General features: G+C 38.8%; 4 protein-coding genes across 8 annotated transcripts in view; 2 read left to right on the plus strand and 2 right to left on the minus strand.

The window, feature by feature from the left end:
• Positions 1–28,648: 28,648 nt before the first annotated feature.
• On the minus strand, positions 28,649–44,204 carry MBLAC2 (metallo-beta-lactamase domain containing 2). Its single transcript, XM_065937047.1, has 2 exons — positions 43,288–44,204; positions 28,649–32,008 (listed from the first exon to the last, which is right to left on the minus strand). The coding sequence occupies exons 1-2, from the start codon at positions 43,739–43,741 to the stop codon at positions 31,623–31,625; spliced, it is 840 nt and encodes a 279-aa protein (XP_065793119.1). The 5' UTR covers positions 43,742–44,204; the 3' UTR covers positions 28,649–31,622.
• Positions 44,205–44,423: 219 nt separating this feature from the next.
• Positions 44,424–91,676, plus strand: POLR3G (RNA polymerase III subunit G). Of its 5 annotated transcripts, none has more exons than XM_065938215.1 (8): positions 44,424–44,552; positions 58,226–58,347; positions 60,551–60,680; positions 67,579–67,635; positions 70,687–70,737; positions 79,324–79,403; positions 84,988–85,148; positions 88,772–91,676. In XM_065938215.1, exons 2-8 carry the CDS (start codon positions 58,231–58,233, stop codon positions 88,887–88,889), a joined length of 714 nt encoding a protein of 237 aa, XP_065794287.1. In that variant the 5' UTR covers positions 44,424–44,552; positions 58,226–58,230; the 3' UTR covers positions 88,890–91,676. The 5 variants fall into 5 exon arrangements, with proteins under 5 accessions (XP_065794287.1, XP_065794878.1, XP_065795694.1 ...); XM_065938806.1 differs by having other exon boundaries at positions 85,002–85,148; XM_065939622.1 differs by lacking the exon at positions 70,687–70,737 and having other exon boundaries at positions 79,321–79,403.
• Positions 91,677–95,042: 3,366 nt separating this feature from the next.
• On the minus strand, positions 95,043–105,215 carry LYSMD3 (LysM domain containing 3). The gene is made up of 3 exons (XM_065935977.1): positions 105,023–105,215; positions 100,615–100,877; positions 95,043–95,882 (listed from the first exon to the last, which is right to left on the minus strand). The coding sequence occupies exons 2-3, from the start codon at positions 100,867–100,869 to the stop codon at positions 95,217–95,219; spliced, it is 921 nt and encodes a 306-aa protein (XP_065792049.1). The 5' UTR covers positions 100,870–100,877; positions 105,023–105,215; the 3' UTR covers positions 95,043–95,216.
• A 27,403-nt stretch (positions 105,216–132,618) lies between these two features.
• Positions 132,619–144,179, plus strand: part of ADGRV1 (adhesion G protein-coupled receptor V1) — a 560,737-nt gene continuing 549,176 nt past the window's right edge. The window contains exon 1 of the mRNA XM_065942069.1: positions 132,619–132,708. Coding sequence (XP_065798141.1) covers positions 132,687–132,708 — 22 coding nt within the window. The 5' untranslated portion in view covers positions 132,619–132,686. The remainder of the gene's footprint in view (positions 132,709–144,179) is intronic.

Here is a 144,179-nt window from a genome sequence, read left to right on the forward strand (position 1 = left end):
ATTCATTCTAGGGTGATATGCATTAAAAAAAGAAATCCAAGGAACTCACCATGTTGTTTGCTCTCTGGATCCTGAATTCCTTAGCTGTTTTGATCTATTTTTATCTACCAGAATCTTCATATATTTGTGTTATGTTATGTTATGTTATGCCAAGAGTTGTTTTTGTTTTTGTTTTTGTAATTGGAAAAGTACAGCTACTCCATTCTCCTGGAAGTGGAAGTCTCCTGGTATAATTTTGCACTGTTTGAATTGTTTCACTCAAAGCATGAATCATCCACTCAATGAATAAATAGCTACATAGGTACAGGCCTTGCTTTTTTAGAACTGATAATGGTGACTACAGCCATGAAATTAAAAGATGCTTGCTCCTTGGAAGAAAAGCTATGACAAACCTAGACAGCATATTGAAAAACAGAGACATCACTTGGCCAACAAAGGTCAAAGCTATGGTTTTTCCAGTAGTCATGTATGGATGTGAGAGTTGAACCATAAAGAAGGCTAAGCACCGAATAATTGATGCCTTTGTATTGCGGTGTTGGAGAAGACTCTTGAGGTTCCCTTGGACTGAAACGAGATCCAACCAGTCAGTCCTAAAGGAAATCAGCCCTGCATGTTCACTGGAAGAACTGGTGCTGAAGCTGAAGCTCCAATTCTTTGGCCACCTGATGCGAAGATCCAACTCACTGGAAAAGACCCTCAGGCTGGGAAAGATTGAAGGCAAGAGGAGAAGGGAGCTATAGAGGATGAGATGGTTGGATGGCATCACCGACTCAATGGACATGAGTTTGAGCAAACTCCGGGAGATAATGAAGGATAGGAAGGCCTGCAGTTCATAGGGTTGTGAAGAGTCAGACACGACTGAGTGACTAAACAATAGCGATTGCTAAATATCTTTGAACAAAATAATGGAGAACAGTAGGACAGAAAGTAGATGGAGTGTGTAAAGCTGCGTTGGTATAGTGGTCAAGGAAAGCCTCTCCACAGCACCTGAGCTGGGATCAAAAGCCAGTCTAGTGAAGAGCTGAAAAAGGGAAGAAGAAGGGTAAATGCAAAAGTACTGAAGTAGGAATAAGCTTGGCATAATCCAGGAATAAAGAGAATTCTAATGTAAGTGGAGTACTAGAGCTGGCTAGTATTGTCTTACTTATTGACATAATGAAAAGAATTAATGTCCATTCATATTGGAACTACATATGTTTATCAGGTGCAACTATAGTTTTAATACAGATACAAGGGTTTGGCAAAAATCAATGCGAGACTGTTGCAAGAACTAATATGCTATATGGAATTTTTAATAAAGAATATTGTCTTTATTGTGCAACATACTCCTTATATCATTAAAATGTATTCTAAAATGTATGAATCTTCATATAAATACATGTGTGGGTGTAAGATGCCTCAGAAAAAAGTGAAGGCTAGAAATAAATTTGAGTCATCAGTATTTAAATTGTAGTTAACGTTATATAACTAGATAAATCAACTAGAATAAACTTTGTGTTTAAAAAAAAATAAGAAAGTTTAAGATGAAATCCTAAGCATGTGAATGGAATGGTCAGTGTAAGAAAGAAAACCAGGAGAAACTGGAAGCCAAATAGGAGGAAGTGGTCAGCTCCGTTGAACTTGCAATATTGGTAACTTCAGTAGGAGCACATTAGTAGAAGGTTGTTGCTGGAAGCCAGACTGGATTAATTTAAAACTGGCACAGCATTTCTATTGTCGATCAAGATTTATGCAAAATGTATTTTGAAATTTTCTTCTAAGTAAGAGAACTATAAGGTAGAAAACTACTTAAATGCTTAGGTTCACCTGATAATTGCAGACAGAATTTCTTTCTTTAACTCTGGTAGGAAACTATCCCTTCTTGCTCGCACTTCCCCTGCCCATCATCACTAAGAATCTTCCCACGAGACCACTGTTTCTCACTCATCCCTCAGAAAACTGTATAAATATTGAAGTATTTACAAATGAGATGATGTGATGTCTACAGTTGGCTTCCAAATAATCCAGCATGTGTGTAGGGTAGGAGAGTAGGGACTTGATGAGGGTGTGGAAGAAACAAAATTGGCCAGATGTTGAAAATTCATGAGGATAATCAGCTCAGGGTTTGATTATACTACTATTTTTTACATGTGTATATGATTGAGATTATCCAGAATAAAAAGATTTTTTAAGTGTCGGGGAGGAACAGGATAGTCTTTACCATTAAAAAACTTGCACACGACCTAGGACTTCCCTGATGATCCAGTGGTTAAGATTCCACACTCCCAAAGCAAATGAAGCATGTGTTTGATCCCTGGTCAGGGAACTAAGATCCTACATGCTGCAGAACATTTAAAAAAAAAAAAAAAAGACCTTACACACAACTTAGGAAGGATCTTATTCAAAAGAGTTAAAACTCGGAAGGTAAAGAGAGGAGATTGTGCTCCAACAGAGGGAGAGATGGCCCGTGGGTGTTTGAAGGAAGCCAGATTGTAGTGTGATTTAGGTATAGTAGCAATATTCATGGAATGTTTATTTCTGTGGTGCTCTGTCTTATAGGTGCTTTCTCATTTACTGATCATACATCCTATGAGGCCATACGTACATACAAACACAAAAAATGCTAGGACGTGTTATTTTTCTTGAGTCACAAAGCTGGTAACTTTTGGGTTAGTAATCTCACTGGAAAAGCCAGAATAAAAAGTAATGGGCTAAGGGAGAGATGGCCAGAGACCACCTACTAGTCAAGTAAGACCTACAAAAGGTATGTTTAAAATGTTTGATTTTGCTCCTAACATTTAAACCAGGAACCAGAAAACGAAGAACAAAAACTTTCAATTTCCAATTTGTCTTAAAGAATGGAAGATTTAGCATTACCGACATTGCACCCCCCTCACAGTCAAGGCACTGCTGCCCTCTTTGTGTGGGACTTGAGCTTTCTCCTTTTTGCCAGAGTCCTCTTCACCTGTTTGATTGTGAACAAATTGCTTCACTTTGTGCATTATGGCCTGTATAAGTATTTGAGTTCATTTATATACTAATTATATTCAACCTGGAGTGTTAGGACACACTAGTGTGGCTCTGATCAGTGAGAAAGAATAGAGGCATAGAAACTCAATATGGTTTTTCCACCACATGTTGAGAACTACAGTCCAAACCACTCCTCTAGCAATCAATCCCACACTCTGTGCCTATTGTAACGTCTCTTGCAGAGTTTTCTTGTGCTATAAGTGTTAATTGCCAGGTGAATGAATGGTATAATAATAAATGCTTGAGAACTCAGAGGAGACCACAATTATTTCTGCAATCATTAAGGCAAAGAATTCTAAAGTTGTGCTGAAATTTTATTTGAAGCAAAAACATTTCAGATGGAAGAAAAATCAAAGGGAAAATGCATGAATTTAGGAAAGTACAAAATATGTGGAAGGACTAGGAAAGTAGACCAGTAAATTTAGAGCTGAGACTCCTTGATCCCAGTAACTCTATTACTCCATGAGGATCAGATGGAATCACAGAAATGTTAAAACTAGAAAGGAACTTACAGCTCATCTATACCCAAAACCCTTCTTCCAACAGATACCAAACGAAATGTGATTTGCTTAATGTAACATAGATAATTGGTGAAGTAATTAAAATTAAATTAAATTTCCCATATTCTTCCTTCATAACTTCCCTTCAATGTGGTTTGTTTGCATTATGTGCAAGGAGAAGAAAATATGAGCTGAGTTCTGAATATATTGTTTTTAATAACCTCAAGTAGCAGTTTCCCTTTTCCTTTCATCACTCATTTCCACTTCAAATTCTTTCTTATTTATTATTATTATTATTATTACTGGCTGCACTGGGTCTTTGTTCTTGCACTTGGGCTTTCTCTAGTTGCAGTGAGTGGGACTACTCTCTAGCTGGAGGTGCATGGGTTTCTCATTGTGCTGGCTTCTCTTGTTGCAGAGCACAGACTCTAGGGCATATGGGCTTCAGGAGTTGCTACACATAAACTCAATAGTTGTGGCTCACCAGCTTAGCAGCTCCGAGGCATGTGGGTTCTTCCCAGATCAGGGAAACTGACATTCGGGAGCTTTCCTGATGGCTCAGACGGTAAAGAATCTACCCACAATACTGAAGACCTGGGTTCGATCCCTGGGTTGGGAAGATCCCCTGGAGAAGGGAATGGCAACCCACTCCAGTATTCTTGCCTGGAGAATTCCATGAAAAGAAGATCCTGACAGGCTACAGTCCTTGGGATCACAAAGACTTGGACATGACTGAGCAGCCAACACTTTCTTTCAAGAGGGTAGAAGAGGGTGGCAGAGGATGAGATGGTTGGATGGCATCACCATTTCAATGGACATGAACTTGGTTGAACTCCAGGAGATGGTGAGGGACAGGCAGGCCTGGCCTGCAGCAGTCCATGAGGTTGCAAACAGTCAGACACGACTTAGCAACTGAACAACAACAGGGTGGACATTCACAAATGCTGGCCTGCAATCTCAGGCTCAACCTTTGTAATAATAAGGGTCAGAATCTGAAAATAGTAATCAGTCTCAATATTGCTCGAAAGGGACTGATAGGCTGCCTCCGGTTTTTACTGTGAGTTGGTGATACCTGGTTTGCGTCTTGGACTTTGAGTCTGGCGATACAGCATAGTGTTGGGTTTGAATCCAGGCTCTAGCATTTATCAGCTAAGTGATACAGACAATTTATTTAACCTCTCCAAGCATTAAATTTCACATATATAAAATAATGATAGGAATTGTTTCTACCTCTCTCTCTGAGTTGGTATGAGAACTGAGTACCTTTGTTTGGGTTTCCCCCAGAGCAAACTCTGAGACAATAATTTCAAATAGTTTATTTGGGAGCTGATCCCAGGAAACGTGGTGAGGGTGATAAAGTGAGACAGGGAAGGAAATCTTCCGGGGGATCCTCCAGCAAAGGGCTAGGAAGCTCGGAAGGGTAATTATCCACAATCTGTATTCCCTATTGGATGAGGGTTGCCCCTGGGATATTAATTGTCTGACACTTCTGGCTGACCCTGAGCAGAGATTAGGTCCAATCTGGGGGCAGACAGAGCCCCCACAGAGAAAGGTCCAAGGCTTGAAGTAAGAAGCTTTGAGTTTTTCCAGGCGTTGCCCACCAAGGCTACAGGTGACCTGGAGGGGGCTGAGAGGGTGTAAGCAGAGCATTGAGAGCATCCTCTATATAGTGAGATAGTGTGTTTGTCATGATAGCATTTGGAACACAGCCAGCACTAACATGAAATTAACTACTTAAAATACAAAATACTAAGATGGCAGAGGGAAAGTCTTCCCGATTAAAAAGAAGAGACACTATTACCAAGGGGATGAGATGAATGGGCTCAAAACAAAACCTAGAAGTCATCCTTCACGCTATCTTCTTCTCATCTCACCAATCGAATCACTTTAACAGTTTCCTCTCTCTCTTCTCTATCAACACTCCTTCAAGTAGGCTTTTCACATTTCTTGCTTGAATTATCAGATGACCTTCTAATTGGCCTTCCTGCTAATTTCACTTTCTTGCCCCACCCCAACCCTCACTCAACCCATTCATTCAGGACTATCAGAATGCTTTTTCTAAAATCCAACTCAGATGGAATTACCCTCTATTCACTACTTCAAATAAGTCAATGGTTCACCACTTACTTGGGGGCAAAAATACACCCCAAAGCTTAGGATACTAGACTGTTCATGATCTAGTCCTGTTTACTTCTCCAATCCCAGTTCCCTTTTGCCTCACTCTTAACTCTTAAATTCCAGGTATAAGAAATCTTCCTTGGTTCCTCATATATGCCACACTATCTCATAGCTCAGGGCCATTTTTCAAGCTCTTCACCACCTTTCTTCATCTAGAAAACAACTAGTTTTTGTTCAGGAATTCAAGTTGGTACCACTTTTTGTGAAAAACTATCCCTGATATTTACCCTTCCTTCTTGGTCTAGATCAGTGATCAAATAGCATCTGTATATCTCGTAAAACTTAGCACTTGTATTACAAATGTCTGTTTACTTTCTAACTTACTAATTAGACCAATTTCCTCATAATCAGATACTGAGCATCTGCATTCTTAATAGGCACCCAGGGTTATTTTTATTCCTACTGAAGTCTAAGAATCATTTTTTTATACCAAGAGCATTCTAAGTGGAAAACTTGTTTCTCAATAATTTTAGTGCATGTTATAGCATCTAGCATGTTGTTGACATTCAATAAGTAACTATTGGATTAATCAATACTACTGTTTACATCTTAAGTATTTTTACTCTCAAAGAGATTTTATCAGGTTGCCCCTTTGGTAATATGATTCATTAATTAAACATTATATTCATTATTTCTTGTACCAATGATGTTATAAACTGGGTTTCTTATTGGTGATCTGCTAGTCCTCCAGCTAACTGGCTATTAAATTTGACCAGTTGTTCCACTCTTTCACCCTTGATAGACTTTAATCTTTTCTATGGAAATTATTTAGTCTTACTGGTTTTTTTAAATGACATCTAGAAGAATAGTTCTCAAACTAATAGATATTATAAAGACGTGGAGAGCTTGTTAAAAATAGGTGTGGCCTCAATCTCACAGATTCTAGCTCAGTAACATTTGAGAGAGGAGGGGCAACCTCTATTTTTAATAAGATCTTGAAGAAGAAATTATCCCCTACAATAAATGAAAGTGAAAGTTGCTGTCATGTCCGACTCTTTGCAACCCCATGGACTATACAGTCTATGGACTTCTCCAGGCCAGAAAACTTGAGTGGGTAGCCTTTCCCTTCTCCAGAGAATCTTCCTAACCTAGGGATCGAACCCAGGTCTCCCTCATTGCAGGCAGTTCTTTACCAACTGAGCCACAAGGGAAGCCCAAGAATTCTGGAGTAGGTAGCCTATCCCTTCTCCAGGGGATCTTCCTATAATAAATAGATTTCCATATTACATAGACAGAGAAAAAACTGACTTTTCTACAAACTGATTGATACTTAAGTTTTATTTCTTCTAGTTAAATAGTGTGACCTGTTTCAACAGAGGTCGTCAACACACTTTGCAAACACGTCTTGAATTAGCAGTGCTACAATAGCTGGCCTTGATTGACTTGCCTGGAAACTTACGCGAAACTTATACGAAAACACATGCCTAAATTCTTTCTTTCACTTTTGATAGATATAAATGTAGATTATATACTTAATCTACCAGGATCCTTTGCTTTTATTAAACAGCTTCTTGACAGCAAAATTGGAATTGTAGCCAAGGATTAGGAATGTAGTTATCTAGTTTTGGCTTGTGTGTGCCCCCATGCTACCTTCCTACATGCAGCCTTCTTACTAGATGCATGAATCAAATCTTACTCCAAACCTTGAGTCTGCACTTCTTTTCCACAAAAACCACAACAGGATCTGTAGTCACCTGAACTCTGACAATAATTGTGTGTGTGTAGGAGGCAGTGTGCGTGGGGGAGGCAGGATGAGAATGAGCATGCACAGTGATACTCCTTCCTTCTCTTTCTGTTTGTTTTTTTCATTACCATCAACCATCATTATATGTATGTGTACATATATACTATTGATATATAGTTGATTTACAATGCTGTGTTAACTTCTGCTGCTCAACAAAGTGATTCAGTTATTCATGTCTATATACATATACGGGTGGCACTTCCCAGGTGGCACTAGGGGTAAAGAACTCCCCTGCTAATGCAGGAGACGACAGAGATGCAAGTTTGATTCCTGGGTCGGGCAGATCCCCTGCAGGAGAACATGGCAACCCACTCCAGTATTCTTGCCTGGAGAATCCCATGGACAGAGGAGCCTACAGTCCATAGGCTGCCCAGGGGTCATATGACAATCTGTGCCCTGAACCATTTTGGGAGTAGAAGGTTCCATCATTTCACATAAGGATCATAAACAGAGCCTTTGATCATAAATGTCCCTCTGTCTAGATTCTGTGTCCCTCCTTTAGATTTTTATATCTACCCCAGAAGATGCCATGAAAAGACATCCTTTCTCTTGTTTGTCCCCAGCTGGATGGATTGCATCGTGATGCTTTCATGACCAAGGATGAGAAGGCTCTACTAAGTTCAAAGTAAGCATATGGTTCCCAGAGTATAAAATCTGCTTTAAAAGGGGAATCAGGATACTCAGAAAGTTTTATTTAAAAATTCCTGTTTGAAGAAACCTGGATACATGATGGTTTGAAAATACAAGAGGAACCTAGAAAATCCCTATCACAGCTAGATGGAGTCAGAGTATCTTCGGGAGCTATTGTCTCTCATGCTGCTATAAGAAATGAAATGTTTCTACAGTACAACAGAGTAATTCTCCTTTATACAATACTATAAAAATTCATACCAATGCAGAAATGAACAATAATATCTGTGAATTTTCTGTTCACCTCTAAATAAAATTTTGCTGGTCTTTTACATATAATTTTTATGTTTAAATGTCAAAGTTTTGGGGTTGGAGAGTTTTATAGAAATACATTTCTTCTTTTATGATCAAAACAAATGATGGAATGATATTTTACTTAATGGAATATTGTTTTGTAGAGAATTTGCTATAATGGAGCTGTTTAATACAAGCAAAGGATCCTGGTATAAGAGCCTAGCTTTAAACCATACTTTAGAGAATACTGCTATTATAATTGTATGTAATGTGTACCTATTTACTATATATAGTTCCTTTCTAAAATTTTGTATGAACTATTTATTTGATCATTAATTTGATTTTATGATTTGGTTTACCATTTGGTTTGTGGCTTGCTTAACCAGTGGGATATTGTCTTTTATTAATATTTTCTTCAAATTATGAAAACGTTTTTGGTTGTTCTGATTAATACTTTACAGAGCTTAATAATTAGGGAATATAACCTGAAAAGAGTGACTAATCTAAAAAATCAATTTAAAATATATTAATAATTTCTTTCTAAAATCAAGGTTTGGGAGGGAAGTTCAAGAGGGAGGAGACATATGTATACTTATGGCTGATTCATGTTGATGTATGGCAGAAACCAACACAAGATTGTAAAGCAATTGTCCTTCAGTTAAAAATAAATAAATAAGATTTTAAAAGTCAAGGTTTTTTTGGTTTCTTTTTAAATTACACTTAACTTCATATAGAGAGAGTATTATGTGAACTTTCAAGAGAAAAACTGTTTCACTGAATTTCTTCAATTAAACCACTAGATGGCAATATCTTTGTTTCTTTATAAATCCACTAGACAATGGCTCTTGAAAAAAACACTCAGTTATCATATCTTTTAAAGCTTAAACCTCAGTTACCAAATTACAATTCCTCAATCTTAAAGAAAGAAAACTACAGAGGAAAAAACTGAAGTCCAGGTAAAGATGCTGTATTGTATTTCAAGTAGTAAACTAACATCCTTAATAACCAGAGGTGTCACTGGGTCACTGAGGTGAAAATTCACTTTGAAGCACACAAATTTCTGAGATTTTGTGCCTGTAAGGATGCTCTATACAAAAAGGCACAGCTGAAACAGTGTTCTTGAATCTGTTTTCTTTTCTTGCAACTGATTTTTCTTTTTTCTTTCTTTCTTTTTTTTTTTTTTTTTTTTTTTTTGCTTTCTCATCTAATTCTACTGTTTCTAACACTTCTCTTTCTCCTTTCTGCATTAAAAAATACAGACAAGGGTGGAAGGAAGGGTTTGAGAGCAAATCACCTTTGTGGAGGACATCCCTTAACCACGGAAAAGTTTACGTACTGCAGGAAAAAACTATCGTCACTATACCCAAAATGTTCTTTTTACCTGAAGATCACTACAGCTAATTTTTGTGCAATTTAGGTTTACATATCTAGTAACCTGAGTTTCTTTTTCAACTGGAGCTCCTGAAATGCAATAATCAAAACATCAGATATTTAATTGCTAAAGTATTATGTCCAAAAAGAAGAAATATATTTTTCACTTTTATGTATATATAATATAAAATGAACACACGTGAAAGATTTTATTCAGCTCATTAGTAATGGCAGAGTCAGTTTAAAAGAAAATTTCAAAAACATACATACATACACACATAGTAAGGAATGCTGAAAAGAATCTGCTAATAGATGCAAAACTGGTTAATAACCAATAGGGCAATAAAATTTAATGTTGTGGTAATCTTTCCTATAAGGCAAAAATCAGTTTTATATCTGTAACACAAAATCAATTAATCTGCACTGCTATGTGCAAGAATTATTGCTTTACTAGTAGTTTTGTACAAGTTAATTTCTATAATATTGAGATGTCAAACAGCCTCTTCAGTAGAAAGTCGATCAAAGATACATAATGTTATGTAATCAGATAATCCCCAGGAAGTCCGCTAAACTCAGTGATCTCTTTTGCCCATTTCCAAGTCGTGGACAATTTTTCCTCACATGACAATTTTTTTTAAATAGCAATGTTGTTGGGATGAGCAATATAGTTGCAGAAAGAGCCTTATTCCATGTGCTGTAATATTAGGGCAAACCACAAGGAGGCACTGTTTGCACTAGATTTACTGCACGGATGGTGACCACGACCGATGATTAAATCAAGGACACTGTCATGAAAAAAGTGATAGTGAAAGTCACTCAGTCGTGTCTCACTCTTTGCGACTCCATGGACTGTATAGTCCGTGGGATTCTCCAGGCCAGAAAACTGGAGTGGGCATCCTTTCCCTTCTCCAGGGGATCTTCCCAACCCAGGGATCGAACCCATGTCTCCTCCATTGCAGGCGGATTCTTTACCAGCTGAGCCACAAGGAAAGCCCCACTGTCATAAATTTTGTAATAAATTAAACAGACAATGAATTACCTTAGCTCTGAAAGCAGATGTCAGAGGAGATAAGCAAAGAATTGTCCCTAAAGTAAAAGAGAATCGAAATTACTTGTCTCTGACGTGGCTCACTGTTTTGAGTGTAATGTGGTGCCATATAATAGTCTCAAAATCTGGAGATGGGTCACAGTTTCTCCAGAGGTTAGACCTGGAAAAAAAAGAAAAAGAAATGCAGTACATTCTATAAACTAAAAAGATCAAGATCTGCACGCACAAATGCCTGTAAGGGCAAGGCATTTAAGTAAAATGAGAAAAGCAGGCTGAATGCGTGCAGCACATAGTAGGGGAACTGTGACAAATTGGGGGGCTCATGACCCATCTCAAGAGGGAGGCTGCTATTTGGGTCCAACCGTATGAAAATATGGGCTTTCCAGGTGGCACTAGTAGTTTAAAAAAAAAAAAAAAAAACCCTGCCAATGCAGGAGACATGGGTTCAATCCCCTGCTCAGGAAGATACTCCAGAAGAGGTCATGGCAATTCACTCCAGTATTCTTGCCTGGAGAATCCCATGGACAAAGGAGCCCGGCGGGCTACAGTCCATGGGGTCGCACAGAATCAGACACAACTGAAGTGACTTAGCACGCATGCATGTATGAAAATACAGATAACCAAACACTGGTTTTCAGATTTTTCAAGAGAAACAAGAAAAACATGTTATGTGAATTCTCCTGGGTTTTTTTTTTTAACGCTGGCTACTTAACCAAAAAATAAATAAAATAAACATCATATGTCTTCCCTTCCTTCCCTAAAACTTGCCTAAGGGAATTTTCTAGAATCCTTATCTCATGTGAAGCCTGTTGAAGTAGCAAGTTCTGAGAAGTGAGAATGTGATTGAGAAGTAGTGGCAAGAATTGAGCAGCAGAGATGAGCAGGTCAACAATAAGTATGTGTAGACTACACACTTATGAGCCCATTGGGAATTACTGGAAATGGAGGATCCTTTGGGGAGTTAGACTTTACATAGCTTAGAAAAATCTAGAACATCAAAGACCACTTTTATCATTTATTGTCCTTCTTACTCCTCCCACCCCAAGTTGTCCAGTGCTGAGCTCACTGAAGGGAATCAATAACTATTTTCTCATTGAGTTTTCATTCAAATAACAAGTCAAGCAGAAGGATCAAAATAACAACCTTAATTTTTTTTCAGCTCTCTTATAACTTGGACACTGTGTGTTTGTGTCTGTGAGTATTCTTAATTTGTTAAAAATCAATGGGGAAGAAAAGGTGTGAAAGAATAAATGGCAAGATTCCAAAATGGAGCTGGGATATATTGTTACCACAACCCTCTTTACCCCTTAAGGATTTCACGAAACTGGATGATGTGTATTTTAACTGGTCACAGTCCCTGTAAGGACATATACAAAGGCCACCACACCCACCACAGCCTATGGCTCCACCTGGAGACACCTGACCTAAACTGAAAAAATCAGATTCTTTTTCTCGGGACTTCTGAATACAGGTACTGAGTCAACGAGTCAGAAGATGCTAAATGCTCCAAGTGAAATGTCAAGGCAAGACACGACAAAGGACAACAAATCAAAGTCAACTACAAGATAATTTATGGGGGAGCAGAGCTGCCACAAGTAAACCCAGAAGCACAGAGGAAAACAGAGTCCGTAATGCTCAGAGGGATATGAAAGGAAGTTGCTGGCTTTATAGCAGTCTCTTTTCCATTTTCCAGGTGTATTTTATTCTTCATTACCCAATTGTATTTTATTCTTCAAATGTTTTTGAAATGGCCAGTTTCATCTCTTCGATAAATCCTCTTTATTGATGCTCTTTTGAGTGTGTGTTGCCACTTGAAACCACACAATTCTCTGTCTACTAGCTGCGGCAGTGTCAGATGCGGGGAGCTCGTCCTTGGCAGAAGGGAGAGACCTCGTTAACGTGACCTGAGAACACGGTGTGGTCTCCATGGTGATTCTTACAGTTGACTCTCGACTTTTTCTCGTTCTGAGTCTGAGGGTTAACGTGCTGCTAAAAGACATGAAATAGTACCTCAGGGTCACACTGAATCTTCCTTGGCATTTCCTCCATAATTCTCTCAACATCATACGTTTCTATTAAAAACATCATGATGACTGCTAGGGTTACATTCAAGGATTGTAATTTTTGCAGTTTTTGCCGTAAGAAATAGCATTTAGATATTTAAAAGTTAGTTCATTTGATTGTCTACTTAACGGCCAGATATTTTTAAAAGCTTGAAATAACCTAAATAGTTCAATGGAAGCAAACTATCTAAACAAATGTATTTCTCCTTGATTCATAGATCAGTGGTTCAATTACTTTTTGTCCCCTTTTCCCATTATGTCTCATTTTCCCCAATACCTTACCAGAATCTCTACGTAGCTTGATAATATAGGAGGGACTACCAATATTCTCTATTTGTGTATTCATTTGTCAGTTCCCATAGTATTTAGTTCAGTACTCTGTATCTTATAATGCTAAATGTAAGAATTGCATTGTGGAAATGAATTATAAAACAATATTTATGATCATAGTTGCATTTATTTTTATATTATAAATCTATTATTGAAATGAATGATAAAACACAGGACTTGTTTTGTTTTGGCCGAGCTGGGTCTTCACTGTGGGGCATGGGCTCTTTCTTGTTGTGGAGCACAGGCTGTCGACCATGCAAGCTCAATAGTTGCAGTGCATGGGTTCTTTAGTAGCAAATGGGCTTAGTCGCTCCAGGGCATGTGGGATCTCAGTTCTCCAAACAGGAACTGGACCCATGACCCCTGCATCAGAAGGCAGATTCTTAACTACTGGACCACCAGGGAAGCCCCCAAAACATAGATTTTTATTTTTATTTTTTATCTTTTTTCAAGTCTTTTACTGGCAGGTAGCTTTGTAATCATATCTAATTATGCCAACTATGTGGAGAATAATGCGGTGGATAATTAAATTTCATTATTATTATTTTGCTATGAACTTAGTAGAGCAATAAGAAAAAATAGACTCCATAGCTTCTTTATCTCTAGTACTAAGCTTCATTGTACATTAGTTTTTACCATTTAATATTTACTTATGTAAATATTAAATGACACTGTGTCATTTAATAGTAATATTTTAATAGAATTAGCTTCCCATGTAATCTTATGTATTTCATTTCATACACTTAAAATACTGCTGCTAAGTCACTTCAGTCGTGTCCGACTCTGTGGGACCCCATAGTCGGCAGCCCACCAGGCTCCCCCGTCCCTGGGATTCTCCAGGCGAGAACACTGGAGTGGGTTGCCATTTCCTTCTCCAATAAATGAAAGTGAAAAGGGAAAGTGAAGTCGCTCAGGTGTATCTGACTCTTTGCGACCCCATGGACTGCAGCCCACCAGGCTCCTCCGTCCATGGGATTTTCCAGGCAAGAGTACTGGAGTGGGGTGCCATTGCCTTCTCCCAACACTGTACTATAGAGGGTCTATTAAAACCAGTCTTTTAGGGAAATTATTCTATTGGTAACACTCAAAGTAAGAGAGGGAGATGATGGAAACTACAGAGGAGGTTCCTGCAGTAATCTGTGTGTTAGATGGTAGAGCCTTGAAGTAGATGGAAAGCTGAAGGGATGAGAAGTAAGAGGCCAGCTTGAGAAGCATCATAAAGATGATGGTACTTCTGATAGGAAAGAATCAGGATAACTGAATATTTGCTTCGGAGTACCTATGAGAGAAAAGGGGAAATCAAGAAAGATGGTTTTGTGGCAAGATTTCCTAAGTTAGAGTGATGATACAACAATTCTTCTCATGATCAGTGAAAATTTTGTTATTCTCTATCTTACTGGCACCATAAATGGTACTTTATCAATATTACACGTAAGAACCCAGTTATTTAGAACAATCAGGTTTGCTCACATTGACTAATTTCAACCTAAAGTAAAAATTGGCCTGAAGTAGGCATCTTGTGTTGTTTTTTTTCCCCTCACTTATTCATTAGACAAATATATTATTGAGCACCTACCTTGAGCACATTTGCGCTATTTAAAAAATGACAAAGGGGCAGATGGGACAGGAATTATGTGAGCAGAGGGAGAGTGGGAAGAATTCAAAGGGGTAAGGGAGTAGATTGGTAACATCTTATAAAAGTACACAAACCATCACTAGGACTTAATTTTCATTTGAAATGAGAAAAAAAGGCATGAAAGCCTTGGGGCAGAGGAGTGATACGATTCACCTTAAGAATTTTAAAATGTCACTTTGGACACTTGGTGAGAAAACACCATGGGGAGACACCCAGGAGAAGAGAGACCAGTTGGAATTGGTTATTGCAAAAAAATAATAATAATTTATTATTGCAATAAATCAGATGAGATTTTGATGGGATCTGAGACAAGGGTGACAGTGGTACAGAGGATGAGAAGTACTCAAACTCTGAATTTGAATTAAATTTTGAAGGTAGAAATAGTAGGATTTGTCAAAAGTGGAATGCATCAGTTAGGAATTTAGGAACTCTATTAAGCAATTAGGAACAGAAATCTACCTAGAGGATTTTTTTTAATGTAAAGTAACTCTAGAAGTAGGCTATCCAATGATGGTATAACCTGGACATTTTATACAACCTTTCCAGAAGTCTTATAAAACATTTTACTTTTAACTCCTAAGGTAGAGCTTAGTCACAAAGCTATGCTTAATTACAAGGCGTGTCTGGGAAATGAGGTCTCTCAGGTGACAATATTGTTGCTCCCCGCCAAAAAAAACCCTGGGGTTCTGATACTAAGGAAATAGGAAGAATGGATACTGGTCATAACTAGCTCCTTTGACACATGGGTGAGATAAACTGAGAGGTCAAGGAGGACCAGAAGGAAAGTACTTTTACCCCTCATATGGATGGACCCCTTTAGCCTTTAGGGAAGCTTATGAACCACGCTCTGAGAACAGTATTTTAAGTGTATGAAATCAAATACATAAGACTACATGGGAAGCTAATTTTATTAAAATATTACTATCAAAATATTAGAAAATATGTGATATAAGTCCTCCTTCATAATTGCTCCTATAAAATTCAAAGTAACGAGAAGTGTTAAAGATATTTTGAAATCTCTGCAACAACTTTACCATGATATAAAAATGTCTGTTATCATTATTTGTGACATTGTCATAGATATTACTAACACTAATGTGACTGATTGCCTGTGATCATAAAAGAAGGAAATGTTACATTTCAGTTACAGGTTCATGGTGTGATAGGTGTAAATTTTTCCCCGTCCAAGTGGATCGAGTCTATCACCCGTTGAACCTTCATGAACCCAAAGTTAAGGACCCCTTTTCAAGAGGATTTCAGCCTATGCAACTGAAGGATGCTGTTACTGAGGTTTGAGAGAAAAAAAATCCAAAGCCCATTTTTGGACACATTAAATTTGAGATGTCTATTTTACTGTTAGGATAAGATTCAGTTAAAGCAATAGGAAATTTCTGGCTGTCCATGGCTTACATAACAAACACATGGAAGTCTGAGACAGGCAGTCCAGAGTTGGCATGACGGCCCCACAATGTCAATAACCCAGGGTCGTTTCATCTTGTTGCCACACCATGCGCTTTTTCATTCCTAAGTTTCCTCTATGGTCCAAGATGGCTTTTGGACTTGAATCATTATATCCACTCTAAATGCCTAGAACCGAATTCTGGCCAAGAATAAATATTTGTTGAATGAATACACAATAGAGGCACAAATATTGTAGTCATCATCCCAGAAGTAACAGCTCAAGTTTTAAGAAGACATAAGATTTTTAAGGGAAAAAAAAAGTCACGTATGCATGTGTGTGTATCCATACGTATATGTATGTATAAAAGCATATATATTTGAGATTTTTCTTTAAAAATCTAATTTTCATATAAAAGTTTATGTGTGTACATATACATTCGCATACAACACACACACATACATAGACACACACACATACATACACACACGTATAGGAGGGCCTGCATTTAGAAGGCCTCTACACTCAGTTTAATGTTCTGCTATGGCCATCTTGAAATTCTTCATAATTTCTTAATGAAATTCATTTTCATTTTTCACTGGGGCCCCACAAATTAAGTAGCTGATCCTGTGAACAGACTTTTTGTTCTGGTGATTCAAAACCTCAGCTCAGATTGTACTTTGTCTGCTGGAGAAAATAAAAACACGAGAAATCTTGGGCGAATGGGTCTAGGATAAAAATGGTGAATCACAAGTTTCAACTCCCACATAAAATCTTAGTTTCTAACAAATAACACCTGTACTAAGACACACATAGAAAATTAGTCAACATAGCCAAATACATACCTGAATAAGAATGTATAGCAACTTGGTTGAATACAGATGAATACCGCTTTACTATATTTACAAGCCATAATACAGGACAAAGAAATTCAACTTCCTTGCTTGTCAGAAAAGCCTCCTAAGTGGAATTCCAAGTTTTGAGACTATACAGTCTTTAATGGATGATACCAAAAAATAAAGTTAAAAAAAAAAACAACAAACTTGGCAGTGAGAAAAAGAGGCTGGTGGCAGATAAGGTGAGAAAAAAAAATTTCTTGAGTTACTATATCACCAGAAATGCAGCTGGTTGTAGTCTGCATTCACCAGCTATACTTTTCTCACTCAAGCATAGACCATCTGCTAACCAGCCAAGGTAACTGTCACTGTCAGTCCCCAATATAAAGGAAACCAGCTCGGAAAACTGTTGTGGACATTTCGCTGAATTTAAGAAGAGGATCATCGTTACCGTGTTTCTAAATTCCATATATATGTGTTAATATACTGTATTGGTGTTTTTCTTTCTGACTTACTTCACTCTGTATAATTGGACTCTGTGGGAGAAGGCGAGGATGAGATGATCTGAGAGAATAGCATTGAAACATGTATATTATCATATGTGAAATAGATCGCCAGTCCAGGTTCGATGCATGAGACAGGGTGTTCAGGGCTGGTGCACTGGGATGACCCAGAGGGACGGGATGGGGAGGGAGGTGGGATGGGGGTTCAGGATGGGGGACACATACCCGTGGCAGATTCATGTCAATGTATGGCAAAAACCACTACAATATTGTAAAGTAATTCACCTCCAATTAAAATAAATTAATTAACTTAAAAAAAAAAAACAAAGAAAAGGAGACTGACCAAATCTTCGTTTGTCACAACTGGATTTTTTTTTATTTAAAAATATGTTGATTATTCCAATTCAAAAGACCCTGAATATCTTAGAAATGATGGAAATAAAACAGGAGTTAACAGATCTATTGCTTAAAGTTACCTAAACTGATATTCAAAATATCAGTATAATAATGTTCACATCAGTGGTTTTTAACCCATCCTCTGAGCACCAGAATCACCTTGGGAAGTTTTCAGCACTCAGATAGCCAGATTTTTGAAATTGCAGTCCTTCAGTTATACTCTCTTAATTGGCTTGTTACAGGCATTCATATTTTTTCACACTCCTACCTGATTTAAATATATATTATATTATATTTAAATATTATGTTTTATTGTATATTATGTAATATATATTATATTATATTATATTATAGGCTGAGAATTGTGATTCCTTTCACCTTTAAAAAGAGATATTAAAGTATTTTCCTATCTCCCAAATATCTCCGGATTTTTTTTTTCTTTTTCTTTTTTAATTTATAGGGCAGATCTGTAATGGTCTGACTTAAACTTTAGAATTAATGATAGACTTGCAATTCACTTTTGGTCAAGTCCTGGGATTCCCTGAGAAAGATAGGCACCCACTTGCAGAACAGCTGCAGGAATCAATATGTTTCGAGCTGATTCGCACAACTTTAAAGAAGGCTTATGCAGCAGAGCGTACTCCAAAGTGAAGAACAGCAGGATTTTACGTCACATTGGTCAATGAACTTCCATGCAGCGCTGGTAAGGCCATGAACCGATGAGATAAAAGTTCAGAGCTGGACACCTTGGGAAATAAAGCATTTTGGGTGGCAGTTTTCTGGATAGCAGTATGATTCTTCCTTAAAACTTTGAAAACTAAAACTATTTGGGATGCAAATAATTCTCAAATGTGTTATAGATTCATTATTTTTTCCCAAGAAGTTTACTGAGTATAATTTAATCCTTTTTAATATAGATTCTTAATCATTTTCAACTACAATGATGTAATCAGTCAAGAAATTATAAGGATGCCACGGGGCAACTAGCCCTGTGTGCCACAATTAAAGTGAAGATCTCACATGAGGCAAAAAGATCTCTTGTACACGACTAAGACCCGATGCAGCCAAATAAATAAATAAAGAGGGTGATGGGAGTTTTCCAAGTACCATAGTTAACTTTTGAAGACAAAAAAAGAAAGAAATTATAAAGGAAGATGGAGACGGTGAGGTGAGACAGGGTTATCCAAGGTGAATAGAACCTGGCTTCCTAACTTGAAGGTTCAGAGACTCATTCTTATTATAAGCTGTTCCCTGCTGGCTCAGCTGGTAAAGAAACCACCAGCAATGCGGGAGACCTGGGCTCGATCCCTGGGTTGGGAGGATCCCCTAGAGAAAGGAACGGCTACCAACTCCAGAACAAAGAGTCAGGCACGACTGAGCAACTTTCACTAGATGACTAGAAAAGATAAACTGAGGCTTATTAAAAATTTTGAGAATTTATTTCAGCAAAAATCAATTTGAATTAGGCAGCATCCAATCTAGCAGGTAGAAAAGAGCTCCAGGGAACTATACAAAATGGAAGACTTTTAGAGCTTTAGGAGAGCAGGAAGTTATACTAGGCAAAAAAGCAGATGGTTATGGCAAGGTTAATTTTTTTTAGGGGATGGTGGTGGGATCTAGTTAGGGATCACCACCTAACTAGTGGTGAAGAAGCAATTCCTGATTGACTGAACATTCCATTTCTGGTAGTGCTGAAACTGCAATTAAATTGTCTTGGTTTGGTGATATGGGGCTTAGAATAAGCAGCTCCATTTCGTCCTGTTGTCTTTCTTTTACCACAGCCCAGAGCCACGATCACACAAGATTAAATTCATAAAATACTTACTGCCAGGAGGGATAGTACAAGGATGCCAAGTCTGTAACTTTACTTTCTCACACTGGAAATATTGGTCTTAACTCATTTTTGCTAATCTTCAAGCTCCAATGAAAGCTAAATCAAGATGAGAGGCTAATTTATAGATTTATCTTGAGAAATCTCTGTCTCTGAGGTGCCAGTCTTCTCTATATCTAGGGAATATAAAGTTGTAGTTAAGAGTGTGGACTCTGGAACCAAACTGGTTTGGGTATTAATCCTATCTCACTTATCTGTGAACGCTTTGTCTCAGCTTCCTCATCTGACACTAAAGAGTAGCAGGTCGAAAGATTGCAAGTTAGCGATAGTACTTACTTATAGTATTTTGTTGTGTGGAGCAAATAATGTAAGCAAAACAGAGTTAGGCATATGATAAATTCTGTTAAAAACTTTTTTTTAATGCTATATAAGCAGATGTATATGGGGTATGTCCTACTAAAGGATAATTTTTAAAAACAATTAAAATAATGCATGAGACAAGTGCTCAGGCCTGGTGCACTGGGAAGACCCAGAGGAATCAGGTGGAGAGGGAGGTGGGAGGGGGGATCGGGATGGGGAATACGTGTAACTCCATGGCTGATTCATGTCAATGTATGACAAAACCCACTGCAATGTTGTGAAGTAATTAGCCTCCAACTAATAAAAATAAATTAAAAAAAAAAAGAAATAGAAAAAATAAAAAAATAAAAGGCAAATACTCATTTATTTAAAAAAATACAAAATCAAGCTCTGATACAGAAATAAAATAAACATGTATCAAAGATTCTATGATTGTGGTTTTCGTTCTGGACACTGTGAGATTGTAGTTTTTGCTTCTTCTGTTTCTGCTCTCTGATGGATGAGGATAAGAGGCTTGTGCAAGCCTCCCAATGGGAGGGATTGGCTGTAGGGAAACTGGGTCTTACTCTGTGTGTGGGAACATGCTCAGTATATCTTTAATCCAGTTCTTTATTGATAGTTGGGGCTGTGCTCCCTCCCTATTGGTTCTTTGGCTTGAGGCAACCCAGCCCTGGAGTCTATAAGCTAATGCAGGGCTAATGGGACCTCCAAGAAGACATATGTCAACACAGGACGGCTGCTGCCAGTACCACTGACCCTGCAGCAGGTCACTGCCAGCCCACGCCTCCAAAGGAGACCCTCAAACACTCAGAGGCGGATCTGGCTCCGTCCCCTGTGGGGTCACTGCTCCTTTCCCCTGGGTCCTGGTGCACACCAGGTTTTGTTTTTGCCCCCCATGAGTTTCTGTTTCTCCCAGCCCTGTGGAAGTTATGCAATCCGATCCCACTGGCCTTCAAAGTCAGACTCCCTGGAGATTTCCAGTCCCTTTGCTGGATAACCAGGTTGGGAACTCTGATGCAGGGCCTAGAACCTCCTCAACAGTGGGAGAACTTCTATGGTATTATTGCTCTCCAGTTTGTGGGTCGTCCACCCGGCAGGTATGGGATTTGATTTTAACATGATTACGTCCCTCCTACCATCTTGTTGTGGCTCCTCCTTTGTCCTTGGACAAGGGGTACCTTTTTTTGGTGGATTCCAACCTCCTCCTGTTGAGGGTAGCTTAACAGCCAGTTGAGATTTTGGTGTTCTCAAGGAGAACATCGGCACACATTCTTCTACTCCACTACTTGACCCAGACCTCACAAAGATCACAGTCTTGTCTTGGTGAAAGGACCTCAACAAAGCTAAGAGCCATGCCATGCAGGGCCACCCAAGATGGACTGGATGTGGTGGAGGCTTCTGACAAACGTGATCCACTGGAGAAGGGAATGGCAAACCACTCCAGTATTCCTGCCTTGAGAACACCATGAACAGTATGAAAAGGCAAAAATATATGACACAGAAAGATGAACCCCCTCAGGTCAGTAGATGTCCAATATACTACTGGGGAAGAGTGAAAAAATAGCTCCAGAAAGAATGAAGAGGCTGGGCCAAAGCAGAAACGATGCTCAATCGTGGTTGTGTCTGGTGGTGAAAGTAAAGTCTGATGCTATAAAGAACAACATTGCATAGGAACCTGGAATGTCAGGCCCATGAATCAAGGCAAATTGGAAGTGGTCAAGAAGGAGATGGCAAGGGTGAACAGTGACATTTTAGGAATCAATGAACTAAAATGAACAGGAATGGGTGAATTTAATTCGGATGACCATTATATCTACTACTGTGGGCAGGAATCCCTTAGAAGAAATGGAGTAGCCCTCATAGTCAACAAAAGAGTCCAAAATGCAGTACCTGGGTGCAATCTCAAAATGACAGAATTTCAGTTCATTTCCAAGGCAAATCATTCAACATCACAGTAATGCAAGTCTACACCCCAACCACTAATGCTGAAGAAGCTGAAGTTGAATAGTTCTATGAAGACCACAAGACCCTCTAGAACTAACACCAAAAAACGATGTCCTTTTCATCATATGGGATGGAATGTGAAAGTAGGAAGTCACGAGATACCTGGAGTAACAGGCAAGTTTGGCCTTGGAGTACAAAATGAAGTAGGGGAAGGGGTATAAGAGTTTTGTCAAGAGAATCCACTGGGCATAGCAAACGTCCTCTTCCAACAACACAAGAGAAGACTACACATGGACATCACCAATGATCAATATGGAAATCAGATTGTCTATATTTTCTACAGTCGAAGATCATTGTTATTGTTCAGTTGCTAAGTCATGTCCAACACTTTGTGACCCCACGGACTGCAGCACGCCAGGCTTCCCTGTCCTTCACTATCTCCCAGAGTTTCCTCAAACTCATGTCCTTTGAGTTGCTGATGCCATCCAACCATCTCATCTTCTCTTGCCCACTTTTCCTCCTGCCCTCAATCGTTCCCAGCAACAGGGTCTTTTCCAATAAGTCAGCTCTTAACATCAGGTGACCAAAGTATTGGAACTTCAGCTTCAGCATCAGCCCTTCCAATGAATATTCAGGACCGATTTCCTTTAGGATGGACTGGTTTGATCTCCAGTTGCTAAGAGTCAGACATGACATAGTGACTGAACAACAACAACAACCGAAGAGTCTATTTAACTTGTTCTTAGTGAGAGAACCAGGAAATGTAACTGATTCAAAGGCAAAGTTAAAGAATGGGGATATTTATAAATCAGAAATATGAAACAAATTTGCAGAGGGACCAAAAGCTTGCTTTTGGGAGTGAGAGGGTCCCTATTGTCCTTCCACCAGAAAAAAATGTATGTGCATCGCTAGATAAGAATTTTATGCAATGCTCTTGACTTCCAAGGTTAGGATATCATATCCAAGCAATTCTCTGAGCCAAGTTTTATAGACAGTACCTATAAATTTGTGGAAATCCCTCGTTCTTGAAGTCTCCAAAATATTGGAATATTCCTGGATTGCCAAGAAGGAAAGTTTCCTTACCACTTGTCAGTGTGGAACTGTCTTGGCCCCTTTAACCTCTGTAGCAAAAATACCGTAGATTAGGTGGCTTATAGATAACAGAAATTTATTGGTTACAGTTCTGAAGACTGGGAAGCAGAAGATAAAGGCTGATTCCATTTCTGGTGAAGGTCTGCTTCCTTATTCATAGATGGTTACCTTTCCGTTGTTTCCTTACATGGCAGGGGGCAAGGGAACCCTCTGAAACCTCTTTTACGTGGGCACTAGCTCCATTCATGCGGGCTGCTCATGGCCTAATCATCTCACGAAGCACCACCTCCCAATACCAGCACATTCGATTTTGACATCTGAATTTGGGGGGGGCACAATCATTCAGTATATATCAGTGACCCTGTAAGTCAGGGACAGGCCAGCTTTCCTGAAAGGACTCCATAGGCACCAACTTTCCATTTCTTTAATTTTGAGTTCTTTTGGTATTAATGTATATTAGGATGACATTAAATTTGTAAATAGCTAGTACAGATATCTTAATGATATGGAATCTTGCTTGTCAAAAACTAGGAAGGGTATGAAATTTTGCCCCATTCACAAGCTGACAAGTCAGTCTGTTACAGTTTTATGTATGCAGGCAGAAGATATGAAATTTCTGAATCAGAGACAAAAGATTTCATTACTGCAATGGCAGGAGCTACAATATTATAATATTCTTACACTGGTTCCCTAAGCACTAGTTGTAAAGAGAGCCAGGTAACATCTGCATACACAGTGAATTGTTCCACAGGAAAGAAACTGTTAGTTTAGGGATCCAAAGTGTTTATACTGGCCAGTAAGAAAACCTTCCTTTTGCTGTAGAGGAGATATCATGTCATTTTTCAAAGCTGTTTGCTATATAAACACCATTGAAAAATTTGTCTATCTGGTTTTGATAGCAGGGTGATGCTGGCCTTGTAGGTTGAGTTCAGAAGTGTTTCTTTCTCTGCACTTTCTTGAGACTTTCTTGCACTTTCATTTGAGAAGGAAAAATGTTCACTTTTCTCTGAATGTGTGGTAGAATTCACCTGTTAAGACATCTGGTTCTGGATTTTTGTTTGGGGGGGGGTTTGTTACTGATTTAATTTCATTACCGGTAGTGGGTCTGTTCTTATTTTCTGTTTCTTCCTGGTTCAGTGTGGGGAGATTGTACATTCTTCTAGGTTTTTCATTTTGTTACTGTATAGCTGTTCATAGCTATCTCTCATGATCCTTTATGTTTCTATACTACCCTTAGAACTTCTCTTTCTTCATTTCTGATTTTATTGATTTGGGCCCTCTCTCTTTTCTTCTGGATGAGTCTGACTAAAGATTTGTCAATTTTGTTTACCTTTTCAAAAAACTAGATCTTTGTTCGATCTTTCCTATTTTTTTAGTCTTTATTTCATTTATTTCTGCTGTGTCCTTTATGATGTATTTCCATCTAATAACTTTGAATTTGTTTATTCTCCTCTTTTAGTTCCTTTAGGTATAATGTGAGGTCATTTGAGATTATTCCTGTTTTCTAAGGTAGGTTTGCATGACTTTAAACTTCCCTCTTGGAACTGCTTTTTCATTTGTATCCAGGTATTGTTTGATTTCCTCAGGAATCCATTGGTTGTTTAGTAGCATATTATTTAGCCTCCACAGTGTGGTGTTTTTTTTTTTCCCACAGTTTCTTTTTCTTATAGCTGATTTCTAGTCTCACAGAATTGTGGTTGGAAAAGGGTGCTTGATATTTAAATTTTCTTAAATTTACTCTGACTTGTTTTGTGGGCCTGGCAGATGATCTATCCTGGAGCATGCTCCACAAGCACTTGAAAAGAACCTGTGCTGCTGCCTTTGGATGGAATGTTCTATATCATCTACTAGGTTCTTCTTGCCAACACGTGTGTCATCATGCTAGAATGAGTTCCCCAAAGTGGCTGCAGTCAGTATCTCCAATGTGATCTCCAATTGCCTCCTACCTCTCCAGGAGGCTCTCCAAGATCAGCATGTAGGTCTGAGCCAGGATCCTTTTCAAATGACTGCTTCTGCTCTGGGTCCTGAAGCATGTGAGATCTTGTATGCCCTCTCTAGGAGCAGGGTCTATTTCCCACAGCCCTCTGGGTCTCCCAAAAGTGAGCCATCCTGACCTTCAAAGCCAAACATTCTGAGGGCTGATCTTCCTGATGCAAGAGTCCTGGGCTGAGGAGTCCATTATAGGGCTCAGACTCCTTATTCTTTATTCTGCAATTGTAATTATTTTCCTGTTATAGAATTGCCCACTGGTGGGCAGAGGTATTAATTATATCACATATCTGCCCCTCTTACCTGTCTCACTGTGGCTCCTTCTTTACATATTTAGTTGCAGAAGATCATTTATGCTAGTCTACTAGTCCTTCTCATCAACAGTTGCTCTTTAGATAATCTAGTTGCAATTTTGGTGTGCCCATGGGAAGGGGGCACAGGGTCTAACTAATCTGACATGGCCATTCCCTGAAAACTCTTTTTTTTTAGCACTGAATAATATGCCATTGTCTAGATGTACCACAGTTTATCACCTACAGAAGGACATCTTGTTTGCTCCCAAGGTTTGGCAATTATGAATAAAGCTGCTATAAACATACATGTGCAGATTTTTTGTGGCCGTAAATCTTTAATTCAGTTGGGTAAATATGGCAGAGCACAATTCGATCGTTTAGCAAGAATATATCTTGTAAGAATGTGCCAACATTCTTCCAAAGTGGCTGTATCATTTTGTGTGTTCACCAGCAATGAATGAGTCCCTGTTGTTCCACATTCTCATCACCATCTGGTGTTGTCAGTATCCTGGATTTTGGCCACTCTAATAGGTCTGTAGTGATATCTTATTTTTGTCTACATTTCCCTGATGACATATGATATGGAGCATCTTTTCATATGCTTATTTACCATCTGTATATCTTCTTTGGTGAAGACCATATATTTTTTATGTTAATTTTATATGCTGCTACTTTGTTAAATTCTCTTCCTGCTTTAAGTGGGGTTTTTTTTTCCATTTATTTCCATTTATTCTTTTAGTTTTCCAGAACATGCTGGCTCTTGATGTATGTATTATATTTAACTTTAAGTAAAAGACTACAATTCCATGTGGGAAAGTGCTAAGGAAGGGAGACTCAGCAATTGTGCACTGCATTGCAGGGTAATCTCCCAGGAACCTTTCTTTGGGGATTCCAGATTCAGTATCATTAGGTCTTTTCTTTGGGGAGTCAAATTTTTAAGGCCTGAAAAATCTACTCTGGGAAAGTATAATCTTGATTGCCAGCATTCTTTAAGCTAGGTTAGAGAAGTCTGGGAATGTGAACTTTTAGTAAACAAACTTCACTGTATGCAGAGGTTTGCTAAATCCCTCTTTTTTTTTCAGTATAGGACCCTGACTTAACAATGTCTAGTTTATTTCAAGTAGAGACCCTATTTTATCCTCCTTACATAATAATCCTCTAGCCAGGAACAGATCCATTTTTCAGGATCTGAAAATTATGAAATTTGCAGACTTTGAAACAGAGAATAAAAAATAGCTTAGTTTTACAAATTAAACAAAAAAAAAATGGCCATTTGAACACATTTCTTGAGCCCTTCCCAGGGTCTTCGAAGGGACCCATACCACTCCTATACCATGAAGCTAAAGATTACTTAATTTCATGATAAATCTAAATTAGCCTCCAATCTTCCTTGTAGTGGGGGATAAGAAAGTGCTTAGTCATATAGAATTAGGGGGAATTCGATGGTCAAAGTCGCAAACTAAAATGGAAGCGAAAAGGTTTTCACCCATAGTCCTGGAGGCACCTGCTGCAATCAATTTCTGAGCCTTTTTAGAGGGAATGTAAATTTGTACAGCTACCATGGAGAACAGTATGCAGGTTCCTTAAAAAACTAAAACAGAACCACCACATGACCCAGCAATCCCACTACTGGGCATATACTCGGAGAAAACTATAATTAAAAAAGACACATGCACCCCAGTGTTCACTGCAGTACTATTTACAATAGCCAGGGCATGGAAACAACATAAATGTCTGCCAACAGAGCAACGTATAAAGATGATGTGATACCTACACACAATAGAATACCACTCAGCTATAAAAAGGAACAAAACTGGGTCATTTGTAGAGATGTGGATGCACCTAGAGACTGTCATTCTTTGTTAAAATGGTATGTATGCCCTCAAGCCTATCCACTCCTCTTTTTACTTATATACAAAGACCTCCATGTACATATAAAAATATCAACATCAAATAGAATTTGTATGCTTTGCTATTACTCTCTCTTGTATGGTTAATTCTCAGGCCCAGCCTCAGAATCTAAGAGGGTAGAGAGAAGGTCTTTCCTGCCATACATTAGTTTATCTTTTTCTTGTTGACTTGTAGGCATTTTTTATATTTGCCTTAAATTTTTTCCTGTTACACAAGTTAATATTTTAAAATTTCTCTTTTTAACTTTCATTATGACATCTGAGTTAATGACATTTGAAATTCTAATATAGTTTTATCTTGTGTTTCTATATAGAGAAGATCTTCCCTATTCTAATGGCTTCTAATTAAAATTTTCTTTCAATACACATATGATTCTGCTTTAGATGTTAAATCCATTTGGAATTTATTCTTATGATGATGAATTTATCTCTATGATTAACATTTTTATGATGACATTGATTTTTTTTCCCCACATCAACTGAAATATATATTTAATAGTCCATCTTTTATCCATTTATTTGAAAGGTCATATTTATGAACTAGTAAGGCTTCTATCTGCTTTGACCCAGCTGCTTCATTTCTTCTCGGGCTGACAGGGAGGCCTGGCATGCTGCGGTTCATGGGGTCACAAAGAGTCAGACACGCCTGAGCAACTGAACTGAACTGAATTGAATTGGTAATTCTCCTTTGCTATTCCTCAGTAGCATGTTGGACACCTTCAGACCTGGAGGACTCATCTTTTGGTGTCATATCTTTTTCACCTTTTATACAGTTCATGAGGTTCTCACAGCAAGTATACTGGAGTGGTCTGCCATTTCCTCCTCCAGTTGGTCACGTTTTGTCAGAACTCTCTGCTATGACCCATCCGTCTAGGGTGGCCCTTCACGGCATGGCTCACAGCTTCATCGAGTTACACAAGCCCCTTCATCATGACAAGGCAGCTGGGAAAGACTGAGGGTAAAAGGAGAAGAAGGCACCAGAGGATAAGATGGCTGGATGGCATCGTGGATGCAATGAACATGAACCTGGGCAAACTTTGGGAGATGGTGAAGGGCAGGGAGGCCTGGGGTGCTGCAGTCCATGGGTCACAAAGAGTCAGACACGACTGGGTGACTAAAGAACAACAAGGTTTATATAGGTATTATTCAGTTTCTACGTTCTAATATTCTTTCCCAGGGATTTGACATCTTCTTTATTTCAAGTTTTTCAAAATTGTGCTTCATACAGAAAATAACCTTGCAAGACATTAAATAGAAATTTGCTAACATTTATAAAAAATGCCAACCGCAGATTGAAATAAAATGTTCACTTTAATAGTTATCACACAAATGTTTAGTTACAGTTATCTGAAAATTATGAGAACAATTTGTGCATATCACATTCATGTTACTATCCATATAAGAACAACTACACACAATCATTTATTCAGCTACATCAGGATGACACACAAGGTTTTGTTTGCTCTAGACTTCTCAGTTAAAAGGAAACACCAAATAAGGAAACTGAATTTCCAAAAATTAAGTTATTAACAAAATAAATAATAAAAATTATTTCTAAATGTCTTATATTTTGACAACTTTGAATTATACTTACATACTATTATTTCTCCAAACCATAAATTACAACAAGGGTCACTGTCAGGGTGAAAATACATATTTTTAAAGCTTTTTTAAAATATGCTATTAAGCTTTAACATCACTTGATTTATTCTTGGCACATGTGGCATTTTGAAAAGTAAAAATACACTTTGCCAATTTTGCGTTATTGTGCAGGTATGAGAGAAGGAGCACAGTTTGGGAGGCAGAGAGACCTGTGTTCAGTCACCAGCTTTGTTTCCAAGTTGTGCTGTTAGGCTGGTCAATTACGTCTTGGCACTGGGGCCAGGATTAAATTAAATAATGCCTATTTTAAAATGCATAGCACGGGCACTAAATGAATGATACCTCGTTTCCCTAATTTACTCACGTTGAAGCAAAAGCAAAATATCACAGTCTTATGTTCTGGTACAATTTGAAAAATCTAGAAAAAAAAATGGGAAATTTAAAAATAAAATCAGTGTATTTTGAAAAATTGCACTTTCAAGAAATAAGGAAAGCCTTCATCAGGTTTAAATATTTCCCATAAAACTTAGTGCCTACTATACCCTGATGTAAAAAAAAAAAAAAAAGTCCTAAAATATGATAAAATGGTTAATGATTAAGGACTTTTGGTTTTCTTTTGTGCTATTGATATAAAAATAATGGCTATATTTAAGGCTCATTAAGTGATAGTTTGTAGTTGCCCTGAACCAAATCTGTAGTCTTGATGTTGTACTATTAAAACAGACCTACTGCCTTGAATGACTATCACAGAGAAATTCCCATGATATTCTTCATTTCAACAACCATGGCCTCCTTACTGATTTTAAGTAACAGATCATTTGGTGGTATGTGGCCATATAGGCCATAAGCCTGTCTGTCTTACGGATGATTCTTACACACATAATCACTTTTTCATGCTAAATGTTTGGTGCTTAGAAGATCTAAGGCTCCTGAAAACTAAATCATCACAAGGGAATAGCCTACTCTGGACAGCAACACTTCCATCCCTATTCTTAGCTCCAAAAGATGCAGAAACAACCCTATTCTTATTTTCTATCCTCACCAGCTAATAAATCATCTTTCCAAACCTGACTCAAAAACTTCTCCTCCAGGAAACTTTCCCTAACCAAACTTCACACTCCTCCATTTACGTCCCTGACACTCATGTGTAATTTGTGTAAACTTCAACTGCATATACTTCTACTCATGTTTTGTCTTCTACTTCCAGCTAGGATACAGTCTCTGACTTTGTAAGCTTCCACAGTGTTTAGCACAACGAATGCATGTATGTATGTGACTGTGTGTATGTATTGGGGTGTGTACGTGCGTGTGTGTTGAATGACTAAAAGACTAAGAACCTGAGTGGGGTGTAGGGTAGGAAAAGTTTCATAATTTTTCAGAAATCAAAATTGCTGGACCTTCCTAATACTAAAATTTCTGATTTCCAAAGCTATCTGAGTTTGGTTTTAGATATGTCAATAATAAAAAGGCAGTGAAAAAAATGTTTAAAAAAACCTTTATGAAATATTCCAAAAGGCTTTTTAATAAATTACTAAAAGCACCAAACCAAAACATCTTACTAAATAGTGGGATAATCTTTCCTTTAATTTTATAAATGGAAAGTTCTTTTCATTCAAGACAAAGAATACTGAACAGGAATAGGTGTTGTGAATCAGGATAAAAAAGGCAATTCATTCTAAGTCAGTATCTTACACACATTTTGCAATTAATCTGAAAAGCCTTCTGTGGTACATATGTATGCTTTGTTAAGAAAAAGAATGGTTTATTTTAGGATGTTGTCTGGTACTATAAAATAAGATACATATACTGAAGCTGCTATTTAACAAGGAAAATTTTGTTTATAATAGCTGCTACTATTAAAATAGGATATAATTTTAAAATTATTCTTAATGTGTATATTTTCAAATTTGCCTGACAGTGTCCTTTTGAAAAATCTGACAATTTGTAGTTAGATTACAAACATTTGAATTTCGTTTCTACAATTGAAAATATTACACTTACATAATAACAAACAACAATATATTGTAGCTCTTTTACTAAAGCACTCTGCAATTAATATTTAAAGCTTTTCAACAAAGTAAAATTCATTGTACTTTTTGTAAGTAAAATTACACAACACATAATGTACACTATAATTACATTAAGAACAAACAAAATGAAGCATAAAAATTCTGTACCATAACAATGGATTGTTTTAGCTGTCATTCTAAATGTTAGTTTATTTGTTATGAGTTTTTATCTTAAACCCAATAACCTTTATTTTCAAATAATATACTAAAAATATCAAGTCTGGAGCTTAAATGTAAATTCTCTTATGCTCTTTTTTCCTAGATCATCTAGGAAATAAAAGAAATGAGACACAGAGATAATTCTATTACTGCAAAATGCCTCCTTGCTTCCCCATATACCTCTATATCATTTCTAGGGCAAATGATACAGGACAATGGCAAATTACAACTTTGGCAAATTATAAGCTCATTTAAGTGGTTTCTTATTTGGAAAAAAGAAGAAAAAACACTAAGAAGTTCCTTTTTTGGCTTATTCATTCTCAATCTTTTTTTTCTCTAATATATAACAGTACTATAAAAGTACTTCTTAAAATGCTCACTGTTTAAACAACACAAAATGAACTGGAATAACTTATAGAATTAATCAAAGTAGATACTAGGGTGAGGTCCTAGAATTTGTTACACGTAGGGCTAAACTTGCAAGAGATCGCATGGCAAAAGTAGAGACTTTATGGCATATCCCAGCTTTTGAAATATAGTTAGAAGCCAATCGAAAAAGCCTTTCAGCACCAAAGGTGTTGAAGTGCCCAGGAAGTACTTTCTCTACCAGACCTCTGTCCACTAATTCTATCAGACGTTCACAGGTGCCAACATAGTCACTTATCCTGCTATATGGGAGCCAGTCAATCAGTGATCCATCGTACACGACGTCTCCACTGAAGAGAATCTTTCGGTCTTTGTCATGCAAGCAAATACTGCCCCTAGAATGACCAGGCATGTGCATAACAGTGAGCTGTCTGTCACCAAGGTTGATCACGTCCCCTAAAAATGAAAACAGAATTTACAGATAAACATGTTATATATTTGACTTCAATCACTTAAAGAACAGCAGAACACAACAGTTTCAAAGGTGTTGGGAAGATGATATTTATTTTACTTTTATTGTAAAAGCAGTCTAGTAATAAAAGATGATTTAAAATAAGTTGCCTACATTTCATTTCTGTTGTTTATCAGACCAGTGTTTGCCAAAGTAGACAGTGGAACACAATTTCTGCTGGCTGTGATAATACATTCAAGAAAAGATTCAGTGGTCAAATAATTTGGAAAACTCTTCCTTCAATGAAAAATAAGCAGCTTTCTTTTCTGCAAGATTTGCTGATGTACATTTAATACGTTAATGTACATTATGGATATACACAAGTGAGATATGGCTGTATAGTTTCACAAATTTATTTGACCAAAAAATTCATTTTCAGAATATCCATTATACTAATATCCTGGTGACACAATTCATGAATGATGCTCTGGTGAAGGGTGTGGTATTTTTCCCCTTTGTTTTATCACTCTGCAGAAATTAAGGTCTGAGGAATCAGTACAAATGGTGATGCTCTGGCTACTGCTATTGCGTTAACAAACTGTTCTTGGTCTCGGACCCTGGAACGTCAAGTCTTCTGTCAGAATCCACTAAACCGTCGCAGCCCAATTTACTAACCTACAAATAGGGTAAAATCTCAAACTTCTCCAGTTATTTGACAGTGGGGACGAAACTGAGCTATATGAATACAAAATTGCTCTTTCACTGGATTTAAATCAGTACAAACTTAGGTAAATCATAATAAATTAAAAGATTCATATTGTTATCTCTAGTGCAAGCATATACATATACAGAAAAAAATCAAAGAAATATAGCTAAAATTACTAGTGAAATTAAAATGGCACAATAATCAGGAATCATTAAATATAAAAGACAACGGAAGAAAAATAAAGGCATAAACAAGAGACAAAGAAAACAAATGACCAAAATGGCAGACCTAAAAACAACTGTGTCAGCAATTATATTAAATATGAAAGGGATAAACACTCTAATCAAAGGCAAAGATTGTCAGACTAGATTTAAAAAGCAAGATACGTAGTCAGTCTACAAGAGAGGAACTATAAAATCAAAGCCAAAAATAGGATGATAAGTCATACCTTATAAATATGAATGACAAGAACTAGAGTGGTTATATTGTCAGACAAAATGGCTTTTTATATAAAGAATATTACTAGAGAAAAGAGGTACATTTTATGAGGACAAAATTAGGTCAATACCTAATGAAAAAAAATTCTAAATGTATATATAAATGTATATGTACTTAAAATAGAGATTAAAAATTCATAAAATAAAAAAGAATTAAGAATGAACAGCTTAACAATTGAGCTTAGATATTTGAGTAGTTTGAATAATTCATAATATAAGCAAATAGAAAATCAGTATGGATACAGAAGACTTGAACAACACCATCAGCCAACTTGACCTAGCTGACATATATAAAATAATTCATGTCAAAAGAGCTAAGTACACATTCCTTTCAATTGTACACGAAAGAGAAGTTTTGTTATATCTGTACACTGAAAACTACAGAAACACTTTAAAGAAAAATTAAAGAGAATGTGAGCAAAAGGAGAAATATGTCATATCCATTGATTGGAAGACTCAAAACTGTTAAGATGGTAATTAAATTCAGTTTTTCCTATAGCTGCACTGTCTAATATGTACTTTCTGAGATAATACAAATGTTCTGTATCAACACTAGGCAATATGGTAGCCACTAGCTATACGTGGCTAATGGCATGAGAAATAAAGTTAGTGTAACGAAGAAACTAAATTTTTAATTTTAATCAATCTTAACTAATTTAAATTTGTATTAAATAGCTACATGTATTAGACAGCTACATTCAGAGAAGAACTATACAAAGAAGATCTTCATGACCCAGATAACCATGATGGTGTGATCACTCACCTGGAGCCAGACATCCTGGAATGCAAAGTCAAGTGGGCCTTAGGAAGCATCACTATGAACAAAGCTAGTGGAGGTGATGGAATTCTAGCCGAGCTATTTCAAATCCTAAAAGATGATGCTGTGAAACTGCTGCACTCAAAATGCCAGCAAATTTGGAAAACTCAGCAGTGGCCACAGGACTGGAAAAGATCAGTTTTCATTCCAATTCCAAAGAAAGGCAAGGCCAAAGAATGTTCAAACTACCACACAATTGCACTCATCTCACACACTAGCAAAATAATGCTCAATATTCTCCAAGCCAGGCTTCAACAGTATGTGAACTGTGAACTTCCAGATGTTCAAGCTGGAGTTAGAAAAGCCAGAGAAACCAGAGGTCAAATTGCCAACACTTATTGGATCACTGAAAAAGCAAGAGAGTTCCAGAAAAACATCTACTCCTGCTTTATTGACTATGTCAAACCCTTTGACTGTGCAGATCACAACAAACTGGAAAATTCTTCGAGAGATGGGAATACCAGACCACCTGACCTGCCTCCTGGGAAACCTGTATGCAGGTCAGGAAGCAACAGTTAGAACTGGGCATGAAACGACAGACTGGTTCCAAGTTGGGAGAGGAATACGTCAAGGCTGTATATTGTCACCCTGCTTATTTAACTCACATGCAGAGCACATCGTGCAGAAGGCCGGGTTGGATGAAGCACAAGCTGGAATGAAGAGTTCAGGGAGAAATATAAATAACCTAGATGCGCAGATGATACCACCCTTTTGGCAGAAAGCGAAGAACTAAAGAGCCTCCTGATGAAAATGAAAGAGAGAGTGAAAAACCTGGCTTAAAACTCAACATTCATGGGTACTCTTTTGCCCCCTTCTGATGCCTATGTCAGAAGCTTTCTCTATCTCATTTATATGTTAATAAACTTTATGACACACACACACACACACACACAAAAAAAACTCAACATTCAAAAAACTAAGATCATGGCATCTGGTCCCATCATTTCATGGCAAATAGATGGGGAAACAATAGAAACAGTGAGAGACTTTTATTTACTTGGGCTCCAAAATCACTGTAGATGGTGACTGCAGCCATGAAAACAAAAGACGCTTGCTCCTTGGAAGAAAAGCTATGACCAACCTAGACAGCACATTAAAAAGCAGAGACATTACTTTGCCAACAAAGGTCTGTTTAGTCAAAGCTATGGTTTTTCCAGTGGTCATGTATGAACGTGAGAGTTGGACTATAAAGAAAGCTGAGCGTCGAAGAATTGATGCTTTTGTACATGGTGTTGGAGAAGATTCTTGAGAGTTCCTTGGACTGCAAGGAGATCAAACCAGTCAATCCTGAAGGAAATTAGTCCTGAATATTCATTGGAAGGACTGATGTTGAAGCTGAAACTCCAATACTTTCGCCACCTGATGCAAAGAACTGACTCACTGGAAAAGACCCTGATGCTAGGAAAGATTGAAGGCGGGAGAAGGGGATGACAGAGGATGAGATGGTTGGATGGCATCACCGACTCAATGGACATGAGTTTCAGTAAGCTCTGGGAGTTGGTGATGGACAGGGAAGCCTGGCGTGCTGCAGTCCATGGTGTCGCAGAGTCGGACATGCTGAGCAACTGAACTGAATTGAACCTTTCACAACAGTAAAAAAAAAAAATAAACTCAAAATGGATCATAATCCTAAATGTGAGAGCTTCTTAAAGTAGAAAATCTTTGTGATTTTGGGCTAGTCATAGAGCTCTCAGAATAACACAAAAAGTATAAAACGTAAGGAAAAATGACTAACTGGACTTCATCCAAGTTAAAAACTTTTGTGCTTAAAGATACCATTAAGGACTTCCCTGGTTGTGCAATGGATAAGAATCTGCCTGACAAGGCAGGGGAGAGAAGTGTTAGTAGCTCAGTCTTGTCCAGCTTTTTGTGAATCCATGGACTGTAGCCTGCCAGCCTCCTCTGTCCATGGGATTCTCCAGGCAAGAATACTGGAGTGGGTGGCCTTTCCCTTCCCCAGGGAATCTTCTCAACCCAGGGATTGAACCTGGGTCTCCTGTATTGCAGGTGGATTGTCGACCATCTGAGTAATTCAATTCCTGGTCTGGGAAGATGCCACGGTTTGCAGAGCAACTAAGCCCATGCAGCACAAGTACTTCAGGGCCCGCTAGCCACAACAACTGGGCCGTGTGGCACAACTATGGAAGGCCATGCAGCCCAGAGCCACACACTGCAACTGCAGAAGCCTGCTTGTCTACACAGGCCTGTGCGCCACAACAAGTCGCCACAGTGAGAAGCCTCTGCACCACAAAGCGTGGGTGCAGAGTGGGTGCTACCATAAGAGTAGCCCCTGCTCATCACCAGCAGAGAAAGCTTGTGCACAGCAATGAAGGCCTGGTGCAACCAGAAAAATACAGGAAAAAATTTTGCTTACTTAAAAAAAAAAGAAAAATAGAAGAGGATACTATTAAGAAAATGAAAAGGCAGGACATACACTGGGAGTAAACACTTGCAAAATGTGTATCTGATAAAGGACTTGAATTAAGAATACATAAAGAACTCATAGAGCTCAATTAGAAGAAAACAAAATTTCAATTAAAAAAAAGATTTTGATAAGATCTTTTGACAAAGAAGATACCTGAATAGCAAATAAGAGCCTGAAAAGATGCTCAACATAATCAGTCATTAGGGAAATGCAAATTAAAACCTCAATGAAATACCACTACATACTCACTAGGATGCCTAAAATCAAAAGGACTGACAAAAGCAAGTGCTGACAGAGATGTGGAGAAACTGCAACTTATACACTGCACTTGGGAATGTAAAATGGCATAGCACTTTGGAAAACAGTCTGGCACCTTCTTAAACATTTAACATACATTTACCACGTGGGTGTGCACTGTATGCCACATTTACCATACAACCCAGAAATTCATTTCTGGCTATCTACCTAGGAAATAAAAGCAAGCATCAACATAAAAAATTACATGTAAACTTTCATGCTGCATTAGTCATAACAATTCCAAACTAGAAAGTTCAAATTTCCTTCAACAGGTGAACATCTAAAATGTGTTATATTGATAAATGAGTAGTTTCTCAGCAACAGAAAGGAATTATTATTAGATAAAACAACATGGATGAATCTCCAAAAACAGCATGCCAAATGAAAGAAGACACAAAAGATGGCACGTGATTATGTTTTGTGGAAAGTTTTCAGAAAAACAGAACTATAATGGCAGTCAGTGAGGCACAGGTCGGTGAAGCCTGGGTGGGAACAGGGGTTGCTCTGGTCTTGTCTCAAATCCCAGGAATTAATGATACAGTAAGATAGAATTAGGTGCTCAAATTGCCCCACATTCCAGTCATAAGGGGCCAGACTCCTTCACAGGATAATTGTTTCAGATTTAAGGTGCTTCTGGGGATCACAAACCACTGTCATTTCCGGTATGATTGATAAGTAAGGTAAAGGATATTATAGCTAAGTTGATTTAATAATAGAACTGTTGCAGACAGACTGTTTAATAGATGTACAGAAAGAAGAAGAATGAGGGAAGTTTGATGCTCAAAATGAAGCTGTAGAGAATTACCAATGGAGGGATAGAGTCTTATGGTTTTTGATATTCAAGGCCAGGTGATATTCAAAATACTTAGCAGTAGATAAGATATAAGCACCCACCTATCAAAATGGACACCAGCTGTAAACAATTGATAAGGCCACAGAGATTGAATATTATTAATATTAGGTCTGCCATTACCATATGGCTTTATAAATACCTCCCCTATGCTTATAATGCTAATACATATAATTTCATCAAGACCTCTCTTACAACAACCAACACTGTCTATGAAGTGTATAAATATCACATATAAATTTACATTATATATATATATATATATATACATATATCACATACTATCCTTCCAAGCCTTCACCCTAACCCAGTTGTCACCACATTCCAACCACACTAGACTTTTCTTGGCTTCTTAAATATCCTTTCCCATCTTGGCATTCCCCATTTTTAATTTTTATTTCACTTTTAATTAAAGAACTAAATTACATATTTCAAATAAAACATTTTGGAGGGCTTATATAAGAAAACATTCTTTGCCCCATTCTGGCTCTATCTCCAATCCTGCTCCCAGTAGGCAACCACTTTTAACAATTTTAGAAACTTCCTCTGGTAGCTGCCTCTACTAGATACGCTGTTTTTTGTTCAATCTCTCAGTTGTGTCCAACTCTTTGCGACCCCATGGACTGCAGCATGCCAGGCTTCCCTATCCTTCACTTTCTCCTGGTGTTTGCTCAAATTCATGTTTATTGAGTTGGTGATGCATCCAACCATCTCGTCCTCTCTCGTCCCCTTCTCCTCCTGCCTTCAATCTTTCCCAGGATCAGGGTCTTTTCCAGTGAGTCGGCTCTTCCCATCAGGTGATCAAAGTATTGGAGCCAAAGTATTATTTACAGATGACTACTAGGTATAATCATCTGTAAATAATGTTTATACCTCATACTCTACTGATTTCATTCATGTATTATTATTTCTTGGCATTTTAGATGTTATTCATTGGCTTCCACTATGAAACGAGGATTTTTTAGTAGCTCTTTTTATTCCTCTCTACCTACCAAAATCACGTATGTATACATTTCTCATCTTCCCACCCCCCAAAAGAATGATTCAGGTGCTTAGATCTGGAATCCTCTATGCCTGAGGTTCTACTGTTGTCATGTCATCCTTTGCCATCATCCTGATGCTTCCTGTCAACTTTGTTTTGAAACAGATCTCCTATATTCTGTATTCCATGTCTTCCTCTTGGTGTAAATAGGATAAAGATACATCTTAAAAAGTGAAGCTTCTCAGTCGTGTCCAACTCTTTGCAACTCCATGGACTGTAGGCCCCAGCTTCCTGCGTCCATGGGACTTTCCAGGCAATAATACTGGTGTGGGTTGCCATTTCCTTCTCCAGGGGATCTCCCCGACTCAGGCACTGAACTCGGGTCTCTTGCATTGCAGGCAGACTCTTTACTTCCTGAGCCACCAGGGACTCTAAGACATATTTTAGTAGCTTCCTAAGCAACAGCATGTGGGAAATAATTTTTTGAACGCTTGACTGATATTGAAATGGATGTCAGAATTCTAAGTTGGAAATTGGTTTTATTCAAATAAGTCACAGCTCTTCTTTTCTAGCTCTAAAGCCATTATGATTGGTATAGATGAACTTTTGTGTTTAAATTTGGAAGTCTGTAGACTCTTCTTTGATCCCAGCATTCTGAAATTTTCTAATAATGTGCCGTGGGTTGAACATGTTTTCATCTATGGGCTCTTTCAATCTGGAAATGTTCGTCCCTTAATCATGGGATATCTTCTTGTATTTTCTCTACTATTCTTTTTCTCTACTTTCTCTATTTGCTCTATCTGTGCTCTTAATATTCCAATATCAGATTTTTCACACTAGTTCTTTACTGGGTTTCTCCTAGTTTTTCATTTTGCCTATCTGCTCCTTTTGTACGTTTTCAACTTCATCTTACAGACCTTCCACTAAATAATTTCTGACATTTTAAATTCCAAGGCTTCTTTTAGGAGTGTGAATATGGTTCTGCCTGTTGCTTAGTTTTATGGCATCCTATTGTCTCTTAGATATCTTGAACGCAATAGCTTCTGTTATCCCCTAATGATATTAATGATTGTCCTCTCTTCTCAAGTCGCTTTATGTTTTTAGTATTTTACTTCATGTGAGAAGATTTTCTCAGATTTTTTTCATAATGCTTGATTGCCTGTTTAAGAATTGGAGGATAGTGAAAAAGCTGTTTGAAGCAAGGCATGGCACCTGGTGAGGCAGACTTCATTGTAGAAAGTTCAAGCCAAGAATTACCTAGGAATCAGTATCTTAATCTTTACCCCAGGGCTGGACGGATTTCCAGATAAGATTCTTCCAATTTCCTACCTGGAGGTATGTATGGAGGCTAAAGTCCTGGCTCTCTTTCTTCTGGGAAACTAGTAAAGAACATATATATTATCTATTATTTTTCTATATTTTTCTATACATTCACATACACTTATCCCTCCTATTTTCCACCTGAACCCTTGAGCTCATTAGTATTTAGCATCCCTCAATCAAGAAACCCTTTTGCTTCATTCTCCCCAGAGAACCAACTAACTCTGGGGAAAGGAGCATTCACTTAGGGAGAAGAATTCCAGAGTTCTAACAGCTTCTTAAGTGGCTTTCCATCAATTCTACTTATTTTAGTTTCTTCCTTTTGCCCCTGCTAAGGTACTGGCTACTGCTAATTCTTGAGCCTGTTAATCTCCTGCAGAACAAAGTGGACTGGCTCTCAATTTTCTATTGCTGGCATATGATAAAACTGCTAACTCAGTCATCAGAAGGATTGGCAAGATCCTCTGGAGAAGGAAATGGCAACCTGCTCCAGTATTCCTGCCTGGGAAGTTCCATAGACACAGGAGCCTGGCGGGCTACAGTCCATGGGGTCGCAAAGAGTTGGACATGAATTTGCAACTAAACAACAACAACAATGCAAAACAGAACCTCCATCAATGTGGATTTATACATAAAACAGACAAACCACGGTCCATTTGCTGCAATCTTAGTGACATTTTGGGAAGGAGTCAAATTAAAAGTGTTCGTTCAACCTGCTGCCTTTCTGGAATCTATTTTTTGTTTTTAATTTCCCCAAATGATCTAAATTTACCTAAGACAACTGTTGTAATATCTTGATGACTCTGGGAAAATCGTTTAAACATGTATAACAGGAACCAAAATGCCTGCCTGTTGTGAAAAATAGACAGAATGATGTGTGTCCATTCAAGAAGAACGTGCTGTATCTAGGGTTTATTGCCGTCTTCTTATAGGAAGATAGTTTCACTATTAGTAGGGTGAGTAGCTTTTTTCATCAAAAATGATGCAGTGGATGATGACCTCACCTTGTCCTCCTCATCCCTCATACACAAGTCAGTTGCTGGGTTAGTGATACAGGGTACAGACTTATGCTTCTCCATGACAGGTGGTCACCAATACACTAAATGAAATGTAGTAAGCTAAGGAATTCAGCCTCCTTACTTTCTAACTGAAACAATGAAAGCTATGCTGTTAGGTATGTGCTGTTCACATGTGTGTGTAACTGTATATCATTTTTTTTTGTATATGAATTTTTATGTAAATATTTTATATCTCCTTCCAGGCACCTGGATTATGATAATATTGTTAGCAAGCCACACCATTCAGAAGAGACAGGAAATTAACAATCCTGAGAAAAGAGGATATTGGATTCTACTTGAGAGGGTGAGACATCCAGCTCCTAATGAAAAACAACTTTTAACACAGTAGTATCACCTTCCAAGTGTTTAGTAAATATTAAGCTCTCTTTTCACACTTTCAAAGGCTTAAAGCACCACATAGGTAGGTTGCAGGTCCCCTGCAACTCCAAAAGCCTATAATTCTAGTACTGACTGGAATTTAAGAAATCTGATTTCTAGTCCAGGCGCTTTCCCTAACAGGCGATGTGATTTCAGGCACAATATTCATGCCTGTGTGGACTCTTCATCTATAAAAAAATATTTCTTAGCACTCTTTCATCATTGATTTCCTGACAGAGGATCCAAAGTAAATAAATCAAAAGTCATTTATTCTTTTAAACAACTTAAACATATTTTAAATACTGATGAAAAACTTTTCTTTTTTGGTTGGGGGGGGGTCTGAGTTAAATTAGTCTGAATACCCATAAATTACAAGGAAATCCTACTTCTAAAAGCATTAATTTCATCAAGAAATATAGTAATTAAAAGCACATTTAGTGTAAACTTAAATTTAGTTTTCTTTCACCTCAAAGTGTCAGGTAATATAAGGCTCCCATCTAAACCACTTTTTTTAATCTTCAGATTTAAAATTTTAATGAATAGGTTTTTTAAAGTGGTGTGTAAGGTACAGAAACTTGTTAGTTTTTTATCCGCCAAGTGATCAAGACCTCATCTGTAAGAGAAACTCATTTTCATAAAGTACTTCATTATTTGTTATACCGGTCGGTCATAAAGTGAGCCTTATTGTACTGTAGCAACTGGATTTTTTTTTGTCTCAGAACAGTTCAATAAATTAAATTGGCAAATAAGAGTTTCAAGATAGAAAAGCAAGGGGGTTTCATATCCTATTCAGAATTACCATAAAAACAAATTTTGGGGGTAGGATTAATGTGTGATCTACAAGCTTTGATCTATTGTGCCTGGGTTGGAATCCTAGCTTTTGTCTCTATCTTGCTCTGTGGCCCCTAGGCAAGCCATTTAATTGAAGCCATTTAAGGAGCCTCACTTCAAACGTGTTGGGAGGATAAAATGGTATCAACAGTAGCATTCTAAAAAGAACAAAGAAATTAATACACAAATATCACTGCTGTGACCAACTGGCTCAATCGTTTAAGTGCCTGTGTGGGGGGTTGGAAGGGTTAGAACCCTACACTATTTCATTCCATTAATTTCTTTCTGAATCCCATTCTGTTTTTCGCAGAGCCAAAGAGGCCCAAGGTTACCTATGCATTAGTCCACATACTTCACCATTATGGGTACAGCCTCCTTATTAGTCTATCTCAGGCCTGGCTTTCAGCCAGAACAGAGAGCTGTCATAACGTTAAGACTCAGGCACATTCTACTTCCTATGTTCACTATCAAGCTTTTTCTCTTGTGAGGCAGCATCAGGAGCAGAAACCTATCTGGAAGCTAAAGATGCGTGAGCAGATTAGAATCACCGCTCCCTAATGGCTTTCTAAGCCTACAGGTGGGTACTGTCCATTCCGAGCCGATGGAGTCAGCAGTTCTCAAAAAGCTCTGAGCCAACGGCACGCATTCTCCCCACGAAGCGTCATTCCTTAGAAGTCTTTTCGCTAGAAAAGTGCCTGCAAATGACGGACATGTCTGAGGGGGGAAGAATGGGAACCCTAGGGACAAGTCTCTGGTGGTGGTACTGCACGCCGTGGGCCTTCAAGAGGAACTGACTAGGGGGTGGGGCTGGCTTTCAGTCGAGTACGCGGCATCGGTACCCGGTGTCAGAGCTGGCCTCCGGTAGGAAAGGTTGCGATGGCCTTCCAGCGACTCGATGGTGGAGTGAGTGGGCTATTTGGCCCCGGGGGGGGGGGGGGGGAGGAAGAAACTGAAACAAGTGTTTATGCGGTGTGACAAAACAAACCAACCCCCCACTCCACCCCCTCAACCTCACAGCCGAGCAGGTCTGCAACAAGCATCCCTCGGAACCGTCTCTTCCCCAATCCCTTCCCTTAAATGAGAGAGCGAGCGCCCGAGAAGGCGGGGTGGGGGTGCGCATTACCGTCCTGCAGGACGAGGGTGGGCTGCACCGCCTGCACTCGGAACTGCCTGGCCCTCCAGCCGGGGCTCGGCGCCCGCACCACCTCGCTGTCGGACAGCCAGGTCACGGTCTCGAAGTTGTCCCCGCGGGCCAGCGCCTCGGCCTCGGCGTGGTGCACCGCCACCCGGTCGAACTGATAGAGGCCGCCCGAGTGGTCGAAATGCACGTGGGTAGCCACGGCTAGCAGCGGCCGGCAAGCCGCGTCGTCTCTGGCCGCGCGGTCCCGCAGGAGGCCGGAGGAGTACAGGTACTCGGGGAGGCTGCGCAGCCCCAGGCCGGTGTCTATCACCACGTCCTGCTCGGAGCCCCGCACCAGCCAGATGTTGGCGCGGTTGCCAGACTCGTAGAAGCGTTCCTGAATCCAGAAGATGCCGTCGCCCAGGGACTTGTGGGCGTACCACTCGAGCGCCGACATGCTGCGCGGGGTATGGCGGCCCAAGCCGAGCGGGAGTTTGTAGGCGCGCGCGCGTGTATGTGCCTTCCCGCGGGCGGGCTGCGGCGGTGTGGAGCCGTCTGCCCGCAGCCGGGGACGAGGCGCAGAGCCGGGAGGGGGCGGGCGGGGGATGCGGCTGCGGTGTGTGTGTGTGTGCGCGCGCGCTAGGCGAGGAGGAAGGACTCGGGGAGAGGCGCTGCCTCTAGAGCGTCCGCCCGCACCCTCACGCCGGGTCCGCGGAGAACAGACGCCGCTCTCCCCGCGCCGGGGCGCCGGAATAGTCGCAGCCGTGACTGGCTGCAACACCAGGAACGTTAACGCACGGGCCAGTGCAGTAGTCGGGAGATCCAGAAAGTGACACGCTTCCTAACCTCAAGGGGGTCGGACCGCAGAGGCCTTAGAGCGACGGTGGGGGTGGGAAAAAGCCAGGCCGCCCGCCCACCGCGCGCCCCGACGCGCATTTCCAGCCGGCGCGGAAAGAGTCGGGCCAAGGCTCGGGCGTGGGCAGGGGGGCCCCGGGGGGCGGGGGCGCCGGGGGCGGGGCTGGCCGACTACGGCGCCTGCCGAGGGCTAAAAAAGCTCTGGGCCCGGAGGGCGGGGCCTAGCTCGGGAGTGGGCGGGGATAACTGGTTGGGATCCGAACGCAGCTCAGAGGCCGCGTGGAGGGAGGAGCGCGCCTTCTCCTGAGGTGGAACCGGCCCTGGAGCGCCGGAACCTTCGGTCTGCACCCCTTGGTTGCCGGCCGGCACTTACGGCTGTACGCTTTCCCCGAGCCTGGAGACTTAGCGAACAGGTAACTGAGGAGGCAGTCGAGGGCGTGGGAGGAGTTGGGGGTGTGAGTGGGGGGGTAGTTAAAGGGGCACGTGGAGAAGGTGGGAGGAAGTCAACCCTCTGGGTTGAGGGTTGTTGGAAGATAGCTTTTAACTCCCCTTCTCCTAATCCCTTCACACTTTTAAAAAATCGTAGTTTCCACAGTTTACCTAGTCTATACTTCTTAGGACTGTTTGCGGCGAGTTAGAAGGGAATTGATGCTCTTACTGATGGTCAGTTTCAATGCCGACGGTATGATGGGCTCAAACGCGAGTCAGTGCCGCAGGCTTGCAGCTAAGGAAGGATATTCAGTACGTTTTCTTAACTGTTAGCACTTTATCCTGTGTCTCAGGGAGGGATGTTGTTGATAAGGTTTTTCTTCTCTTCTAAAAGAATTATATATTCGTTACCCTGCCTTCCCTTGTTTTTGTTGAGTTTGTCCGCTCTTGGAAGAGACCAGAGAAAGTTGGTAGAGATAGACTAAACTAAAGAGAGGTGGAAGCAGCCGCACCTTGAGAAGACAGGAGAAGTGGATAAAGACATGGGTGTGGCCCCACCAGCCGCAGAGATCACCCCCACTAATAACACCAGGTTCCTCCTGTCCCCATCCCTCATCTTCCCGCTGTTGAAACACCCATTTAGGCTTCAGAAATTCCTTTGAGAACTTGTAAACCTCCCTGCTCAGCCAGGAAAAATTATGAAGACTCATGAGACAGCCTTATGAAAGATAATTATGAAAACACTTACTGTGGCAGCCTCTAATAAGCCTTCATAGAGGGAGAGGTGTATTCTCCTCCCCTACAGTTAAGTCTTGGGTGAGGATGTAGCCTTTCTGAATATTTGCTTAACCTAGTTAGAATTTATCCAGACATTCAGTTCTGCAAACTAAGTGATGTGTAAAAATACAGAAATTTTTTTTTTAAAGATCACAATCTGGGTTCTCAAGGAATTTGAAGGAAGATAATATTTGCACACAAATGTTGGCAATATAAAGCAAATGAGATGTTTCCCCAGAGGAAGTTAAAAACTAGGTTCTATGACAATATGCATGGAAGGAACTGTTTAGGAGTAGCAATTTGAGCTGGCCTTAAAAGACCACTGTTGGTTAGCACGATCTCAGCAGGGACGTACAGACCTCTCTATGATTTTCTTTTTCCTCTAGTCAAAGGGAGGTGAATTGGAGGGATATCCTTACCTGGCTATGAGCTCAGCAATAATTCTCCCAATTTTTATTGGACTTTTGCCAGGCTCTGGTTAGTAATAGGACAGGAAAAGGTGAATGAGTCTTCAAAGAGGCCCTTCACACTTACAGATCCTCTGCTTGTACACTTTCCTCTATATATCCTTTCCTAGTTCTCAGCATGGCTTTTTCCTTCTCTGTGTCAGGTTTGTGTTCAAATATTACAAGATACTGGAGAACTTCTTTATCCAGTCTTTCTATACTAGCACCCATGTTTCCTGCTTTTTTTTTTTTTTTCAAAGCACTGATCACTACCTGACACTTTCTATAAAGTACATTTTTCCCCCATTTCCCATAATAGACTGTGAGCACTATGAAAGCAGGGATTTTGTTTTGTTCACTATTCAAATTATGTAGAAGATGGTCTGACACAGAGGGTACTTAGTTAATACTTGAAGAGTGGATAATTGAAGAAATTACTGAGGAGACAGACAAGAACTGACAATTACAACATGATTTTTAAAAGGGCAATAAAAGCAGTGTGCATGCTATGTCATTTCAGTCATAACCAACTATGTGACCCTATGGACCACAGACTCTATGGACATAGGCTCCTCTGTCCATGGGATTCTCCAGGCAAGAATACTAGAGTGGGTTGCCATGCCCTCCTCCAGGGGATCTTCCCAGCCCAGGGATTGAACCCACATCTCTTACGTCTCCCTCATTGGCAGGCAGGTTCTTTGCCACTAGCAGCACCTGGGAAGCCCCCAAAGCGGTATAGTACTTGGGAAACAAGAAAGAGATAGGTCTGCCCCCACTTAGGGTGGAGGAAATGGTAGAAGAGAAGTAGTATTTGCATGGTATTTTCAGTGATGATGGGGCTTGGTCAGGTGGGCGTGGCATTCCAAGCAGAAGGAGCGCAACATGCGACAGCTGGAATAGCAGAATTGGGAGTGGTTAGAGCTGGGGTGGGAGAAGGCAATGGCACCCCACTCCAGTACTCTTGCCTGGAAAATCCCATGGACAGAGGAGCCTGGTAGGCTGCAGTCCATGGGGTCACGAAGAGTCGGACATGACTGAGCGACTTCACTTTCACTTTTCACTTTTATGCATTGGTGAAGGAAATGGCAACCCACTCCAGTGTTCTTGCCTGGAGAATCCCAAGGATGGGGTCGCACAGAGTTGGACACGACTGAAGTGACTCAGCAGCAGTAGCAGAGCTGGGGTGGGAGGGTGGTACAGTATGCAAGAGGTGGAAAGTTAGACCCCAAAGCTCTGTTAGTTAAGAGGGGTGATACATTGAGGTTTGTGTTCAAGAAAGATGACTGGAGAATGGGTTGAAAGGATGAGTCTAGCCTTTAGAGGGGCTTCCCAGGTGGATAAGTGGTAAAAAAAATCTGCCTGCCAATGCAGAGAGACGTGGCTTCAATCCCTGGGCCAGGAAGATCCCCTGGAGGAGGAAATGGTAACCCACTCCAGTATTCTTGCCTAGGAAATTCCATGGACAGAGGCACCTGGAGGGCTACAGTCCATGGGGTTGTGAAGAGTCAGACATGACTAAGCGATTGAGTATGCATAGGCGGCCATGAGAAGTTTACTTGTTCTGTATTAGAGATCCAGTCAAGAGATGGTGAAGCCCTGAACCAAGGCAGAAGTAAAGAAAGGCAAACTTGTAAGAAGGGACACAGAGCTGATTGTCTTCTATGGTTAGATGAGGGGATCAAGGGAGATGGAGACAAGGTCAGCATGACTATTAGTTTCTAATTAGGGTAATTTAGGTGTCATTCATCAGGAAAGATACTGTGACCTGGCTTTCAGTGCCTCTCCTAGCTTCCATGTCTGCTTGTATCTGTTTGTGTATTATTCACCTAAGTAATATGTGCAGGAAACTTAACCTTGTGAGACGTGAAGGACAGCACAGTTAAGCCACAATTATCACTCACAAAATGTTAGGGTGAGGAGGAGCTTCAGAGATCCTGCCGCAAGGTTGTTTCTGTTATTAATTAACATAGGCTTTCGCAGGTCAGCTCCTGGGTGCTTGAACTGCACCCATGAAGCTCTCTCAGAACAATTTTGAATACGAATTTTCAGGAGGCATGCCAAAAAGGAAGGGTAGTACATCTGATTTTACGTCTTTCAATCCAATCTATTTTGCCTTCACTATTTCAGTTCATTGTAAAGATGTTGCTGGGATTTGAAAGGTCTTCAGCTAACCTCGAAGTGTGCTACAGGCAGCCTAATGTAAATATAAGGACAATGGAAAGATAACCTGAACTTTTAACCCAGTCCTGACTTTGTTAGGAATTAGCTCTGTCTTTAAGCACCCCATTGACCTTTCAGTGCCTCACTTTCCTATATAATGGGAAGTTCAGTCTGAAGCCATGGTTCTTAATTTCCATTACACATTGGAGTCTCCTGGGATGCTTTAAAAAGTCCTACTGCCTAAATCCTACCTCTGCAGATTCTGATTTCATTGTTCTGGGGTGGTGTTTGAGGGTTTTTCTTTTTCTTTATGTTGTTGTTTGTTTAAATGTCCTGATGATTCCAGTGTACAGTCAGGTCCCAAACCACTTCCAGAAGATAACAAACAAAAATAAAAATTCTTAATAGTGGGCTGAATAAGTTGTATTTCTGTGGGTTAATTAGTTACCATTAGTTCAGTTCACTGGCTTAGTCGTGTCTGATTCTTTTGCAACCCTGTGGACTGCAGCACACCATGCTTCCCTGTCCTTTACCAACTCCTGGAGTTTGCTCAAACTCATGTCCATTGAGTCGGTGATGTCATCCAACCATCTCATCCTTTGTCGTCACCTTCTCCTGCCTTCCATCTTTCCCAGCATCAGGGTCTTTTCTAGTAAGTCATTTCTTCGCATCAGGTGGCCAAAGTATTGGAGTTTCAGCTTCAGTATCAGTCCTTCCAATGAATATTCAGGGCTGATTTCCTATAGGATTGGCTGGTTTGATCCTTCCAATCCAAGGGACTCTCAAGAGTCTTCTCCAACACCACAGTTCAAAAGCATCAATTCTTTGGCGCTCAGCTTTCTTTATAGTCCAACTCTCATATCCATACATGACTTCTGGAAAAACCCTTGCCTTGACTAGATGGACCTTTGTTGGCAAAGTAATGTCTCTGTTTTTTAATATGCTGTCTAGGTTTGTAATAGCTTTTCTTTCAAGGAACAAGCATTTTTTAATTGCATGGCTGCATTCACCATCTGCAGTGAGTTTGGAGCCCAAAAAAAATAAAGTCTGCCACTGTTTCTCCATCTATTTGCTATGAAGTGATGGGACCAGATGTCATGATCTTATTTTTCTGAATGTTGAGTTTTAAGCCAACTTTTTGACTCTCCTCTTTCACTTTCATCAAGAGGCTCTTTAGTTCTTCACTTTTTGCCATAAGTGTGGTGTCATCTGCATATCTGAGGTTATTGATATTTCTCCCAGCAGTCTCAATTCCAGCTTGTGCTTCCTCCAGCCCAACGTTTCTGATGATGCACACTGCACATAAGTTAAATAAGCAGAGTGACAATATAAAACCTTGACGCACTCCTTTTCCTATTTGGAACCAGTCTGTTGTTCCATGTCCAGTTCTAACTGTTGCTTCCTGACCTGCATAAGATTTCTCAAGAGGCAGGTCAGATGGTCTGGTATTCCCATCTCTTTCAGAATTTTCCAGTTTGATGTGATCCACACAAAGGCTGTGGCATAATCAATAAAGCAGAAATAGATATTTTTCTGGAACTCTCTCGCTTTTTCGATGATCCAGTGGATGTTGGCAATTTGATCTCTGGTTCCTCTGCCTTTCTAAATCCAGCTTGGACATCTGGAAGTTCACGGTTCATGCACCGTTGAAGCCTGACTTGGAGAATTTTGAGCATTACTTTATTAGCGTGTGAGATGAGTTATATTGTGCAGTAGTTTGAACATTCTTTGGCATTGCCTTTCTTTGGGATTGGAATGAAAACTGACCTTTTCCAGTCCTGTGGCCGCTGCTAGTTTCCAAATTTGTTGGCCTGTTGAGTGCAGCACTTTCACAGCATCATCTTTTAGGATTTGAAATAGCTTAACTGGAATTCCATCACCTCCACTAGCTTTGTTCATAGTGATGGCCCACTTGACTTTGCATTCCAGGATGTCTGGCTTTAGGTGAATGATCACACCATTGTGGTTATCTGGGTCCTGAATATCTTTTTTGTATAGTTCTTCTGTGTATTCTTGCCACCTTTTCTTAATATCTTCTACTTCTGTTGGGTCCCTGCCATTTCTGTCCTTTATTGAGCCCATCTTTGCATGAAATGTTCCCTTGGTAGCTCTGATTTTCTTGATGAAATCTCTTGATGAGTCTTTCCCATTCTATTATTTTCCTCTGTTCTTTGCATTGATCACTGAAGAAGGCTTTCTTATCTCTCCTTGCTGTCCCTTGGAACTCTGCATTCAAATGCGTATATCTTTCCTTTTCTCCTTTGCCTTTGACTTCTCCTCTTTTCTTAGCTATTTCTAAGGCCTCCTCAGAAAACAGTTTTGCCTTTTTGCATTTCTTTATCTTGGGGATGGTCTTCATCACTGCTTCCTGTACAGTGTCCCAAACCTTCATCCATAGTTCTTCAAACCTCCATCCATAGTTCTTCAGGCAGTCTAGCAGATCTATTTGAATCTATTTGTCACTTCCACTGTATAATCATAAGGGATTTAATTTAGGTCATACCTGAATGGTCTAATGGTTTTCCCTACTTTATTCAACTGAAGCCTGAATTTTGCAATAAGGAATTCATGATCTGAGCCACAATCAGTTCCCGGTCTTGTTTTTGCTGACTGTATAGAGCTTCTCCATCTTTGGCTGCAAAGAATATAATCAATCTGATTTCGGTGTTGACCATCTAGTGATGTCCATGTGTAGAGTCTTCTCTTGAGTTCTCGGAAGAGGGTGTTTGCTATGACCAGTGCGTTCTCTTTGAAAAGCTCTGTTAGCCTTTGCCCCATTTCATTTTGTACTCCAAGGACAAATTCGCCTGTTCCTCCAGGTATCTCTTGACTTCCTACTTTTGCATTCCAGTCCAAATCAACCATAAGTCAATAAATTAGGAAACAACATTGATTATGAAACTGTTGCTGTATACAGAGTATGCTGCTAAACAATGGGGGATATAAGATTTCTGGTGTTAAAACATTTGAAGAAACAAAAAAATGGAAGTGAAACTCTGGTGGAAAAGATTCTTTTCCCAAAAGAGGCATTGTCCATATTTCTTCCAGAATTGAAGAAAGCAGCAACATGTATCACCTCAGTTTTTGAAAATCCATGTATTTTAACAGGAGAATCTTTCCAAAAGCAAGGTGGGATGAACTGACAGTGGTGATGTTGAGCAAGTTAAACTGGATCTTAAGGTGGAAAGGGATGCAGCCAGACAAGGAGGAAGTGGTTTCCAGTGGAGTAAGTGCTAGACAAGAAATGATTCCAGGCCAGTCAGTGCAACCATCATAAAAGGGCTCTCAATACTTGGAATAGCGAGTTTGGACTTAATTATCTACCCAAGAGGGAAGGGAAGAGAAGAGAAGCATTTAATCAGAACTATGCTTTAGAATGAATAGTGTGAGAGAATAAAATAAACAGGAAGAACAGGGGATACTACAAAATCTGCAGCCATCAAAAGTGAGGTGGAAAGAAGCTGAACTGAATTGTGGTAGAGAAAATGGAAAGGAAGGGACATTTTGAAGACAGATGATTGATTCTGATGGAGGGTTGAAACAGAATGATAAATCAATCCTGACTGACTCCAAAACTTCAAATATTGGTGATTGGGGAAATAGCATACTGTGGATAAAAATAGGGACATTCTATATGAAAAGCGAGCAAGTTACTATAGAAAGATGATCTCAGTATTTTCAGTTAAGATTGTTGTTGTTTAGTCTCTAAATTGTGTCCAGTTGGTTTGCAACCCTATGGACGATAGCCCGCCAGGCTCCTCTGCCTTTGGGACTTCCCAGGCAAGAATACTGGAGTGGGTTACCATTTCTTTCTCACAGGGAATCTTCCCAACCCAGAGATCCCAACCCATCTCCTGCATTGGCAGGTAGATTCTTTACCATTGAGCTGCCAGGGAAGCCCTGAGTTTAAGGTACTGTCCAAATACTCTTTTGGTAGTAAAAAAATAGGATGAAATTCAGAACAAAGGTTAATGGTAGAGGTAGCTGTGTGGAGGACATTATCAAATCCTGAGAGGGGGTATTTTTTCCAAAGATAAGGAGCAGAGCTATAGATTGAACCTTAAGGAAATCCATATTTAGGAAGTTTTAAGAAGAGAAATAGACAAAAACTGGTCTTGAGTTAAAAGAACCTGTGATCAGACTAAAGCCTGGAGAATAGACAGTTTCATAAGGATGGAGGCAATAATGAGTGGTATGCCTTGGATATACCAGTTCCATCACTTCATGGCAAACAGATGGGGAAACAATGGAAACGGTGGCAGATTTTATTTTCTTGGGCTCCAAAATCACTGTGGACAGTGACTGCAGCCATGAAATTAAAAGACGCTTGCTCCTTGGAAGGAAAGCTATGACAAATCTAGGCAGCATATTAAAAAGCTGAGACATCACTTTGCCAACAAAAGTTCATATAGTTAAAGCTATAGTTTTTTCAGTAGTCATATGCAGATGTGAGAGTAGGACCATAAAGAAGGCTGAGCACCAAAGAATTGATGCTTTTGAACTGTGGTGCTGGAGAAGACTCTTGAGAGTCTCTTGGACACTAAGAAGATCAAACCAGTCAGTCCTAAATGAAGTCAACCCTGCATATTCATTGGAAGGGCTGATGCTGGAGCTTCAATACTTTGACCACTTGATGTGAAGAGCTGATTCATTGGAAAAGACCCTAATGCTGGGAAAGATTGAAGGAAGAAGGAGAAGGGGACGACAGAGGGTGAGATGGTTGGATGGCATCACTGACTCAATGGACATGAGTGTGAGCAAACTCCGGGAGATGGTGACGGACAGGGAAGCCTGGCATGCTGCAGTGCATGGGGTTGCACAGAGTCAGACATGACTGAGCAGCTGAACAGCAACAGCATGCTTTTGACGTCCAAGAGCGTGAACAAGGGGGAAAATCCAGTGGATTTTGCCACTGAGGACTGTTACGGGCCTTTGCACTTCAGCATCTGCCTGAGTATTGTTCCCATCACAGTAAGATAAAAGTCAAAGCTTTTGCCACAGCTCACACAGGGCTCCACAAGAGCTGGCCTTTGTCAGCCTCTCCTTGCTTCTCACCTGCATGAGCTTCTTGCTCCTCAGACACTGCATCTTGGGCCTTCCTCTCCTGCCCCTGTTCTGCCTTCTATCCATAGCCATCTTCAACTCCTTCCTCCACCTTAAAGCTCTGAGGCCCTCTACAGCACACCACTCCGGTTTATTGTCCGCAGAAAGATTGCACTTGTGTGAAAAAGTCAGTACTGCACCTCTTTGTTATTCTTTACCCCCTTACTATGATTTATTTTTCTTCAGAGCTGTATTGATTCCTATGGCTGCCACAAACTGGTTGACTGAAAAACAATAGAAATTTATTCTCTCATTTTTAGAGCCAGAAATCTGAAATCAAGGTATCAGCGGAGCTTGTTCCCTCTGGGGGCTCTGAGGGAGAATCTGTTCAGTGCGTCTCTTCCAGCTTCGGGTGGTTCCTGGCGCTCCTCGGTGTTGCTGGGTTGCAGCTACGGCACTCCAGTCTGCGCTCCCACCTTCACGCAGTGTTTCCCCCGGGTGCCTCTCTCTGCCCAAGCACCCTCGTTATAAGGACGCCAGTCAGTAGGAGAGGGCTCCCCCTTATCTTGTATCAAAGTGAAGTGAAAGTGAAAGTCTCTCAGTCGTATCCAACTCTTTGTGACCCCATGGACTGTACAGCCCATGGAATTCTCCAGGCCAGAAAACTGGAGTGGCTAGCCTTTCCTTTCTCCAGGGGATCTTCCCAACCCAGGGATCAAACCCAGGTCTCCTCCTTTGCAGGTGGATTCTTTACCAGCTGAGCCACAAGGGAAGCCCAAGAATACTGGAGTGGGTAGCCTATCCCTTCTCCAGAGGATCTTTCCAACCCAGGAATTGAACCGGGGTTTCTTGCATTGTAAGAGGATTCTTTACCAACTGAGCTACCAGGGAAGCCCAATCTCCTATGACCTCATGTTAATTTGATTACATCTCCAAAGACTTTATTTACAAACAAGGAAGGTCATATTCACAGGTACGGGGGTTGGGGGAGGACATAATTCAGCCCACTGCAGGAGCACATAACATTACGTTACATACTTATGGTTGTTCATCCACCGAAACATAAGCTGTGAAGGCAGAGACTTGGTTTTGCTGAGTGCTCTCTGAATGCCTGGAATGCTCAGTGTTAACTGAATGAAATTGGCCCACATGAAGTAGAGGATGATTTTGATAATGAGAAAATGGGGAAAGCTGATTAAAAAAAAATAAAAAAACTCTTCATTCAAGAACCTTAGCAGGATGAAAAAGGACCACAGAAATGGCTTAATCAACTTAAGGGATTTCAAGGGATTCAAACAGTGAAGCTTAGGCCACAACTTGTGAGTCTGTTTTGCCAAGAGACTGTTACCAGAGTCCAGCCATTGCCTCCCAGTTATGCAGGAGAAGAGAATGAATTCAGCAACTTCTCCAGATATAGGAGAACTGACTCATGATAACCAAACTAGAAAGAAATGGATTTCTAGGCCAGAATGCCGTGTAATTATTAAGGGTGTCTCTAGAGTTAGGATTGATTTTTCTGCCAAGGGCAGTACATTCACTAATGATAATCAAGTTTATACACCCAAAGGTTTCTTAATAAATATGAAACTTTAGAGTCAACAGAATTCGATAGTTCTCAGGAGATACTCCATCAAGTAATGACAGCTGATATACTCTCTTTTTAGGTGGGTTTTCCTCAGAGTGAAGGTGTGAGTTCTTGTTCAGTTACTCAGTCACGTCCAGCTCTTTGCAATACCATGGACTGCAGCTTGCCAGGCTTCCCTGTCCTTCACCATCTCCTGGAGTTTGCTCAAACGCTAGTCCACTCTTGCCATCCAACTGCATCATCCTCTGTGGACCCCTTCTCCTCCTGCCTTCGATCTTTCCCAGCATCAGGTCTTTTCCAATGAGTTGGCATTTCGCATCCGGTGGCCAAAGTATTGGAGTTTCAGATTCAGCGTCAGTCTTTCCAGTGCTCAGCAATTTTCATATTTGGAAGACCTGCTTTCTACAGGCTCAGCGTATGTTTTAGTGACTCAGCAATTGAAACAAGGCCATTTGTATATTTCCCTCTCTTAGTGTGGACAACTGGATATTAAAATAAGTGTCTTTTCTATATAAATTGTATTTCACAGTAACTAGTAGATGAGGGGAATTGATTACTGGTGAGATTCTAGTTAAGAAAGAAATGATAAAATTTATTTATCACCACATTATAATCTGTAGTGAACTTGTGTATCTAGGATATGATCATCAATACTTGCATTTTTAAAAATCATTAAGTGAAAGCTGATTTCACATTACAGTTGACTCCAAACAACACAAATTTGAATTACATGGGTTCACTTATCTTTGGACTTTTTTTTTTCAACTTTCTACTGGACAAAAACAGACTGACAGGACATGACCCCAATGACCAGAGAACACCCCTGAAAGAGACTTCATATGCATCGTGTGATGCAGTAGGAAAAACAGCATCTCTTTTGATGCAGTAGGAAAGACAACATCTCTTTTGAGTATTTTTGTAAAAAATCAAAGCCAAATTTGAGTAAGCCTCTAGTCCATCTGTTTACAGAAAGTACAGGGAGTAGAGGAATGTGTTAAACCACGTCTTGTGTACACAATCATTGAAATCCACAGTATGTAAAATTGTCCACCCCTCCTACTCTCAAAGTGTGGTCTGCAAACCAGTAACACTGCTGTCTTCAGAGAGCTTGTTAGAAATGCTGATCTTCAGGCCTCATCCTTGGCCAGCTGGTTCAGATTCTGCTTTTTGACAAGATTTCTGAGTAATCTGCACATGCCTTAGGGTTGAAGTTGAAGAAGCATGTAGCGGATAGTGACCTGGTTTCCTCAACACATAAATGGTTAGGGAGAAAAGGGAGGTGACTGTTACAGTGGTATGGAGGACCTATTCTTGCTTTCTTGGACTTAGAGAGTTGAATGATACTCGGTATCATCATTGGGAGAAAGATTTAAAGAATGTGCATTACAGTCCTCACTACAGTCCAGTGAGTTACAGTGAAAGGGCCCTAGTGTAGGAATCCTGTTTTCACACTACAGTTGACTCTGAACAACACAGTTTGAATTACGTGGATCCTCTTAATATGTGGATTTTTTTTCCAGTGGAAGACTAACACTACACAAACTGAGGTTAGTTGAATTTGAGAATAGAGAACCATGGATTCAGAGGGTTGACTGTAACATTATACACGGATTTTTGACTGCATGGGGTGGTCAGTGCCCCTAACGCCATGTTGTTCAAGCATCAACTATATAGAGTAATCATGTTTCAGATGACTCAGAGATTCAGTATAGGACTTAAGAATGATATTGTTCTCTAATAACGGTAACTTTATCACTAAAGTTACAGAGTACAGATTTATCTTTAACATTTTTTTCTGCTTGGACAGACCTGTTCAAAGTCTTAAGAGTCCATTCCCATTTCTAAAAGGAGGACTTTGGACTAGATCTCAAGGATTCTTTCTGACACTCAGATTTTGGGATAAATAAATCATTTAAACCTTTAAAGTATGTATGACTGTTGATAGACTTCGAGCTGATTTGGAAAACAAGGTGTCCCCGTTCATCAGCACAGCCCTTACTGGTCCACATTTTTAACGCATATCTGAGATCCCATTGCAGAACCACATAGTGGTTGCACCAGCTGCACCAGCTGACCGCACAGTGGTTGCGGCAGCATCGCAAAGAAACCCCAGCGTCAGCCCTCCAGCCAGAGTCTGTGTGAGGTCGTTGAGAGCATCATCACCATACCTTCCAAGCATGACTAAGTAGGACATGTTTCAATTCAGTTCAGTTCAGTTGCTGAGTCGTGTCTGACTCTTTGCGACCCCATGAATCGTAGCACGCCAGGCCTCCCTGTCCATCACCAACTCCTGGAGTCCCCCCAAACTCATGTCCATCAAGTCACTGATGCCATCCAACCATCTCATCCTCTGTTGTCCCCTTCTCCTCCTGCCCTCAATCCCTCCCAGCATCAGGGTCTTTTCCAATGAGTCAACTCTTGGCATGAGGTGGCCAAAGTATTGGAGTTTCAGCTTCAGCATCAGTCCTTCCAATGAACACCCAGGACTGATCTCCTTTAGGATGGACTGGTTGGATCTCCTTGCAGCCCAAGGGACTTTCAAGAGTCTTCACCAACACCGCAGTTCAGAAGCATCAATTCTTCGGCGCTCAGCTTTCTTCACAGTCCAACTCTCACATCCATACATGACCACTGGAAAAAACATAGCCTTGACTAGACTAGCCTTTGTTGGCAAAGTAATGTCTCTGCTTTTAAATATGCTATCTAGGTTGGTCATAACTTTCCTTCCAAGGAGTAAGCGTCTTTTAATTTCATGGCTGCAGTCACCATCTGCAGTGATTTTGGAGCCCCAAAAAATAAAGTCTGCCACTGTTTCCACTGTTTCCCAGTCTATTTCCCATGAAGTGATGGGACCAGATGCCGTGATCTTAGTTTTCTGAATGCTGGGCTTTAAGCCAACTTTTTCACTCTTCTCTTTCACTTTCTTCAAAAGGCTTTTCAGTTCCTCTTCACTTTCTGCCGTAAGGGTGGTGTCATCTGCACATCTGAGGTTATTGATATTTCTCCTGGCAATCTTGATTCCAGCTTGTGCTTCTTCCAGCCCAGCGTTTCTCATGATGTACTCTGCATATAAGTTAAATAAGCAGGGTGACAATATACAGCCTTGGCATACTCCTTTTCCTATTTGGAACCAGTCTGTTGTTTCATGTCCATTTCTAACTGTTGCTTCCTGACCTGCATATAGGTTTCTCAAGAGGCAGGTCAGGTGGTCTGGTATTCCCATCTCTTTCAGAATTTTCCACAGTTTATTGTGATCCACACCGTCAAAGTCTTTGGCATAGTCAATAAAGCAGACATAGATATTTTTCTGGAACTTTCTTGCTTTTTTGATGATCCAGCGGATGTTGGCAATTTGATCTCTGGTTCCTCTGCCTTTTCTAAAGCCAGCTTGAACATCTGGAATTTCACGGTTCATGTATTGCTGAAGCCTGGCTTGGAGAATTTTGAGCATTACTTTACTAAGGACATGTTTAGAAATCAGTTTATCCCGTATTTGTTTCTTTACAAGTTTTGCTTTCCAGAAGTGTTTTAAATGAGCCATGCTACTTAAGGGGTGGAGTATATTTTGCTTTCATTTTTCTTGCAGTCCCATGAAATCTAAACATTAATAGTGTCTTAATTTGTCTGCTTTTTCTGGTATAACTAGTTCCAATGGCTGGGAATAAAGGAAGAGGACGTGCTGCTTATACATTTAACATTGAAGCTGTTGGATTTAGCAGAGGTGAAAAGTTACCTGATGTCGTATTGAAACCACCCCCACTATTTCCTGTAAGTACATGAACATCAAAATTCTCACAGGGTGCTTCTCATGTTTCAGAGAGAATTTAAATACTGTATAAGACTTGAATATATGATATCATTATGATATCCTAAACTGTAAGAAAGTAAAAGAGATGGTCACTTACCTTTAATTTAAATATTTCCACTGTTGTTTTCTGAAACATTTCTAATTTTCAGATTGCTTTCTTAAAATGCAAAAAACTATATATATTTTTTCCCTGAATAAATTCAGTATTTTGTGACCAAGAATTTTTCTTTCAATTCTTGTATCTTATAATACTGTTATTGATATATTTCAATATTATTTTTAAAAGTATTGAATATAATATTTGTATTATATTGTACTATATTGTATAATATATTACAATATTGTATAATATATTGTATTATAAAAAGTATTGAATATAATATAATATATTCAATAATATCTTTAAAAGTAAAGTTAGATTTTATAGTGGTCCTCACTTCCCATTTTGCCAGACCTTCACTTAATAACTTTATTCTCATCTTTTATCTATAGAATTTAATTTTGCTCCCTAGTATACCACTTGGCCTTTTTATTTTTTTTTGCTTATTTCCTTATTTTATTAGAGTAAATTTTAATTTTGTTACTGTTTTTCAAAATATAAGCATTTCTACTACATTTAGTATTGCTTTTAAATTTAATTATGCTGTAAACTTAATTGATATAATTTTTAATCAAATGCTTGACTTTATATTTAGTTTAAAACTTAAGCTTACATTTCCAGATGCACATGTGCTGTGGTGCAAAATATGAAAAAGTCATAAATAACCAAATACTCCTTCCAGGAATCTTTTCCCTCTTTCAAAAGGAAACATCCTTTGTTGAAAGATTTATATAAGTAGAGGATGCTGAACAGATGTTCTTGGGATCTAGAACATCTCACATGGGGAGTGTCTACTTTTTTACCCTTGATATTTTGCCTTTCTGATATTCAGTGCAGCCTAAAAACAAAGGTAAATATCTCAGGTATAGACATAGTGTCACTTTATATTGATTTCCTTTTAAAACAAGCTCTTCTTCATGTGTGAGATTACTTCTAAAGCTTGGGAATATTAGTACATACTATTGTTTTCAACAGGAAATAAAATTTATTCCTGGCTAAAAGGTCTGTCTGATCTGGTTTTCTTCTATCTCTCTGACCGCTTTCCCACCACTATCCTCATTCCTTAGCCGTGGTGGTCTCCTTTTTCCCTTAGACATTTTCCCCTGTTAGTTTCCCCTACTAGAGCCATTGGTCCCCCCATTTCTTTGTATGGATGGCTTCATATTCTTATCCAGACTTCTGCTCAAAGATAACTCACCCAAGAGATCATGCATGCTCACTGGATAGACCAGCCATTTGCAATCTCCATGGACTGTCGGTCATTCTTTCCTCTTCCTGGCTTTAGTCCTTCTGTCACTTATCACTATCTGAAATTGTGTATTACCTCATTTGTTTACTTATTTTTCTCCCCTAGAGTATAAGTTCCACACAGGCAGAAAGTTTGACTAGTTCATCATGGTATCTTCTGTTGTATTATAAATATATATGCATCCATAATACATATGTGTGTATACATGTAATTCTTAACAATTGAAGATAATAGGTTAAAATTTCTGCTTTGCCACTTTTGTGTTGTATAGACTTACAGATTATTCACGTCTCAGCTTCCTCACTATAAAAGGGGAATTATTGATACTTTAGATGAATTCATGGGTTCTTAATATTGAGTACATCCAGGTTGTAGTAACCACTTGTTAAATAGTAGCTGCTACTACTTTTTTTTAATGCTACTGCTCCTACTAATACCACCATGGCTAACAGGAAACCACCATAATAGGAGACTAAAGCAGCTGCTTTTATCTGGGTGCTTTGATTTTTAAAATACAGAATCAGAATCACAGTCATCAGACCATATAGCAAATGACTGTTGGTGTGATCAGTAGAAAAGTTAGGCAAGTAGGAAAATTAAGTATCTTTTCTACGTATAAAGTAAGAACAAAATAGGAGATGGGTGGAAAGGTTTAATTGATAATAAAAGCTCAAAATATTTTAAGTTGGTGGTAAAACTTAATGCCTATAAAATATGGTTTTTCAATAAAACTGACATTTTTTCAGAACATAGACAGAAGGGATATTAAAATGTTTCATTTATTTTGAAAAAAATTGCCTCTTAATGTAAACAGGATACAGACTACAAGCCAGTGCCACTAAAAACAGGAGAGAGTGAAGATTATGTGCTTGCCTTGAAACAAGAGTTAAGAGAAACTGTGAAAAGAATGCCTTATTTTGTAGAAACACCTGAAGAAAAACAAGGTGCGTATTGGACTCCGATTATGTGATTCACTGTCTACAGATAAAGTAGTGTTTCACCGTGAGATATATGATCTTTAATGCTGATTGATTTGATTTAGTCAGAAATTATCAACTACCTTGAAGAAGCATATTTGTGTTGATTTAGCGGAAAGTATATTTTAAACTTTTTGATACTTTTAAGATTACCTTTCAAAATAAAAGTGTTATATGTTCAGTGAAATTTATGAAAACAGAAATATTAAGAAAGTGAAAATCACCCTGGAACTTCCCTGGTGGTTCAGTGGTTAAGGCTCAGCGCTTCCAATGCAGTCCAATGCAGGAGGCATGGGTTTGACCCCTGGTCAGGGAACTAAGATCCCACATGCTGTGCAGAGTGGGGGAAAAAAAAAAAAATCACCTTTATTCCTTATGTCTAGAGAACTACTACTGATATTATATATTCCAAATTTTTCTTCTATGTGTATATCCTTTTACAAAATTGGATTCATGTTACTTTGTCCTTTTTTACTCAGTAGAATAGTATTAGCATTGTCACATATTCTTTTTTTTTTTAATTAATCTGTATTGGAGTATAGTTGGTGTACAATGTTGTGTTAGGTTCTGCTCTACAGCAAATGAATCAGTTAGACGTATATCCACTGTGTTTTAGAGTCTGTCCCTGTATACAGAATACTGAGTAAAGTTCCCTATGCTATACAGTAGGTCCTTATTAGTTACCTGTTTTATTCACTTATTCTTAGAATATATGATTTTTGATGACTGCATGGTAGTCCATTGTGTGGCTATAACATTATTCATTGTAACTAGTCCCTGCTGTTAGATTTAAGATTGTTTTTAGGTTTTTTGCTCATATGTATAATGCTGTGATTTTTATCCTTGTACATAAATCTTTGAAGCAGGTCTCTGTTCATTTAATATTTTGGTTAAAATTTTTGAAAGCCTTGACTATATTTTGGCTCACCATTTATATCAAATATAAAATGTAAAAGATGTATTCATTCATTATGCCAAGGACAGAGAGGAGAAATTGTAGCTGAAGAAGGCTTGACAGTCTCAGACTGAAAGTGAAGTGGTTTCAGACGAAGGGAACACATTCCTGAGTAGTTATTTAGCACAGTAGAACTATATTGATTTTCAGTTTCTGCCCTTGAATGTTGAAATTAGAGAGATCGATATCATCCTTGAGTTCTCAAAACAACATCATTAAAACATGAGAAACTCCTATAGTGTCATCTCATTCCATTAGTATTAAAAATGCATACCCTTTCCCTCTTTCTAAAAGACTTAGAATTAGATAAGAATCAAAAAGGAAGTCTTATATAGTAATACCACATGTGCTTATAATTGTAAGAAGCATTTTAAACAGGTTTATTTAATTTTTCAAAAGAAAGCTGCTTGAAGTTATATCATAAATGATTTGACATTTTACCTCCGAAGTACTGAATTTTTTTTACTTTCATGATTGTCACATGCTTTTATCTGAGTTTAAAAATGAAATTAAAGCTCATTTTAGAGATTTAAATAAGTAAGATTAAATGAACTAATAAATATCCATTTTTATTGAAAAAATAATAGTGTAGGGTATACTTTAGCCTTTTTAAAATTAGTCTCTAGACTTTGGGGCATACATACTTAACCAAATGTAACTGTTAGTAAAGTACATATCTAATTTAAAAGTATATCATACCATGAAGACATTTATTTGAGTCATTTAGACCAGGAACATAATTTTGTTTCTGATTTCTGGGAGTGACTGTCTTATACATGGGTCAAAAGGCTCTTTACCTTTTATAACTGCTTAATGAAGTATTTAAAAATATAAGGAATCATTTGCTACTGTTTTAGAAGAAAACTCTTGCATAGAATTTTCCAAACTGATCCAAGTATATTCTCTTCGAATATACTCATGTTTACCTCTCTTTCCTGATGTAATATTTTATTAAAAAAAAAACAACTGTGGTTAATACAGTATATACATATATGGTATGTATATATACATATATACATACATATGTATATATACATATACACATATATGTACATATATATATATACACATGCATATATACATATATGGTCTTTCCTGGTGGCTCAATGGTAAAGAATCCACCTGCCAATGAAGAAGACCTGGTTTCCATCCCTGGGTTGGGAAGATCTCCTGGAGAAGGAAATGGCAGCCTTTCCAGTATATTTGCCTGGCAAATCCCATGGACAGAGGATCCTGGTGGACTAGAGTCCATGGGTTGCAAAAGAGTTGGACATGACTTAGTGACTAAACAACAACAACATATACATATATATGTGGATACAGGTTAGTATAATATATACTGTAGATACACATTATGCATGTGTATATACACATACTAATAGTGTGTATGTATACACACCATGAGTGGGAAAGAATTGACCGGACTGAACAGAAGTACACAACTGTCATAGGAGGCCAATGGTAGGGAGTGTTCCATCACCATATCTTCACTACCCTTTCCCCATCACTGACTTCCTGTGTGCTTTAGGACAGAGTGTCTTACAGACTAACAATGTAAAGAGCTACATCTCTAGAGACTTGAAGAGATAGGGTAGGAAATCTCTTGCTGATAATCAAGTGCCTGGTGGCTCAGGGGCATTGAGATTTTTCACAAAGAACCAAGGGCCCAGAATAAACATTTTTCATGTTGTTAGGTGTTCCAGGGTTATTTATAGTGTCCTGAGGTAGAATTATAGAAGTGATTGGTGTTTTCTCTACAGTGAAATGTTTTATTTTTGTAATAAAGAGGAAAAAAATCAATGAATATTATTATTTTAATGAGTTTTAGCTCCAAAGGTACATAGAGAACATCTGGTCCAGTGGTTCCCAGCTCAGGTTCCTGAGCCACTGGGGTCCTCAGAGCTAGAAACAGGAGTGACAGTGGTGATGGTTCTGTAAGCCATTTTCAGAACTTCAGAACTTAATGGAAATCGTGCCTCTACCTACATTATGACCACAAGGTCTCTTATTGAATGAATGCAGTTTGTTTGGTTTATTAACTCTCACTATATGGTCATGGCCCATGAGACCTCATTTTAATTTTTTAGTTTCTTTTTTGGAGCATTTCTTACTATATGTAATGATTGATATTCATAACGTATTTTTTCATAGAGATCTTCCAAGGAACAAAGAGAACCTGCTTTAAAAGAGAAGAAAAGTTATTTTGTCTTAGCATTACCTGTATTGGCCCATTGGACCCTTTTGTAAATCTAAAGTACATTTTGGAATTTCAGTGATCTTACTTTTCTTGCATCTTGAAACATTTTTCTGCTTTATCATCATAGATATTATTTCATCATTTTTCATCAGTTAGCCTCTACTATGCTAGAAAAGACTAAAATATAAAAAATGGAAGAATGATGAAATTTCATAGAAGCATCATGCAATACTGAAACAAATCATCACTGTTACATCATCCTTTAATTTTTTTATTGTGTTGGCTAAAGTATAACATTAATTTTTAAGATGATATAGAATAATTCTGGAGAGACTCTTGTCTGTATAGTTGTTTTGGTTTTGTTTAGCTTTCATAGAATACAATTTAGAATTCAGAAATTTTCATTTTCTACCCGTAACTGCAGAGAGGAAAATTGGCAGAGAAGGATGTTTCAGTTACTAGACAAATCAGAAGAGGAATGCAAAGAGATAGAAAGGAGCCCCTTGAATTCTAATAATGCTGGTGAAAGGTTGTTGCTTAACGATAAGATGCCATGATTCTTGGCCTACGGAGGAGACGAATTCAATCTGGGGCCAGAGACAAGGCTAGATGGCTCAGAGCTTTTGTGTAATAAAGTTTTATTAAAGTATCAAGGAGATAGAGAAAGCTTCTGACATAGGCATCAGAAGAGGGCAGAAAGAGCACCCCCCCTACTAGTCTTCAGCTGGATGTCACGTAGTCACTAGCAGTCTGTTAATGCAAAGAAAGGAATGTCTTAAAACTCAGAATGGCACCAGGCCCCTCATCTATAAGATGCATTTTGGAATAATCTTGGCACCAGATGATTCATCCCAGGCCATAAAAGGATTGACTTGAATCTTGTAGAAGGGAAGATTACCATATAAATAGTTTCATTTACATAGATTAGGGGAACAATATCTGAGTATAACATAGTGGTTTGTCAAGTAGGTTCTGAGCCATTAGGCAGAACCGACTTGAAGACAGAGTCTGGGGTAAATGCATAGTACATTGACATAGCTTAAGACAAACATTCCATAAGAGAAATATATTGGTTAACTCAAGGTTTGAGAATAGTTAGTTTCAGGTGAAACCAGGTATCATGGCAACACAGTATTTTAAGAGAAACCTTCCTTTAAATTTGAATAGAGAAGGAAAAAATTATCCCTAGTTTGTTTCCTCCTGCTGCTTAAACAAGATGAAAATGTCTGACACTTGCAGCCTATTTCCTCCATTTGGAGACCCCTGGCCTTCCTGCCTGTTACCCTCCCACTGGTGGAATTGGTGGTATAAGGAAAGTCTCACACTGAGTCTCCAGATGACAGTATCCTAGATAAATTTTCTCAAAGTTATGAATCAATAAGTAAACAGTGTCTCTCAAAGAATGAAAAGGAAATATGGTGTTCTCACAGTTAATCTTTGAAACGGACCTCATCATATAATATTTTGTGGTAGGAACATGGAAAATTCCATTTGCTAAAATGACATGTGACCATATTTTTTTTCTTTTTTGTTGGTTTTTATGTACCAAATATTTGTAACTAACTAGACAGCTGCTGAAAGCAAAGGCAAAGACAAAGATGACTGAAAGGAAATAGATTATGTAGAAGTGAAACAATTTATTGGATTGATCATATTAATTGGTAATGATATATTTAATAATGACAATGGCTGGGCCATCCTCTCTTCAACAGAAGTGTGAGCCATAAAAGTTTTTTAAAGCATTACTTTTTGATGGTGCAAGTACAAGAAGAATTGGACATAATGGTAAGCTAGATCATGTTAATAGAAATGTATTCGTAATCTAGAATCCTTGGGTGGCATAGGTATGAGAAAAGCCAGAAGTCATATGTTAGAATTTATTAAAGATTTATTTGAAATCCAGAATCAGGATATATGAAATACTTATATTTATGGTTTGCACATGACAAACTCACAATGCACAGTTGATGCACACTTAGCTATATTCAAAGGATGTTGCTCATTTTGGGTAAATATACCTTCAAAACCAAGAAAATAGTGGAATATAAGTTTCAGTTTACTTAATGCTTATTAAAATTCCCAATAATTACTTTTCTTTCTTTTTAAATAACAGCTTTATTGAGATAGTGAAAGAAAGTGTTAATCACTCAGTTGTGTCTGACTCTTTGTGACCCCATGGACTGTAGCCCATAACCTCTAGGCTCCTCTGTCCATTGGATTCTCCAGGCAGGAGTATCCTGGAGTGGGTTGTCATTCCCTTCTCCAGGAGATCTTCCCAATCCAGGGACTGAACCCAGGTTTCCCACTTTGCAGGCAGATTCTTTACCATCAAAGCCACCAGGGAAGCCTTATTGAGATAAAAATCCAGATATATAAAATTTACTTTTTACAGCATACAGTTCAGTCCCTTTGAGTGTACTCACAAAATTGTGCCAACAGTACCATCTAATTTATAGAATTGGTTCATCATCCTGAAAAGAGACTCCCATACCCTTTAGGATCAATCCCTATTGTCCCCTCCCTGCCTCAGCCCTTGGCACCCTGTAATCTGCTTTGTCTGTTTTAGACATTTCATATAAATGGAATCTTAATGTGTATTCTTTTGTGACTGATGTCTTTCATTTAGCAGAGTGGTCTCGGGGTCATATATAGTAAAGCATGTATCAGTGTTTCATTACTTTTTATGGTTGAATAATATTCCATTATATGTATATACCACATTTTGTTCATTCATCAGTTGATGGACATTTGGGTCACTTCTTCAGTGGGGTTTTCATGAGTAATGCTACTATAAACATTCACGTATGTGTTTCTGTGTACCATGTCACTTTTGTTGTATATCTAGGGTCAGATGACAAGTTTTTATTTTACATTTTGAGAAACTGCCAACTATTTTCCAAAGTGGTTGCACCATTTTATATCACCTACAGTGTATGAGGGTTCCTGTTTCTCCACAGCCTTGTTAACACTTATTATTGGTTCTAGCCATCCAACTGGGTATAAAGTGGTAGCTCATTGTGATGCCATCCAACCGTCTCATCCTCTGTCTCCTCCTGCCCTCAGTCTTTCCCAGCATCAGGGTCTTTTGCAGTGAGTTGACTGTTTGCATCCGGTGGCCAAAGTATTGGAGCTTCAGCTTTAGCATCAGTCCTTCCAGTGAATATTCAGGGTTGATTTCCTTTAGGATGGACTGGTTGAATCTCCAGCCTCGCCTCCTCCTATCCTTTTCCCCACTGTCTTCCCCAATGGGTTGTGAAAAGTGTCTCCCTGAGAAGACTAGCTGGAAAGAAACAGCCCTCCATCCTCACTTAGGTACTTAATACCTCCCAGTTACACAAGATTAAAACTTGGGAGCTAGAGGCCAGTGTCACAAGAAGAAAAAAGATACACAGCCCTCCCCCCGTTCCCCCACCCCTGACTTTTTGTGTAAGTGGCTTCCTGACTTGCCTTTGGGCTTTTGTGAACATTCTCAGAGATGATTCAGATTATCTGATACTGAGAACTTTAATTAGGGTTTAGGTCTCCACTCGCCCCCAGCCATTTATTCTCAGGTGCTTCCGGCCACTTCCCTAGACATGTATTACTCTGTTCAGTATGTGTCCAGGAAAACATTGTGTACAAATGTAGGAAACTCCCTGTTTTGGAAATAAAAGATGTTACCTGGTTTTTTCAATTATTTTAAAATTCTTTTTTTCTATCTTTTCTTTTTCTAGATATTGAAAGATATAGTAAAAGATATATGAAGGTGTACAAAGAAGAGTGGATACCAGGTAACCATAAAACTGAAAATGTTTAGATAATCTTCAAAGGCTATCTCCCTACCCCATGTCTTTTTAGGACTATTTTCTATTTTGACTATAGGAAAATAGAGTCTGGCTCTTTTCCTGTAATTAATTAACAACATATATCTTTTGAAAACTAAGATGAAAAGATTTTTATGTTGTAACAAGGAATAGTTGAAGTGATGTTGTAGACGTTCTTAGTATACTTTTTTTTTTAAAATAGGGCTGGCCAAACTCATTGGATTTTCCATTTTCATTTGATACAATCACAATTTTCATCTTTAATACTAATAGTACTCACTTCTGTGTTCCTGAGTGATTTTATAGCTTTTGAGGAGGAAACAAGTCTAGTTTTAAGAATATTTTCAGCCAAGCTTGTGTATCTTCCTTTCTTTCCAGCAGGCATAGACTGTTTTTAGTTGTTAATGTACCTTTTCAACAGAACCATACCTAAGAGAGTATTTATTTTTTTCCAACATTCATAAAGTTGCCTTGGGTAGAGGCAAGGGTAAGGGGCTGCAGAGATATCATCTACCTCATTTTGTAGAAAATTAACAGTTGCTATAGAAACGCAGTGACCTGTCAAGGCAACTTGGAATATACTAGTAAAACCCAGGTTTCCTCATTTCACCTCACTTCCCTTTGACATGGTGTGTTACAGAAACTGCCTGTATGTAGAAGCTTAAGTTGCATTTACAGCATTGGTTGCTTTCCTGAGTTACAACATCTCTTTTCAATGCTAGTTGTTCATAATGTTGTGTCCCTCTGGAAACACTCCTCTTAGGTGTCTCATTTCTTCTACTACATAAATATTTGTCTCTAAATGATTCTCTGTAAGTACTTTGTCATGATCACCTATGGATCATTTATAAAAACAAACATATTAGGTTGGTACAAAAGTAATTGTGGTTTTTTGCTTTGTTGAACTTTGCTGTTTGATATTGGAATATATTCTTAAATAAATGTAGTTATGTTGTACTTACATTTTAATGCTCATTTCCTGCTTTATGTGTCTTTTTTTTTTGGCTAAAGACAAATTACTTGCTGTTTATTTTATATTTATTTTAGACTAGGGAAATGATGTTAGACAAAAAGCAAATTCAAGTGATTTTTTATTTGCATTCAAAATGGGTCATAAAGCAATGGAAACAACTGTCAACATCAACAACACCTTTGGCCCAGAAACTGCTAATGAACCTACAGGGCAGTGATGGTTCGAAAAGTTTTGCAAAGGAGATGAGAGCCTTGAAAATGAGGAGTGTAGTGACCAGCTGGGAGCCATCATCAAAGCTGATCCTCTTACATCTACACAAGAAGTTGCCAAAGAACTCGACATCAACCTTTCTATGGTCGTTCAGCATTTGAAGTGAGTTGGAAAGGTGAAAGGCTTGATAAGTGAGTGCCTCATGAGCTGACCGAAAATCAAAAAAACTGTCATTTTGATGTGTCATCTTATTCTATACAACAGTGAGCCATTTATCCATCGGATAGTGACGTGCAACGAAGTGTGGATCTTATCTGTCAACTAGCAATGACCAGTGCAGTGGTTAAAACTGAGAAGAAGCTCCAAAGTACTTCCCAAACCAAACTTGCACCAAGAAAAGGTCATGGTCACTGTTTGGTGGTTTGATGCCCACTGTCAGATCCACTCCAGCTTTCTGAATCCTGGCGAAACCATTAGATCTGAGAAGTAAGCTCAGCAAATCAGTGAGATGCACTGAAAACTGCAGTGCCTGCAGCCAGCATTGGTCAATAGAAAGGGTCCAGTTCTTCTGCCCAACAGTGGCCAACCGCACGTCGTGCAACCAGTGCTTCAAAAGTTGAATGATTGGGCTATAAAATTTTGCATCATCTGCCATGTGCACCTGACCTCTCACTGACTACCACGTCTTCAAGCATCTTGACAAGTTTTTGCAGGGAAAATGCTTGCATAAGCAGCTGGAGGCAGAAAATGATTTCCGAGAGTTGCTCAAATTCTGAAGCACGAATTTTTATGCTATAGGAATAAACAAATTTATTTCTCATTGGCAAAAATGTGTTGATTGTAATGGTTTCTATTTTGATTAATAAAGATGTGTTTAAGCCTAGTTATAATGATTTAAAATTCACAGTCTGAACCTGCAATTACTTTTATACCAACCTAATATTTAAAGCAAAATTTATTAATTCAGGAAAAATAGCTTGAGATATAAGTATTTTCTATAAACAGTACTGAGTTTTTTATTAGCAGGCAGCATTTTTTAAATCTATTTTCATGTTGTTTCAGTTTTCTGATTGTTTCTAAGCTTAAAAAAGAAAAACAAGTGACAAATTAGAGGAATTATTTAGCTAATGCAGGCAAAATCATTAAATGGAAGGAATTTACTTTTCCATAGCTATTTCTATTTTTAATTTTAAAGTTTTCCTATAATTATTAAATTGTTTAGTTTTGCATTTATTAGGATTATGGTCACATATGTTAACTTTGAAGAAAATTTTTTCATTATGTAAGAAATACACATCAACTACAGAACATGTACAACATACAGAGTAATTGAATAATAAATTACATTTAAGGAAAATAGCTATAATCCCAACACAAGGAATTCCTGTAATATTTTGTTTCCAACCTAGCACTTTCTCTGCACAAATATACATCTGTTGAAGCATTTACAGGTTAGGTTTATTCTTTAAATAGAATTATATATATATATATTGTTTTAGAAACTTTTTTAACAGTGTATCATGAATAACTTCTCATGACCATAAATATTTTTCTACATTTTTTCATTATGAAAATTCCTGTACTTGAAATTACTTATGTAAATATTATGTAACTTAAAAGAATATTATAGGAATTTTATAAGTATTTCAAAGGTATTTTAATGAATTTTTTTCTTTGGAGAAGAAAATATATCACTCTTATAGTTTAATCCCCAGCTAAATCTATACAGATACTAAATTTTATTTCCATTGCCACCGTCATGTTCTTTAAATATACCTAGTGCCAGGAATTCCCAGAGGAAACAGCCATTTTTATTTCTGCTTTTGTACACACAGATTGGAGAAGACTCCCTAGAGAGTTGATGCCAAGGAAAAAATGCAGAAAAGGTACATTAACTAATGTAATAATAATCCAGATAGGAAAAGGTTATTGCTTAACTTCTATCTATATGAAACTGTCAATATAAAGTTACACTCAATGTTCTAAATGCTTTTTCCGAAGGTCTTTTTGATATTTTGATTATTTTGTTAGTGCTTTTTGCTGTTTATTTTTTGTTTTGTTTGTTTTTCCCTTAATTAGGAATTTTGATGTGCTAGGAAAGACTTTTCAATTGTGTAGGTATTCTCATTTGTATATTTGGAATTTTTTAAATGATTATACTGGCTTTATTTTAAGTTTTTAACTACAACATTTGAAACTGGTAACTTTTGGGAACTGGTAGAATAGAACTTTATGGTGTACATAAAATGCCGAAGTGAAAGTTTTTGCTGTGCTGTTCTTTCATAATTCCACCAAATAAAAAGCTCTTGAGCATCTACTATTGCCAGGCCCTGTGCTAAGAGGGATAAGCCAGTGAGCAAAGGAGGAGTAATCGTCACCCTCCCCGAGCTTACAGCCAGATGGAGTAAAGACTTTGAGCATAGCACACTGTCTTCACTGGGAGGTCAGGGAAGGGTTTGTTGAAGAGATGCAGTTTAACTCCAGATTGAATGTCGAGTACGAGCTTGCTGTGATGAGGTCATGGGAGTGACACTGGAGAAACCGGGTTTGTTAGTGTGTTTTCTTGTTGAGTTTTAAGAGTTCTTTCTGTATTTTGGATACTAATCTGTAGGAAAAACATTCCCGCTGTGTTTCTCCTTTTCTCTCATACCAGTGCTACATTTATAGCACTTCTGACACTAGATAGATGGTTATTTTTTCCTACGTATCAAAAAATTCTCTGCAACACCAACTACGTGTCTTTTCATCTAATTCAGTTCTGACACTAATTGGAGTTAGCACTGATCCCACTAAGGGCTCAGTCCCAGGAGACTCCTCCCCACTACAAATATCAGTCACAAGTAGAGTGTGTCCCCAAGTTTCCCGCAACTTCTCTCTGCATCGGCTGCCAGTTGGAGCTTCCCGTGACCCTCCCCGGTGGGATTTGATTTACCTGAACAGCTCACAGAACGTGGTGCTATGTTTACTTATATCTACCAGTTTACTATAATAAAGGTTCTGGTAAAGACCCAGATGGATGCACGGTCAAGTGAAAAGAGGCATAAGGTCAAGTCTGGAAGGTCACCCATGCATGTCTGTGGAATTGGGATGTGTCACCTTCCCGTTCACGAATATGTTCACCAATCCAGAAACTCCTGGAACCGCATACTTTAGGGATTTTTATGGAAGCTTCAGCGCATAGGCCTGTCCAGTCGTTAACTCAGTCTCCAGCCCCTTCCCCCTTTCCCAGGGGTTCTGATCATGGCCCCATCCTGAAGCGCCCGCCGCCCACCGAGAGTCACCTCCTCAGAACAAGAGACTCCTATGCGCAGTAGTCGCTTCAGTTGTGTCTGACTCTGCGACCCCATGGGTGGCCCCTCTGTCCATGGGATTTTCCCGGCAAGGTTACTAGAATGGGCTGCCCTGCCCTTCTCCAGGGGATCTTCCCAACCCAGGGATCGAACCCATGTCTCCTGCATTGGCAGGCGGATTCTTCTACTTGCTGAGCCATCAGGGAGACTCCAAAAGACACTCCTATTTTTCACTAAATTCCAAGGGATGTAGATTTTTGTTAGAACAACAACAACAAAATACTGTTATCACTTAGGAAGTTTTAAGGGTTTTAGCAGTTCTATGCCAGGAACCAGATGCTGAGCCCAATATATATTTGTTTCTATTTCACACAGTCCTTTTCCAAATATATCTTTTGCAAACATTTTCTCCCATTCTGTAGCTTGTCTTCTTACTCTCTTGACAATCTTTTACACAGAAGTTTTGAGTTTTAATGTAGTCCAGGTTATCTGTTCTTTTTTTCATGGATCATGCCTTTGGTTTTGCATCTCAAAAGTCATCACCAAGCTGAAGGTCACCTAAATTTTCTCTTATGCTATATTTTAAGAGTTTCATAATTTTATGTTTTACATTTAGAACTGATCCATTGTGAGTTAATTTTTGTGAGGGGTGTAAAGTCTGTGTAAATTTAAATTTTTTGCACGTGGAAGTCCAGTTACATTTTTCTGTATTTATATGGGTCTCTTTCTGGGCTCTCTATTCTGTTTCATTGATCAATGTATTTATTTCACCTGAACCATAGTCTTGATTACAATAACTTTATAGTATGTTTTTAAAATCAGGTAGTACCATTGTCTAACTTTGTTCTTTTTCTTCAGTATTGTGTTGGCTGTTCTCAGTCTTTTGCCTTCCATATATATAGTAGAGTCTGTTTGCTGATATCTGTAGAATAACTTACAAGGAGTTTGATTGAGGTTGTATTGAACTTATAGATGTAATTGGGAAGAAGAGACATCTTGAAGATATTAGCTCTTCCTACCAATGAATATGGAATATGTCTCCATTTGCTTACTTCTCTGATATCATTATTCAGAGTTTTAGAGTTTTCTTCATACAAGTCATGTATATATATTTTTTGTTAGACTTATACCTAAGTACTTCATTTTGGGACATACTAGTGTAAATAACACTGTGTTTTTCATTTCAAATTCCACTAGCTCATTGTTCATATATAGGAAATCTATTGAATTTTATGTATTAACCTTGTATGCTGTAATCCTGCTGTAATTGCTTATTAGTCCCAGAGTTTTTTAGCCCATTCTTTCAGATTTTCTACATATTGTCTATGAACAAAGAAAGTTTTATTTCTACCTTCCCAATCTACATACCTTTTATATCCTTTTCCTATCTTAATGTATTAGCTAGGACTTCAAGTACAATGTTGAAAAGCAGCAATGAGGAGGGAACTTTTTTGCCTTCTTCCTGATCTTAGTGGGAGAGTTTCAAATTTTTTTTATTACTAATGATGTCTAGTTTTCATCACTAAGCATAATGTAACTACAGGGTGCTTTTCAACTTCTTTACCAAGTTGAAAATTTTCTCCTCTGTTCCTAATTTCTCACAGTTTTTATCATGAATGGCTGTTTGGTTTTTGACATATGTTTTTCTGCATCTATTAATATGATCATGTGATTTTTCTTCTTTAGCTTGTTAATATGATGAATTACATTAATTGATTTTGGACCAGCCTTACATCTCTGGGATAAATCCCACTTGGCTATGATGTATAATTCTTTTTATATATTGTTGGATTGGATTTAAGAATATTTTGTTGAGTTTTCTATCTTTATTCATGAGAGTTTTCTTTCTTGTATCTGATTTTGGTACTAGGGTAATTCTGACCTTATAGAATAAGTTAGGAAGTATTCCCTCTCCTTTTGTCTTTTGAAAGAGCTCTCTTTCCCCCAACAGCTATATTGAGGTATAGTTGACATATAATAAAATGCACATATTCAAAACATACAACTTGGAAAATTTTGACATTATGTATTTTAAACAGAAGTATTTTCGTTTTGTTTCATTTCATAGCTACAACATTTATTTGGATTGAGGACAGAATATTATACATTGAGATATAGTTTCCCTGCCTTCTTTTATACCCTTGGCTTTTATTGGGCAAATATATTATTTTCACAATAAAAAACATTTGCATCAATGGGCTTACTCAGTGGCTCAGCGGTAAAGAATCTACCTGCAATGCAGGTGATGCAGGAGACACAGGTTTGATCCCTGGGTTGGGAAGGTCCCCTGGAGAAGGAAGTGGCAACCCTTTCCAGTATTCTTGCCTAGAAAATCCCACGGACAGAGGAGCCTGGCGGGCTACATCCATGGGGGCAAAGAGTTGGACACGCCTAAGCACACTCAGCCCCACAAATGATACCGGTCATGACCTAGTGGATCACGAATTTTTAGCAGACTTTAAAGGGCTGAAAGGAATATATCTGATTTGCAGGAATTCATGTTCAAATACATCCCACAGCTGCTCATCCTTAGAAGCCCATGGACACATTAAAGATTAGTAAAAGCTTCCAGCGTGTCAGGTTTTTCATTTGTTGGAAAACGAAACAGCAGCAAAACTTTCCTTTTCCATTCTGCTCTCATATTTTTGTTGCATATTATACAATTTTTTGTGTTTTGTTCCCAGTAAGCTTATATACTCTCTTTTGTTAAAAATGGTCTCCCTTGATTTACAAGAAAGTAGATAACACCTAAAGATCCAAAGACAGAAAAGGTTTGTTCTTGAAGGTCCAGCTACTGGCAGGTGTTGTGTTGAAAGAAATAAAAAAATTCAAATATATGCATGTATTTGGCCAGAGATTTCTTTTAAAAATGTAAATGTTTTGGTGTTGAAACAGTCTTTTAACAGATTTTAGTAATTTTACACTTCTTTTCCAATTATAAATAAAAGAATTGGCATTACATAAAACAAGAATGGAATGTAGCAAAAATTGCTGAATGGACTTGAATATGCAGCTGTGACTTTCTTGGCTAAGAGATTAATAATTTTTATAAGTTTATTTACCTGACCGTGTTCTATAATATCCATTTAGCAGATTTATGTGTTATGAAATTTAAATAATTTGACAAAAGTTCCTTAGACAAAAAGACTTCTTGATGTAAGTTACATTGCTGGCTAGTATTTTCTGGCATCAATAATATATGTTGAGAGCTTGTTCATATATGATATGATATTTTATGTGCTACAATTAAGATTAAACAGTTTTTGCCCTCAAGGGAAGCAGAGAAAGTTACCCATCATTAAATCTAGCTTTTGCTTGAGCAAAACCTCACTAATATATATGTTCAGGAGTTTCTAACTTAGAGATTCCCCAAGGGGCAATTTGGTATAAAACAATAAATTGTAAATTCTATCAGTTATGGGTCATGCACCACAATCTAAAAATCTCTTCTTCTGTAGGTTAAATTAATCTTTAACAAAATTACATCTTTTTGAGTCATATTTTCCTGTTACCAAGTAATTTCTAAGTATTTAGCTTGATTTTGGGAAAGGATGATAACACTTTGTGATCACAGTGGGACAAGTTTGTGACATTATCAATTTTGTAACATAACATCATAATTTTTGTAACATGTCAATTTTGGTAACTGACTAGCAAGATCTATATGTGAAACAATTCTCTATACCCTGCAGTTTCACAATACCCTCAAAATGCAATATTTTTGATATAGCTTAAAAATTATGTATCCCAAAGCTATTAAAGGGCTTCCCTGGTAGCTCAGACAGTAAAGCACCTACCTGCAATGCAGGTGACCTGGGTTCTGTCCCTCAGTCGGGAAGATGGAGAAGGGAATGGCAACCCATTCCAGTATTCTTACCTGGAGAATTCCATGGACAGAGGAGCCTGGCAGGCCACAGTCCATGGGGTCACAAAGAGTTGAACACAACTGAGTGACTAACACACACACAAAGCCATTAAAACATATTATTTATTATTGCTTTGAGTTTTCAGATTCATGTGATTGGTATGTTCCATTTATATATTTTATTCTTCATTTCAAAGATAATGCTGTGTTGCTCTTAATAGAACCTCTTTCTCATCTCTTCAACCACTGGCAAATGTGTTTATTCTGCACTTGTTTGTTTTTTAATTGAAGTGTACTTGATTTTGTTGTTTTTCAGTCGCTCAGTCGTGTCCAACTCTTTGCAACTCCATGGACTGCAGCATGCCAGGCTTGCCTGTCCTTCACCATCTCCCTGAGTTTGCTCACTCATGTCCGTTGCGTTGGTGATGCCATCCAACCATCTCATCCTCTGTATCACCCTTCTCCTCTTGCCTTCAATCTTTCCCAGCATCAGGGTTTTTTTCAGTGAGTTGGCTGTTTGCATCAGGTGGCCAAAGTACTGGAGTTTCAGCTTCAGCATCAGTCCTTCCAATGAACATCCAGGACCGATCTCCTTTAGGATGGACTGGTTGGATCTCCTTGCAGTCCAAGGGACTCTCAAGAGTCTTTGCAAACACCACAGTTCAAAAGCATCAATTCTTCAGTTCAGCCTTTTTTATCCATACATGACTGCTGGAAAAAACCATAGCTTTGACGATATGGACCTTTGTCAGCAAAGTAATGTCTCTTTTTTCAATGCACTGTCTAGGTTTGTCATAACTTCTCTTCAAAGAAGCAAGTGTCTTAATTTCGTGACTGCAGTCACTTTCCGCAGTGATTTTGGAGCCCAAGTAAATAAAGTCTGTCATTGTTTCTATTGTTTCCCCATCTGTTTGCCATGAAGTGATGGGACTGGATGCCATGATCTCCTTTTTTTGAATGTTGAGTTTTAAATCCAGCTTTTTCACTCTCCTCTTTCACTTTCATTAAGAGGCTCTTTAGTTTTTCTTGACTTTGTGCCATAAGGGTGGTGTCATCTGCATATCAGAGGTTATTGATATTTCTCCCCACAGTCCTGATTCCAACTTGCGCTTCATCCAGCCCAGCATTTCTCATGATGTAAGGACTTCCCTTGTGTCTCAGCTGGTAAAGAATCCTCCTGCAATGTGGGAGACCTGGGTTCGATCCCTGGGTTGGGAAGATCCCCTGGAGAAGGGAAAGGCTACCCACTCCAGTATTCTGGCCTGGAGAATGCCATGGACGACAGCCCATGAGGTCACAAAGTCAGACACGACTGAGCAACTTTCACTTTCACTTTCACTCTGCATATAAGTTAAATAAGTCAGGTGACAGTATACAGCCTTGACGTGCTCCTTTCCCAATTTTGAAACAGTCCGTTTTTCCAAGTCTGGTTGTAACTATTGCTTCTTGGCCTTCACACAGATTTCTCAGGAGGCAGGTCAGGTGGTCTGGTATTCCCATCTCTTTAAGAATTTTGCACAGTTTGTTGTGATCCACATAGTAAAAGGCTTTAGTGTAGACAATGAGGCAGAAGCACAGGTTTTTCTGGAATTCTCTTGGTTTTTCTGTGATCCAATGGATATTGGAAATTTGATCTCTGGTTCTTCTGCCTTTTCTAAATCCAGCTTGTACGTCTGGAAGTTCTGTTGTTGAAACCTACTTTGGAGAACTTTGAGCATTACCTTGCTAGCATGTGAAATGAGTGCAACTGTTTAGTAGTTTGAGCATTCTTTGGCATTGCCTTTCTTTGGGATTGGAATGAAAACTGACCTTTTCCAGTCCTGTGGCCACTGCTGAGTTTTCCAAATTTGCTGGCATATTGACTGCAGCACTTTCACAGCATCATCTTTTAGGATTTGAAATAGCTCAACTGGAATTCCATCACCTCCACTAGCTTTATTCATAGTGAAGCTTCCTAAGGCCCACTTGACATCACACTCTAGGATGTCTGGCTCTAGGTGAGTGATCACACCATCATGGTTATCCGGGTCATGAAGATCTTTTTTGTGTAGTTCTTCTGTGTATTCTTGCCACCTCTTCTAAATATATTCTGCTTCTACCATTGTTGCCGTTTTTGCCCTGATGTCATAAATTTGCCAGTTAAAATTTTTAGTAAAATATCTGGTTGTAAAACAGACCAAGATGAACATAGCCTTTAGCAGGTAGCTATTGCCGTGTGTCATTACGCTGCACGCTGTTACCAAGCAACAGGTTTTGCTCAGCTACTGCTCGTTGCCTCAGTGGGCCCTGTCCCCAGGCAGCCAGCTGTCAATGAGGGACCTCTGGGGAAGTGATTCAGTCAAGGATTGGTGGTGTGGGGGTCATCATGTGGAGAGTGAGGTCAGAGGCAGATTTAGGCCTTCTCCTGGAGGCCCTTCAGCTGACCCAGTCTTGGGCCAGTGGGTGAGCAGGAGGGCCCAGGGCACAGACTGGGGACTGTGTCCTGCTGGGCTCCAGAGCCCTCACTGAAGCCCTCCACTAGCCCTGGTTCAGGCCTTCGGTGAACCTTTCCCCCACACCTGTGTCTGCAATCTAATAGCAGAGGCCGTCTGTCTGGGTCACAGTCCGTGAGACCTGGTCCCCGCTTTTGGGGGGCCTGAGGAGGCTGAGGGCCAGTTGAGTTGGGCGCCTAACTCCCTCAGGGGTGATGGCTGGGCAGGATGTGGGAACCTGGCCCTGAAGGAGCCCCCACCTGAGATTTGCCTCCTCTTAGCCAGGACTGGGACCTTGGAGGGTGAACGTTGTGCCTTGGGACTTTGCCCTTTCTTGTCAGGACAGAGAATAACATTCATCTGGTAGAGATTTTCAGGAACATCATTACCTGGTCATGACCCGACTTAAGTCTGCAACTACTAACCACACCCATCCCTCACCTTTTGCTTTTAAAGGGACTTGCTGAAAGCTTTCAGTAGCTTTGGGGTTCCTAGGGCATGAGCCACCCATCTCCTTGTACGAATCTGTAATAAACCTTTCTCTGTTCCAAACTCTGATGTTTAGTATTGATGGGCTTCACTGTGCATCAGGCACATGGGCTTGCGATTTTGGTAACAGTTGCAGTCTTAGAAAGTATCCTATTAAGTGATTATCGTTTGCTCCTTATCATGGAAAATTGCTGATGTGTGCTGAATTATCTTGTTCATTCTTTAAGTTAATTCAGCCTGCAAATTATGTGTCTGGTGTGGCATACCTCCCTGCTAGATGGCATATTAAAAGGTGAAGACATTTAATACACAACTGCTGTTATACAAAATGTGTTACCAGTGGTTTTACTTCAGCAGGCCCCAGATCCAAAAAGGCAACGGATACAGGCAAAGGCCCTTCACTCACAAATCCTGCGGATGTATTGAAAAAAATTGAGGTAAGGTTTTCTTCTCACTATAAGAACAGACTGAGAAAACGTCATACCTCTTTTTGTCTTCTGCAGCCTTTCCACCTTCTGTCTCTTTTAAATGACTTGTGAATTTGGCAGAGTCAAGCCCAGCATATAGGGTAGCTAGCAATGTTTGAACAGTGTTGGCTAGGAGCTATGGGGGCTCCATCCTATTCTCTCTACTACCTACCTGTCAGCTTGCCTCACCTTCTATCATCTGCCTCTTTTCCACTCTATTCCTCTTTTCCTCTTGAATTATGCATGGGCAGGAAACATAAATGTATATCTCCAAAAACCTCTCATTTTTTTCTCTCATTGGTATATGTGTATTTTTAATGCTTTTATTCTGTCTTATGTCTAAAAGATTCTATTGAGGGAAAATCCTTTCTTATGGCACTTATTTTTATTGCCTTTTAAAAAATATTTGAAAAATAAAAAGATGTAAAATTCTAAAAATTAATAAACTGGGAAAATGCCCTCCAATCCCTGCCCCTAGCCATCCATCCAAATCCCCTATTAGAGACAACCAATGTTACCAGTTTCTTATATGTCCTTCCAGAAACATTTTATACATAGAAAATACTATTTTTTCTTTTTAATAACAAAAAGTAACATATTGCCCTCTTTTGCCTTTTTATCTTATTACTTAAAATATGTTGGCTTCTGTATCAGTCTACAAAAGAGTTCCATCATTCTTTTCTTTCTTTGTTTTTTTTTTTGGCTACACTATAAGAACGAACCATAATAAATTTAATCAGTAACCTGTTGATGGACATTACATACATGGCTGTCCTGGCTGTGATTGTTCATTAAAAAGTATTTCTCAGAGGATAGGAAGCTCTGTGAAATACCAGAGGGCTTCCAGGTGGCACTAGTGGTGAAGAACCTGCCTGCCAATGCAGGAGACGTAAAGAGACGCAGGTGCAATCCCTGGGTCAGGAAGATCCCCTGGAGAAGGGAATGGCAACCCACTCCAGTATTCTTGCCCGGAGAATCCCATGGACAGAGGAGACTGGCAGGCTCCAGTCCACAGAGTCGCAAAGAGCCGTGCAGGACTGAAGTGACTGAGCACACACACGTGTTTCGTTTAGTGTTTCACTATTAGGAGTAATGCTAGGACTTCCCTGGCAGTCCAGTAGTTAAGACTCTGAGCTTTCACTGCAGAAGGCACACGCATTTGATCCCTGGCTGGGAAACTAAAATCCCACATGCCATATGGCATGGCCAAAAAAATTTTTTTTTAATTAAAAAAAAAAAAAAATATATATATATATAAACAGTGGAACAGTGAATCCATGTTAAGTATGTGATTTCACTTGTGTAAGGTAGATTTCTAGAAGTAGGTTTGCTAGGTTAATTGTTATATGTACTGTGTAATATAGAAAATATAGATAATATGCATAAATAATGGCAGATCATTCTCCACAGAGGTTATACCAGTTTATTCCCTTATTCCCACTGTCAGTGCATGGATTACCTTGCCTTGATGGTGATAGTGATGATGATGATGATGATGATGATATAATTATGATAGCAGCTATTGCTTTTTGAGAACTTTTTATATAGCGGGTTCTTTGATGAGCGGTTTACATCTGTTATGTCCTTAAGACTTAACAACAACAAATAGAATAGGTATTATTAGAATAGGTATTATTATTCCTTATTTACCCATGAGGAAGTCAAGGCTTTAAAACTTGCCTGACCAAGTTAGCATAGCTACATGGTAACAGAAACTTTTTTTTCCCCCCTCATTTCTCTTTTATGGAAAAATCTTTCATTCACCCTTTAATCAGTGAACATTGCTTTAAGTTTCTACTCCCTGCAAGGTATAGGATGAGCACAGCTGATGGAAGGCACTTAGGAACAATCTCTGGTGTAAAAACCTCAGTGTCTAAAGAAGAAGGTAAGCTGCTGCTGCTAAGTCACTTCAGTCGTGTCCTACTCTGTGCGACCCCATAGACAGCAGCCCACCAGGCTCCCCCGTCCCTGGGATTCTCCAGGCAAGAACACTGGAGTGGGTTGCTATTTCCTTCTCCAATGCATGAAAGTGAACAGGGAAAGTGGAGTCGCTCAGTCGTGTCCAACTCTTCTCGACCCCATGCACTGCAGCCCACCAGGCTCCCCCGTCCCTGGGACTCTCCAGGCAAGAACACTGGAGTGGGTTGCCATTTCCTTCTCCAATGCATAAAAGTGAAAAGGGAAAGTGAAGTCGCTCAGTCGTGTCCAACTCTTCTCGACCCCATGCACTGCAGCCCACCAGGCTCCCCCGTCCCTGGGACTCTCCAGGCAAGAATGCTGGAGTGGGTTGCCATTTCCTTCTCCAATGCATAAAAGTGAAAAGGGAAAGTGAAGTCGCTCAGTCGTGTCCGACTCTTCTCGACCCCATGCACTGCAGTCTATCAGGCTCCTCCGTCCATGGGATTTTCCAGGCAAGAGTACCGGAGTGGGTTGCCATTGCCTTCTCCGGAAGAAGGTAAGATGTGAACTGAAATACTTTACTGTTTAGGATTAGGACTTAGTTGGCTGCAACACAGAAGGTGGTGGTCTCTGGTCAGTCTCTGAAGGGTTTCCTGCTGCCCAGGACCACCTCTCTCAGCCATGGTGCCACAGCTTGTCTGCTGGACTACTCTGCTGCCCTGATCTATTCCTCAGGCTCCTCCACGTCTTTGCTCTAAGCTTGGAGATCTTGGTTAAATTTTACTTTTGACCAGTACAGGCGCTGAAGATCACTTGTCTGAAAATCAAACCAGGAGGATTGTTGAAGGAATAGCGATAAGTGTCAGGTTTAACTGGGATGAAATGATGAATGGGGTTGCAGAACTAGCCACCTTGTATTGACTGAACACAGATTCTGACTGTTCTTAAAACTTCCTGGAAAGAAGCTGCTTAGAGGACATGTGCTATAAGGAAATTTAGTCTGGACCTCTGGATGTGGTTTCTCATCAGAACAAATTGTATCTCCTTATGCCCTACATTTAAACACCTTTTTCATCACGTACATTGTTAAAACTGGAGTTTTAAATCTAGAAATCCCCATAAGTTAGCAACTTTAATAGAACAGTTAGCTTCCAGATGACTCAGTTATTCATTTCTTCAGCAAAAGTCATTGCAAGTTTTCTTTAATAAAACTTCTATGGAGAGGGAATGACATCCAGTCACATCTTAATGGTGGGAATACTCAGACAGCAGTAAACTAATATTTGAGCTTATTTCTGTATGACACGCTTATAGGTGGGTGTCTCTGTTGGGTGGTCTACAGTATTTAAACAAAAAGAACTGTTTCCTGTCCATAAGTTAACTGTTTTCAAAATGTTTTCACATTGTATTTTTTACATCGTTATTCATGTTGTTCTTAATCCATAAAGTAGTAAGGGTAAATAGTTACATCTCACAGAAGAGAAAATGGAGACTACTAAATAGACAAATGAAAACTGATAACCTAACACAAAAGGAATGAAGTGATGAGACAGTGTGTGTGAGATCATTTTTCTAAATTTTATAAATCTGATATTTGTTAACTGATTTAGGTATTTTATTGGTTTGATTTAGGTCTACGTGATAGAAGTAAAGTTGAGGTTATTTATTTGAAGATAATTGAGATGGCAGTATTGGAAATCAAGACCTCCCACTCCCTACATAGACTGAATGAATTCTATATTTTAAAAATATTTGCACATAACTAGTTTAAATAATTCTGTTGCTAATTATGAAATAAGAGCTAATAGCATGATTTTTCGGATATAGCATATACTTTGCACAGAGTTAAAAATAGCACTACAATTCACTTTAAACTACTGTCTGTGGGATGTAGGCCTTTTTACTAGGGTTTGATTAAAATAGAAAATAAAAATTTTATATCTTCACTAACATTAACATAGCATCATTTTATATGTAGGTATGTATTTATAGACATTTCAAAAAATCTATAAATACTATTTTGTTTGCTTGCAATTTTGCAACAGGACTGTCAGTTGGTAAAATTTCACACATTACATTGTAGTAATTCATAAAAGGTAACATGGGTCAGTAGCCCCAGTATGAAGATAAATCATCTTATTATCTATTACCTTCATTTTATTTGTTCTAGCTAAGTGAGAGTAGGGTGACAACAAAGGTGGAATTTGAATTTTTATTAAAAATTGAGACTATCTGATGTAGTCTTTCATTGCCTTTGCTTTCCTTAAATTCATATTTGAATGGATTTTTAAAAATATTTAAGAGCCAAATGGAATAAAGTTGTTGTTACGCCAAATACAAAGTATGTTTTCTCTCTGTTGTAATCTACAGAGCAAATATCTTAAAATAAGGTGCAGTACTTACAGATTTATGAATTAGTATTCTGATTACTGATTAATAATGTTTTAGCTAAACTCATCTTCTGCCTCAATTATGAGTATTAATATATAAAACTATTGCTATTCCCCACCTCTTAGAAAACTTTTGAAATTCTGTCACTTGTGCAAATTAAACTTAGGACAGATTAGTGAATGGATAATAACAGTAATGAAAACAAATCACTTTTATCAAATGGAAAATAAATGTTGGTAGTCATAATAAAAATATAAAGATGTAATCTTAAAGTTAGATCTGTGTCTTATGAGAAGGTGGCATAGTGATTTTAACAAGGTAAGTGGAGCCATCACATAATCAAAGATTTTCTAACTCTGTATCTCTTCTTTGCCTCCATTCTTAGGGGTGCTAATAAGTGCTAATATTGACTCAGATTTGAGTTTTAATCTCTCTTTTTTTCAACCTGCCAGATACATTACAAAACAAAAATCCTTGGATATGGGAAGTAAATAACGAGAGAGAACAGAGATGAAAACATAGATATCATGTCTTACAGCAGAAACCAACACAACTTTGTAAAGCAATTATCCTCCAATTAAAAATAAAAAAAAAAAAAATAATGAAATGGTAGGAAAAAAAAAACATGGATAATGTGCAAATAGGATAATTCACCCCAAGATGACTTGATATTATTTTAAGCAGTTTCACTTAGCAGCTAAAACATAGACACTTTTAAATGTTACCATTACATTCTCTTTTCTCCTTTCATGAAGAAGGGAAACAAAATAATATTCTGAAAGTTCTTCATAAGCTGAATCAAAATATTTTAGAAGGAAGTAGAATAGTAATCATAAAAATAAAGTACTATGCTGTAGAGCCGAAATCACAGCGTTACCCAAGAGTGAGGTTTGGATTTTTTTTTTTTTTTTAATATTTATTTTTATTATTTGGCTGCATAGAGTCTTTCTTAGTTGTGGCACATGGGATCTAGTTCCCTGACCAGGGATGGAACCCAGCCCCCCTGTATCAGGAGCACAGGGTCTTAGCCACTGGACCATCAGGGAATTCCCCCAAGACCGACTTGTGAAATAACAAAATCAAAGAAGGTACTAATGTAATGACGAGCCAATGAGTACCTCCTTTCTTGAGGTAGCTCACAGTGTCCTAGGTGAGGGCCTGGAGGTGTTGGTAAGGGAGGGTTAGAATTAGGTGGTAGGTAACTGTTCTCTTGAAGTTGAGCAGGAAAGTCAGAGTCTGGTTGTTTCCATTTAAATTAATGAAGCTCATTGATACCAGGAATTGGAAAAGAAAGGTGATGGTGAAAAATCAGATGAGGAAAATGAAGAGAAAGAAGGAGGCAAAGAGAAAAGTAAAGAAGGCGATGATGATGAGGAAGATGATGCTGCTGAACAAGAGGAATATGATGAAGAAGAACAGGAAGAGGTAAGGGTCTGTTCTGGGAGAGTAGCGAAGTTCCTAAACTCAAGCATGCTCTAATAAGGAATCAAATATGTGGTATATAATTAAAATATTAAACACCGAGCTGATGGGAACCAGGGGTATATTATTGCCAATGGCATCAAGTTTTTAATACTAGGAGATTTATAGCATTGAAATTGTAGTGATACCAAATGGAATGTAGGAGGTAAGAGTAACTTGATAGACAGCTTTGACCGTGGAAGTCCATAACTTAAGGAAATAGTTCAATTTAGTTTGAGATTTATCTACTTACCACTTTAAGTCAGCAATAAGGTATAAATTACGGGTTTAGTCATATTTTGAGGGGGAATCCCAGAAATACCATCAGGTTTTAAATCCCAAAGTGCTTGTGGACGCTATCAGAGAACATTCATAATTCAGCCTCAAGTATGACTGAGTCAGGACTCAGTGTTTTAGATTTGGGATTTCCAACTTTCAGAAACAAGGTGCATTTCAGAATAAGCTGGAGTCAATCAATCAGGGTGAGTTTGTTGGCCACGGCGTCTTTGGGACTTTGTAGATGCCTCACGTAGTAACCCAAGGCTGAGTTTCTTCTGTTGATACATTCCAGTGACCATTGTCTTCACTCCATTTCAACTTCACACACCACACTGATGAATCTTTCTTTTACCTGAACTGCTCCACCTAAGAAATCTTAATTATATGCTACAATTACTTTGCCTTAAATTTTGGTTTTAAAAAATTTATATTGGTGTGCAGGAAGGGTACTGATTCATTGTTATCTGCTTCCAAATGGCTAGCCAACTGCCTGCCTCATGTACTAAATAATTTTCTTTCTGCATTGATTTGAAATTCTCCTTTATCAGCTCTTAGATTCCTTCATCTGCTTAGATGTATTTCTGGACTCTGTTCCATTGATCTATGTCTGAATCATCACTAAGACATTCCAATTAATAGAAACTTCTCATTATTTGTTAATATTTTAAGAGTGTGTTACTATTTTTTGAAATTTTCCTGAATATTCTTTGGCTTCTGAAATGCTCTCTTTATAAAGTCTAGATTTGAGTTGAGCTGTATTGACGTTAACATCTGTCCTAACAAGAACAACAAACATTAGAATTCTAGTAATTTCAGAATTCTATATTGGGTCTTAATAGAGTACTAAACACCACCAGTGGGTTCATATAACTGTATTTCATTTTTTAAAAACCCAACTTTCTACTTTAATAAACAAATGATACATACTTTAAGGGTGAGGCTAGGTGAGTCTGGGTATAAGCAAGCTCAAAGCGTATCCATATTTAAAGTTACTCTTTGCTCTTTCTAGCAGTTAACTAATGAAAAATTACTGCTAATTAAATCATTGAGATATATGTGTGTGTGTGTGTGTGTGTGTGTGTGTGTGTGTGTGTGTGTATGATATGATAAGCATTTTGTTTGGAAGAGTAAAATGGAGCGAATTATCTATATAACACCTACATGTAAAATTGAGAAAATATGGACTTTTTTTCAGCCTTTTGAATGTTGTAATTAAAGAAAAAACCAGGGGCCCAAATGAAGCCAAGAATCCTTTATACCATCAGTTTCAACAGGTTCTGCCTCTGTACCAATCTGTGTATCAAAATTACTAATCTCACAGAATTACCAAATGTGAATCACTGACCACACTTGGTGGCGCTCGTGTCTAAACCCAAGTAGCGTATGCTCAGTTTGAAATACAGGGTCTCTTCCTTACTCATTTCCACCTGTGTGCATAAACTGACTAGCTTACAGTCTCACACCAGTGTCCTTACCGAGGTCTCCTGTAAAGGGGGCCTCGCTTGAACCCTGCCACCGCCCCCCCCCCCATACACTACTCCCAGGATTCAACCAGGCTTCCAGACTGTTGGGTCTCTTAGCAGCAGAGAAACCAGGAGAACCCTAGATATGATAAGGGTCTTAGTTGGAAACAGGAAATTAAAGTGTTTAGGGAGGACAAAGTAAGGAAAGACATATCTGAATAATACAAGTTACCTTTCTTACATTATATGAATTTATATATAGTATCCACCATGCAGATCCTAAAGAAGATGATATCCAGGAGGCTTTCTTTTGAGAATAGTCTCTATTTCTTAATTACTCTGTCATCATTCCTGCTATAGACAATAGAGATATGGAGATTAATTTGGCAGGGCGTGAAGTAGTAAAGAATAACTTGTGCTTTGCCAGGCAAAGGGGTCCACAGCAGGCTAACACCCTCAAAACAGTATCTTGGAGGTTAATTTTTTTATGGCAAATTAAAGTCATGTTCAAAAACTAGTGACTAGTGATAAAAACACCTACAGACTCATCACTCAGCTTTAACAATCATCAATTCATAGCCAGGCTTTCTGCCACTCTTTCATCCACCCAGTCCACTCATGCCCCCCAGCCCCCTTCAAAGCCCCAGCTGCCTTGGATCATTGTAAAGCAAATCCCAGGTATTGTATCATTTCATCCATAAATATTTCAGTTAGTTCAGTCACTCAGTCACATCCGACTCTTTGCGACCCCATGGACTGCGGCATGCCAGGCCTCCCTGTCCATCACCAACTCCCGGAGTTTACTCAAACTTGTGTCCATTGAGTCGGTGATGCCATCCAGCCATCTCATCCTCTGTCGTCCCCATTTCTTCCCACCTTCAGTCTTTCCCATCAGGGTTATTTCCAGTGAGTCAGTTCTTCACATCAGGTGGCCAAAGTATTGGGAATTTCAGCTTCAATATTTCAGTCTTTGAGTATGTACTCAAAAATAAGGGTTCTTTATCACAGTAACATTATCATAGCTAACAGAATAAAATGTATTTCTTTAATATCATCAAGTATTAAACCAGTGTTCAAATTGTTTTGATTGGAAAAAAATTTTTCCTTGTTCCAGTTGGAATCCAGCGACAGTCCATATGCTGCAGTTGGTTAATAACTCCCTTAAATTTCTTTTAATCTATATCCAAAATGGATTTTTGAATTTTTGGTAGAAAGCAGAAATATCTTGAGTCATTTACTTGGATAGTAGTCTTACTCACCCATAAGAATTGGAATGTTCCCAGGGGATTAATCTCTCTTCAAAGAAACTGAACCACCCTAGATGGAATGTAATATGTCATCTTCTATGTTTGATTCAGTATCTTGAGGTCTTTTTTTTTTTTGGATAGAAAGCAAAAATCTCTGCTATGCTCAGCTATTGTAACTGAAAACCTTAGTTCTTAGTTCAAATGAATGTTAGTGTAAATTGACTTCCTTTATTGAGTGTTTGTACATTTGTTTGGAGTAAGTGTATAGTGGTTAAACTAGCTAAACCACCTATCATCCCTCCTCTGAGGTGTAATGAATGAGATGTATCCTGGTAACGGGCATCCGTGTGTGTTCTCTAAGCTAGCTGGTTTCTGAGACTAGTAGGGGATGGTGGTCTCAAGGAAGAAAGAGCACAGGTAGATGTGTGAAAGGTAATGCTTTAAGCATTGAAATAACAGAGACTTCTTTTAAGCCTGGCATAGTTTCTAGTTACCTAACTTTGGTATTTATAAACTTAAAGGGACAGCCCACATTATGTTCTTTAATGTTACTACTCATACTTTTAAAGCTTACTGAGGAGTATATCATTTCACTTAGGAAAATGACTACATTAATTCCTACTTTGAAGATGGAGATGATTTTGGTGCAGACAGTGACGACAACATGGATGAAGCAACCTACTAGCTATGGAATTTCTCAAAAAATATTTTTATGATACAGCTTCTGAACATTTGTACAGACTTATTTTCTATTTTATTTCTGATAAGCAATGAGTAAGTACTTTATTTTTGTTACTGTTTTGTTGGAAAGATACTTGTTATTAAAATATTCAGAACCACTTTGAGTTTACACACTAGTTACCTTACCAGTTAATCTCTGACACTGGCATTCCTTCTCAACACCTCTGTCATCTCTCTTATGTATTCAAGTGGATTTTTTTTTTTTTTTTTATGTTTTGGATTAGAATGGGCCTAAAGAGTTTCTGCATCTTTTTTAAAAGTTTTTGCATCTTTTAATCCATGTATTCATACTTAAACAAATTATTCTTATTTAACTGCTGATCTTTTCTAAAACTGCTACTAGTCATCATAATGGATTTCTATAATCTGAAAGTTGGTTTAATACTGCACATGGAGCACTTTAGAAACAAAGAAACTTGAAAATAATTTTATTTTTTACTTTTACATGGAATGTTCTGTGCTACTATATTATGACTACAAAAACCTACCTGAGCTCTTACAAATGCATATTTTATGAGATTAAAAGTTTTGTGATTGGAAACACACACACAGGGAGAAATGCCAATCTGAGCTAATTTCATAACTTACATCTCAAACCAATACGAAGACCTGGGATAAATAAATACATGAATTTGGGGCTAACTTCATACCATCCTATAGATCAATTAATCATCCCACTGTAACAAGTTTGTTATCTTTGAGTCATTGGTTAATGAAAAACTAGACTGAGATATTTAATTTTGTACTTGATGAAAATGTGGAGTAAGTTCAAGTTGTATAAATCTCATTGCAGAATGCATATATGTGTAGTTTTTGAGGTGTAGTAGCCTCTGTTACGTTTCATAGGACTCAAACTGTCCAATTGATTTAACAATGCAGAATAAAACTCAGGTCACTTTGAAATTGAGATTAATCTTTCTTGATTCATTTAAAAACTAGCTCCCCTTTTTGTTTGGGGTAGGAGGGAGGATATCTAAAAACTTCAGCTTCTGATGACTTACATATGCCAAAGATTTTCAAGGAAATTCATATTATGTATTTTTTAAATGATTTGTTAACATTACTCACCAAAAGAAATAATTTCTTCCCTCTTGGGAAGATACCACCCATTGCCCTCTGACTTGAGAACCAGAGCTCTAGATTCTGTTTCTACCTGTACTATTAAACTCAGCCTTGAAATTGAGCTTGGTTAGGTTTTCTGTGCCTTAGTTTCTTCACTTGTAAACAATTTTCTATAAAAACTGCTTAAATTCCAACCAAAGTTTACCATATGTGTTCATTCTCTCACCTTGTGGAAATGATCATTCTTAAATTTGATTCTCACCCTCTAAAAAAATTGTTAACTGGCAAAGTGATTGAAAACAGTTTTGAGAGACAGACTTATTTTCCTCACAAAAATATATCGAAATTTGATTTTCCCATCTCATTTTATTGTGGAAAAAAATGTGTATTGTCTTGTGCCATTTTGTAATATGGCTTTCTCAGGAAAAAAAAAAAAGACCACTTTGAATTGTAATATTTCCTCAGATAATTCACTATGGGTGTGAGGGCCATTATTCAGTATTGTGTTGATTCTATGTGATTTCTTAAAGGAGTTTATGAAAAATTTTAGATTATAAATGGAAAACATGAATGAAACACTCTAAAGTAGCAGTCTACTTAAGAGTAGAGTTCTCACCTTTCAGTTGTAATGGGCAATAGTCATTTAGGATTGGTAATTTACATGTTTCTGTTCTCTCAACTCCTTAGTACTACAGCTAAATACTATTTAATTTATACAAATCTTACCTTATTGTTCTGTTTACTTCCTTTTTTACGAATCTGAAGATAACATGTGAATCAGGCAAATACACCAAAGATACAGGAATCTTTTTTTCGGGCTTTCAGTTTGTTGCCACCATTTTAGTCCTACAGATGATAAAGCATTTACTATGGGCAAGGATTTGCTGGAGAGGCCCAGCCATGTCTATTAAGTGCATTGCCTTCCTCCTTGGGAAGATCTTTTCATAAGTTTAAAGTAGACTAATTGTAAGAACAGGCAGAAAGTATTTGCAGCTTGCTTTTAACAGTGGCAATCTTATTATTTGGCTTAAAATCTAAGACTGTGAAATTATTCTGTAAGAAGGTAAACTTTAGTGCAGAGATTTGCCTCATACTTGATGGCAAAGTGTCTTTAAATAAAACTTCTATATATAAGATACAAAACTGTTTTGTTGCTCTAATGTTTATTTTTCTGTATTTGTTTACACATTAAATTCCTGCAAAAAAAAAAAATTGTCCTTTTGTTTTATATTAAGATGTTTTATTTTGACCCTACTGAAATACGTGTGTTTGTGAAAACTAATTTGTTAATACTTATTTTACCTAGTACAATAACTGTATATTTATTGAGCAGGATGTTAGTATCAGATGTTCTTGAACAAACCACTATCAACAATAAAACTCTTGGTGATTAAAATTAGCTGTAAGAACAAACTAAGAGATTTGAATATTGAGAGAATGCTGACACTCATTGGACCTTGTTAACCTTTCCTTCCCCACTTTCAGATGTACAGTATCATGACTTTTCTTTAGTATGCTTAAAGACTCTGAAGTTAGTACCTTTTCATAAGAAAAATTATAAATACAATTTTAAGATGCTTTTAAAAATGAAGAAACCAAGGTTTACACCACAGATTCTCCATTAAATAACTCCAAATAACTGATTTTTACTAGTATATTTAAAAATTAGTGTTTTGAGATGAAAAGTTTGTTTCATAATAAAATTTAGATGTAAATAGAGTATATTATTACATGACCAATCTGTAATCTCCATGCCTCATAAGGCCTTTTTCATTGCAAATAACGTTCATCTGAAATTTGTTTTCATTTCCTTTCACTTATGTTCTATAAGTCATCCAGTGTATTTTTGTTTCAATATAAGGGAGAATCTGAATTGGTAAATCTTTGGCAATTCAGTCTATCTTACATAGTATCTCTTTTATCAAATAGAGGAGGAAAAAAGATTTGCTTTATTCAATTCAATTAACCGGCTTCCATTTTTTGATTGAATAATAAAATAGAAACTTTATTACATTTTGTATATCTTTTAAAATATGAAAAATAAGGGGCAGAAAGTTTTAAAACCCAGTTTTACAGATGTACATGCTAACATAATATTCTACAATTTCATGCTACATTTGTATAAAATACGTTATACAAAAGTTTTATATAATTTGCATACATAAAATAATTAAAGCATTCAGATTTCTGTGATCTAACAGTGCAATATGCACATACTTGGAAGAAAAAAATACTGATTTCCTGAGCAATGTAATTCAAAATAAGAATGATTCCCATCATGTACCGTTTAAATACAGACTTCCCAAAAGTCCACCTTTACTCTCTAACACTTTGACTGGATCCTGTCTCATGGTATTTCTAAAACCTAATTATGTGTATTCTTCATATTCCAAGTAGATAATTTTAGTAAAACTAATGACTAAATAATGGTTCATTTAAAGAACTCTTCAGGCCATTGAACAAGTTAGGGTTCAGAAAAAGACAAGCATTAAAAAACAAGTTTTCGAAGTTAACATTACTGTCTTTTAATTCCTAATGACTCTATAACTGATCTTAATATATCTTTTAAGGACACAAAGCCTATAATTTTCTAGGAATAGGATGGCAAAATTATTTAAATACCATCCATTGTTTGAAACAAGTTTAACCATTTGTACCCAAACTTTAAGAAAGAACTGCCTTTTTAAAAATAAGCAGGTTTTTCTTAAATACTTGCAACTCCAACATTTTAAGTGAACCAAATGCAGTGATTCACAGTTGTTACTTTTACATCTGTAGGTATATACGTGTGTGTGTGTATATATCTTCTAATGTAAAGTCTCAAAGTAAATTCAAATAAGGGTTTCAACACAAAAGCCACAATATCAAATGATAACTTTTCTTGTTTTATTAAGTTTTACAAAGTAATCTCCATTTACTACAAATTTTGTAGTACTACTTAGTACTTTTTAAAAGTTAAAATTATTGTATCTATTAAATGCTTAGTAAATTGTTTTAACAAATGACAAGGATTAAAATCTAGAATTCTATATATATAACATATAGAATTCTCTCTATATATAACATATATATAGAATTATATGTAATTCAAACTATATTCAATCAAGTAAAAAACATATAATTCAAACATAAGGACAAAGGAAACTGCCTGGCTGTGCCATAAGGATACGTTACACTTCCTTCAAGGAAGAGGACACTCTGCAAGACAGAAAATGTTTTTAACCAACACAGTACACCTACTTTTTAAAATGTTAATGATTTTGGAAATCAGACTTCTCTTTGTCAATTTCCAAGTATCACAAGCAAAAAGGAATCCTTGACTCTCTGAAATTTCATCAATTTGATGTAAACAAAAGTTCTTCAAAGGCCATCTAGGAGGGGAAAAAAAAAAAAAAGGCCATCTAGCCCATTCTATCCTAAAATAATATTTATTTTCTTCCCTAAAACTTGATTTTCAGCAGACTTAATAAATACAATGTAAACTGACCAAGTTAACACTGAGCATAAATTAGAAAGATGCCCAAGGCACATTAAAACAATTTTTTAAATCTCAAACTAATAGAGTCGCTCAAAAAATCAACTTGTACAGACTTCCATATTAACACTTTTTGGTAATTGTCTAAGGCCCTCTGATGTATGGAAGGGCGTTAATGTTTGACTTCTTTGTCCTATCTTTCTCTGACACATTGCTCCTGAAAGTACATTAAGCCTCATGTGTGTGTGTGTGTGTATATATATATATATATTTGTTCACCTCACTTTGTATCCAGATTGAAATCTGAAATATAGAACTGATCGAAAAGCTTAAACATTAAGTTAGGAAATAATGCCCAGAAAATGAGGTGTTATTATGTATCTTAAGGTGCATACTTTATTATACACAAAACAGGCAAGCCAGACTCCACCAAATCTTGCTTCTAATGAATTATTTTGATAACATTTTAAAAACACATACTTTTAAAAATTAAATGATGGAATCCATATGCAAATGCTTATTTAGCCAGAGTCTGTCTGATCCACAGTAGATTTTTAAATGTGGCCCTATAAACCCCTTCCTTCTGACCAAACCATACACCTCTGGCCCCTGCTCCCCAATGTGATGCTCTAGTCCAGGGAAAAAGGATCTAAGTTGAACATTTCCTCTTTGAAAAACTCTAGAGGCTAAGGGATCAATAAAGCAATGTCTGTTACTGCTAATGCTAACAGTCTCTCTACCCTGCTTTTCTGCAACAGACCTCAGACAATGAAAATGTTTTCATCCCATCAACTTGTGCTGGATAGTGAAGGTGGAGGCTAATTTTATACAGCCTATGTTATGAATCCTATTGGACTATCTGAAGCAATGCTTAATTCTAAAAATTATATATTATAAGGCATTAAATGTAATTAAGGCATGTTACTACATATAATACAGCAACAACTTATCACAGTATGTAAGGAAATATTTCCTAAATAATGGTAATCTTTACATGTGTAACACTTTCATTATAGAACAACAAAAGTGCTTTCAAATATCAGAGGCAAATATAATTACTTAAAAAACAGAAGCAGTGGCAGCATTCTTTAAGAGATAAAGATAAACTTTACATCCTGACATAATCCAGTGTTCTAGTGACCAAACGGCAACTTCCCAACGGTAACACATTATTTGGGGGGTTTAATAATATATCTCACCCTCTATTACAGACATTATAGATAACTTTCCCATTTCTGTTCTATTTATGCTTTCACAGCGTATGAACTAAATGTTTTTTTTTAATTTCAAAATAGAATTTTAAGTGCTATCAAATAATTTTAGAATCAGACTTTCTTGCAACTGAACATCTTGATGGTTCACAGTATTAAAATTTTCCTCAGTTGCAGACATCTGACGCTATCATTATTTGCTTAAATTTATTACTAACAACCTCAAAACAAAAATACTTAAAAAATAAAATTTAAACATCCTTGACTAAGAAAAAAGATGCATTTTTCAAGAACTTCCTAGACACATTCAAATTCATTTCTGCTTCAAGCATTGATACAACAGATACACAGATTCACTGCTTTCAATATCAACAACTAGCAACTGTAGGGATTTTATACTCAACCCATTTGTAAGTGGCTCCAAACAACAACAAAAGGTGAAAAACAAAGCATCTTCAGGCTCTCAGATTCTGCCTCTGAAGTGGTTACTGACTGACTGATTCACCACATCCCAAATGCACATGTGACTGGACACTGTAACTGTGAACCAACTGCTATGCTTTGTGTTGAGCAGCAGGTAACTGAGAATCTTGACTATATAGTTGATGATCATCTTGTGCACCAAAGGGTATTCCTTTAGTTGGAGCAATTCCATTTTCCATTTCTCTCTGCTGCGATGGGGGCGTGACTCCTGAATGCAAATGTGAAGAATCCACTGTTGAATGGTGACTGACATCCACCTTAGCTAAAATTTCATAATACAGCAAATAAAACACTGGTGTGATTATGCCCACTATCAACATTATCACTACAGCTGTCCACCACCCTATTCCCCAGTCTGCTCCATAGTAAGGATCCTTCCGTTGAATGTTTTTGTTATCAGGTTCAAAACGGACCTGTTGTGCTGTCAAGGCAGACACCACCTCATTAAGGTTCTCTCTTTTGGTGTCTGTACATTTTACTATTTGTTCGATGTCTCGGTCTACTTCTTTTAGAAAGCTACCAGCTGACTCAGTGGAAGAAAGAGAGTCATTAGCTGACAAAACTTCCTGTTGTTCTGGAAGGTACTGAACAGTAGAAGGACGTGAAGCCTGTCTTCCTTTTGGAGGATAAAGTGTTTCAGTCAATGAACTAAACTTTTTTACTGGAATTTTGATAGACCTAAGGGCAAAAAAGTCTTGGTCACTGATGAGATTGTTAACCCTCTTGATATCTGCTACCTGTAAAAAAAAAAAAAAGGCAACATTCAACTAAATTCTGAATCAAAATAAAAGTAGTAACAATTCATTCACCTGTTACTTTTACAGGGGAAAAAATGAGCTTAATATTACAAGTATTGAGTTATCACATCCAGAGAGATTTTATTTGTGGATAACAGTTCTACACCACTCTTGATCTACCATTCTTAAGAAATCACCAATTATATATATTCTACTATCACCCCATATATTGTTAACACTAATTCTAGTTATTTAAATAGATTCTAGGATCTTCTGATATTTCTCTTAGTACCTCATGTACAAATATCACACTTCTGATGCCCGTAAACAACTTGTGAAGGAGGGATTACAGACTTAAGTTCTTTCTTCTTGTGTGGCAGTTCGAGTATAGGCAAATGTCAACTTAACCCAAAAAAAGTACCACGTTTTATCAAAACTAAGATGCCATCCACTCTTAGGGTGTCCCATTATTTTATGTATCATAAGGGTAAAAAAAAACCCACCAAATATTGAAGATGCCACCATTCTGATTTAAAGATGTTAAAATATTTTATTTTTAAAAATACACGTTGGAATTAATAAAATGATAATTTATCTCCTTCACTTGTTTTCTGAAGCCATTTCCCCCCAAACTTCTTGCTGTAAATGCATTATTCAGCTCCTCCCAAGATCAGTCATTTTTAAACGCTTTCCTTGTATATTTTATATAGTCCTCAACTTGTCTATATATCCTATCCACCTGCCAATAATGGCAAGAGTAAGGGAGTATTTCTCAGGCTACCAATTACTATGCCAGGTTCTCCAACTACCTTTAAATTATTAGTCCATCAAAGCTGTAAACTAAGCCCTGATCATTTATCACCTGATTGATGTCAGAGAGGTTAAAGTGAATCTAGGATAAAACTTAGGTTTCTGACATGGCCAACAATGGGTAATCACGTCCCTCATTAAGATATGGAACACTGTAGAGGGGTAAGAGAGAATGAACACAGATTTCACACATGTTGACTTTGACGTGCCTGAAATATGAAAGTGGAGGATGTGCAAAAGGCAGTTAGAGATGAATGTCTGAAATTCAGAAGAATGAACCCAGCTAAAGAGAGAGATTTGTGGATTACCAGCAGAAATGGTCATTGACGTCCCAAGAGTAGATTCGCTAGAAAAAGGTACCAGGAAAGATCCCTGAGGAATGCCAACATGTGAGGTGCGTGCTGAGTAAGAGAAAGCCACAAAGGAGACTGAGAAACAGTAGCCAGGAAAGCACTATATGATAGTGGTTACAGGCACAGGCACCTGGGTTTGAAGCGTGACCATGAGACTGTCTAGCTGTATGATCTGGGGCAGGTGGTTTAACCTCTCTGCAAGTTAGTTTCATGTATGTAAAATGACCGTAATAATACCTACCACATACGGTTACTGTGAAGATTATTAAAATGTCCAAAGAACACCTACAGCAGTGAAACACATATATTATGCAAGTGTTATGTTAGCTGATATTAGGAGAAGACAATGGCACCCTACTCCAGTACTCTTGCCTGGAAAATCCCATGGATGGAGGAGCCTGGTAGGCTGCAGTCCACGGGGTCGCTAGGAGTTGGAAACGACTGAGCGACTTCACTTTCGCTTTTCCCTTTCATGCATTAGAGAAGGACATGGCAGCCCACTCCAGTGTTCTTGCCTGGAGAGTCCCAGACATGGGGGAACCTGGTGGGCTGCCGTCTATGGAGTCGCACAGAGTCGGACACGACTGAAGCGACTTAGCAGCAGCAGCAGCTATTAAACTTTAATAGTAAGAAAATCAGAAACCTGCAGAATTCAGGTTGCCAAACGGTTTTAAGCAGCAGCAGTGACCTGGATTAATTGCATATTACTGATTCAGTGTAATGCAGAATGAGAAAAAGTGAATTCCTTTGAAGTGTATGTGTGGAAAGAAAAGAGAGGAGATGACAGTGGAATGTTAAAGGGTGCTTCGTCATTTTACTACCTTAGGAATCTTTTTTAATACAAATGAGGATTCACTGAAAGCCTGACCCTATTCTCTAAATGCTCCTTTGTTTGGTATTGTATATTCCAACTAATAACTACTCAGCAATCTTTCTGAACCATGCTTCCAAGATTTAGCCTCTACCTCTCTAAATATCCCTATAATGTTTTCTCTGTTATGCTAACTTCCTTGGTTACGTTTAGGATTCCAACCCTGAACTTTTTGTTCCTCTTATCACTGTTTTATACAGGCATATTTTAATAATTCCTAAGGTTGAATATTTATAAGCAGAATATGGCACTAATTTCCATAATTTTTAAATGATAAATCCTTTTTATAAGATTAATCTTTTTTTTCCTACTAGTTGAGCTCTCTCAAGCAGAGCACTGTTTACCTCCCTAACTCCGCTTTATCAATTTTCCCATTACTATGGCCAATGCCATCTTCTCTGTTAAGCTAAATGCCTTTCATCACTCTGCATTTAATTAAGGAAACAGCAGACACATCCTGTGATTGCCCCCCCAATACATTTTCTATCAGCTTCTTCTCTATCCTTTCTATAAATATTTTAGCCCACACACTTACATTCATTGGACATTCTAATAACCTTTTTCTTAGATTCCCTCTAATTCACCAGCAGGTTCTCCCTGCCCACCCCCATCCCCATTTTGCAGCACTGTTTAAAACTTTAAAATGATGTTCTCTTACTATATATCAAACTTTTCCTCAGTTATCTTAAAGCACTTTATCCTAGTCTGTGTCACTCATTTCTGAAACACCTAATAAACTTCCTCTGTTGTCTTCTTTATTTCCTCCTTGATATCTTTTCTACTTCACTGTCATATGTCTGAAATACTCTGTCCTTTTCAAAACCTCACTGATTAAAAATATAACCTATTTTTGAATCATTTAGATGGCATTTCAAATTTCTCTTTTTCTAAGAAAACTTTCTAGGCTCTAGAAGACTACTATCTTTCTCTAATAAAGCTACTAGATCACACTCTTCTCTTGGCTCTCTATCTTGATATTTTTAGCCTTGCCCCAATCTTAAAAGTCTTTATTATTTTCCATTAACAACCTTCTAAGGTTTATTTCTCCATGGTCTTATTTCGCTACAGAATACATATTAACAATTTTATCTGCATTAAAGAATAAAATCATTTTCTAACAATAAATAATGTTCCCATACATGAACACATCACAAAAAAACCCCAAACCCAGCTTTTCTTACTCCATCAAGAAATGCATTTCAATAAAATATTTTATTAATTAAAATGTATAATATTGTTTTGATCAATCATAAATAACTGCAGTACTTATTCATAAAAAATAACACATAGAACCTCATGGTCATAGGAAACTTTATAAAATTAAATATATAAATTTATCAGTATATGTGTGTTTCTACTGCAGGGAACTGTGACAGGTAACCAATAAAAGGTTTTCAAGCATAAATATATTTTACAGTATGAAAGATTTTGAGGGGGAGAATGAAAATATTAATCAAGGAGAAAAAGGAATATATAAAATGTCATGCTACTAAAAAGAGAGCTCACTGGGATGGGGAATACGTGTAACTCTATGGCTGATTCGTGTCAATGTATGACAAAACCCACTGAAATGTTGTGAAGTAATTGGCCTCCAACTAATAAAATAAAATTTAATAAAAAAAAATAAAAATAAAAATAAAAAGAGAGCTCATATATATTTTAAATGAATGATTTTAGGTGGCAAATCCTGGTGGTATTTAGAATTCCATGCATACATTTAAAGAATATTCTAATAGTCTTATTTTTAAATATCAATATTGACAACATTCTGGAAATTAAATTCTTTGTGACAATTTTAAGTCAAGATGTATTTAAGATGTTCACTTTAAAATGTGCAAGGTGTTACCTAGTACATACATTTCAAAATTCTTTTGGTAGCATAAGAATAAAAACTTTGATAACAAAAGATTTGAATGTGTTTACATGAAAACAGATTCCATGCTATGGATGCAAGATGGACATGATACAGATATAAAATGAACTTAAAGTTTAATACCTAGTAAAATAAAAAATATACCTTTCCTCTATAAATCCCTCTTATGAGAATCTATTTCACAGAAACAAATGTATTAGTAGTGACAACATTCACTGACCAATGCAAAACATGGAGGAAATCCTGACTACCTATGAATAAGAGAACAATTTAATAATTGTAGTATATCCATACTATAGAACATCTTAAGCTATATAACACAGTGAGTTAGACCTACATGGCTATGAGGGATGTCCATGATATACTAAGAAATGAAAAAGTCAGAGGCAACTTTCACAGTAACACGGATAATATAAACCAATTTTAAAAACATAACCACATACATATACATCTCCCCCCAGAAAAGGTATGGAAAGAAATACACCAATGTGTGTTATCTTAGGAAATTGGGACAGGAAAAAAATTTTTCCTCATATATTTCCACATTCTCTTACAACCTGAATAAGGAAAAAAATAAATATATTTCAGTGTTTTCAATCTGAAAACAGAATCATGATTTAGAAATAAACAATTCAAGTGTTCACTTAAAATTTAAGAAGTTAACATCCACCAACAGGATAAGAGATTTCTGTGGAAAGAGGAAAAAAAGGGGGGGGGGGGGCAGTGAAGGAACAAAGATGAAAGGGCACAGACTTTACTTCAACTTGTACTGTGAACAAATAATGTAATTGGGGCTGCATTATGCAAAATCAGCTTAAAACTTACCGTACAACAGTATTGAAGGGCTATTGCATTTAAAGTGTCTCCTTCCTGTATATCTTTTGTTAACACTATAATGTCATCAAGTCTATCTTTTGATGTACTTCTTCGGATTTTTTCTTTTCCTCGGGATCGAAGCTCATACACTTCAGCATCTTCCTCCAGCATATCACTGTCTGTACAATTTCCAAATGCATGTACTTGAGCACTTGAATGAATTCCTGGAAGAGGAAAACTACGATTCTGATGCCTCCCTGCCATGTCCAAATCTGGTGGGGAAAGAAGGCAGAGAAAACTTTGGAATGTAGCTGATCCATTTGACTGATTTACATGAATCTTATATTCAAGACACTCTATATTTTGTTTTTTAAAGAATGGTTTGAGTTATTTAAAAACTTAGGTTCAAGTTTTGTAGCTGTTGAAGAACAATGAACATATCTGGCAATGGAGACAATGGGATGGGAGGAAGAGGTAATCCATTCTTTTAGGCCATATGTCACACAACAGTGATGCTTACATTTAGTAAGGGCAAATTGCTATATTATTTCAGGTCAAAAAAATTAAGTTTCCCCATTCTGAGTATGTGAAGAAGATATAAGAAATATAAAAAATAATTTTAAGATCACACGTCTTAAAAACATGTGATCATATATATAATTTATAGATCTGATGGAATAAAAAAAGTATATATAGTTTTTACATATATACACACAAGACTTCTATAAACCCCAAACTTACTGAGTTGTCCCGAGTTTTAAGTTTCATGAGATTGAACTATCTTTTGGACTCTCTTCCCACTTCCCTGGATCAGGCTGATTTCACTATTTATATTCAGTACAATATGTGCCACCTACATAGGTAATGATTTTGCTCTCAACCAGGAATTTTTCTTCCCATCAGAAATTTTTCTTCCCTGGCAGCTTTTCGTCAAACTTTTAGCTTACCAAAGGCCCCATGAAACTCAATTTATGTTCCACAGAGAATGTGAACAGATTTTAAGGCACTATATTCATTTCTACTTCAGAAAAGACATTTTAAGACTGAGATGAGACCTGACTTAAGTGTACTCACTCACAACTCACCTTCATCAAGCTGACCTATTCTCATTAAAAAAAAGTGGGATAAGTTCTCCAACGGGAGGGGCATTCGGTGCTACGTGTTCCGAATGGATGACTTTGACACAGGGGTGCCACGATGTATGGCAATGTTATCTGCGTCATCAACCACTCCTGTGAACCCAACTGCTTTCTCCAGTCATCCACGTGGAGGGCTAGGGCACATCGTCATTTTACCTACCCTGCATTGCCTCCTGCATGGTGAGGAGCTCACCTATGACTACAGGTTCACCGCTGACAATGCCAGCAACGAGATGCCCTGTAACTGTGGTACCTGCTGCTGAAGCGGTGGCCACCTGCCACAACCCGAGGCCAACTGGGCCCCAGCCCGGGGACTTGCTCATCCCCGCCAGAGCATCTCACCCCACCGTCATGTTCAGGGTGGATGTGGGCATGCAGCTAGCAAGGGCACGGCCTCCCCACCTCCAGGCCACCCAGCAATGACCCCCTTCCTGCCCTGGGGCCCCAGAATACAGACACTGCACAAAGGTTGCTAAATCCCTTCTTACCTGTCAGGAGAGTGGGATCCCAGGTGGCAACCAGGCCCTCCCCCACCAAAGTCTATCAGTGTTAAAAACAAAAAAGAACATGAAAAACCAATTCCACGCTCACAGTTTTAGTTTCATAGTAATTTTTCACATAAGGAAGGATAGGTTATTTTCAATAATTGTGAAAGAGAGCAGAGAAGTAGTAAAAGGAATTGGGAAGGTAAAATACTTAGGGTTTAACGATGTGGCTCAGATTCAAAGAAAAGAAATTAGTTAAAGGTCACACCAAGATTTCTGATTTCTGCCCCTGAGTAAACACTGATGCCATTCTCTAAGATTTGGAACACTGGAAGAGCATGGTGAGAGTGGGTGACCTTGATTATAAATTCCTTCAAGACAACCAAAAAGAATGTCAAATAGTCAAGTGGACTATGTAGTCAAATTCAGAAAGGTCTGGGTGACATAATTTCATGACTCGTCTGCACACAGGTGGAAACTGAAGCTGTATGGATGAGATTACCTAGAGAGAGAGCGCACCCAATAAGAAAAGTGCTTGGAGAACTGCTACATTTAGTATCTAGATGAAGGAAGATCACCCTGCAAAGATGGAAAAGTAGTAATCAGAGGAGGAGGAAATCATGAACATGCTGAGCAATGAAAGCCAAGACTAAATGATTTCCCAAAGGCAGTTGTGAATATTATGGACAAGCACCACGTGGAAAAGAAAAAAAGTCAGAAAAGACCAACTCCAAAAGTCTGAATTTGTAATATACACAATAGATCACCTACTATGTTGGGACATACTTAGAAAAATTTGGAAACTATTTCATATCATTGAATCCAACCCCAGAAAATCAGTTTCTGACCCTGCTCTGTGGCAACACAGTGATGCTTTAAAAATTCAAAAGTTTCTACTCAATAAGTAACTAATAGCTACATATTAAGTTGATAATTTCACCTGTTCCCCCAAAGATACATTATTTACTACCATAAACTGGAACTCCTAACTCAGCAGCCACCAAACTAAAGAAAGCTACCCATGTTTTAAATCTCAAAAGCGGTTTTAAAATCACATCTATTCCTTCAAGGAATTCTAACAAGTGACAACTCTAACAAGCTTAAAGATGAAACTTGTTTTAATATCGTAGTAAATTAAGGATGCTTTATTTTTCTTTTGTTCTCAAAGAAGTTGAAAGAGTATCTCACCTTCACCTAAAACAGATAATAATTTTATTTCCACTTATTTAACAGTCTTTCAATACTGTCTTTAATCTAGGAAATATCTGTCAATACTGTGTATTCCTAAGCAAAATTTTATACATATGCACATTTTTCTGGGGATATTTATTGTTTTCATAGTCTCGAAATGTTTTACAAATTATGAACCACTTAATATACAGCAATTTACACTTGGCTATACTAACTCAGTTACGCTGCCAACTTAAGACTTTTTCTCCTGATAATTTGTTCTTAGAACCCCAAAGTGGTTTAGTACCGCTGAAATTCACTGAGCAAGGCCCAAAAGCCATTTTAGATACTGATTTCAGGGTCTCTCCATAATATGCGCTACACAGGTGGCGCCAGTGGTAAAGAACCTGCCTGCCAACAGCGACGACCTAAGAGATGCAGGTTCGATCCATTGGTCGGGAAGATCCCCTGGAGTAGGGCATGGCAACCCACTCCGGTATTCTTGCCTGGAGAATCCCAGGCACAGAGGAGCCTGGTGGGCTACAGTCCACAGGGTCGCAGAGAGTCGGACACGACTGAAGCCACTTAGCAGCAGCAACTCCATGATTCACTGAGAAACAGTATATCTGTCTGACGATCTCCACTCCCCTTGTACTGAAGTAACGCAGGCAGTAGAATACCACAAACTGGATAGTTTGTTTCTGAATAATCAAGAGTTGGTTGTGTCCCTAATTGACATGAAAACCTAGACTCTGGCCCTGGCATATATAATTATCTCAGCCAACTATATAAAAGATTACAAAGTACACAGTAGTGAAGTCATCTGGCTCAATTCGCTCCACCTGTTACAGTTCTCTTAAGGCAGGACAGAATGCACAAATGCCTCCTTCAGAAAACTGAAACAAGCCTGCATGCTGTGTAGATTACAAGAACTGGCAAAAAAGTAACCCAATGGACCCCGTGTTAAAGCACTCATCAGCTCACTCGGTAACTGAAAATTATTTCCCAAGGCCTGCGTGCTCTATAAATGCTGTTGGGTGTTTTCGCTTTGACATTCCTTAAGCAAGCAGCAATAAAAGGGCCAGAGGTCACAAGCTACTTCAGCACTGGAAGAGTATCAGAGAGACTGTTTTCTCAGGGTCAATCGAGTTTCTAAAAACTTAACTTCCCTCCTCCTCCTCTCCACACATCTAGTTCTTTTTTCTTTCTCTGTTACACCTAGCGAAGGTTAAACCTCAGATCCCTATGTTGTCATCGCACTTGGGACGATGTGGACCAGATGCTGTCAACGAATATTCAACACAAACACGAGGTTGTGGGAGAAAGGTGTCTAGTTGGGAAATCTGCTGCTCCGGGATTCGGGCAGGAAGAAGCCTTTCCTCTGAGCCTCAGTTTCCCCGAGAGTGTAACAAGGGGCTTTGGGGGAGCTGGTCTCGAAAGTCTCCGCTGCCTCGAAGTCTCTTCCAAGCGGTGCCGGGGTCCGAGCTCCCGACAGCCGGCCCGCCACATCTGCGGCCGCTGGGTCCGCGCCGCCTCCAGCGAAGGTGCAGCCGGGGCCCCAACGTCGCCGGCCGGACCCGGTCACCCCCTACCCCCGCACCCACCTCTGGCCGCCATCTTTACCTGTCCCGTTAGCAGGGGGGACTCAACGAAGAGACCGCCACCAGGTCCGCCGCCGCCGTCCCGGGCCAGTTCATGGCCAAGCCTCCGTCTCTGACTGCCCCTGTCTTCCACCGTCGTCGCCGCTGCCGCCGCCGCCGCCGCCACCACCACCAACGTCTCCGCCTTTCGTGCCGTGCGCCGCCGCCACGTCCGCAAACCTGCCGTGCGTCATCGCGTCAAGTGGGCGGAGGTGGGATGGGACCAGGAGGAGGCGGAGGGCGGGGGCGCGAGGGCGAGCCCAAGAGCCCTGGACTCCCTAACCACAAGCCGACACAGGCGCGCAGGCGCAGGGATTCCGCCGCAGCCCGGAAGTCGGGTGCGGGTTCCAGCCCCGCCCCTGAAGCCAGCCCCGCCCCTGAAGCCAGCCCCGCCCCTGAAGCCAGCCCCGCCCCTGACTCCTCCCCTCCGATCCCGCCCCTTCATTTTCCCCAGTACATAAAAGCTTCAGGGCCAAGTCCGCAGCCTAATCCAGCTATTTGGGCAGACGTCGTGTAGTCGTCTGTTTCTTTCGCACAGCGTAGGCAAAGACTCGCTGGAAAACACTGAGGGGGCGGGGGAGGTACCGAGGGTTTGTGAGGGTTTGTCCGGGGCTGCTGTGCATTTCCTCTTTGCCTCTGAAGGTTTCTGTGGTGTGGGGAAGGACGCCCCAAAGCATAGTATTGACATCCATATTTTAAATTATTCCATGCTTCTTGCTCTTCGAACTGAATCCTCTCGACTCCTGCTGAAAAGACAAAATACTGGAGGAAAAAAAACCCTTGGGCGGCGGCGGACAATTGTTTCAGCCTTTATATTCTTAGATGAGGAAAGTGAGCCACCTAGAGTTAGGCCCCATAAAATGTTTGCCCTCGAGCCGGGGTTTTCAGGCCTCCTTTTCTCAATTAGACATGGCTGTTTACAAATGGCAACTTAATTTGTTTGGAAAATTAACTGAAAGCCTACCACGTTTGTTTTGGAGGCAATAAGATTTTAGTTTGTTAAATGACAAACTCATGACATCATACATGGTGCTTCTCAGAAGTTTACTGAACGAGTGTAATAACGTGTTTGAATTTATGTAAATAAGTGTAAAGCGTTTTTAATGATGTGCGTAATGTCTCCCAGTGTTGACGTTAGACTTTACACTTTGACGACCAGGCTGTTCTTATGACAATATGCATTTTAGACCCAAACAGGCAGGGTGCAGTGTACTTCCTTGAGGAATGTCTGAATATTTATGCATCATGAAGTCTTTGAAGCTTTGTTTTAGATTATTTTCAAAGATTATATTTTCTGTTTTCTGGGAAGCGCCTCAGTAAAGGTTAGGAATTCTGCATTGCAATATTTTTTCTTTTATTTCTGGAGATAGGCACTGTGCTCCACAATGCAACAAAAAAAACTGGAGTAGAAGAGTTAAAAAAAAAAAAAAAAAAACACGTTTTTTAAGTTTGTCGGAGCTGTTCTGTGTGCTGTTGCCCTTCTGACACCCCTGTCTGTAACCATTTATCACTGAGACATTTTCTCATCAGTAGACAAAGGATATTTTCCCTACTTGATGTGTAGGGCTCAAGCTGCTCAGCCTTCATGAATGTTAATGTGAATCCAACCTTCTTTCTGCATATAGGTTACTTTTCTTATTTTAATGTCAATAGGCAGTGGAATCCATGTGAAAGTCCAGGAGATAGAATTTCAAGCGCTTCTACAGGACTGCTACCTATTTCCTTTGAATAAATACTTTCTCAATGATATGTGCATGCTCTTGAACCATTATTTATATTTAACAAAGGTGCAGTTACTGAACTTTTTACAAAAAGACAATAATAGAATTATATTTTATTATAAAAATATACAAAGGAGGCAGTTAGCCATGAAGTTTGGCTAAGTTCCAAAAAACTGGCCAGTAGGAACAAATACTTTGTCTGAGAAAAAGGATGTCCCTAGTGCTGAGCAAGACTAAAAGGATTTTCAGTTTTTTAGACCTCCTCTGACAGTTTTCATTCAAAGGCTGTAGAGAAAATAATATGTAGTTTCTAGGAATGTGTATTTCTGTCATTAAACATTTAGGTTTTGTGGTATGTCCCAGAATAAAAACTGTATTTTAATAAGAGTGCAAATTGATGCAACCAGTTAAGAGTGTTACTTGGAAATATGAAAGTTAAAAATGTAATTGACTGAATTATTACTTTGCAAAGTAATTACTTTGGATTCACCTACAGGTAAACATGTATAAGATGTAACAGATAGGTTCAGGAATGTTTATTACAGTAATAGCCAAAAATCTGAAAATATGCTAAATGTTCATCAATTGCAGACTGAAAACTTCTGATACTTTTAAATAATGCAATATTATGCCTTTGCTCAAAGCAACGAAGTTGTTTTTCGTATTTTCTGATTTATTCATTTAATTACCTAACACGTTTTTCCTGGAGAAGAATTATGTGTGAAACCTTTGTTCTAGGCATTGGGGGTACAACGCTTAAAAAGCCAAATTTTCCTTATTCATGGGGCTTCCATAACTAGGCACATGGAAAGAAAGTTCTCCAGACTGTATTTTAAAGAGGAAAAAAAAAGCAAGTTGCCACATAGAATGTCTGATGTCATTGCTTTGGAATAAAATTTTAAATGCACACCCCTCATCCTCCCCACTCTTACACACACACGTTCATATATCTGTACAGGAAAATGTGTTTAATTTTTCTTTCTAGAATATTACTAAAGAAATTTATAACAGTGGTTGAAAGGACTAGATGTGGTGGAAACCTTTGCCTTTTCTTCTTAGACCTCTCTACATAGATTGAATTTTTATTACCATGTGCTTTTATTATTATTGAAAAATATTAAGGCTGAAGACTTTTTTTTTTAATTGGCTGTGCTTGCTGGGTCTTTATTGCTGTGTGGGCTTTTCTCTAGTTGCAGCGAGTGGAGGCTACTCTCTAAATGCAGTGTCTGGGCTTCTCACTGCGGTGCCTTCTCTTCTTGCTGAGCACAGGCCTTAGGGTATGCAGGCTTCAGTAGTTGTGTTTCCTGGGCTCTAGAGCATAGACCTAATAGTTGTGGCACAAGGGCTTCGTTGCTCTGTGGCATGTGGGATCTTCCTGCATTGGCAGGTGGATTCTTTACCACTGACCCACCAGGGAAGCCTGCTTTTTATTGTTGAATAACTGGATTTGCTTTATCCACAGTTAGCCAATAGTCAGCCATGCACGACTTAATCATTCCTGAGTCTCTTTGTGCTTTGTATTCAAGTAGTGAGTATCTATGAAAAAAAGAACCAGATCAAGTCCTTTGGAATCAAAAGACAAAAGAGTAATGGAACGTTTAATTGTTTTTATATTTCTTCTTTATTTCCCTCTGCCAGATTTCTTTCACCCTTGCTTTTTTTTTTTTCCACCCTTGCTTTTTGACTCTCTGCTCCTTCTTGTATACTTTTATCAGTTGTTCCTTCTCATTCTACTTTCTAGAAGCAAAGACTGTACTACACCAAGGAAATATTTAAAGGACTTTAAAACTGGAATATGAGATGAGACCTAAAAAAACTCCCCTCATCTCTGATCTTCAAACAATCTATATGTAGAAAAAAAATGATTGTGTCTCTTCTCCAGAAGTCTTTAAAAAAACGAACAGACGGCATGATTTAGATACGTTCCACTCGAGGTAAGCCAGATGAACCCCCTAGCTGCTGTTCCTCCTCTGATGCTAAAGCAGAGTGATTGTCATAATCACTGGTGGCTCAGACAGTAAAGAATGCAGGAGACCCAAGTTTGATCCCTGGGTTGAGAAGATCCCCTGGAGAAGGGAATGGCTACCCACTCCTGGAGAATTGCCTGGAGAATTCCAAGGACAGAAGAGCCTGTCAAGCTATAGTCCATAGGGTCACAAAGAGTCAGACATGACTGAGTGACTAACACTTTCACTTATCATAATGCTCTGCCATAATGTGTATAAAAGAAGAGTCAAGTGTACTTCAGGAATTCAGAGTTGCTTACAAATGCAATTATAAATGCATTTGTACATGCAGATGTAAGTGGTTATAAATGCAAGTAAATATAATTTAGGGATATTAACTATTGAATATGATTTGAATGACTTCAAATGTCTCTATCTACAGATATTATTAGATGAAAACTAGACTCAAAATACTATTCTTAAATTCTCTAGCTAGGAAGTTATTGCACAAAGAAAAGAATAGTTATATGTTTACAATTAAGTAGACTGTAATTTGAAATTCCTTGTTTCCTGTGATATCTACAATGACTCTGGCTACATAAATAAATGGGGCAGATAAATGCCCTGGAATATGTGTTCTGCCTGCTGTCTTGCCTACTCTTCCAAATACCTACGATAGATGGTTAAGTTCACTTTCACCAAAGGAAAACACAACAGATGACCCTGTCAATGGAATTGGATAAAAGCGTACAAAATTGGAGAGCAAGTCAAAATAGAGCCCAGAGAGTAGACATCCAGTTAGATTTCTAAGTCTTCAGTAGTGTACTCATGGAGTTAGGAAGATCAGGAGGTACGGAGGCATGAAGAGAAAATGAAGAGGCACATGGAAAGATCTCCAAAATGAAGACACAGAAGTGTTTTCCTGTTCTAGCCTAGGTCTTTCCAGATAGTTAGAGACCACTCCCATGGCAGTCTTCATCTTAACCAACAGTATTTGAAAAAACAAGATAGAAATTCCATTCCCAGATAAAGAATCATTGAATAGCGAGGTGCATATACCTAAAGTGAAGGTAATACTCGTCTGACAAAATATAGACAGAAATGACATCTATTCATTTGATAAATATTAATTAAGCACCTATTGTGTTTCAGGCTCTGTTTTAAGGACTAGGGATCTGTAGTAAGCAATCAAGCCCAAATCCTTGTTCTCTTGGAGCTCATATTCTTGTGATAGAAGAGAGATAAATAAATGGAACATTAATATGTTAGATAGCGATAATTTCATGGAGAAAAATTGAGTAGGAAAGAAGCTTGCAGTGGTGTGTTGTTGTTTTGTTGTTTTTAATTGAAGTATAGTTGATTTACAATGTTGTGCCAATCTCGGCTGTACTGCCAAGGGACTCAGTTTTACAGATATAAACAGGGTTTGGATTGGGGGGGCAGTTTGCTTTTGGGATTGAGTGGCTAAGGAAAGGCCTGATTTTGGTTTAGCATGTATTTATTTATTTATTTGGCTGTGACAGGTCTTAGTTGTGGCACATGGGATCTCGTTCCTTGGCCAGGGTTCGAACTCTGGGCGTGGAATTTTAGCCATGAGTCACCAGGGAAGTCCCAGGAAAGGGACTGATTGAAAAGTTAGAGAGACACCAGTCTGAGGAGAATCTGTTTGAGAGCTACACTGGCACCTAGGAGGAGAACGTGCCAGGCAGAAGGAAGAGCACAGAGCCTGGTCAGATGGCTGGAGTGGATTGCGCCAGGTCCGAGAGCAGCAGGACAAGAGGTTAGAGGGCACCAAATAGAATAGGACTGTGTAGGCCATTCCCAGGACTTGGGCTTTTACTCCCAGCAAGGTGGGAAACCACGGGAGGATTCGATGCAGAAGTAAAGTCAAGTCGCTCAGTCGTGTCCGACTCTTGGCGACCCCGTGGACACTAGCCTACCAGGTTCCTCAGTCCATGCGATTTTCCAGGCAAGGGTACTGGAGCCATTTCCTTCTCCAGGGGATCTTCCCAACCCAGGGATCGAACCCAGGTCTCCCGCACTGCACGCAGATGCTTTACCCCTCTGAGCCACCAGGGGCTTAAGCACTGATGCAGAAGAGGACATTAAATACCTTTTAAATGGATTGTTTAGTAGAGCCAGGAGAGAAGCAGGCAGATCACTGGGGAGGCTATGGCCATAACGGGGGCAGGAAAGAGGTTGGCTTTAGTCAGAGAGCACATAAAATATCAGATTGATTTGTATTAGAAATACTTGGCTTAAAATAATTTTTTCAAATCACTCAAATTCCTGAAGTTACACCATATTGGTTTTTAAGATATTTTTCACCACTTCCTTCTTGTATACCTTCATTTCTTCTGCTAATACTAAATAAACCAGATTTACCACTGTGGCAATTGATCGATCTAAGTAAAGTTTCCCTTCTCCCTTTTCACCATGTTTTCTTTTATTTACAGTTAAGGTTGAGCTGATTTTTTTTTTCTTTTTTTTTTTTCCCAAGCTTTAATCCTATCTGGCTTCTAAATCCCTTCAGAATTGTTTGAAGCAAAGAATGCCTGCTGACTTCAAAGAGTGTTTCACACTTGGATTTACTCACTGGGGCATATAATGAGAGTGGTAGAACCTTCCTTTCCACAGAATTGCATGTTTGGCAACGGTATATGTTGACTGGTAAGCAGTCTGTTAAGAAAAAACACCGTGAAACTCATCTTTTTTTAATCTATTATTTTACAAAGGACTTATTCCTTCTGAATATTCTAAATCTAATCTGTTATTTTATAGGAGAATCAATTTGTATTAACAGAAAGTTGATTAACTTCCCTTTCATTACTTTGACCTTAAGACACATTACAGACTTGGTTATCTATAGCATAACATAGTATAAATGAATAATTATAATTATTCATAATTGGTATAATTGGTGTATAAAGATTTCTAAATCTTATTGCTTTACTATGCCAGTCTTCAGAAGAAAATTCCTGAGTGTTACTCTCGGCTTTGTGAAAGACAATTTATATAGACTTTATAATTAATTCCACAGCAAAATCAGGCATTAGCTTGAGAAAGAATGATTCTTTGTATAAAAATATTATGATTGCTCATAGGATGAAGCCATTAAAAGCATTTCATAATATAGTCTGGTAAAATAGATGTGTTAGCTCTTCTATCTTATTTGGTTTTAGCAACTGGAAGGGATAGTTTGGAGGTGAACGTGATATGAATACATGAAAGTGTTTGTAATGAGTCTTTTTTCTTCCTGTCTTGTCCTGCCTTCAACGAGCCATGTTCACCTTTCTCTAAATATCTATTCTTTACTCATTAAAATTCAAATTTCATAATAATTGGAAGTGGAAACAACTACTGCTTGTTGGGTGTGTGTAATGAGAGCACCCAAAGACATTGGTAGTAGACTGGAAAACTTCAACAAGGAAATTATGATAAGAGTGGTGACATCTACTTCTTTCAATATTTGTGAAGTTAAGGCAGTCTATGCAAAACTGACATTTCAATAGCTATACCAACTTTTGTCAAAGTGTAGTCTGTCAAACTTCTCTAAGGGTAGTCTTGCCAATCCCCAAGACTCCTTCATGGAATCCTCAAGATCAAAACTATTTTTGCAGTAATAGTAAGAAGTTATTTATCTGGCGCACTGTGTTATCATTTATATTCATGTGAATGAATCAAGGGGATTCCCTGGTGGCTCAGAGGTTAAAGCGTCTGTCTCCAATGTGGGAGACCCGGGTTCCACCCCTGGGTTGGGAAGATCTCCTGGAGAAGGAAATGGTAACCCACTCCAGTATTCTTGCCTGGAGAATCCCATGGACGGAGGAGCCTGGTAGGCTACAGTCTACAGGGTCACAAAGAGTCAGACACTCAAGACAGTGGCATCAAACTATTAATAATAATGTATGAATACTTATGATAATGCATGGGGTTTTCCTGGTGGCTCATTTGGTAAAGAATCTGCCTGCAGTGTGGGAGGCCTGAGTTCAATCCCTGGGTTGGGAAGATCCCCTGGAGGAGGATATGGCAACCTACTCAGGTAACCTTACCTGGAGAATTCCCATAGACAGAGGAGCCTGGCAAGCTGCAGTCCATGAGGTTGCAAAGAGCTGGACACGACTGAGTGACCAAACACAGCACAATATGTTATAATGCTCACTGATACATACTCATTTTTAAAATTTTATTTCTTCATTCATTTATTTGGCTGCACTGTGCAGTTTGGAGGATCTTAGTTCCCCAAACAGGGATCAAACCCGGCCAGGCATGCAGCAGTAAAAGTGCCAAATCCTAACCACTGGACCACTAGGGAATTCCGCATACTCTTTTTTTTTTCAAATAAACATTTACTTTGAAAATGTTCCTTAATTATTATATTTCAACCTTTGACTTCTTGGTTTTATTATTATTCTTTCTGGTGAAATGGTAAAGCTCTACAAAGCTCTTCTACTTTATATATCAAAGTACAGTGGTTGCTTGGAGGGAAAGCTCTTCTGCCCTTGTTTGAGTTGGAGCCATTTTTATCATCAAACACAAATTTAATAGAAAGAATGACTGATAGAAAAACTATGGTCAACAAGACTTGGATATTTCATGGACATTTTCTTGAAAATGACCTGAGTAAGACAGTAACGTCAAAGAAGACAGTATTGCTACCATTGATAAAATTCAAGTTTTATATCAATCAAAAATTTGATTTTAGAAAACTTTTATTGCCTCTATAGGTTTGGCAACTTCCCCAAACTGATAGAATTTTGTGATGATAAATTAGTGATGATATAGATAAGATGATTTTTCAAATATCACATAATGAAAAGTATTAACACTTAGAAAATGTTTATAACTCAGTAAACCCAATATTTTCCAAATGTACCATATTACAAAACCATCTGTAGATAAGAGATCTTTTTAAAGTGTAAGGCCAAGGGATTTTAATGTGACTAAATAAAAAATGCATATTGATATGATTTCACATGCCACATTGCAACCAACCTTTGAGAAACTATCACTTGTTGAGACTTGATATAGTATCAAAGACAAATACCTATAATTATCTGAAAAAGCTTGTTAGAGTTCTTTTTTTCCTATCTTAACTAAGTATCTTTGAGAGTCTGGATTTTCTTCATATACTTCAGTCAAAACAATATATAGCAACAGACTGAATGCAGAGCAAATATAAAAATCTACCTGTCAGTGGCAATAGATAGCTTTCATAAAGTTGTGGGATGCAAGATCAATGCATAAAATTCACTAGTATTTCTATACACTGCAATGAGCAATCTGAAAAGAAAATTTAGAAAATAATTCCATTTTCTTAATTGAACAATGCAAAGAAATAGAGGAATTGAAAAATCTAGCCTGCAATTGTTTTGTAGACTGTACCTTGGTTTGAATTTGTTTAATTATTTTCTCATGATTAAATTCAGGTTAAATGTTGAGGGGCAAGAGTTCTACATGGGTGATGTTGGATACTTCTCAGGGCATCATATCAAAAGATACACAATGTAGCTTTGTCTCACTACTGGTGACCTGGCACTTTTTTCAGTACTTAATACACTTAATTTCAAAGCAATTTATGTTGTAGGTATTTCTTTTCTTTCTTATGAGTTCCAATACTTTGTATGTAAGGATGCTGAGAGATTGTGTCTTGTCTAAGGTCAGCTAACTAGTAAATAGTAGAGCAGAGTTCTGAACACAGTTGTCCTAGATTCTACAAAATTAACCACTTCCTTGGGTTGGGGAGATACCCTGGAGAAGGGAATGGCTATCCACTCCATATTCTTGCCTGGAGAATTCCATGGACAGAAGAGCCTGGCAGGCTATAGTCCATGGGGTTGCAAAGAGTCGGGCATGATAGTGCAACTCACACACACACACACACACACACACACACACACACACATCTATTTCCCAGGTTTTTTCAACCCAGAACGAGCCATAAAAGAGCACAGTAGAGTGGATAAGTTTAAGAGTTGGGAGGAATCAAGAAAAAGAATGCCCAATGCCTTTCAACTCCACTGTACGCTTTATAGTCTGGCTCAGACTCAAGCAAGCTCAGACAGACTCTCAAAGCGTAAATGGGAGGGAAGTAAACTTTGCTTATACTACCTGAGAATAAAACCATTTGTTAGCAATTGAAATGAGTGTGAAACATGGGATCCACCCAAGATTTCATCCTGGGGCAGAAAAGAATGCAGTGCAGCTTTAATGAGTCAGCAGTGAGCAAGAACATAAGTGACTTCATTTAGTAAACTGGCTCCTTCTGTGTGGAAGTATTCCTTTCCAGTGTTTCCCCTCGGGTTAGTCTTACATTAAACTCTGGGAAACAATTTCCTCCTCCATCACTGCCGGACTGCCTCTGATCTTCAACTTTAATTTAGGAAGAGTTGTTTAATGGTTATTCTTCTCCTGGGCAACGTCCAGAATTGTGGGCTGAGCACTATTTTGTGAATTGCCAGCAGTGTGAACTGCAAACAGAACTCTTCCAGTTGTCAAATGGAAGATGTTGTCACAGACAACGTGGTATTTTTCAGTAGTACCACCGCCCAAGTATTGCCCCTTCAATGGGAGCCAAACGCAGCTGTCTGAGCGAGGGGCAGGCGTTTGTTGGGAACCCCATTCTGCTGTGGCCACTGAGACCTGGAATATAGACAGTGCCTGTCTGCTCCCCCCTCCTCCCCCGGCCCTAAATCTTTCAGCCAGGTCTTTGAGGCAGCACTCAGTGGCAGAGTTCTTTGTCTCTTTTGACCCATCCCATTCTGCCCCCTTTCTCGCCTCCCTTCCACACTGTTCCTAACATGAGCCGGCTTCTCCTCTTTGGCTTTACCTTCCACTTTCCAGCACTAGGCTTTCTCTTGAAACCTTGAGGAGGCATGGTGTTTCTGATTGGAGGTAGGATGGTCATCCACAGTGAGATTGGCTTTTGCTCTCTCGTTCCATTAGGATTGGGCTTCCCTTGTGGCTCAGCTGGTAAGGAATCCGCCTGCAATGAGGGAGACCTGGGTTCAATCCCTGGGTTGGGAAGATCCCCTGGAGAAGGGAAAAGCAACCCACTCCAGTATTCTGGCCTGGAGAATTCCATGGACTATACCGCAAAGAGTTGGACACGACTGAGCGACTTTCACTTTCACTTTCCATTAGGATTAAGTTTCACTCACTCACTCCAGCGGCCCTACACCTCCCTCTCAGCTCCTCCAGCCCCTCAATGTGCCCACACTACCTGCTTCTGGGCCTCTCAAAGTAGCAAATGGAGGAAGCCTGGCATCATTTTGTAGAGGGTTATAGGAGCACAGTCGATCTGAAAAAGTGTTTTCTCCTCTTAACCATCATATCAAATAGAGAAAGGCCTCCATTAAAGTGTCTCATGACTGCCTGAGGGTAGCCCCAATAGAAAAGTAGAAAATTTTAAGTAACTGTAAGTATATCCAACTTATAAAATATTTATTAATCAAGGGGCATAAAAGGAACATTAATCTACTCATGTGTTTAGGGGAAGGGACTAAAAATGTTAAATAGTCTAAAATTAAATAAACTGCATAAAATTAAATAGCTGTTTTGTATTCTATTGAATGATGATTATAAAGAACACAATGGGCTGCCATTTTAATGAGGAGGAAAACTGTGTATTCAAGTTATATAAAATGGCTATTAGTCAACAATTTTGCCATTATTTGACCATTTTAATGTAAGAAAATATCAGTTTCATGTGGTTCAGCCTAATACTGGTGTTTTTTTTTTTTTTTTTGAATAGATATTTTTTTTTTTTTTTTTAAATTATTTTATTAGTTGGAGGCCAGGCATTTCTGATAGTATTTCTCTGCTGTCAATGAATGATAATGTATGTGAATCTAAATTTTTTCCTTTATATTGTTTTCAATTACTTTATGGTGCCAGTAGAGTGTGTTGGGTGCCTGGTGATATCAAAGGAGATTTGTGTAATAAAAAAGTATGCTTAGACACATCTGGTTATGATTTGTGTTTCCTTTTCTCCAATTGCATAATTCAAGTTTATGCTGCATAATTCTTTCTTCTTTTATTCCATTCCATATGGTGGCAGAACAACTACCAAAAGATGAATGCTTTCAGTACCTTTCATATCAAAGCTGCAGCTTTCACATTCTGGTCTATTGATACTGCATTTTGGCAGTGGATAAAGGGACACAGTTAAAATTTCTTTTCTTAATTGGGTTTTTTTTTGGGGGGGAAAGACTTTCTTTGAACTAGTGACCACCCGTGATTTTATAATTATAAAAAATTAACCAGCTCACCATTTCTTGTAGGAAATATTCACAACTCACTTCTCAGCTTTTAGAAGAAAAAAGAAAAGGAAAAAGAAAAACTAAGGAGTATTAGAGAATTCCATTTTGTTTGGGAGTATTCCATGTGGGATTATTCTAATGCAATGCTAAGGCTATATTTGTCTGCATAGTACTTTTTTTTTTTTTTTGCATAGTACTCTTTCAAGCACAATCTTAAAAACCTTTTATCTTGTTCAGAACCCTACAAAGAGAAAAACTTGAAACAAGTTAGATTTTCTGAAAAGTTAGACAATTCCAGTGTAAGATGTCTGCTATGACCTGACTTACAATACAAGCTACAGACAAAGCAGTGAAGCTCTCTGCGGAATACTCTTGTTTTCTTTTCTTTCTTTAAACCATTTTCTTGACATATAATTCAAGTACTACACAATTCATTTATTTTAAATGTACAGTTCAATGGTTTTTGATATATAACATTATTATGATTGAAGAATAGTAGTAAGAGAAATACAAAATGTGCCAGTTTAATAATTTTTAAGTATGCAGTTCAGTGCTGTTAATAACATTCATGATGTTAGATATCTCCATGGTTCACTTTAAAAGCTTTTTAATCACCTTAGCCAGAAATTGCAGAGTATTCATACATATTTCAGTATGTATGAAATTCCTATGGCTGTATGGAATTCAGCTCCTATGAAATTGTTTAAGAAAGTTAACTGGATGTCTGGAAGATAACACACTCAGAACTTAAACCTCCTGACCATGATACCTGTTTTCAGTAGGCAATCACTGACACATATGTATACTTTGCAAAGCCCTGAGTGTTCCCCAAACACACCATGGGTCAAACCTCTCCTCCCACTAGGCTTGATTTTTCCCACCCGTGTGGGAAATAGACAGCGGGAGCTTTGTTTGCAGTGGCTTTGTTTCCTTGTATTCATTGGTAAAATAAACATTACTTCAGTTTGAAGAAGTCTTCAGTAGAACTTGGGGGTCCTGGGAGAGCAGATTCTATGACCCAACACGGATGACTTCATCACATTATCTGGTGTAGACGCACCCTGTTGAGGATAATTGCATCACATCATCCTGTGCGTATCCTTGTAGGACTGGCCTAGGTCAGAAGATGCTACGTGGCAGAATGCTTGGCCCTGGAAAGAGATGTAAAGGAAGAATATCAAAGACCTGCCCCATGTGTCAGCAAAGCTTCAGAGAGGCTTCAAGGTTTCCCCAGGTAGACCCACAGTTACAAAAATTTCTTATACTTTCATCATTGGACAGTACTGATGAGCTCTGCACTGAATTCAGCATGGGGGTAACTGAAAATACCCACAGGGAGTGTTTAGAGTGAGAACGCAGACTCATTTTGTGACCTAACCACTAGAAGCTTATGTGATTATAAAAAAGTCTTTGAAGAAATCTCAGTATTTGAAAATAGAAAAGATAAGTTTTATAATTTTGTATTTGTCGAAGGGAAAGTGAGCATTATTAAACAAAGACTTAGTACATAAAATGCTTACCCTCATTCTTAGTAATTTTGCTTCTAGATGGGATACATATAAAAATGGAATTTAAGGAATCTTATATCACAGATTTAAAGATATTTCTATCACAAGGAAATCTCTCCTTCCTGTCCTCCACCCCCATAACTCCCAGGAAATTAGCTATTGGAATTCAGCATTCGATAAGCTTACCACAGCTCACACAATGTTTCCAGAAACTTCAAATTCTTTTTCAGTGTTTTATCAGTCATGCAAATGCAAGCTTATTGCAAGATAATTATACAAAGAGTAGAAACCTGATAGTCTATCCTCATAAATAAAATATCAATAGAAATCATAATCGTGGCCCAACTAGAGCTTGATAACCGAAATGAAGGATTTGTTTGCTTCGCCTGCTCCCAAACCTCAAGTAATAAATCTCAAAAGCTTCAATATTGATTCAACAAAATGAAGGGCTGAGTCACTTCAGAACGACTCTGACAAGTGGACAAGTGCTGCCATGGTGACCTATTGATATGCAGTGTGGCTCCTGAACTTCGCTGGTTTCTTACCCCCGTCATTAAAGCAAAATGACAAACCACGGGAAGCACCGCACACAGCGTGCCAGGCCAGAGGCAACCAAGAAAAAAGATTTCATTAGCTGTTCTTAAAGGATTAAAAATTCCACACACATTCATATCCGATTTATGGGGAAATTCCTTTCAAAATATGAGGAAAACTGTTCTGAAGCAAGCTTCTGCATTGTAGGTGGATTCTTTACCCGCTGAGCCATATGGGAAAGCCCGAAGATATGTTTCTTATTAAAAAATGGAAACTATTTTTAATCCAAAAAAAGTCTCAGAGCATTTCCTGTAAATGTTTTGTAAACATTGCTTGAGGAAGAAATATTTTTAACTTGGCAAGATAAAGTTTTAAAATATTTTCTGCAGGACATAAAGTTGTACCTAATTTGTCTTTTGCTAAATAATGTAATAGATATTGTATATGGTCATAATAAAAATACAATATATGTAGCCAAATACTACTACTGTGTATATTTAGATTTATAAGGAGATGAGACTATTTGTTAGAAGGTGATATATACACTTGATCTTAATATTCATTTGATGGAGCTACTTAGCAATTATATATATATATTTTTTACCTGGTGTAAAATGTGCCCAGATATATTTAAAAGGGATGCTATCACATCATAGCAATGAAAAGAAATTATTTTAAAAATTTAATGTGAAAATGCTTTAAAATGCATAACTATAAATTTATAAAATTGTGAATGTATATTTACCAGTGTAGTGCTTTCAATGTTAGATTGTTTAACTCACAAGAGAAATTTTAGCAGCTGCATCTAAAATACAGCTAAAGTAGGAAATCATTGTTTTTATTTTATGTCACTGTTTTTCTGGCAGTTATTGAAATCTTACTGTATACCAGACTTCATTATCTCTTTCAATCCACATACAAGTCTGTGCAGAAGGTATTGTAAAAGCTTCCACTTTGCACATAAGGAAAGTAAAAGTATCAAAGATTAATAAAATTTATGTTTGTTCAATCTAGTTACGCTGATTATCTCTTGGCATCATCTGGACCTAATTAGGAGAAACAGTTTTATTTTTGTTCTTCTATGCCTTTAGAAATAGAAACTGTGTTACTGATTTTATAAAATCTCAACAATCAGGTTCTGTAAATGGACTTTTAGAAGAAGAGTATTTTTAACTTAGGAAGGTAAAGATTTAAAGAATTTGTAGTACAACATAAAAATCACAGATAATTCATCCTTTACATTTTGCTTATTAAGTACTGAGATTATTAGAAACTTAGAAAAGGGAGATATAACCAAGTATAGAAAAAGTGAAATGTTAATTTTACATGAAAAAAGCAAGAGGTAAGTTTTAATGTTGTTATTTATTTACTTCTGCATCACATTTCTGATTTAAAATTCTAACATGCCACCTAGCTTCTGTTATCTGTGATGGTCTGGGTTGACTGCTACCTTGTCAAATATCTCCTCCTTAAATTAAAAAGTAACTACCATTCCAATACTTTGGCCACCTCATGAGAAGAGTTGACTCATTGGGAAAGACCGTGATGCTGGGAGGGATTGGGGGCAGGAGGAGAAGGAGACGACAGAGGATGAGATGGCTGGATGGCATCACCGACTCGATGAACATGAGTTTGAGTAAACTCCGGGAGTTGGTGATGGACAGGGAGGCCTGGCGTGCTGTGATTCATGGGGTCACAAAGAGTCGGACACGACTGAGCGACTGAACTGAACTGACCCTTTGTACAGGTTTCCCAGGTGGCTCAGTGGTAAAGAATCTGTCTGCCAATGCAGGGGATGCAGGAGAAGTGGGTTCGGTCCCTGGGTTGAGAAGATCTGGAGTAGCAAATGGCAGCCCACTCCAGTTTTCTTGCCTGGGAAATTCCATGGACAGAGGAGACTGGTGGCTACAGACGCAACTCTCATGGGGTTGCAAAGAGTCAGACACAGCTGAGCATGGATGTACTCTTTGTATACTTCATCTCTGTAGGAACCAAACCATTTACAGAGAAGTTTCTGACAGGGCACATTAGAGTTTTCAAAATAATTGTCATGAATCATGACAAATGAGTCACCTCTAGACAACTGCTAAGACAATTGGTAAACAGGTGTGAGCCAGGGTAACCAAAGGCTTTGGTAAGACAGGAAAATATGGGGACTATGGCTCCTACTAGTTCGTTAGCCTCTTATAGTTGGCTCTTCTGAGTTGACTGCTGGGCAGTAACTTTCAGCAGCCCTAGCTTGTCCAACTAGAACCAACCAGGGCTCGAGACTAAATCTTTCCTCAAGCCCAAATCATTTCTTGGGAAGATGTGGAGTCATCTCCTGCTGAAGCTGTGTGTGAACACTTTCTGCCATACTTCTTTGCCTGGGCACTTCCTTTATATAACTGCACATATGTCAACTTTCACGGGGCTTTGGTGCCATTTTTGTTTTATTTTGTTGACCTAAAACAAATAGACTGGCAGATACTTTTTCCAGCAAAGATGGTTTATTCGGGGTCAGCAGAGAATTGCAGTTCAGGGCTGGCAACCATGGTGAGCCACGTGCAAGTCCCCCACAGCTAGGAAAAGAGAGCACTTTCATATAGGGGAAAAGGAATCTGGAAGGACTACAGTAAACAAAGGCTATTCTTTGGCTGGGTCCTTCTCAGGAAAGAAGAGGAGCCTGTCTTCTTCCTGTTAAAAAATTAAGATCATGGCATCTGGTCCCATCACTTCATGGCAAATAGAAGGGGAAAAGTGGAAACAGTGGCAGATTTTATTTTCTTGGGTTCCAAAATCACTGCAGATGGTGACTACAGCCATGAAATTAAAAGACGCTTGCTCCTTGGGAGGAAAGCAATGACAAACCTAGACAGCGTATTAAAAAGCAGAGATATCGCTTTGCCAACAAACGTCCCTACAGTCAAAGCTATGGTTTTCCCAGTAGTCATGTATGAATGTGAGAGTTGGACCATAAAGAAGGCTGAATGCCAAAGAATTGATGCTTTCGAATTGTGGAGCTGGAGAAGACTCTTGAGAATCCTCGGACCAGCAAGGAGATCAAACCAGTCAATCCTAAAGGCAATGAACCCTGAATATTCATTGGAAAGACTGATTTTGAAGCTGAAGCTCCAATACTTTGGCTACCTGATGCAAAGAGCTGACTCATTGGAAAAGACCCTGATGTTGCTGGGAAAGACTGAAGGCAGGAGGAGAAGCGGGGGGCAGAGGATGAAATGGTTCGATGGCATCACTGATTCAATGGACATGAGTCTGAGCCAACTCTGGGACATAGTGATGGACAGAGGTGTCTGGTGTACCGCAGTCCATGAGGTCGCAAAGAGTTGCAGAGGACTGAGCAACTGAACAAGAAGAAGTGCCACGGGGTGTGAGAGCTCTCTCTTCTGGTTTCCTGAGCCCATTTTAACTGAGGTTTCTGTTTATTAATTTTTTACAGCCTATAGAAGCTTGATCATGAAAGTCAGGGTAGGAAAGACATGAAAAATGCCTCTCAGGGGTTATGGCATTGATCACCTTCCACTTCTTCCAAGCATCCAACTTTATTTTCAGATATGAGCCTTATACTCCCCAAAAGGACTTAATCCTCTCAAGTGTACAAGACCTCGTTCAGCTTTTCAACTTACTCATAAAGTACAGGTTTTCTCATGTGATCTTCGTTGGTGTGAACAACTGTTGAGGGCATGCACCCCTCACACAGATTTCCATGTAAATGATACTGCTGAGACTTGCACAACTCCTACAGTCCTGGAGGGACTTACAGAGACAGCAAGGAACACAACCTCCACCCCCAAAACAGGTCTCTTTCCATTAACTGCCCAACTGGCATTCATATGACTTCAATTTTAGACCTATAGCCAGACTTTGATACTTGTTTTGAATAGAATTTTCAATGTATTTTGAAGGCTATGAAGAGGAATCACACAGAAAAAAAAAGTTTCCATGATCAAATAAATACATCAAGTAGTGAGCTAAACAAATTTAAACTGGTTTGTTTACTATAGTGTTCAGATGTTTTAACGTTTTATTGTGCTTAACTGTTTTCTAAGAATGTTTCCCACACTTATGGTTTAATTATGGAGACTTTTGCCAGTTAGGGGAACTGAAATCTGCAGTATATGCTTTTGAAAATGCTGACATAGCTGGTTTACTGAGGACTTTTATTTACTGGAATTCAAATGTGAACTTCAACATAAATATGAATCAGTGTTGTTATCCATCGTCTCTTCCCTATGTGTGCTCAATTGCTCAGTCATGTTCAACTCTTTGCTACCCCATGGACTGTAGCCCACCAGGCTCCTCTGTCCATGGAATTCTCATGATCAGAATACCGGAGTGGGTTGTGATTTCCTATTCCAGGGGGATCTTTCCAACCCAGGGATTGAACCCATGTCTCTTGCATCTCCTGCATTGGCAGGTGGATTCTCCACCACTGAGCCACCTGGAAGCCCTCTTCTCTATGTATCCTATGTCAAATTATTCTTTCTTACTGGGTAGCAAATCTCTTGGAAAGATCCCATAATTTCAATATATGCCAAGTAAAGTGAGAGTCGTTCAGTCATGTCTGACTCTTTGCCACTCCATGGACTATACAGTCCATGGAATTCTCTTGGTCAGAATATTGGAGTGGATAGCCTTTCCCTTCTCCAGGGGATCTTCCCAACTCAGGGATCAAATCCAGATCTCCTGCATTGCAGGCGGATTCTTTACCAGCTGAGCCACAAGGGAAGCCCAAACCAACTGAGCTATCAGGGAAGCCCTCAATATTTGCCAAGTTGAATTTAAAGTTTTTTTCTCCTCACTGCAGGCTGGACCAATGGCTCCAGGGGTATGACATGGAAAGGACACATGATTAGTTGTTGAGATATGTAGTGGGGTGTGTGTGTGTGTGTGTGTGTGTGTGTGTGTATGTGCATGCATGTGTGTCTGGTGATCCTGGTTCTAGAATACCTGTCTTTTCTCTTTCTTTTCAAGCTCTAACTCTTCCGATGCTGAGAGCTGAGAGGGAGAATGGATGGACAAACGTCCTTTTGTCTACCTGCTTATCGGCACAGTGCTCTCTGGAAGGGCTGTGGCTGCTTCCCTGGATGGTACACACTCACTGTCCTCTGTGTGACTGGCCTGCTGATGTTCTCAGAGGCACAAGGGTACATTCTGGTGGGTTCTGCGAGGCCTTCCCGTTACATGTTTCTTTGAAGTGGGTTCTTCCTTAATGGCCTCCTTCAGCTACTTCCCGGAAGTACACAGCCTCTTGTTCCTGGAATCTTCCTACCTCATGGGCTGTTCTCTTGGGTCAGGTATTGACAAGATTTTACCAAGGTGCACCCTCCACGGTTATCACAATCAATGAGAGATCTGCACATTTTTGTACAAAGCTGACAGCGAGGCTGCTCCCTTGCCCTTTTTCTTTCTGTCCCGCCATCTTTCTTTCCCAGTTTTCTTTCCTCTCAGCGGTAGTGTCAGGGCAGATCAACATATCTGTTGGCCTGAGTGGACAATAGTGGAATGAATTGCCAGTCCTCCTATACTGTGATCTCCAATCTCTGATATTTACCAAAATTCCGAAGGAGAGATAAAAGCCAGAACCTCCACCACAGGTTAACTACTTGGAGCTGATTCTTCTTCCCCCTGAGGTGAAGTTGGAGGCAGGTAATTGCCCCGTATTTGTCTTTCCACCGCTGAAAAAGCCCTGGAGGCATGATCTGGTCTCAGCGCTTGGCAACTATCTTTGCAAGTCAGTTTCTTGTCTCTTTGGTCCTGGTTTGGACCAAATCACCAGTTCTGCAGGAATAGAAAATGGTCCATTCAGTACACTGGATTTTATATTGTATAAAGTACACAGTAGGTGGACAAGAAGATGCAGTTCATGCATACGTTGATAATAGTTGTTAGCTGCTTTTTAAAAAGTTTCTTCTCTTTTTTAAAGAGTGAGAAAAGTCTGGCCCTTTATAGAAAAAGTTTTCTGACCCCTGGCCAAGAAGTTTAAAACTGATCTTATATAAGCTTCCAGTCGCAGCATGGGTAAGTCAGGTCCAGAGGTCAGAGGGAGCACCCGGCTGTTTCATCCGACAATGCCAAGCCCTGGGAACCACGGTGAGGTGGATGTGACAGAGAAGGGCAGAGATGGCATTTTGTTCATGTTTTTATCCTGAGGGTCCAGCGATGCTTCTGGTTAATCAGGTACTGATTTAGAAGATGAGTTTTAGCTAACAGGATTATAGTGCTATCTGCAGGAGAAGAAAAGCCAAGTCTGGCAGCTCAGTGACAGATGGTTTTTAATTATCAGTAAACAAGAGACTGAACTGGATTGAACTGAAACAAGAGACTGGGGCTTCCCAAATGGCACAGTGGTAAAGAATCCACCTGCCAGTGCAGGAGATGCAAGAGATGCAGGTTCAATCCTTTGGTCAGGAAGATCCTCTGGAGTAGGAAGTGACAACCCACTCCAGTATCTTCGCCTGGGAAATCCCATGGACAGAGGAACCCGGTGGGCTACAGTCCATGGGGTCATAAAGAGTCAGATATGATTGAATGACTGAGAATGCTCGCAAACAAGAGATCAGGTCAGTGAAAGTCAGTCTGGAGCAGAGTGTTCAAGGGACTGATAACACCAACGCGTAGCTCTGACTGATACAGTTCAGGGACATGTTCAGATGATCTGAGGCTTTTTTACGTGCCCAAAAGCATTTCTCTTTTTCTGACCTGGGAGCATAACCTCAAGCTTAAAGCATTCTCAGTAATTAAATGAATTCTCTGAGCCAATTTTGGCAGAGAATGGCTTCCTCTGGCTCACAAAATGAGGTTCTGGATTCGACAGTGGGGCCTCCTCCTTCCGTCTTTGTCCAGGCACATCACTCACTGACAGATGCTTAACGAGCTACTACATTGCGCCAGGCCCTTTGAGAGCTTGGGTTTAAACTGTCTGTTTTTCCATTACGAAATGCTAAGATGATAAACAAACACTCCAATTTAGTGACAACTTTATGACATATTGGGGTGCAAGGAAGGAAAGTTGATTGGCTAGTTGCCCAGGTGGGTGTGTACCTCGAGGCAGAAGGGTCCGGGTGTGTAGCAAGCTTCTGACAAGTCTCAATTTTTTCCTATTTTTGCCCAAAGGAAAGAAATCTCTGGCAGGCAGATTTGGGTACCGCTCCTTCTACTTTTTTTTTTTTTTTTTTTTGGAAGGGAAGAGAAGTAGCTACTGCCTAAGCTTGGTTTTGTTCCTTTCATGAAATTCCCTTATGCATACCTAAGCTTAGATATTCAAACTCAGAATGTCAAGTATGAGAAACACCTTTGTCAAGGAACTAAAAAGATCTTTGGAGAAGATTTACAAGGTTTATTAGTATGCAGGACTAAACTGGAGAAGGAAGAAAAATTGTAAGACATCAATACTTTTCTTACAGGATTAAGAAAATGACTTATGCTTTAATGTGTGACATTTAATGATTGACTTGATTTCATGAAGATTCCAATAGTGCAAAAGACTTAACATTCCAACAGTGCTGCATTTAGGCGGAATTGGGAATTAGGCCAACTTGCCTTCAGATCTTTCAACTTCCCTTTCAACACACTTCTCTTTCAGTGGCCCCTCCATCTCCCACCTCCAGATGTTCAGTAATCCTCTTCCTTTCTGTTTTCCTTGTCAAAGCTTGACTTGAAGGCCCACTCTCTAAGCTGTAAAGGGTGGAAGTAGAAAAATATCTCTGATTCCAGCATATTTGTATTTTAATATGGGATCAAGTCATGTTTTCTAAGGCTGGATCGTGAAGTACAAGGAAATAGGCTCTGGGAATCTTTTTGATGTGATTGCTACCAGGTTCTTCACACAATCTTATTATATAGGCCTTTCCTCCTTCCCCCTCTCCCTTCCAAACGTACTAATTTTCTACTATATTCCAAAGCCTATTCCAGATGCTTGGTATAGAGCAGTGATTGAGAGCGACATGGAACCTACCCTCTTGGAGCTTTCATTTTTACGGGTAGACAAAAATACCTAAATAAGCAAATAAAATCGTTATTAGGGATAAATAATGGGGAGAAAATAAACTAGTAGGTAATAGCATACAGAAGTAATCAGGGCAGACACCTCCAAGGAAAGGACAGTCGACAGTTGAGCTGCCCCTGAAATGAAGGCTATGAGCCAGCCATATGAAGGTCAGTGTGATAGGAATACACTGAGAGAGGGAGACTGGGATCAAATGAGGCTGGACAGAACCAGGTGTGGCTCTCTCAGTCCAGGAGAGGAATTTGGATTTAAGTGCAATGGGACAGACATTCACTGAAAACTTTCAGCATTTGATAACATCTATGTGACTTTTTGGAGGCTTTCCAGATGGTGCTAGTGGTAAAGAACCTGCCTGCCAATGAAGGAGAAGCAGGAGATGGAGGTTCTATCCCTGGGTCATTAAGATCCCCTGGAGGAGGGCATGGCAACCCACTCCAGTATTCTTGCCTGGAGAATCCCATGCACAGAGGAGCCTGGGGGGGTTACAGTCCATAGGGTCACACAGAGTTGGACACGACTGTAGCAACTTAGCCTGCCTGCACACGCATGGGACTCTACTAAGAATATCAGCTCTACGGTTTGTTGTGGTTTATTTTTCAGCTCTTGGGAGAAGCTTTCAGTTTTCCATATATTCTCTTGCTGTTGAAGCATTTCCAGTACTCTCTGGGATGCTCATTTTTCTGCTTGGCATATTCTGCTTTGTGGTTCATTAAACTTTCACCCTAGCGAGAGTGCAACCTCAGTGATATAACCTACAATCTCAGAAACTCAGGGTTGTGATTCAGAGATCACTGGGTTTCCCACAGTGCCTTCCTGTGTTTTCTGCTTCCTAAACACTTAGTAATAATTGTTAATGAATCGCTTAGTTCCCTGGGGAAGCTTTGAGAAGAGTGGGTGTATGTTTCCATTTTGACCCATCACAAGGCCTAGGGCAATGTCACCCACAGAGTGAGAATATATGCTAAGTCCAGTTGTGCAGAATGGAACTTGGTGAAACAACGATTAACACAGAATAGTTCATTGATAAACACTGACTTTGTTGCGGTCTTGGTAAAGTAATATACAGCTGCAAATAAAACCTTTAAGCAGGCTTCCCAGGCAGTGCTAGTGGTAAAGAACCTACCTGCCAATGCAGGAAATATAAGAGACATGGGTTCGATCCCTGGGTGAGGAAGATTCCCTGGAGGAGGGCACGGCAACCCCCTCCAGTATTCTTGCCTTGAGAATCCCCATGGACAGAGTGGCTGGCTACAGTCCATAGGGTTGCAGAGTCGGACTGAAGAGACTCAGCATGCGCACAAAACCTTTAACCATCCTAACAATACAATGAAACTGTGGGTTGAATATATATTTCAGTAAGATATTTTAAATAATCAAGAAGCTACAAGAGGTCTGAAATAATTTAGGAGCTGTAAATCCATGGGGTGTATTAATAGAGTAGACACATGTTTACAATAGTTAATGTAAGAAAATATTTTTCTAATATTGTTTTCTGTTTCACATTATCAATACAACTGAATCATTACTTTGACTCTAATTTGTCTTCATTTGTTTTTCTATTGCAGTATATAATAAGCAAGTCTATGTTTACTCTGATAATAACACCTCATGAATTTACAGCTTCTAGACCCAGCTCCACCTTTGTAGTTGAGCCTCACAGGAAAACTGTTCAATCCCCTTGATCATTTAGGTCGCTCTTCTTACCACCTGTTCTTAAGTTCTGAAGTGCCTCATTTGCATTCCCACATGGTCTCTGTGGCAGAACACTTTTGCCTGAATAACTTTTGGCTTTGATGCCATTTGTTGGCTGTTGCAGCTTTGAGATGATACGCTTCACAACAGTTCATAATAATGCTAAATTAGTACTCCAGAATAGCAGTTTAGAGCTCAAAGAAATATTCTAGTTATTCCTATTACTATGCCCTTCCTTAGGAAGGGTACCCCAGTTCAGTTTAGTTCAGTTCAGTCATTCAGTCATGTCCAACCCTTTGGCTTCCCTATCCATCACCAACTCCCAGAGCTTGCTCCTGTCCATCGAGTTGGTGATGACATCCAACCATCTCACACCCGGTTGTCCCCTTCTCCTTCTGCCTTTAATCTTCCCCAGCATCAGGGTCTTTTCCAAGGAGTCAGTTCTTTGCATCAGGTGGCCAAAGTATTGGAGTTTCAGCTTCAGCATCAGTCCTTCCAATGAATATTCAGAACTGATTTCCTTTAGGATGAACTGGTTGGATCTCCTTGCAGTCCAAGGGACTCTCAAGAGTCTTCTCCAACACCACAGTTCAAAAGCATCAATTCTTTGGTGCTCAGCTTTCTTTATAGTTCAACTCTCACATCCATACATGACTACTGGAAAAACCATAGCTTTGACTTGACAGACCTTTGTGGGCAAAGTAATGTCTCTGCTTTTTATATGCTGTTTAGATTGGTCATAGCTTTTCTTTCAAGGAGCAAGCGTCTTTTAATTTCATGGCTGCAGTCACCATCTGCAGTGATTTTGGAGCCCCCTCCAAAAAGTCTCACTGTTTCCATTGTTTCCCAATCTATTTGCCATAAAGTGATGGGAGTGGATGCCATGACCTTAGTTTTTGAATGTTGAGATTTAATCTAACTTTTTCACTCTCCTCTTTCACTTTCATCAAGAGGCTCTTTAGTTCTTCTTCACTTTCTGCCATAAGGGTGGTGTCCTCTGCCTTTCTGAGGTTATTGATATTTCTCCTGGCAATCTTGACTCCAGCTTGCGCTTCATCCAGTCTAGCATTTCACATGAGGTAGTTTGCATAAGTTAATAAGCAGGGTGACAATATACAGCCTTGATGTACTCCTTTCCCAATTTGGAACCAGTCTATTGTTCCATGTCTGGTTCTAACTTGCTTCTTGACCTGCATACAGATTTCTCAGAAGGCAGGCAGGTGGTCTGGTATTCCCATCTCTAGAAGAATTTTCCACAATTTGTGTGATCCACACAAAGGCTTTAGCGTAGTCAATGAGGCAGAAGTAGATGCTTTTCTGGAATTCTCTTGCTTTTTTGATGATTCAGCGAATGTTGGCAATTTAATCTCTGGTTTCTCTGCCTTTTCTGAATCCAGCTTGAAAATCTGGAAGTTCACAGTTCATGTACTGTTGAAGCCTGGCTTGTAGAATTTTGAGCATTACTCTGCTAGCTCCTAATACCTGGAATAACATGTAAATTTGGCCCTGGAATACAAAATGAAGCAGGGCAAAGGTAACAGAGTTTTATCAAGAGAACCCACTGGTTATAGCAAACACCCTCTTCCAACAACACAAGAGAAGACTCTACACATGGACATCACCAGATGGTCAATACTGAAATAAAATTGATTATATTCTTTGCAGCCAAAGATGGAGAAACTCTATACAGTCAGCAAAAACAAGACCGGGAGCTGACTGTGGCTCAGATCATGAACTCCTTATTGCCAAAATCAGACTGAAGTTGAAGAAAGTAGGGAAAACCACTAGACCATTCAGGTATGACCTAAATCAAATCCCTTATGATTATACAGTGGGAGTGACAAATAGGATCAAGGGATTAGATCTGATAGACCCAGTGCCTGAAGAACTATGGACAGAGGTTTGTAACATTGTACAGGAGGCAGTGATCAAGACTATTCTCCAGAAAAAGAAATGCAAAAAGGCAAAATGGTTTTCTGAGGAGGCCTTACAAATAGCTGTGAAAAGAAGAGAAGCGAAAGGCAAAGGAGAAAAGGAAAGATATACCCATTTGAATGCAGAGTTCCAAAGAATAGCAAGGAGACATAAGAAAGCCTTTCTCAGGACTTCCCTGGTGGTCCAGTGGCTAAGACTCCATGCTCCCAGTGCAGGGGACCCGGGTTCAATCCCGGGTCAGGGAACTAGATCCCACATGCCACAACTAAAAAGTTTGTATGCCGCAAGTAAAGACCTGGTGCAAAGAAAGAAAGAAAGAAAGAAAGAAAGAAAGTCTTTCTCAGAGATCAATGCAAAGAAACAGAGGAAAACAATAGAATGGGAGAGACTAGGGATCTCTTCAAGGTAATTAGAGATACCAAGGGAACATTTCATGCAAAGATGAGCACAATAACCCAATCAAAAAATGGGCCAAAGAACTAAACAGACATTTCTCCAAAGATGAGCACAATAAAGGACAGAAAGTGTACGGACCTATCAGAAGCAGAAGATATTAAGAAGAGGTGGCAAGAATACACAGAAGAACTGTACAAAAAAGATCTTCATGACCCAGATAGTAAGGATGGTTTGATCTCTCACCTACAGCCAGATATTCTGGAATGCAAAGTCAAGTGGGCCTTAGGAAGCATCACTATGAACAAAGCTAGTGGAGGTGATGGAATTCCAGTTGAGCTATTGCAAATCCTAAAAGATGATGCTGTTAAGGTGCTGCACTTAATATGCCAGCAAATTTGGAAAACTCAGCAGTGGCCACAGGACTGGAAAAGGTCAGTTTTCATTCCAATCCCAAAGAAAGGCAATGCCAAAGAATGTTCAAACTACCACACAATTGCATTCATCTCATTTACTAGGAAGGGTACCTACATACTGAGTGTTTGGAAATAGGAACCTTAGGATTTAATCCTAATTATGCCTTTAACTAAGCCACTCAATCAGCGAGTATTTTAATTTTTTCGACCATAAAATCTGCAGTGAGGTGGTATTAGACAGGTAATTGCTAATTTCAATCTCCCTCCTGGTTTCAAATTTCTATAATCCTAATAATCCTTCACGTGCTTTAAACATTTCTGATGCAGATGATGAGCTGCACGTTGCTGATGAGATAGTTTGACCTTGCAAGCTGAACAAATAATTGCCAACATTTGTTGAGGGTTTTTACCAAATGCCAGGTGTAAAGAGTTGCACCTCACACGATCTCATTCATCTAATCCTTCCAACAGCCTTCTTAAGTAAGAATTAATAATCCTATTTTATAAACGAGGAGGCAGATAATTTAGATGTTGACCTCAGTTTGTACTTAGAAGTGTTATGTGGGAGTAGAGTCCTCATTTCTAACATTTCTCCAATTCACACGCAAGTTCTATGGAGCGCTTCAACGTTAAATGGAATGCCCTTTTAGGAACGAAATAAGACTCAGTACACGAGTTGTCTCTGCGGAAGGAAGACCAGCAGCTGCCCACAGGGCTGTACGCAGGCACAGTGTCCTGCTGCATAGGTGCGCGCGATTCTTGTGCCCAAGGGGACAAACTAGCAAGTTGAGTCAAAGCGGACTACGATAAAGCACGGTTCGCTCCCGAGGTCCTAGATGCGCTGCAGCTGCAGGACGTGCGCGTTGCTGCGCGTCGGCAGGTCAGCTCCGGCGCCTGGCTGCTGGAAGAGTCCATTAGGGACGGCCAAGGCAGGGTGTTCCGGCCGCCGGAGGGCCGGACCTGGCGGCCCGCTGCGCAGACGAGGGCGCGCCGCCTTGGGCGGCCACCCCCGCTCCGCTGGTCAGGTGAGCGCAGCCCGGGGAGCCGCGTGTCCGATTGGAGCAGCTGGAGGAGGCCGAGGGGAGGGTGAGCGGGGGAGGATGGAGCCACCTTCCTGATGCGACCGCGGGAGAAAGACTTGGCAGCACCCGGGCGAAGTGTGCGGACGCGAGCGGCAGGCGGAGCAAGGGTCGGGCGAAGGGAGGCTCGGCGGGGACCTCAGGGCGCGCGCGGATGTCGGTGTCCCCGGGGCCAGGTAGGCGGTGGCTCTGCGGGGTGGTCCTGCGAGCCCTGGGGTGGCCCGCGGGAGCGCCGCAGCATCCCGGCCGTGCGGGGCGGCTCGCCCGCACCTGTTGCGGGTGGGGTGGGCGGCGAGCGAGCCACGCGCTGCGGCTCATCCAGGCGCGCCGCCCGCGGGCACACCGCCTGCCGTCCCGGCGGGGCAGCTGGCGTGGCGATCCCCAGCCGCCCCCGCCGAAGCCGCCTCATCTCACGGACGGAGGGGAGCGAGCGAGCGGAGGGAAATAAAAGTTTTCTTCTCTTTCTGCCTGTTTGAAACTTGAATTCCGGCTTGAGTTTTAGACAGTCTGCTTAAAAAAACAACTGATCTCTAGATCTATCTAAGGCGCGCATTAGATAATAATTAATAACGGGAAGGTTGAGATAAATTGAAAGAGTCTTTAGGTTCCAAAACAACCGCTACAGTCGAAGAACTTTCAGGGAATTGACTTCAGGAAAGTAGGAATTAGCCTGGAACTGTAGAATAATGTGTATTAAAAACTTACCCATTTTTAATGTTTTAAACTATTTCAAAATTGATTTTTTTTTTCTTGAAACCAAAACTTAAGAAATTATGGCGGTTTTCATCAAGAGGAAAAGCTGATTTTAAGGTGCCGTGTTTACTTATTCTGTGTAACTTTGTTTTTAAACTATCTTTTCACGTTTCACAGAATCCACAGCCTTTAAAAATGTGTGTAATGTGTTTATATGTTAGCTGTTCACTGTTTTAGAAATTACTGATATCAGATCTTAACGATGCATAATTACTGTCAATTAGAATAAAGCTCAAAAAATGTACTTTAATACACTCCACATTATATGCAAATGCTTGCTGAAATTATTACTTTATATTACTAAAGTTCTTTTTCCTCCTCAATGTGTCATTTATCAAAAGAGCCAGATAGAACTGTAAAACATATAAAAGGAAAAAAAGATGTTCTGTGTCTAGTAATGATACAAATGAACTCCAGCAATCTGTTTGTTTGGGGGTTATTTCCTAGTCTGTAGGGAAATGCCAAATATGCCTTGAATTGTGTTGCAGTAAAACATTTTAAATATATGTGTTTAGATACAACATCCTGGCTCTGCCATTAATACAGTGACTTTGGACATTCGTTCACCCTTCTGTGCCTTAGTTTCTTCATTTATAAAGTAAAGGGATTGGACTAGGTGCTTGAAAAGACTTAATTCAGCTAGAAATGAAATATCTCAAGATTATAACTTTAAAAAAAGGAGTAACCAAAATGTATACACTGGAAATAAGTATGACCCAAACTAGTCCATGTTCCTGTTTCCATGATGAGTGACGATAGCAGTTGCCCAGTATTGAATGCTTGCTATCTAATGAATTCTGAGAAGCCCTTTATATAGTTTATTTAACACTCACAACAAGATGTAAATTAAATAGTATTACCCAGTTTACAGATAATGCCAGTAATTGTAGACTAGATAATGTAAATAACTGTAGACCAGAATGTAAGTCCGTAATGGAGATGAAAGTAAATTACAAAACAACATGGAGTCTTAATATCATCAGATGTAGAAATGATGAATTAGCTACTCCTTTATTATATTTTAATAACAGTTATAGTTTGTGTTATATATATACTTGTCAAATATTGAGTGCTGATTATATTCATTGTCAGAAAATGATAACATAAGGTATATTTGGAACACAAATACTTTTGTGATAATCATGGATAGAAATGATATGAGGGAGGCTAGGATTACACAAAAGTATTTCAGATATCTTTCTAGTTGGAGGTATTGTTGGCCTTGGTACATGCAAAGAAGAAGTGTTCAAAGAGGAATCAGCTGTGACTAAACCCTTTTGTACATATTCCCATGATGAGTGATAGCCACATTTTTCAAAAGTCCACTATATACCAGCTTTGTATTTAATTGGCAAATATTACTTGATTTGCACATGAAGAAACTGAAGCAGAAAGATCTATGCTCTGGAAAGGTCCACAAAGAAAACACATTTTAACTCACATTAGGTGTGTGATCATTTATTGCTCAAAAATTCATAAGCTGTGAACATAGCATTGAAATCCTCAAGCCCTGGGAGGAGGCTTGCAGCCAAACTAGACTAATCCCTTTTATTTTGGGGGAAACTGGAACTTTCTAAGTTAAGAGACTCACTTAATGTCACATATTCTGTTTTCCCACTTATGACTTTAGATCTGTATATTCCCAGAAACAAATAAGTGAGAAGCATATTAACAGATTAACTTGGTCATTAAATGTTTAATTTATTGCCTTTCAACCAAATGCTGCCTAATGTTCTTTTTGATATTGCTGACCTCCTGTTATTGAAAATTTCAAGGTTGATCCAATTAGGACACAAAATCTTTGAGGACAGTGAGTATATTTTGTATTTCTCTAGTATCTGTAGGATTTAGCAAAGTGATATGTTGAACAAATGGCTTTGTCACCTGTTTACCTGTAACAAGGGTCCAGAGTTTGGATCTAGTTTTGATGCACTGGATCCAGAGTTTGCACAGTGGAAGCACTATGCCATCACTACTTTGGCTTCGTGTACAGAGCAACTAGACAATTGATACATGCTCAGAAAGCGTATTAAGCTGCTTAGACGATGGTTATTTAATTTTACTATCAAATGTATATAGTATGTTGCCGTGGAGATGGATGGGCATTTCCCTGATTTCGTGGGGGGAAAAAATCACACAGCTAAGTATTACACACAGTTGAGTGTACACATCTCTCTGACTTTTTTCCCAGTTGTAAAGTTAATACAAATTCATGTAGTTAATTCAAATGGTACAGAAAAAAAGAAAAAAAGAAAAATCCCCAGGAACTCCACTATCCAAAGGTTTTGGTGACCAGCCAGCCAGAGAGATGTCTTCCTTCTATTGACTCCTGCCTAATTAGGGTGAGAGGTGAATTATTTATTTAAACCGTTGATGGTTTAAAGCTCTATTTAGTCTTATATTCTCTCTCTCAACTGTTCTATAAACAAAGATGTTTGCTGAGAAATGAAGATAAGCATGCCGCTAATAAACTGGACTGTCTCCTTCTCATGCAGAATGAAGTAGTACAGAAAGTTGATTTTGCCACATAATGTACGTCTGTTTTTTACCTTCAGCAGGCAGGACTGGGGGCACAGAAGGCATCTTTGAATGTATGGAGGATTCTCTGATATGCTGGGATGTCAGGCCACACAGGAAGCCAAAGCAACAGAGCTCTGTGGTCCTGATAAGAGGTGTGGCAGAGGAAGAGGAGGGTGGAACTGGGACACAGGAGGCTGTGGGAATACAAAGGCTGTGTTTTCTGATTGCACTGGGACACACTATACACTTTAAAATGTCCCACGCCAAGTCCCTCCCACAGCTGCTGGGCAGGTGGTCACGGGGCCCTTTCTGGTGCAGTGAGGCGTAAGTCTGCCTGTCCCTCAGAGTGGGGGCACGATGCTGAAAGGGCAACTTCTCATTCATTTATTCAGGATTCTGAAAACTCAGAATGGACCTCCTTTCATCTAAAGGAGTCAAACTGACTGTTGGAATAGTGGTCCATCCATGAGTTTTGAACTAATACAAAATTATTAGTTATAGAGGAAGGCTGGGGCTTCTATTTGAGAGAGACAATGCCAGCTCTCTCTCTCTTCATTTGAATATCTTTATATTGTAAATGTTAGTTTTAAAGATTCTTTGATTATTTGCATTTCATAGATGTATATGTCATTTAAAATTCCTATTCCCGGGGCATGTTTTCTTGATTTGTACGATGTATTTGGGAGTGGAATTCTTTCATGCTTTACTTTATTAGGGGCTTAACATGGCTTAAGTCCAACCATCTGTTCCAGTCTTGGCACATGAGCACATTAGTGGTGGTGGTAGGGGCTAAATAACATTCCCACAATTTAAAGGTTAGGGAAAGAGCTACCTTAATGAATAGATTTCAAACGATTCTCAGCAAGACAATAGTGCAGAAGTGGAGTAAAAATGCATTTCATTCTCTGAAGTACAAGGTTCCCTCTCTGTCTTTAGTTTTGCTGAAAGGCAATTAGCATTTCAGCTAGCCAATTTGCTTACATGCAACGAAGTACTTGGGTTTATAATTTGCTGCTCTCTGTCTGAAGCTGTTGAGTCCAGCTCTTATGTAATCCTCTCCAAGTAGCCTTCTCTCCAGCATAGTTATTGTTGCTGGTCTTAAATAACTAATCAACAGAGAGTTTTCCTTGCCTTCAACTGTAGGGTGCCATAGGGCATGGAAAATGAAATGCCAAGCTAATAAGGGGATGATTGTAATTATTAAATAGTCATTATTGAAATGGGGCACAGGTTGAAAGATGCTGAATAGCTTCAAATCAAATGCAACTTCACAAAGGCATTGTGTGGTACTCTTAATAGTTTATTTCTGCATGTAGTATGTGCAATAAACAGAGTGTATATATTAATATATTAGAATTAATTGAGGAAGATGACTCAAAATTCACAAAAAAGAAGCAATTCTTAATTATTTATATTGACTCTGCTCCTTTCTGCAAGAAAGAATTCTGTGGGGAGTATGTTTAAAGAGAAAATAATTTTTTTCTTAAGTGTTACAACAAGTAAACAAGTGCTCTGAGGCATATTGTGGAAATAATTCAAGGGTTTGTATTTGTATGCTAGTTGAAAGTAAGATTTTGTAAGCTTCTTTAGTCATGAATTCTGATTATTAGGGTGCTGTTAGTATATTTCATGCATATAGTGATATCCCTCTGAAAGAGCCACTGTGTATTATGATAATCCTTTTGTTAGGATAATTGGAATAATATTATCCTTTAAACCATGTCATGGGGCAATAATTCAATTTAGCTCATCTTTTAATACAATCCTGTTTTTGCAAAGTTATAGTTATATAATTATTTGGAAGTAAAATAATACATTCCTCATTTTTCGAAGAATATTTAACTGAAAGAAGGCATGTATTAGATACAAGCCTTGTAAGTGATCATTATAATTGAGAACATATATGAAAGAACTGCATGATCTTTATATTTCCAGTCGGTGATATAAAGACAAAGCCCTATCTGTAGCTATAAATAGAGTGGTTTGTATATTGTTCAACTGCATTCGCCAGTAGTAGGAATGACTCAAAGGCTTACCTGTCCTCTGGCAGACTAGTCAACTCAGGATGGAAAGTGTCTTGGAAACAGGGGGACTTGATCTGCACTTTGAAGAGTGGTAAAGGAGGGGGAGTGCTGAGAGGTAGAGAGAAGGGCCTGGGGAATGTCTTGGATCAAAGGTGCGCAGGTAAGAATGATCTGGCTGTCTCGTCCCAGATACACATTAGATCAACTTGTTGACAGAAGAGAAAAAGATGACTGAATGTATGGTGGTATGAATTTTTTTAAATTGAGATATAATTCACTAACAACAACAACAACAAAAAATCCACCTTTCAAAGTAGACAATTCAGTGTCACTTAATGTGTTCCAGAAAATTTTCATCACCTCAAAAAGAAATCCTGTTCCCATTCACCATCACTTCCTGTTGTCTCCCCACTCTCGAGTCTTTGGCAACCAGTTTACTTTCTGTCCCTATAGACGTGCCTCTTTTAGACATGTTTCATACATGGAGTCATCCAGCATATGGCCTTTTGTGTGTGCCTTCTGTCACTTACCTGATATTTACAAGATTTGTCACGTGGTAGTGTGTTTGTACACGTAAAGTCCTTTGTTCTTTTTTATGGCTAAATAATAATTCCATTCTGTGAATATACTACTTTTTGTTTATCCATTCATCAATTGATGGACATTTAGATTGTTTCTAATTTTTAACTATTGTATTATGGACAAGTTTGTGTACAAGTTTTTGTGTGAATAAATGCTCTCAGTTCTCTTGGTTAGGAGTGGAATTGCTGGGTCAATAGGGAGGTGAATAAAATAGCCAGGATGCATTTAGAAGAACTTTATCCCTTCTATACATTCTATTAAGCTCAGTGTCGTTGTATAAGGCAGATGATTCAGGTGTGACCTGAAGTTTTATCGCTTAGAACTCTACTTGCATAGATCTCTGCCAGTGGTGTGTGTGCCAAGCTGTGTCAGTCGTTTCTGACTCTCCAGCCCTATGAACTGTAGCCCACTGGGCTCGTCTGTCCATGGGGATTCTCCAGGCAACAATACTAGAGTGGGCTGCCTTACCCTCCTCCTATGAACTATAGTCCACTAGGCTCATCTGTCCATGGGGATTCTCCAGGCAAGAATACTGGAGTGGGTTGCCCTACCCTCCTGCAGGGGATCTTCCCGACTTAGGGATTGAATCCACATCTCTTATGTCTCCGGCATTGGCAGGTGGGTTCTTGACCACTAGTGTCACCTGGGAAGCCCAGGTCTTTGCCAATTATAATTCATTTAATACAACCAAACTGTGATAAAATAAAAGAACAGTTTGCAACCAGTGACTTCTCCCTCACTAGTGGCTGTAGGTTTTCTTAAGATAGGAAGTATGGTAATGGCTGGCATAATGCTTGACCTCTCTAGGATATGCTAAAATAAAAGATGTGATTGTATATTACATGATGCACAGTGAATTCAATTTTCTGATGACGTCTGTCCTTTCAGTAGGCACTCATCTAAATGATATGGTTGAATTGACAAAATGAAATAAATTTATTTTTTCTTCTAAGGTAAATTGCAGAGCTTTAAAATGTTATTTTGTTAGGGAGGGCAGTTAATAGATTATTTGATTGAAAGTTGGACTTTAAGTAAAAGACATGTCCAGTTCACTAATGTGTAGTTTGTCAGATATCACTAATTCTGTTGTGTATGTGTGTGTGTCTATGTGTGTGCATGTGTGCACTTGTGTATTTATCTGAAACCTTAAGTAATTTCCTGAAAGGGTCTATTGTGCTTTATGAAATAAATTGACATTTGAACAAATTTGTCTAATTTTGGATGAGGCAAAATATTTTAAGCTCCTTTGAAAAAACCTAATATATTTGCTTAAGGCCTTATGATTTGGGCTTCCCTTGTGGCTCAGCTGGTAAAGAATCCACCTGCAATATGGGAGACCTGGGTTCGATCCCTGGGTTGGGAAGATCCCGTGGAGAAGGAAAAGGCTACCCACTCCAGTATTCTGGCCTGGAGAATCCCTTGGACTGTGTAGTCTATGGGGGTCGCAAAGAGTTGGACATGACTGAACGACTTTCACTTTGACTTTATGATTTGGAGCATATGTTCACATAAATTAATTCATGTAATCTTAATAACCACTTCATTGTTAGAGCCACTTTGACCTCCTGATGGCAATATTTTCATGCATTTAAAAATTTTAATTATTTATTTTAAAATTAATTTTATTAGCATATAGTTGATTTACAGTGTTGTGGTAGTTTCTTTTGTACCCTGCATTTTTCATAAATTGGAATTTTCAGCTGAGGCACCAAAAAACTTGTCTATCAAATGTCAAAGTGAGTTGTGAGGAATTATCAAGACTCAGAATTTCAAAGAAGATAACAGAAACTCATTGGATAATTAAAAAATTTCTTCATATAAAGTAAAAGAGTTAAGTCTGAGAGAGGATTTTCTGGGGAGAATTTATATTGGAAATTCGTGGAAGTGCTGTAACTATCCCATCTTGTGTGTATCTGTGTGTATGTGTGTTAGTTGCTCAGTTGTGTCTGACTCTTTGCGACGCCATGGACTGTAGACTGCCAGGCTTCTCTGTCCATGGGATTCTCCGGGCAAGAATACTGGATTGGGTTGCCGTTCCCTTCTCCAGGGGATCTTCCCAATTTAGGGATTAAATCCGGGTCTCCTACATTGCAGACAGGGTCTTTACCATCTGAGTTTGTGTCTCCTCTTGAATGTGGTGGGGAGGGCTTCAGCGTTGCTTGGAGAGTCTGATTTGTGGTTGAGGACAGTAGCAAAAATGTTAACAAGAGAACTCAGCACGATGGAGGGATGTGTCTGGTGATGCTGTGGGCATCACCTTCCACAGCAGCGGAGGGAAGTGAGCCCCAAGAGCCAGCTATGGCACTCACAATAGGGAAGTTAGCTGAAGTCATTTTCAAAGGATCTTGCCTAAGAGGACAGCTTGTGGCAGGCCCTAGTTGGGGTAAAAGAAGAGTTAGTGTTAAATTAATTAGAGCTTTGATTGTTATGTGAGTTTGTCAGTAAACAGGTATTGCTATGAAAGCTTTCAAACATGTACATAAATAGAATAGTAAAATGAATCCCTTTACACCTCTTGCTCAGTTCAGTTCAGTCGCTCAGTTGTGTCCAACTGTTTGCGACCCCATGAATCGCAGCACGCCAGGCCTCCCTGTCCATCACCAACTCCTGGAGTTTAGTCAAACTCATGCCCATCGAGTCGGTGATGCCATCCAGCCATCTCATCCTCTGTCTTCCCCTTCTCCTCCTGCCCCCAATCCTCCCAGCATCAGGGGCTTTTCCAATGAGTCAACTCTTAGCATGAGGTGGCCAAAGTTTTGGAGTTTCAGCTTCAGCATCAGTCCTTCCAGTGAACATCCAGGACTGATCTTTAGGATGGACTGGTTGGATCTCCTTGCAGTCTAAGGGACTCTCAAGAGTCTTCTCCAACACCACAGTTCCAAAGCATCAATTCTTCTGCACTCAGCTTTCTTCACAGTCCAACTCTCACATCCATGCATGACCACTGGAAAAACCGTAGCCTTGGCCAGACGGACCTTTGTTCAGAATTGGCAATTTTCAAGATTTTCTGTATATGTTTCATGTATCTCAACATATCACAGCAGGAAGCTGTAAAAATATGGTTATTTTCTTACATAATCACAATTCTGTCATCTTACCTAACAAAATTAACAATAATCCTATAGTCTTGTTCACTAATGAGTTCATTTTCAAATTTCCTTGATTGTCTCAAATATGTCTTTTTAGAGTTTGATTCTTCTAATTAGGATGTAAATAATTCTTAGCTGTTCCTTCTGACAGAATCTCAAAGTCGTTTTGAATCTCCCTTTTCCCCCATACCTTTGATGTGTTGAAGAAATTTGGTAATGTATCACCTGGTGTATCTGCATTTGATTGTGTAATTTTCTTTTTGGAATACTTGATGAATTTCTTTATCCCCTGTTTTATCTTTTGCCTAGTAAACTGGGAGTTAGCTGTGAAGCCCCCATTGGATTCAGGTTCTGTCTTTTGGACAATATAGGTGGTGCTGTAAACTTTATATGGTGTTTAAATGGACATGTCTGGTTCTGTCTTTAGTGACAGTAGGCGTCAGCAGTGGATTTGGATTTAAATCAACAGTCAGAAAGCCCAGTCTCTACATTCAGAAGTTTCCCATTAACACCCCACCCCCAGTTTTACTGAGATATGATTGACATGTAACACTGTATTACTTTAAGGTGTACTGTAAAATGATTTGATATATGTATATATTGCAAAATGATTACTGTAGTAGTTTAGATAATATCCCTCTCCTCACATAGCTACAACTAATTTTTTTTGTAATGAGAACTTTTAAGGTTTTCTCTCTTAGCAGCTTTTGAATATGTATACCATCTTGTTCGCTGTAATCATCATGCTGTGCATTACATTCCCAGAAGTTATAACTGGGAGTTTATAGTTTTTGAACGCCTTTACCCATTTTCACCTCCATCTCCCTCTGGCAGCCCCAATGTAATCTGTTTCTGAGTTTGTTTTTCAAAATGCCACATATAAGTAAGATCATACAATATTTATCTTTCTTTGTATGACTTATTTCACTTAGCATAAAATCCTCATGGTCTATCCATGTTGTAAAAATGGCAAGACTTCCTTCTTTTTTATGACTGAATAATATTCCTGTGTGTGTGTGTGTGTGTGTGTGTGTGTGTGTGTGTGTGTGTACACATATTTATCACATTATCCATTCATTCATCGATGGGCATTTATGTTGTTTCTATGTTTTGGCTGTTGTAAATAATGCTACAGTGAACATGGTGATACAGATACCTCTTTGAGATAGTGATTTTGTTTCCTTCAGATATGTACCTTGAAGGAGAGTTGCTGGATCCTATGGTGGTTCTATTTTTAGTTTCTTTGAGGAACCTTTATAATGTTTTCTACAGTGACTGCCCCAGTTTACATTCCCTCCAACACTGCCCAGCTTCTTTTCTCCACATCCTTATCAATACATCTCTTGTCTTTTTTTATTACAGCCATTCTAACAGTGTGAGGTGATATTTTATTGTGGTTTTGATTTCATTTCCCTGATGGTTAATGATGTTGAACATCTTTTCATGTACCTGTTGTTCATTTTTATGTCTTCTTTGGGAAATGTCTGTTTAGTTCCTCTGCCTATATTTTAATCAGATATTTTTGGTCTTCAGTTTATGAGTTCTTTTATATCTTTTGGATAGTAAATTCTTATTAGATACATGGTTTGCAAATATTTTCCTCCATTCTGCAGGTTTCCTTTTCATTTTGTTGATGGCTTTTGCTGAGTGGAAGCTTTTTAGCTTAGTATGGTCCTACTTGCTTAGTTTTGCTTTTGTTGAATTTCCTTTTGATGTAAAATATAAAAAGTCACTGCCGGAACAAATGTCAGGGAGCTTACCCCCTTGGTTTTCTTTTAGGAGTTTTATGGTTTCAGGTCTTGCATTAGAATCTTTAGTCTATTTTTTTTTTTTTTTTAATTTTAATCTAATTGTTTCATCCATGAATGGTCATTTCTTTAGTTATTTTTTTGGAAGTTGCAAACAGGTGGTTTTCTAACTCTGTCCCTCTTGCCACATTAACTGGGGTTTTTTAAAGGAAAACTTCTTCCTTAACTAGGCTATTTGGTTACTCTGAAAAGGAATTTACCCAGGATAGATAGGATAAATATTTAATTCTTTCCCTTTAAATGTTAATTTCAGAGTAAGGAGTTGATGCCCTGGTTGCATTTAGTGGTGACCAATAAGACAGACAGACAGAGAGATTGATTTTTGTATCCTTTTAAACTTAAGGGTTTATGTATTCCGTGTATTTCAAACAGTTGCAGTCTTTACCCTCTTAGACAGACAAAGTTTTAATCTTTGGCCAGTGGAAACCCTTTCATATTCCTCTTGTGCCCCGCTGACATGACCTCTTTAATCTTGAGTAGCTTCCTTGCTGGTATGAGATGTTCAGGTTCATTTTATGTATTTTCCTCCCCAGGTAATCAGTTATTCCTCTAAAGACCCTTGGTTCCTTTTAGTGGGGAGTGATGTTTAGAAACAAAGATGTGGGCACTAGTAATGCTTACTGTTATAGGTTTGTCATTATTTCTAAGCCTTTTTAATTTTCCACAGTCAGGAAACACCTATTTGTACAAAGAAAAAAAGTCATGAGGTGCTACTGCTATTTCCAACTTAGGTTTAACCTTATAAAGACTTGGCATAGCTTCTTGGCTTTTATTATCATTTCTTTCTTCTCTTAGGTAGGTACTTATTATTTGTTCTATCCTACAACATATGCAGTGTCAATATATATATTCTACAGAGTGTAAAATGTGG

Source organism: Muntiacus reevesi, chromosome 1, assembly GCF_963930625.1.
Source record: "Muntiacus reevesi chromosome 1, mMunRee1.1, whole genome shotgun sequence".
Lineage (NCBI taxonomy): Eukaryota > Metazoa > Chordata > Mammalia > Artiodactyla > Cervidae > Muntiacus > Muntiacus reevesi.

Excerpts from the sequence above, each read along its gene's own strand:
- MBLAC2 (XM_065937047.1), bottom strand. The coding sequence starts at position 43,741 with ATGTCGGCGCTCGAGTGGTACGCCCACAAGTCCCTGGGCGACGGCATC. Across the intron at positions 32,009-43,287 it reads CACCCTCGTCCTGCAGGACG|GGGACGTGATCAACCTTGGT; the intron begins GTAATGCGCACC and ends TTTCATTTTTAG.
- POLR3G (XM_065938215.1), top strand. The coding sequence starts at position 58,231 with ATGGCTGGGAATAAAGGAAGAGGACGTGCTGCTTATACATTTAACATT. Across the intron at positions 60,681-67,578 it reads AACACCTGAAGAAAAACAAG|ATATTGAAAGATATAGTAAA; the intron begins GTGCGTATTGGA and ends TTCTTTTTCTAG. Across the intron at positions 85,149-88,771 it reads ATGAAGAAGAACAGGAAGAG|GAAAATGACTACATTAATTC; the intron begins GTAAGGGTCTGT and ends CATTTCACTTAG.
- LYSMD3 (XM_065935977.1), bottom strand. The coding sequence starts at position 100,869 with ATGGCAGGGAGGCATCAGAATCGTAGTTTTCCTCTTCCAGGAATTCAT. Across the intron at positions 95,883-100,614 it reads CCCTTCAATACTGTTGTACG|GTAGCAGATATCAAGAGGGT; the intron begins GTAAGTTTTAAG and ends TTTTTTTTACAG.